The 144,179-nt window shown below is 43.1% G+C and overlaps 1 protein-coding gene and 1 long non-coding RNA gene across 3 annotated transcripts; one reads left to right on the top strand and one right to left on the bottom strand.

Annotated features, from left to right (window-relative positions):
• The first annotated feature begins 9,164 nt into the window (after nt 1–9,164).
• LOC148109585 (uncharacterized) lies at nt 9,165–17,905 on the top strand. The gene is made up of 2 exons (XR_015725520.1): nt 9,165–11,145; nt 13,167–17,905. It is a non-coding gene; the product is annotated as an uncharacterized LOC148109585 (long non-coding RNA).
• Nucleotides 17,906–28,643: 10,738 nt separating this feature from the next.
• RBM47 (RNA binding motif protein 47) lies at nt 28,644–94,533 on the bottom strand. Of its 2 annotated transcripts, none has more exons than XM_045815905.2 (6): nt 94,219–94,533; nt 60,861–60,984; nt 38,066–39,222; nt 36,990–37,193; nt 33,943–34,151; nt 28,644–29,519 (listed from the first exon to the last, which is right to left on the bottom strand). In XM_045815905.2, exons 3-6 carry the CDS (start codon nt 39,189–39,191, stop codon nt 29,289–29,291), a joined length of 1,770 nt encoding a protein of 589 aa, XP_045671861.1. In that variant the 5' UTR covers nt 39,192–39,222; nt 60,861–60,984; nt 94,219–94,533; the 3' UTR covers nt 28,644–29,288. The 2 variants fall into 2 exon arrangements, with proteins under 2 accessions (XP_045671861.1, XP_045671860.1); XM_045815904.2 differs by having other exon boundaries at nt 36,990–37,196; nt 94,219–94,530.
• Between the last annotated feature and the right edge of the window lie 49,646 nt (nt 94,534–144,179).

Raw genomic sequence — 144,179 nt, 5'->3', positions numbered from 1 at the left:
TAAACCATGTGATAAGATGCAGCCATAAAAAAAAGAATGAAATCTTGCCATTCACAAGAACATGCATGGATCTAAAGGGTGTAAGTCACTCAGAGAAAGACAATATCGTATCGTTTCACCCATATGTAGATTTTAAAAAAACAAAACCAATGAACAAAAAGAAAAAGAGACAAACAAAAAAACAGACTCTTAACTATAGAGAACAAAATGGTGGCTGCCAGAAGGGAGGTGGGTGGGGGATGGGTGAAATAAGTGAAGGGGATTAAGAGTACACTTATCATGAGGAACATTGAGTAATGTATAGAATTATTGAATCATTATACTGTATACCTGAGACTAATATAACACTGTATGTTAATGATACTTGACTAAAAATTTTTTTTAATTATCTGTTTGGGTGCAAGCTTTGGAGCAGTACTCTATGGAAATGATCAGAAATTTGGCCAATGAAAGGGAGGCCATTATGTTGCTTACATGAGTGACAAAAAGAACATAGGAAGGAGACTGTAAAGAAACTCATAAAAATGTGAGCACTTGGGTAGTAGGATTACGAAAATTTGTTATTTGCCTTATTTTACTTTTAAGATTTTCCTAGATTTCTGAGTATTTACTTATAAGAAAAATGTATTCAAAAATCAATGCATTAGACACAAATCTATTTCCTCCTTTCCATTCCTCCTCTGCCTCCCTCCCTTTGCAAACCAAAAACCTACTTATTCTGGTAACGACGTGCACAGGATGACCCATCGTGGAGTCCGGTTTTGACCCTTCCTTCTTCCTTTGTTGATTTTGCTATTGGCTTTGGACTGCAATTGTATGGCTTCCTCCACGTGGATAGAAGCTCTGCAGGATATGTCTTCAGTGGCACTGATCCACAGACACCCCGCCACCCTGCTTCTCTTCACAGCCAAACTGGGCAGGGCACCTCACCAGTGGAAATGCTCAGGCTGAACTCAGCGTACTTTACGGAGGGCTCGTCTTGTTTCAGAGACATTGGTAGGGCTGGGGAGATAAAAAGGAGAGAGAGGAGAGAGGGTATTTTTCCTATCCACTCATATTTCCCTTTAGCAAGTTAAAAGTCATACCTGGTATCCTCAGTTGGATATGTCTTGGTTGGTGGTAACCCGGTTAGTTTCCTACACCAAGAAGAAGAGAGTGTGGTGGAGCCAACGTTTTGCAAAGGAGTTCACTCATTCACTCATTTCTTCATTTGTGGCTATTTATTAAGTTCCCCCACTGTGTCACGCACCATTCTAGGTGCTGGAAATGTATCTGTGAACAAACCAGGGGAGATTCCTGCCTTGAAGGAGCTTCCATTCTAGTGAGGGCGAGAGCCGACAGTGCCATGAGGAAGCATGAAGCAGATGGAAACAGAGACTGATGGGGTGGAGTGTGTGTGTGTTTCTTTAAATCGAGTACTTGGAAAAGGGCTCTTAATAAAGAGATATTGGAACAGAGACCTAAAGGAAGTGGAGGGAGGCACGTGGCTATCTTGAGGAAAGGCTCTCTAGACCGAAAAGACTAGCAAGTGTAAAGACCCCTGGGAAGAGCTCACTCAGTGTGTTTGAGGAATAACGAGAAGGCCAGTGGTCCTGGAGAGGAGCTTGGGGGGTTCCAGGAAAGTCAGCTCATGAGCAGCTCTGCAGGCCTTTTAAAGGGCTTTGCTTTTTACTCTGGGTGGAAAGGGAAGTCATGTGGGGAGTGGTGAGAGCAGAGGACTGACACGTCTGACTGCGCTGGTTTTCAACCTTGGCTGCCCAGGGGATCTCCTGGGGAGCTTTACAAGATCACCGTGCCCAAGTCTCACCCCCAACTCTGAATTACTTGGTGAGGATTGGGTAGCCAGACTTTTAAAACTTGCCCAGGTGATTTTAATGTCAAGCCAAGGTTGAGAACTACTGAGTTAAAAGGCTTTCTCTGGCTGTTTTGATGAGAAGAGAGGAGTGGGGGCGAGGGTGGACGCCCGGAGACAATTAGGAGACTACTGCACGATTCCAGGAGAGACAGGCTGGTGGCCTGGACCCAGTGGTAATGGTTAAGATGGAGAGGAGCAGCTGAATTATGGAAATAATTGAAGGTAGAGGCCTAGTTCAGTGCTGCTGCTGCTGCTGGGGCTGGATGGGTACCGGGACTTAGTACCTTGACCAACAGACCAAATGTCTATCCTCTAATCTGGTCTTTATTCATAATAAAGCCGATGTTTGGCCTCCCCATTTACTTAGCATTAATTCTCAACTTGCTGAGAACCTGATGGGGAGGAGAGATGCTATTTATTAAAGGAAAGCTTCAGAGATTGGTAATGAATCTGTGGTGTGCGTGTGTGCATGTGCACGTGTGTGCACGTGTGTGTCTTTGGCCACGTTCAGCAGCCTGAGGGGAACTGCCAAGTTGGTGGCAAATTATATTTTACCAGGAATGAAATGGGGCAAGGGAGCTGAGGGGGATGCTGACAGAGACGTACCACAGAATCTGAGCCGGGAACGCCGGAAAGCAAGAATACAGGGGGAAGAGGCAAGACTAAAGAATTATAGGTCCCGGTGGGATGAAAGAAACGTTGGGGTCATTGTCAGGACGGAATGAGCTGGAAACATAAAAGGTGGTGGTGGTGGCGAGGCGCCTGGGTGGCGCAGTCTGTTAAGCGCCTGCCTCTTGGTTTTGCCTCAGGTCGTGATCTCAAGGTTGTGAGATGGAGCCCCTGCCGTCGGGCTCCACTCGCAGCGCAGAGTCTGCTTAGGATTCTCTCTCCCTCTCCCTCTGCCCCTCCCGCTCGTGCTCTCTGTGTTTCTCAAATAACTAAATAAATCTTAAAAAAAAAAAAAGTTGGTGGTAGGTGCCATGTTTAAAACTAACATTATAAGTAGATTCTTAGTAATGACAAGGTCTAAGGTGTGACCCTGGCAGTGGCTGAGATAGAGCAGAGAACGAGATCATTGAAGGAGAGGAGGAAACAATGAAAAGTGAAAAGAGAACTAAACCTGAGGTCAGAAACTGGATTTGAATCTCGGTTCTGTCACTAACGAGCTGTGACCTTTAAAACACCATTCCGCATTCTCGGCCCGTAAAATTTCAGTTCAGTGAGCCGTGGGAGGCCTCCCAAGGCAAGCCAAATGTGGAAGCGTTTCATACCTGGAAAATGCTCTCTGGATGTAAGGGGTTTTATCCGTGGGTCAAATGAGGCACGATAACTTTTCCATAGTTAGTGAACCAAAGGGAGAGTCAATAAAACCCCAAACTTGCAATTTCTGGGACATCGAATAATCTGGGTGACTATCAAAGAAAAATAACAAATGAGTCAAACGGATGGCCCTTTGGGACTGTCCCGTTGGCAATCTTTCCACTTCTCTTTCTGTGATGAAGAGACCTAGAAGTATGGTGTTTGATGCCTTTATTCCCTTTTGCAGAGGAGTGCCTTTGATGGCAGGGAGGGGGCACAGAACTGGGAGGAGAAAGTGGTTAAGTCGTTCGATCTTTCAGAAAAGAGAAATTGCCAGATTTCTATTGTGTTAGAAACTATTTTGTTCAATTGTTTTTGAAGGAATTTGGTTTACCCACAAGTATACCCACTAGAGCAACAGAGATGGAAAAAACACAAACACTGAGAGAAGGAAGCAGTTTTTTCGGGATGCATTGCTGGAAGAAGTCATTTAGCACATCTGCTAAAAAAAAAACCTCCCCATGATATTGGGATATGGAGTCATAAATATTTTAATATTTGTAAACACCATGTCTTTTCATATTTTTTATTTCATTTTGCTTATTTCTGGTACTGATAACCCTAAACTTGCTTGTGACTCTGTGATCAGACTCCCACCCTGCACCCCCTATTCTAAGATGAGGTTCATGTTTCTACATCATTTTCCTGCTTATTATCCCAGTTCTCTGAAAGCTGAGGTCCTCCCTGGTCCACTCCTCACAGCCCTTGCAGGGCTTAGCACCCACATACTGACCGCTGGTCTCCTGTCTGGGTTTTTTTTTTGTCTTTGCTTCTGAATCTTCCCAACCCCCTGCCAGCTTATTCTGAGCAGACATATGGTGTGTGCTTTATTCTAAAGTGCACAGGCTTTAGAATCAAAGACAAGAAGTGAGAGACTCTTAGATTGAACTTTTTTTTTTTTTAAGATTTTATTTATTTGTTTGACAGAAAGAGAGACAGCCAGCGAGAGAGGGAACACAAGCAGGGAGAGTGGGAGAGGGAGAAGCAGGCTCCCAGCAGAGGAGCCTGATGCGGGCTGGGATCACGCCCTGAACTGAAGGCAGACGCTTAATGACTGAGCCACCCAGCGGCCCATAGATTGAACTTTTAAAATGATGATGACAAAACATCCTCCTCTCCTCCATCCAGTTATATGTTGTCTGCAGAGACACATTTGCACTAAAAGGATATGGAGAACTTGAAAATAAGGAACGGAAAAACACCTACAAGGAAGCCAAAGGAAAGGTGGGATAGTAACTTCAGTCATGGTTAAAATAGAATGTAAGCTGAAAATGATCATAAGGGGTGAAGGAGGACATTATATGCTGGTTATAAGCCTAGATCAACAATCATTAACAAGTATGCTCTCTTCCTCTATATAAAGCAACGACTTAAGAACTACAGCAGCTTAACACAGCCCTCTAAGAAAAGATAGATCCAACAGGCTTTGGTTGTGATTAAGCTGACCTGAGCTCACATCCCTTCTCCACCACATGAGCTGTGTGACTTCATGAACTTACCTAATATCTGTGAAGCTCAGTGTTCTCACCTAAAAGACAGGAATAACACCAGCCTTCTAAGATTGGTATATGCTCTAAATTAGATAATGCATATAAATTATCAAGTACAATGTCTGGCTCGTAATTGGCACTTTATAAATGTCTGCAATAAAAATTATCTTTTGGAGGGGCGCCTGGGTGACTCAGTCGGTTAAGCATCTGTCTTCGGCTCAGGTCATGATCCCAGAGTCCTGAAGTCAAGCCCCGTATCGGGCTCCCTGCTCAGTGGGGAGCCTGCTTCTCCTTCTTCCTCTGCTGCTCCCCCTGCTTTTGCTTGCTTGCTCTCTCCCTCTCTGTCTCTCTGTCTCTGTCAAATAAATGAATGAAGTCTTTTTTAAAAAAATATCCTTTGTATACCTTGTCCCCCATCACCTGCTCTCTTCATATTGGATCTTTCTAATGTTTTAAAAAGGATTTATTTATTTAGTTTAGAGAGAGAGAGTGAGAGAGCAGGAGAGAAAGAGCACAAGGGGGAGGAGCAATGGGATAGGGAGAATTTTATGCAGACTCTGCACTGAGTGCCGAGCCCGACACAGCAGTGGATCCCAGGACCCCGAGATTATGACCTGAGCTGAAACCAAGAGTGGGAGGCTTAACCAGCTGTGCCACCCAAGCATCCCTGGATCTTTCTGATTTTTGAGAACAGGCTATATCCTGTATCCCAGGTTTTCCGCCCATGCAATCTCTAGGGATACAGCAGAAAGCTGAAACAGAGACTAGAGAAATCCATCTTTGCACATCTCAGGGTACTCACCTAAAACGAACCAGTATGTCTCTACTGGTTGTTTACAGATGGGCATCCCCTCTGATTGGCCAGGGCCTGTGCCTTTTACCAGTTTATTGTCTTTCTGTTCCAAGTCAACCTTCTTTACCCAGCTGTGTGTTATCAGAGCCGGACCCTGTAAACATGTCTCTTTTGCCAGCTGGCAGAATGTTAGGTTTCTTCAATAAGGCACTGGAGTGACATTGCAAGGACATAGCCACAGAAAGAGAGTTCCCTTCCACTTGTTATTTCTTCTAGTTCCTTCCATTGTTATTAGTCAACATGGCAGCCCAACTGCCCATGCAGACAACTTTCAGCTGCACCCTAACCCCTTGCTCTCCCTACTGTGACTTAAGCAGCTTTGGTCGCCCACGACGTCTGACAATAGAGAACCTCTTCCAGGGGCAGCTCTAGCCTGTGTCTCTTGGCCCTGTCAGGCTGGTGTTCCTGCAGCAGCCACAGCCTCTTTCAAGAGGTCTCCTAAGCCCTTAGTCCCTTCTTTGTCCAGGCTCCTTCAGCCTAAAGGTGAACGTGTCTTCTACTTTTCTACTTCTTTTTTTTTTTAAGATTTATTTATTTATTTATTTATTTATTTATTTATTTATTTATTTATTTTATTTTTGAGAGAGAGAGAGAGAGAGCATGAGCAGGGGGAGGGGCAGAGGGAGAGGGAGAAGAAGAGAATCCCCAGCTGACTCCCCATTGAGTGCCAAGCCCAATGTGGGGCTTGATCTCATGACCCCAACACATGACCTGAGCTGAAACCAAGAGCCAGGTGCTCAACCGGTTGAGCTACCCAGGCACCCCTAGAAGCTTCTTTTTATTGCAACTGGTTACTGCTGAACCCCTTGGGGGCATCTCTTACTCTTTTAGTAGTTAGTCACCTTTTATTAGTATTAGTCAACAGTTCTTTATATCAAAGTTTCCTTGTTGAAATAATTGATGTAATTTCTTTTTCCTTATCAGAGACATACCTGGTAAGTTTCTCCACTAAACTGCAACTATTACCAAAGATGAATTGCTGTGTGGTGTACAAGGAATTGCTTTCTCAGCACACAAGTATTCCTGAAAGTAGCCCCACTCCTGCCATGGAAGAGGAATCATTGCCAGCTCAATTTGCTTGATTCTAGAAGGAATAAGGAGATAGGTAGAATAGACAGGATCTAAGAAGTGGGAAGGGACCATGGAAGACTTAGCACCAGGAGCCAAGTTGATCTGCATACTCAAGAGCTAAGGGAGAGAGAGAAAGGTAGGGGGAGGAAGACGAAGTATGGACTGAAAACTGGAGAGAATTAAGATTGGAGACATTTGCTGAGGCTTATGAATTAGGTTTCTGTTGATATTCTTTGAAGGCTATGAGTAAATATTACAATTTAGTTTTTATTACTTTTGGTTAAGGTAGCATGCTTCCTGAGTTGTGCTCTGTGCACAGGCTCGGCCACATGGGCACCTGGCACTTACTAGGATTATACCTGATTTCTATTTTATTTTAGGGATAGTTCCAAGTTGTTCACACTTTTGTTTCTGATATCCAAACACTAATATTATTGCTGATTCTGATATCCAAACGCTAACATTATTGCTGAGACACTTTTAAAAACTATCGTGGGGGTGGGGGGTTTAGGCTATGTAGGAAGATTCTTAGGTGTCTGTTTTCAACCACCTAAAAAAGCATTCACTTCCTTCAGTTCCCCTCTTATTTGGCACTGGAAAACCCTTTACTTCTGATTAAATTGAGATTTTGGGGGGTAAATTGATTTTTTTTTAAGAGAGGGAGAGAGCATGTGCAAGCATGAGGGCGGGGAGGGGCAGAGGGAGAGGGAGAGAGAGAATCTTAAGCAGACTCCATGCTCAGTGTGGAGCCTGACACATTCTCACAACCCTGAGGTCATGACCTGAGCCAAAATCAAGTCAGATGCTTAACCGATTGAGCCACCCAGGTGCCCCTAAATTGATTTTTTTAAAAAAGGACAGAGTGGGCATTCAACTGGGCATGGTATAAACAGTATCAGCTTTCATCTCTGTGTGTGTGTGTGTGTGTGTTTGTGTGCATGTGTATGTATGTCTATTCTTAAAAAGAAACACTAGAAAGATAAATCAGAAATTAACAGAACTAATTTATAAGGGGGAAGAGGATGGGAAGAAGGCACAAGGATGAAAGTGGGCATTATAAAACTAAACTAAAATGTAAAAGAAAAGCAGCAGATATGGAGTTAGACAGGCTTGGGTTCAAATTCCAATTCTGAAGCTAACTACCAGTTGAACTTGGAAAAGTTATTTAATCTCTGTTGGCTTCAGTCCCATTAATAACATGCAGAGGGCTGTTGGGAACATGAAGGGGGTGACACCTGCTGAGGCAGTTGGTGCCTGGTGAATAAGAAATGGCCGGGACGTGTTAGCTGTGGTTAGTAGAGTCTTGGCTTAGCACGTGAGGGAACCTTGTAAGATTCTTAAGCTTTGTAACGAACCATCTCTTTGTTTTTTTCTTGTCCCCTGTTTGTCCTGAATTCTTAGGAAGAAAATCCTTAAGAGAATTAGGGCTAGCATTTGTCTTTGGGGGCAGCTGGAATGAGACGTTCTTCCTCTGTAGCCATTTTGATAAGAACTCCAGAGGAAAGAGCAGGTAGGAAATGGAAACAGAGTCCCTGGGGCTTGTTGCAAAGAAGGAAAAAGGAACCTAGGGCATGGACGTAGACAATGAGAGCCCAGTGGAAGATCAGAGGGTACTTCCCCAAATCCAGCATGGATTCCTCCCTTCTTCCTCTTTCAGGAACAGCATGGAGAAGCAAGGACACAGTGTGGCTATGTAACTTTCTCAGTGTGTTTTACAGGTCCTGGGGTTGTCTTCCTTGTTTCAATCAGGAAACAGTTCTCAACTCCCTTTCTCCCTCAATCAATGCCTCATTGTTTACAGATCTGAGGAAGTCCTTGGTGCAGATTATATAATCCAGACCAGACCTTTAGCATCTAATGCCTCTTTTAAGAAGGAGCCAAAGCTTCTTTTCTTCCTGACATTTCAAAGTTCAATTGAACCCAACGGCTTCCATGCATTCTGTCCCTTAGCTACCTGTGTGACTCTGGGTGAGGTTCTAAGCCTTGAATGTGAACGTTGGGTCTGTCCCTCATGGAGAGCAGCAGTGTCAGGACTGTCAGGCCAATCTCCATCCCAACATCGTGTAAGTGGTTTTGGCAAGAATAACAGATGGTTTTGCAAATGTGTTTCCACCACATGTGTTCCACTGTGAGCCTTTTTCTCTTCCATCAGCCTCTCACATCTGCCTTTGTAAGAGTCACAGTTGAGCTGGGTCCTAGCCGTCTAAACTCGTTTGGCTTCTGCTGTTACAGGGGAGGAATGATGCCTGTGTCAGCCAGGTATCTGCAGTCAAGTACTGGCCAACAACGGTGGAAAATGAAGTCATGGAAGGTTGCTCACAGAATCTGTAAGAAGGTGGGAGAAGCAGGCCTGGAGGCCAGGGAGGCTGGGCAGCAGACAATGTGGCCAGGATGCCACCACCATCATCAACCATGGTCACTATCTTTGGACATGAATCTTAATGCTAGACCACCTCAGCTGCCATCATGGGTCCAACACCACTGTTTCTGTGACTTCGCATCATTCAAAGTCCTAGGTGGTGGTGTCCTACAACTTGTGCGGTTCCTTTGGTGGTCAAGAATAAGAAGGGCAAGGATTTCTGCTTTTTCGCTTCTGTACAACGCACGCATTGGCTAGCAACCAGAAGTTACAGTGTGGTTACACTGGGTTCTTGTCCTCTGGTTGACTCTTGAGACACTGGTGCAAGGAGCACCAGCTCTGACTCACAGTGGGGGGTTCCTCAAAATTCAGAAGGGGGATTTAGATGCTGGGCAGAAAAGGAAGGAAGGAAGGAAGGAAGGAAGGAAGGAAGGAAGGAAGGAAGGAGGAAAGGAAGGAGTATGAGAGAGAGGAAGGGGGAAGGAAGGAAGAAAGAAGGGCCACTGAAATGTGGAGAGTGTCATAAAGTGACTTTTTCAACCAGGCCCTTTGCTCTGCTCTCCTCCGGCTTCTCTGCTACTGGGGTTGGGCCTGCCCAAGTCCTGTCACGCTTCAGTACCTGAACAGGTGCATGTGCTCCCTTCCGGGGCCTGGAGTCCTGCCATCCATTGCCCAACTCCAACTTCTTGCTGTTTTAACATTGGGCCTCCATCCCCAGGGCCTTCTCCCGGCTGTGGCTCTTGGAGTCAAGTTTCCTTTCATGAAGCTGTAAGCTGCCAGCCAACCAATCATAGAGCTTGGGACTTGGCTAGAAATGACCTGTTTTTTTCCTTCTTGGCTCTGCCCTCTCAGGGTCTTCTCTACAATCCCCGGATGTGGAAAGAGTGCTAGACTGAAGTCGAGAGACCCAGATTTGCTCACCATAGACTTGGGCAAGTAATCTGACTTTACAAACCTCAGTTTCCTTATCTGGAAAATCATGGGGGTGGTGACTGTAAAGATTCCTAGAGCTGCTGAATCATGGTGATTCCAGTTCTCACTTGAGTACCTTTTTTTTTCCGTTTATTCTTGATTTTACTTCATGGATTCCTGAATTCCCCGGTTCTCCCGCCCCTAATTCTGGTGTGCCTTATTTCTATTTCTTTTGTTCCTATTTAACCCACCAGTTATGAAGCACAATAAAAATAGGAATTTTCCATTCTCCACTCAACCCGGAGTCCTCCCACTCAGTATCATGCATACATTGCCCCAGATCACTCAGCCTGAGGATTCTGACTTTTCTGGGGTCACAAGAGAACAGTAGAGGGGCCGAGTTCTCAGCATTTGACCCTTCGCCTGCACGGTGGGGGTCACATATACTTGTCATTTTCCCAGTGAAACCCAGATGATCTGGGTTACATTAGATTTCTTTGTGGCAACATGGGCTGCAACTTCAGAATCATCTCTTTGCTCCTTGATTCTATCCAGGAGGAAAAAAAAATCCATACAAAGCAATCTTTTGTTTATTTTGTATCCCAGAAGATCCTCGTGCAGGTTTTTCTACTCTGTCTTGCCTGTATTGGTTTTTTGTTTTTTGTTTTGTTTTTGTTTTTGTTTTTGTTTTTAGAGTTTCCCCAAAGAGAATAGTAGTCCCAAAACCAGCTACCATTTACTGACAACTTGCTACGTGTCAGGTCCTGGGCGTGGGGCTGGATCTATGTTCTCTCTCAACTTGCTCAATAAATACAGGAGGCACCCACCAATGCCCTCTTTCTATGGATGAGGAAACAGGCTTGGAGAAACCAAGTGACATTTTTCTCAAGAACCCCGTTTAAGCAGCCCTCATAGAGTCACAAGCAGGCCCTCTGGTGGGGTTGCTTCACGGTCCCCAAAGTCCCCTCAACTTCTCCATCTCCAGGTGTAAAGGAGTCTCTGCTGCCTTTCTGACGTGCTTCTTTCCAGAAGCCTCTGACTCCCCTGAGGTTTACAGAGTTTCAGTCCCCTGGCTGGAAAGGATTTACAGACTCTGCAGAACCAAGGACTTCCTGGTCCCATAATGGTCCTGTTCTCACAGAGGCTACCATGCTGGGTGTGGCTCCTTTGACCATGCACGTACACTGGACTCCAGAAAAGATGGCTCTAACATCAACTCCAGGCCTTCTTGGGATTAGGTGAGCAGGTATGTGATCTGGAAAAGATCTGCAGAGGTCATTTAGTTCATCTCTTCATCTTTGGCACAATTCCCCTTTCGTACTCTAATTCCCAAGCAGGGTGACACGCTCAGCTTCTCTCACACTGCTCAAAACAGTTTCCATTTTGATTGAGCCCAGATTTTCCTTGTTCTATCTTATCAAAACAGGGGCAAATTAGTGATTATCTTCAAAATATTGATTTCCTTCCTTCTTTTCCCTTCCCTTCCCTAGAAAAAAAACATTAAGTAAGCGCTTTGGGGGAATTACCTTTGCCCAGCAAGGAGTACGCATGCTGGGAGTCGTCAACGGGGGATTAATGTACTTTCCTTTTTTGCTTTTTCCCCACTGGCTGGAGGAATCCTTTTTTTTTTTTTTTTAAGATTTTATTCATTTATTTGACACAGAGACAGCCAGTGAGAGAGAGATAAGCAGGGGGAGTGGGAGAGGAAGAAGCAGGCTCCCAGCAGAGGAGCCTGATGTGGGGCTCGATCCCAGGACTCCGGGATCACGCCCTGAGCCGAAGGCAGACGCCCAATGACTGAGCCACCCAGGCGCTCCTGGAGGAATCCTTTTATCTGGAGAAGTGATTAGAATGGTTCCTAAAGGAATTCAAAGCGAAAGAGAGGTGGTATTCAGTTTTGACATTCAAAATAAGATTTCACAGCAAGACAGTAACTTGAATGCTAGGTTTGAGAAAGGATTTTTCTAAATAACTTCAGCTCCCAGTTGGTCAGGATCGCAGAGTTTCTCTCATAGAACAGAGAAAGTAATGCTGTTTACGATTTGGGTTTAACCAGCAGTCTGTAGGTTCTGTTTAGGCTCAAGCCAGGAAACTATAAAGCAGAGGAAGTAAATGAGTCTGCTGCCTCTTCTTGTCCTGGGGCATTGTGGGAAGAGGATGCCAGGAACTGAAGCAAGTTAAGAGGGGAGGTGGTGAGATACGTGCTCTGATGTCCCTTTAAAAGGTGTGTTCAACGCACTGAGAGGCACCTAGAAGACAGGTTTCTTCTCCACTCCCTATTTGTTTAGGACTCTGGAAGGCGAACTCTGGTAGCAGGCTGTGCTCTGGGATGGGAGCCAAGGGTTGAGGGGGCAGTCAAAGTGGTACAAAAGGTTGGCTGCTTATTGGGGGCAGAGAGAGAGCCTATTGCTTTAGTCCCAAGGCTCCTCCACTCCCATTGGAGAGCCTGTGAGCCAGCCCTGATGCCCACTGCACCAGGATGGCAGAGGGAGGCTGGGACAGAGCTCTGAAGGGTGCACAGCTCCAGAAGGAGCTGAGGTGAGGCGAGAAGCCAGGGACAAGAGATGGGGAGCCCAGACCAGGAGCCTCGCTAGCTGCAGACATTAGTAGGGCACCAGCTGAACGTCCAGGAGCAAGCCCCCACCTAAGGCTTGCATAAGGCCAAGGTGCCCTCTCCTCCCACAACAGTGCCACGGGCCAAAGGCTCAGACACCCCCTCGAGAATGATCCTGAGCAAGACCCAAGAGGGACCAATTAAATGAGCTATTTAAGCTAAGTTTTAAGGGGCTTCTGAGTGGAGCAGTCGGTTGAGCATCTGACTCTTGGTTTCGGCTCAGGTTCTGGTCTCAGTGTCGTGAGATAGAGCCCTGTGTTGGGCTCCATGTTCAGTGCGGAGTCAGCTTGGGATTCTCTCTCCCTCTACCGCCCATCCCCTTCCCCCGTGATCTCTCTCTTAAAAAGCAACAACAACAGCAACAACCACAAAACCAACCAAATTTTAAGCTGGATTGGACATTCGATTATATTTCTCCTCTTTACTTAGCAAGTAGCAACAAATAAGATGACAACACAAAGAAAATATTTTTCCTACACATCCAGGTTGTCTGGTGAGCATACTTAAGCCTGCATATTTCAATTAAGCATATTTCAATAAAAGAAAATCAGCCTTTTCTATTTCAGGCTGATTTGAGTTCTCTTAACTTTTCTTCTTATTTTACATTCTTGGTTCCAGTTGCTAACCTCTGGATATTTCCTCTGAAATTCTAGAGTATGTTCTCTTCTCCCTCCTTTTCACCAACATCAGCAAGAACAAAAAGAAGAAGGAACACTACCTCTTCTGGGCTAAAATGTGGCGCATACGTTGAAGCCCAGCCCCGCGCCTCAGAAGAAGACTGACTGCATTTGGAGATAAGGCTTTTAAAGAGGTGAGCAAGTTAAAATGAGGCTCCTGTTCTGAGGACTTGGAGGATATCTTGTCATCATTTAGTATAAAAGTGTGGCCATGGCACGATCATGGGTGATGGGTCAGTGAGCAGGCGAGGGTGAATAAGAACTCACGCTAAGATGACTCGCAGCTCTCACCCCTCCGGGGCCAGGCAGAGACAGAGCGCCAGAGACACACATGGATGGCAGCTGGGTGCCCCTTGCTCACTCAAGTCACTTTTCTGTGACAGATGCTTCTTTCATACTGACGGAGAGCCAGGGAATTAGTGGCACAAATATTCGAGACGGTGTAAAAAAAACCAAAGTGTGATCTTGAAAGGTTATCAGAGTCCAAGACGTGTAGGGAAAAACTTCAGGAAGTTTGCTGTTTAGCAGAGACCTTCCAGCTGGGAGGGTGACAGAAACCCTGTGACTTGTTATCCAAAGGCCTGGGGTCTCGTGGATATTGTTAATGAGCAATGCTTTCTACCAGCTGGAAACCAGCTCCTTAACTGACACCCGGAAATCACTAATGGAAATTAGGGGGGGCCCAAAAGAAATGAGGCTCTGGGAAAATACAGATTGTAGAAAATGTGCCCTGCACATAATTGTACTTTTTTTTTTTCCCTTGTGTTTTCTTTTTTATGGAGATAGGGTTGACCTAAGATATCCTGGGAATAAATCAGCCTGAAATTCTTAGCATCCTGCCCTAGAGACCCAGGTCTGAGGAAAAGAAGCCTGTCTCTCTGCTCTGTGTCCAAGGTCATTAATCTTTATCCCATTATGTCCCTGAGTTAAGGACATGAGGACAACTCAAAATACTAGGTGGGGCTGAGCTCACTGAGAGGGTTCCACTGCCCTCCCACCTACCCCTTCGTCCTCTCCAACCCAGAGACACAGCCTTGACTTCGCCCACCCATCTCTCTCTCCCCCTCTCTCAATTGTAATTATTCACTGGGCCCCATTCAGAAAAGGAAGACTTTGCCTCATTCATCTGGAGTCCAGAGGGGGAATTTTATTCTGAAAGTGTAGAGCTGTCTCATCCCCATTCTATCACCAGCTGTTTTGGGGGTAGAATCCAAAGAGATGTTGCTGGAACCCCAGGCAAATGTTGACATGTCTGCCATGACCTGGGCCAGAGATCACGTGCATTCCTGCCTCTTGGCAGCATTTTAATACATCCTGCTGCCTAGCACCCTGTCCCCTTTCCTAATCCTGTGGTTAGAGAAACACCCCAAAGAGCTCTTGTCCCAGAGCCTTAAAACTCTGTTCAAGGGGAGGGGTAAACAAGTCTTCTCTGCTCTCAAAGTTCTTTGCTATCTGAGCCTTGCAACAGCAACAGCCAATGGCCTAATCTCTTGCCGTGGATGGGCCTGCCCACCAGAGCGGGAGTCTTGTTTGTCATGGAATAACAGAATGCTAGAACCTGAGATGCCTCCAAGATCATCAAACCCACAGTACACCAGTGAGGAAACTAAGACCCAAATAGATGAAATAACTTGCCCAAGGTCACACAGGCAGTAGTAATAACACCCGTTGCTCCAGTTTATTGAATGCACATGACATGACCTACCATTGGGCAAAGCATTTTGCTCGAGTTATGTAAACCTTACCAGGGGGAGGTACTATTATCTCTAACTGACAGAAAGAATAAGGAAGCCTAGAGACGCCAGGTGACTTGCTCAGGGGCCCCTAGCCAAGCACAACGAACCCGGGTTTCTGGACCCTCTCTTGGCCACCATTCTCTGAATTAGTGTCCTGCTGGCAGAGCTGGCGAAATGCTGGATTCTCCAAATCCACGTGGCGACAGGTGGCGTCAGCTGTTTCATAAGTGACCAGTAACTAGGGGGAAAAGCACCTGGCCTCCCCGGGGCGAAAGGATTATACTTCTCAGCTCCTCTTTCCACAGGCCTCTCCAAAGAGGCTGTGAGATGTTGACAAACGAGTTGAAGGCGGTTGAAGTGCCAGCCACCCTGTGTTTGCTTCCTGCTGAGCTGTGTCCCTGGCACTTGCCCTTGAGGACGCAGAAAAGCCAAGGGGATGTTCCCTTTCTCACGGGCTGGTGGGATCTCAGAGGCTCCGCAGCTCTGGGAGGTGGGGAGCAGGCTTTGTGTCTCTACTTGCCCCTCTCCCCTTCACCACTGCTTTGGATCTTTTCCTTCCTTCGTGTCCCGACTGCACCCTGCGAAGCCTTGCTCTATGCCAGAAACTTTGCCCCAGTCCTCCCTGCCTCCGATTCCTAAAGCCCTACCGCCCGTGGACATTTCCCGGGGCCCCGCCCTCCCCGGCGGGTTGATAAGCCGATCCCTGTGATGCGTGCAGGGCCAACCCTCGCTGGGAAGGGAAAGGGTGGAATTGTCAAGTTCCTGAGCCGTCTGTCAGGAATATATTTGAGGAGCCACGAAGGCCTTGGAGGGAGGCACATCATCCTAATCTGATTCTCTAATTTCTCGGGCAGCCCTGAGCCTGACGCTCTGCTCCCCCCTCACCGCCCCCCTCCGCCTCCCAAACTGCCCGGGGCAAGATTTCCACCGCTCCGCCCCTGCAAGGTGTGTAAGGAGCGAATTCATTTGCATCTGCGTCCTGAGCAAATGCCCGACCTCACGGGGGACTGGGGACCCGCACTGTACCCTGGGGGACGCTCAAGTGTCTCTCTGACGACAAAGGAAAGTTGAAGCTATGCTTAAAGCGATGGCAAAGTAACACTAAGCAAGCAGCGTTGCTCTCTTGTGGATGAGACTGTATGTAAAGCACACGAGAGAGATTCACATGAGCATCTCATGTTATCGATGAAGACACTGAGATTCAGCGACTTGCCTAAATCCTCACAAGAAGTAAGTCTGAGAGAGGTGCATCTGACGTCATCGCTCATGCTCTTTTGTTTATGCAAGAGATGTGTCTCTTAGCTCAAAGCAGGTCTCCAGCCCAGGCCCGAGCTGGCTGGTGCTCCCTCAGGAGAGCTAATTGTTAAATTTTCAGCAATTTTGTGAACAAATTGTTAAATACAGCCATTATTAAAAATCAAATTATATGAACTTATAATGAAATCTATTACATTAAAAAAGGTAGTATATAGGGACTCCCGGGTGGCGCAGTCAGTTAAGCGTCTGCCTTCGGCTCAGGTCATGATCTCAGGGTCCTGGGATTGTGTCCTGCATCGGGCTCCTTGCTCAGTGGGGAGTCGGCTTCTCCCTCTGCCTGCCACTCCCCCTGCTTGTGCACGAGGGCGTGCTCTCTCTCTCTCTCTCTGATAAATAAATAAAATCCTAAAAAAATAAATAAAATAAAACAAAATAAGAAGGTAATAAATACTCAACACCTGAATAAGGTTATTTACACCTATTTTATCTGTGTGGTGGAAATAACCAAAAAATGCTGGATTATTGCACTCTCCTACCAACTTGGCATTTGGTGATAGCACCGAAGAAATCAGAGAGAAAAATCTTTACGATCTTGGATTTGGCAATGGAGTCTTAGGTATGACACCAAAAGCACAAGCAACAAAAGACAAAAAATAGATAAATTGGACTTTGTCACAATCAAACATTTTTTCATCACAGCACACCATTAAGAAAGTGAAAAGATAACCCACAGAATGGGAGAAAATATTTGCAAATCATATATTTGAAATGGGCTTGGTATCCCGAATCTATAAAGAGCTTTTACAACTCAACAACAAAAAGACAACCCAATTAAAAATGAGTAAAGAACCTGAATACATATTTCTCCAAGGAAGATATAGAATTTGATCATTTAACATAGGAAAACATTCTCAACATCGTTAGTCATCAGGGAAATGCAACTCAAAACCTCAATGAAATACCACTTCGCATCCACTAGGATGGCTATAATAAAAAGAAAGAAAGATAAAAAAGTATTGGCGAGGATATGGAGGAATTGCAACCCTCGTACATTGCTGGTGCTAATGTAAAATAGTGCAATTGTCGTGCAAAACGGTTTGGCGGTTCCTCAAAAATGAAACATAGAATTTTTATATGACGCAGCAGTTGTCCTCCTAGGTAGGTACTCCTAGGAGCAACGAAAACAAGTGTTCAAACAAAAACTTGAACATGTATATTCATAGCAACATTATTCATAATGGTCAAAAGGTAGAAACAATACAAATGTCCATCAACTATTTAATATCCATTCAATAGTTCAATTTTTCAAAATGCGGTATATCCAAACAATGGAACATTAATGAAGCCTAAAAAGAAATGAAGTAGAGATACAGGCAGTAATATGGATGAATCATTCAAAACATTCTAAGTGAAGGAAGCCAGTCATAAATGGCCACGTGTTATATGAGTCCATTTCGATGAAATATCCAGAATGGAGAAGTTCATAGAGACAGCAAGCAGATCAGCGGTTGCTGGGAGCTGGAGGCACAGGGTATGGGGGTAACTGCTTAATGGGGATGGCTTCTTTTTTTTGCAGGGAGTAGTGATGAAAATGTTCTGGAACTATATAGCAGTGATAGTTACCCAACGTTGTTAATATTATAAAAGCTGCTGAATTGTATGCTTTAAATGGTGAATATTATGTTATGTTAGTTTTATCCTCAATAAAATAAAAACAATAGAGGTGGGAGTATCATGTTTATTACTGATGGAGGAGACTGGAGGATGTTGGAGGACTTGGCTTGGTATGAGAGCCAGATCTGTAAAATAAACCCCTGAATCAGGCAGACCTACCCCACCCAGTCCCAGGCAACCCCGGGCCTGGAAGGATTTAGTAGAGGGAACAACAGAGAGGAGCTCATCTACCATTAAGCTCCTTCCCCAGAGGAAGAGGGAATTATTTAGCCTGGGATGCTGGGTTTTTCCCCCCAAAATTTATCAATCACACGTGAAACTATCATGCCACGAGTAAAAAGCAAAATGGGGCAAGGAGTGCATTATATGCACTCAGATGTAGAAAACAGTTTTCACAGTTTAATACAACAGTTGACACCTTTGTGCTCCTGGGGAGACCCAGTAACGGCAACATTCAGTCTTGCAGTTAAAGGTACCTCAGGCTCCTTGGGTTTACGATAATCTATTTTAGATTAAAAAGTCTCTCTCAAGTAAATAGTCAATCATTTAAAGTTCACCTCCCCAGAGCTCTTTTCCTCTTCTCGGTCTTCCTCCTTCAAAATGGCGGTTTGCTGGGAGCTCATGTAACATCATGGCAGGAGGTGAGAAGCTCTGGATCTTCATGTTGGTCTGCAGTCTTTGCTGGTTTCTGATGCAGGGGGCTGTTTAATCTGCTAACTGGGGGTTTGGTCCTGTTGCTGATCAATGGAATCTGTGCCCATCGAACAGCCCTCTCCCCTGCTTGTGCTCTCTTGTGCGCCCTCTCTCTCTCAAATAAATAAATAAAATCTTGAAAAAAAAAAGAAAATTTCCAGAAGTGATATTTTGTTATAAAGGGTCATCCTTTTAAAACCCATAGTTTTAACCCACTTTTTAATAGCCAGTTACCTTCTGGACTTTGCCTGAATTCTCTACAGGTGTTTCAAGTTCAGTACATCTCCAGAGTGAGCTTGTCAAGTGCTTAATTGAATTTGCTACACCCTCTATACTCTTCCTTTAAGTAAATTGCAATCCAGGGATCTGGTTAAGAATTCTGGGGGCACCTGGGTGGTACAGTTGGTTAAGCATCTGACTCTTGGTTTCAGCTCAGGTTGTGATCTTAGGATTGTGAGATTGAGCCCCACGTTGGGCTTTGCACTCAGCGGTGGAGTCTGCTTGAGATTCTCTCTCAAAAAATAAAAAAATTTAGGGGCGCCTGGGTGGCACAGCGGTTAAGCGTCTGCCTTCGGCTCAGGGCGTGATCCCGGTGTTATGGGATCGAGCCCCACATCAGGCTCTTCCGCTATGAGCCTGCTTCTTCCTCTCCCACTCCCCCTGCTTGTGTTCCCTCTCTCACTGGCTGTCTCTGTCTCTGTCTGATAAATAAATAAAATCTTTAAAAAAAATAAAATAATAAAAAAATTTAAAAAATTAAAAAAAAGAATGTGTTGGGGTGCCTGGGTGGCTCCGTTGGTTCAGCGTCTGCCTTTGGCTCAGGTCATGATCCTGGGGTCTTGGTATTAAGCCCCACATCAGGCTCTCTGCTCAGTGGGGAGCCTGCTTCTCTCTCTCCCTCTGTCTGCCATTCTCCCTGCTTGTGCTCTCTCTGTCAAATGAATAAAATCTTTTTTAAAAATAGAAAAATAAAAAAAAGATTGTGGATTCTGTAGTCAGGTTGTCTGAGTCTAAATCCTGATTCTGTCACTTACTAGCTGTGTGACCTCAGATAACTCACTTAACCTCTCTATGACTCAGGTTCCTTGTTTACAAAATGGGAATAAGAATAATATCTCATGTAAAAAACAGGAGGACCAATTGAATTTCTATTTAAAGAGTATTTAGAGCCCCCAATCCCCTCCTTGCTTCAGCTGGGTAGATGGCTGCCATGTCTATTCTCCGTCTGGCAGAAGGCCCGGGTTTTATTCTCTGGAGAGGTCTCTGAACTGCAGGATACCAGGCATATACCATAACCCCAAACCCTAACCTGAAACTAATAAAAAGAATATTTCATGGAGTTAAGAGGATTACACGGGCCAATTTCTGTTAAGTACTTAGCACAGTGCTATGTGATGTTAGCCATATAAAACTGCACCACTACCCACCCAATTACCCAGGCCAGATACGTAAAGGTTCTTGACGTGTCATTCAGGTTTGGTTTTAGGAAGATCACGCTGGCTGTGGTGTGGAGGGTGAATGGAAGGTGGAAAGGGAGTAAGGATGGAGCTGGGGAGACCCATGAGGAGGCCGTCTGTGCCACATGGTGATAGGTACTGCTGGTGCTCCGTAGAGAAAATGGGATGCTGTCTCTTACTGCAAAAATCTCAAAACACAAGGAGCCAGGCACTCCCTCATGTGATTACCCCATGGTGAGATTAACCTTGGGGGGAAAGAGGTACACAAACACTCAGATTACCAGGGGGAACATTCCAGAAAAGCGGAAGTAAAATTTTCAATGGCCAATCTCCCTCCTGTTGGTGGGATATCCTAGCTCTATTTGGGGCAGAGTGTTTAAATGAAAGCATCAAGCTATTGTGGTATGTTTTTTAAAACTTCAAATTCCAAGTTCCATTTGAATTGGACGTATTTAACATTTGGGTGAAAAAGCTGTTCTGAGAGATGCACTGAGGTATCTTTCACCCGAGAAGGAGGGCTGACGCTGAGCGAACCAAGTCACCTTACAGAATTCCCTCAGAACCATAGCGCTCTTATCCTTTGAAAGGCGCTCATTTCCCGAGTCGACCCAACTAGGGTGTGAATGGTGGCTCTTCCACCCACAGCTGTGAGGCCTTGGTAGTCATTTAACTTCCCTCTGCCACTCAGTTTGTCATTCATGAAATGGGACTTAAAATAAGGGTAACTGCCTCATAGAGTTGTCATGAGATCTTAGTGAAACACTGTGTTTAAAGCCTTTGGCACCACACAAACAGTCACGCCATAGTATTTAATTTAGAGTGTCACTGTCATCTTGGGCAAGCCCTGTATCCTCTTTGGGCCTCAATTTCTTCCTTGATAAGGTAGAGATAATGTGTGACGCCTGGGTGGCTCAGTCGGTTAAGCGTCTACCTGCGGCTCAGGTCATGATCCTGGAGTCCCAGGATTGATCCCCGCGTTGGGGGTTCCTGCTCAGCGGGGAGTCTGCTTCTCCTGCCCCTCCCCCTGCTTGTGCTCTCCGTCTCTCTCTCAAATAAATAAATAAAATCTTTTTTAAAAATGAGTAAATAAAAAAAATCTTAAAAAAAATGGAGATAATGTTCACCATTGTTTCTTTAGGTCCCACCACAATGCCTGGCACACAACAGATGCTCAAAAAAAAAAAAAAAAAACCCCAAAAATACATTTCTTGAATAAACAAACGAATGAATGAGGAGAACAGGAAGGAGAATGTCCTCCGGAACTGTCTTACGGATTGTCCTGAGGCTCGAGTGAGGTAGAGCTGAAGTCAGCCTTCTGTGGCCAGCCGAAATGCTGTTCACAGGGAAGCTGATAATAATATTACCATTTTAGAATAAAGACGTTCCCTCAATTGGCATGTCTTTCCAGGACTTTATTCAGTATGTCTTATATTTGGGCCATCGGTCCTTAACATTATTCAATGAACTCTCCAAGGGTCTAATTATTTGGCCCCTGACAACTCAGAATTCCTAGGCTGAGCTCCCCTCTGGGCTGCCTTTGTGGTACGTGGCAGTTGGAGGACCTCCCGATGCTTGAAGTTATTCTCTTTATCCTACTGGGTATAGCCTTAAATGCCAAACTTTAGAACTTTACTCCTCAGTTTATTGAACAAGGGCTTTGCCCTTAGTGAAAAATGCATAACTCCAAGTAAATTAGTTCATTCCTTCCCTTCCTGAAAGTGGAGTTTGATACAAGGGATGCTGGAGTGCAAGAGATTTGGAGCCATGGGGAATAAAAGGACAATCCCACAGGGCCCAGAAACTTCTAAAGGTTTTGTGCCGCGTCCTCCGCCATGTGTGCTGGGTTTTTATTCTCTTCTTTCCAGTGATATTTATGGTGAAGTGACTCTGTTAGGAGAGCAGTGTAAACTTCTAGAAGAAACAAATTAAGTCCTTACAAAATGGGTATACGACAATTACTCCCCCCCACTACCCACCCAGACACAAACCCTTGTCCCAACTCTGGAGTTAGATAATCTGGGTTCAAATTCAGGCTCTTCACTTACCAGCTATGTGACCTTGGGGAGTTATTAAACCTCTCTGCCTCCTTGTTTTCTATCTCTAAAAGGGATAATAGTAGCAGCGATTTCAAGCATGAGAAAAATGACCCATGCGGAGCTAATCTATGCTGTTAGAAGTCAGAGGGGTGGTTACCCTTGGGGAGGAGGTAGTGACTGGACGGGGCCATTAGGGAAGCTTCTAGTATAGTGGTCATGTCTCTAATCTGGATGCTGGTGACATGGATATACTGTTGTTGAACATTCTTCAAGCTATATGTGATATGTGCACAATTCTAGATCTACATTATTTTTAATAAAGTTTTTTAAAAAATCCATGTAAACTACACAACATATAGTAAGTATTCGATCAGCATAGGAGTTACTGTTAGCTCATTATACTGTTCAATTATTCTTACCTCCTGCTGAGTGATCACCCTCTAAGTCTTTAACATTATTCCCAGGCATAAGGAAAATGAGGAAAAAGAAGAAATACTCACAGAGGGCAGGGGATATTCGCACTGCAGTGTCAGGAAATGATGTGAAATAGATTATTTTCTCAGTTGTCTCTTAGGCTCCAAATGCTTCCTTCTAGAAATGCTAGAGCACATTTAGACTCAGCCACGTTTCCAGAACTTCTCCTCTTAGAGGCACATCTTATTTGGAAAGGGGAGATGAAGGGCCTGTCAGGATGGGGTTTGCTTAGCACTTTAAGACAGAAAGTATCAAGTGGCCATATTTGAATCAGGGTTGGGGTGAAGCTGGTGAGGCTGATAGAAATACCATTTCCTGGTGCCACCACTCTTTAGAATAAAGGTCCTGAAAACAGAGAGGAAAATTCCCTGCAAAAAGCAAACTGGCATGGCCCAGTGTTATCATAATACCATAAGCTCATAATGTCTGGACCCAGTGCCCCCAGCAAGGTCATCTCAGAAACAACTGGACTTCAGCAACTTGTCTTACCTGCCTCAGAATGACTAAGGCCTATTTAAGCCTCGTGGTTGGTTAATCATTAATGAAGATTTTTGACAAACAAAGTAGAACAAGCCAAGAAGGATGGCTAAAAATTAGCTCAGGAAAGGTCATATTTCTTGCAAATGCAGGGTTTGGTGTTGCATTTGATCGTGGGTATAATTGTGTGGAACAGAGTCACAGGAAAATATAAGCCCACCGAGGGAGCCAGTGAGTCTCGAAAGATTTTACCTGGAACCCTCCTCTGCCCTCACAGTCCTGCGGAGGACTATAGGCCCCCCTCATCTTTGCTGAGAAGTCTGCATGTCTGTAGGGCTGCCAGGGGGAGAGTGGGGACGCCCTGGCCAGCACGTGTAGCCGCAGTCTGATTTCCGAGAGGAAAGGAAGGAAGGTTCCAGAGGCTGGAAAGTGGACCTAAGGAGGGAAGGGGTGGGGAACCCTAAGAGCCCCGGCTGACCCTCCAAACTTTCCGCCACAAGATCAAGGTTGGTGGGCATCACCTGGGACCAGGGAGACAGAACAGTGGGAGTTGCCCACTAGGGGGAGTGCTCAGATTCACCATGCTGTTGCCTGAGAGAAAGCTGTTCCCTCTGCAGTTTAGTAAATGCAGGGCTCCGCCATTTTCTGGAACTCAAAACCCTAAGGAAGAATGATTTAAGGTTCTTCCCACTTCCTTGTTAAAGGGACCAAATCTCTTCCTTCTACAGCTGACACAGGCCCATGAACCCTGTTTAAAGCTGAGCAGAACAAAGGTTGAGTTTCTTCACAGCACACCCTTTCTCTGAGACAGCCGTACTCAGCTAGTTCCGGAGACCTGACAATTCCCCACCTTTTTTTCTTCTATACCTGGCTACTTCCTGTCCCCTCTTCTCTCTGCTCAGCTGCCCTAACTCCTACTCATTCTGTAGATCTTGGCTCAGATGCCACTTCTTTCCCTTAGTCCTTCTTAACCCCCTGCCCAAGCCTCGGGGGCTGCCCCCTCCCATTTCATAGCACGCAACACTATCTTATCCTGCCTGGGAGTTTCTAGAGGGCAGAGAGGGTCAGTTTTGTTGATCGTTATCTCTCCAATGCCTCATGCTGTGCTGGCACACAGTCGACATTCAATAAATATTTATCGAACCAATGAAAACAAAAAGGAATCAAAAGGGGTAAAATGGAAAGGCTAGCAGAACGCATTCACACTACAAGGGAAGGGGAAGGAAATGTGTTTCTTGAGTGCTTACAACATACCAGGCTTTTTTGGATTCACTAATTCAGCTGATTTTCACAATAACCTGGTGAGGTCCGGATTATTTTATCTATTTTACCAGTTAAGAAACTGGTGCTCAGAGAGGCGAGGCGTCTTTTCTAAAGTCACGTGTCTGGTAAGTAGCAAAGCTGGGGTTTTACCCCCCAGGCAGGTGGACTACAAACCCAGCCTTGTTCCATGAGGCCACGGTGCTTGTCCACAGGGGCGAGTCTTTGGGCAACCAGATTTTTTCCAGGTATATTGGTGTGAGAAGTTAGGAGACAGAGGAATACCGAGTATCTAGAAAGGGATGACTGAAGAGGGAGAAAGAGGAGAAAGAAAAGGCTGTACCCAGTCCAACAGCTTAGAACTTGAAGCAAACACTTTGTGGAGGTCTCCTGAACCTCATTTTGTATTTAAGCCTAATCCTGCCCTTGACCTTGGGGGGTCAGAGACGGGGAATGTGTCAACAAAGTGGTCGGGCAAGGATAAAGTGAGTACATCTGTATCATCCTACCCAGTCATTTTTTTAAAAAAACTGAAGATGTATTTTTTTTTAAGAGTCATGGTGTCAAAATGTCATTTCATCAAAAAAGCCATGCCAAAATATCACATTTCATGTTAAAAAACTGTAAATAAACTTCAACTCTGATAGAACCTGAGTGCCCAGAAGACTTTATAATAAAGATAACATCATGTAATAACTGAGGTAATATACATTTCCATTAAATAGTCAAGCACCCCATCCTTAAAACAGAGTTTGCTAAGCCAGGAAGGTCAATTACAGCTAACAAAACACGCCACACACAGCGCGTGCCGCAGAACAGCATCCAGCGAGTGTTGGACTGTCTTGGGAGGATCCTTCACTAGAAAAGAAAAACCAAAACTTTGTTTTCTAACTGTTCTTTCAACTAAATAATCGCTTACGTATATTGTCATGACAGGTATTTTTGGAATAAAAAAGCGGGGCGCCTATTCTAGGGAAATCAGAAGGGTACAGCTGGCTTTCTAGACAGTTCTTTAGCCTTCTCTGTCATGTTTGGCACAGCCTTGTAGATAGAACTCCTGAAAACTCCCAGCGTGGACATTGTGAGCGGCTCTACTTAGAGCTGCGAGGTCCTGCAGGCCGAGAAGAGGCATTTTCAGCCATTCGGCCTTCAGTTCTCATCCAAGTTCTCATCCAAGGAAAGAGGCTGCATATGGACACATACTAGAACCCAATGGAAAAGTGCACTGGTAGAGGAAGCTTTTCTTTTCTTTCTCTGGGCTCTGAGGCAGGTTGGTAGCATGACTGGTTTTGTCCACTTCCAGGATCAGTGTACTGTTCGCAAGAATCTGGGACTCGGAATCTGAGAACAGATTTCAGTCCAGGTCCTTACCAGCTGTGTGACCTTGGCCAGTCACACTGCTTACTTCACTGAGTTATTGTGAGGTCCTCATGCAATTAGGGAAGCCAAAGAGCCTAATGAGTGACGTCATCATAGCATTTGTCCCTACCCACTATGCTGTTTATCTGCTCAATCCATGTTCTCCCCCCGGAATGTAAGCTCTATTCGGACGAGGTGTTGTGGGTTTATTCAAGCTGTGGTTGCTACAGCACACAGAACCAACCCCAGTACCTCGTAGAGGAGTGATGCACATTTTGTGGGATTATTCTTTTTCTAATGAGACTTCAAACTCTGTGATTCTGCAATTTGAAGGGCATCTGTACTCTCCTCCTAGAACAAAAAGAAATCAGCAGATCTTGTTGCCCTTGAAAATATTGCCTAATGATCTGTCATCTTGGGAAGTTTGCTGGCCCCTCCTGCCTCTAAAAAAGGGCTTTATCTTTTTAAGAGGAAGAAGTTACTATTCCAAGAAATGTGAGAAGGAAGGCCGTAACCCAGACTGCTCAAGACTAAAAGGTAAAATTTTTTGTCAATGGTAAAGCCATGTGGGGCAAGTTTTTTAGAATTAATTCCAGTGACTACCCATCACCTGCCCTTCAGTCACCTGATTGGCTTAGCTAATGGACATTGTCTGAAGGTAGTGATGCTCTCTAGAGAAGAGGGAAGGAAGTGTCCTGCTAACCTTGCTGTGCACTGTGAAAACGAGGAACACAAGGCTTTGGTTTCTGAATGCAATGATGGACCTTCAGGTCACCCAGCACTTTCCCGAGATCACCAAACAAAATGTCACATCAACTGCCTCCATTTAGAGGTCTGAGTGTGGCGCTCTTGGGATCACAGACTTCAGTACTGACAGCAGAGACAGGCTTAGCCACATTCCACTCCAGTCCGGATGTTGAGCAGAATTTGGGCGCTTAACTTTCAACCACCTAACCTCGAGTCTGATGATACTGATAATTCACAGTTTTTACTATATAACCCATCTTCAATGTAATTCCAAGCCAAAATATGACAGTAACTTGCTGGTTTTTCTGGCTGAAAATACTGAACAAGTTGCTTCCTTCCACATTGTAAGGGTTTCTCTTATTTTGTTAGGAAAAAAAATCAGTATAAAGAAAACACAATTTAAAATAAGGTCTGGAAACTGCTTTACAGAAAGCTTTATTTACTACATACATCCTAAGAATGTATTGTAAATGAAGACCTAAATAAATTTAAAAGCTTTTCAAATACAAAGCAACTAAAGATAACTAAACTTCTAGCATGTTTGAAAACAGAGAACACTAAAGCTTTTTTTTTTTTAACATTTATATAGTTTGTTCTTAACCCTAAAAAAAAAAAAGTTCACATTTCAAGTTATAAACTTATCTCAGTAGTGTATGTGAAATGGTTTTGAAACAGAAAGAGACAGACTATAGAGAAGAGGCTCAGCAACATCTGTTTTTAAGGTAGTCTGGTAGTTGCCATGTTAACACATCTATCTTTTTCTTTTCATTACTTTTTTTTTTTTTTTTTTTTGCAAATAATTTACAGGCATATGTAAAATACAGTAAGACCGCTGGGTCAGAGTCTTATCCGGTTAACCTCTGCGACACCCCTTCACTGGAAGGAGTCCTTTCACACAAAGTCAAGGGACGAGGATCTGATCCAAACTGCATTTTGTTGGATTACTCATTCCACCAGATTCAAGTCTGGAGGCAGCTTGCTGGGTACATCATCAGGAACATTGCACGATTATTTTATGTCATTTAAGAACGATGGAAAGAAACATTAGACATGTTTAAAGGCCTTTGTAGGCACTCAATAATTTTATAGAATAGTTAAATAAATATTGCTTATATATAAAAAATTCATCCCACCCTAAGATGAGGGGGAGGGAAAAGGCATTTGGGACTCTCTTAATTTAAAATTTAAAACAAAACTAAAGTATTTGCTAAAGGCGTGATCCTATCATTAATCCATAAATAAGAATTCAGCCATTAGCAAAAATTCAGTGAGTGGAAAGATTTTCTAGATCTCTAATGTGACATAAACACACAACTGTGTCCTTGCTACCTATTGCACACCTCAAGTCCTTGATGGAGCCTTTAAAAAAAAAGTTCCATGTTGATGTATTTCATAAAGCAGATGACAATCTTAACATTTTACTGTATTTTACATTCACTCTGCTAAACAAAAGCCTTGAGACAGGCACAACACTGCAACAATACATTTACTTCCTAATAATAAACAAAACTTTTTAATAACATTGAAATAAAATGGTTTCACTCTGCATTAAACTATATACCATGAACTTACGCCACAGAAAACAACTAAAAACCTATTTACAAGCTATCTTTTAACTTCTACAGGTCTCTCCTCCTCCTCCTGGATGTGCACGCCCCGTCAGCTCACCCCCACCACGTGCACAGCAATGGAGAAAAGCCCTGCTCAATAAACATAGTATTTCCAACACCCCTGACAACCACAGATATTTTGCATTGAAACATAAGGAAGATAGAAGCATAACTTTCTACGACAAGAGTCTCTGAGGGTCTTGTCAACAAAAACATTCACTGTCTCTACAAACTCATACTTCAAAACTGAATAAAATAAAAGCATTAGAAAAGGAACTAAGGTTTTATATAAGACATTAAATAGCTATGCAAAGATATCTTATGGAAACTATTAAAATTTGTGCTTATGCATATTCAGCTATTGAAAATACTTCCCCAACCAAGACCAAAAAAACCCCACAACACAAAAAACCCCCACAAAAACCCAGGAAGAAGTATAAAAGCCACCAATGTTCTATCAGAGTAATTCATTTGCCCTAGACTTGCCAAACTCAGGGGTGGGGCTGGGGCTAGGAGGGAAGGAATGAGTAGGGGGATGGGGAGGGCAAGATACATGGAGAAGAAACAGGGAAACAGGGTAATGGTGGCAGGTGAGAGCTTTTCAGTGTTTGGACTTAGAAGTGTGACAAGTCTTTTCAACGTGGGCTTAAGGAGAGATCGAGTGTTTCCTTCCTTTAAAAAAAAAAAAAAAAAAGAACCGTCATAGATAACACATGGTAACACCATCAACCCTTAATGCCAACTGAAATAGAGATTTTACTCACTCTAAAATTGCACTTTCCAGTATAACTTTTAAAATAACATTTTATGTAGTATTTTAAAGCACTATGGTTTTGTATCTTTAAATATTGAATATATTTTTCAAAATAGTTCCCTAGCTGCTCAAGTGTGCTTTTCAATATATAGTTGATATATTATCGAAGGTACTACAAAATAGAAATCTCTGGAGTGCAGAAGTTAAGAAAATAACCTTCATACTGAAAATATATCCTTAAAAATACAAAAACAAAAACCTCTATACAAATATACTATGGAGTACAAATTTTTGAGAGATGGTATTAAGGCAGGAACCATTGCAAGTCTCTTAGAAATGTATGAACACAGGCTGCTAAGTTGAAAACAGTCTTTAAAAAAAAAAAACCACAAAAAAAAAACGAGTGAAAACTTCATGAATATAAAATCTTTCAGGATGATACTGGATAACATTCTTCACTTTCAGGTCGCACGAGTGTGCGAATCCCGCACGTTCTTTCTTCATAAATAGTCAAGTGTTCCCTCGGGGGCAGTTCGTGGTCGGCGGCCACCCTGGTGGCCAGCGTCAGTACGTCTGGTAGACGTCGTGGATGGGCACCTGGATAGCAGCGGCGGGGAAGGCCTGAGGTATGTAGCCCGCGTAGCCTCCGTACACGGCGGCCGCGTTCTTCTGTAGTGTGGCGAGCGTGGCGGTGGCCGGAGCGGCGAACGGCACGTAACTGGCCCCGTAGATGCCGGCAGTGGGAATTCTCTGAACGTTCGGAGCCACCGTGTACACCGGAGTCATCGGGCGGCCCTGCGGGGAGACAGAAGGCTCCTTACTGAGCGCGCCCGCGGGCCTCTCCCGCGCAGTCAACCCCACTCATCTTCCCGTTCCTGGGGGGCCGAGATGGGGGCAGGAAGAGGTGAAAGCCAAGGTTTTCGTTCTCGGGGCGGGGAGGCGGACGGGTACAATCAGTCACTGTTGTAAGGGAAGGCGGTAAGGGCCATTAAGGGAAGCCGGAGTGGCGTCCTCAAGGCTCCTTGGAGTTCAGCTGGTCAAAGCGCCAGACCTGCCAAGCTAAGGGAGTTTAAACACTCTGGGATCTTCTACCTTGTCATTCCTTTCCAGCGGTATATCCCCAGAGCATTCTAGGAAAGGGAGTTGAGAATCTACCCTTTGCTCAGTTGATCTCACTGTAATTAAAAAAATTGTCCCTCAAATACATGCCAGCTGTCGCCTCAACTCTTCCTTAACTGAAGGAACATGGTGCTTCAAAAATAGGAGAGGAAGACAGACTGTGACAATGTTATGGAACCCACTGGATCGATCTCCGTCGGGGCAGCTTTTTAAGCTGTGACCTAAAAACCCTGTGACCATATACTTCAGCAAGTGTGATGGGTGATTTCGACCATCTCCCGCCTAAGATACGACACCCGCGATATATACAGTTGACCCTTGAACAACACGGGTTTGATCTGAGTGGGTCCACTTTCATGCGGATTCTTTCCACTAAGTTCGGCACAGTATTATGTATGTATTTTCTCTTCCTTATGATTTTCTTAACCATTTTCTTTTCTTTAGATTACTTTACTGTAAGAATACAATATGTAATACATACAACATACAGAGTATGTTTCATTGACTGTTTATGTTATCAGTAAGCCTTCTGGTCAACAGTAGGCTGTTAGTAAAGTTTTGTGGAGTCAAAAGTTATATGTGGATTTATAACTGCGTAGGGGGTTGGCACAACCCTTGGGTTGTTCAAGGGTCAACAGTACAGATGGTTGTAGAGGCTTAGAAAAGGAACCAACTCACTTGGGAAGCTGGAGAAAGCATCTTGAAAGTAGAGACATTTGAGCGGGGTCTTGAAGGGTAGGGAGGAGCTTCCACAGGAGAAGGAAGTAGGGACAGGCAAGCTCACTGCAGACGCCACCTCGAGCTCATCACAGTCCCTGCTACTCGCTCTTCTCTACTTGAAAGCCTAACATGCTATGTTTTCTGAGCAAACAGGTGTAAAGAGTGAAGCTTGTGGTTCAGTATTTCCCAAAGGGTTTGCTCTGGAGCCAGTTCTGGGAGATGCTTTATGGAGAGGGGATTTGTGGTAAAATAAAACACACACTGAACAGAATACCTAGTGCTCCTTCTGTTCCTCAGAATGCCCTGCAGCACAGGCCGCTGTGGCCTCTAGGTCTTCACGCATCTTCAAAATAAACAATTCAGGATATGGGACATGGAGAATTCGATTTTTAAAAATGGTTTCTTCCTGGATTTTCATAAGGGAATTAGTTATCATTCCTTTACAAAATTTGCAAATGAGAGTCACAAAATGACATTCAAAGAAAGTCACCATCTAAGAGCCATTTTTTCCACTGTAACCAAAATAATAATTATACTAAATGATAATAACAACTGAGGGACTGTGGTCTGCTAGGCACTATTCTAAGTGCCTTATTTGTATGATGTTACAGAATCATCACAATCACCAATGACACTTGTACTATGATTATACAGAGAGGTCTGGATGTGTTAACTGACTTGCACAAGGTGACACAGCTTTTAAGCAATCGAATGTGTGACTGTGGAGCCTGCACTTTTAGCCTTGTATTATCTTGTCTCCTCCAACACTAAAGCAACGAATATCTCATTGGCCAGAGAGAAACTTCACAACTGGGAAACGGTGGCTTACAGCGAGACACAATCTTTTCCAAATGCGTGGACATATATTATTTAGCGACAAATGCACAAGGGGATGAAACTGCAGGGAAGGGGGCATTCGAGAGAAACCTTTCCATGTGCTATGGTCCAGCTCAATACCTGGGCTTGGAAGGGTTGAGCATGGGGAGATGGGGGAGGAGGGAGGAAAGGAAAAGACCTCATCAAGGGGAATGGCTATCCCTGCTCTACTTATACCATAGATTTGTGAAGACTGAGAACACTTTGAAAAATAAATTTTTTAAAAAGTCTATGCCAGTAAACATTTTCTTAAATTACTTATAAAGGCTTTATGAAATTGAGGCTATAAAATAGCTAAGCAGGAACATCCCTGAGTACGTGCAAGACAGAGGAGTATGACTGAAGGTTTCCACAGGAAGGTTCTGGAAGTAATGCTGAGAATGGATTTCTAGTGTGGCTCCACTCGGAAAAGCGTTCTATTCACCAATCAGTAGTGCTTAAATGCTCCTTCCTCTGCTGCAGTTTGGCAGACAATATAGGGGTGGGGGCAGAGAGCCGAACATTCAGAGAGCCCAAGGTCAAAGAACTCAGAGGAAGCATGCAGAGTACCAAGATGGCGGGTAAGCACCAAGGCCACACACACTCAAAGAAGTCATTCCTGAGTTCAAAAGTAAGTAGCTCCAGGCATTCTGCAGGATATGTTGAGAAGGAGGGGGGAAAATCTCCATCAGGATCAACTGATAATGACTGTCTACTGAACAAATTCATAAGCAAAGACTCTGAACAGAGACCCTGGTGGCAACATTGAGGGGAGACTGACAAAAGACTGAAAAGAGCCTGTGGTCTAGAGAAATGAATACGAGAACTGGAATTTGGGACACTACGCACCAAGGACAAAAGTTCACGAGTTTCTTAGTAAAGAGAAATTTGAGATTATTACCCAAATTCCACTCAGTGTTGTCTGGAGGTTACTGTAGATACTTACAGTCAGTCCACAGTAGTAGCTATGCTCAGTTGCCATTTCATAGTGTGAGTCATTTACAACCTATCCCTCGTCCTGGCTTTACGAAGTCCAGACAGAAGGAATACTTGATGACACACTCACAGATGAATACACTTCAACCGGCATAACCCCCTCTGAATAGCACAGTCAAGACTGGGCACAGAGAGGGCCAAAGCGACAGCACTGCCGTGAGGTGGCTCACAAGTCTGGCTCTATTTCAGCATTACTGAGGAGCCGATACAAAACATGGATTCTAGAACCTCACCCGAGTTCTGCCCAATGGGAATCTTCTGGGGTCTGAGTCTAAGAATCTGTTTTGTAAACATACTCCCTGGATAATTCTTATCCAGTTAGGGAAGGGACCCCCAGCCTGAGTATCTGTACTTGTTGACTGGAAAGGTTTTTGAGATTCACTGCCTCACAAAAAGTAGCTTTAACACGATTTTTTGTTTTGTTTTGTTCGGATGAATGACATATCATCTACAGGTATTCTCTACGTGCTATGCACTGAAGATAACAAGGAAATGTAAGATGTAACTCTCAGTCTAGAGGAACTTCATGAGCTGGGGAGATGGAACATATTAGCAATCATATGCCCAGTTATAATGTGGGTGATGAGAAACACAGGACACAGGATTTCCAAGGCTAGGGTGGATGGGAAAGATTCTACAGAAGCCACGAGACTGAAGACACCATTCAGAAGAGAAACTATAGAAGAGGCTGGAACAGTAAGATCGGACCGGATGAAAAGGAATGGGAACAGCTGGGTCTACTTGGAGGAGAGGATTAAGGGCAGATTTTGTGAAGTTTCATATACCTGTATCTCTACAGAGTTCTCTCTCCACGCACACTCTTACAGACCTGTATATGGATATACATGTTGAAATACTCATGCACAGGTGGGGGGAGAGAGAGGACTTTATTATTTTTTTTAAGATTTATTTATTTGAGAGACAGAGACAGAGAGAGCGAGCGAGCACGTGCTCGGGGTAGGGAGGAGCGGAGGGAGACAGAGAATCTCAAGCAGGCGCTGCTCGCAGCACAGAGCCTGATGTGGGGCCCAATCTCACGACCCTGAGACGAAAATCAAGAGTCAGAAGCTTAACCGACTGAGACACCCAGGTGCCCTGACAGAGAGAGCTTAAAAAAAACAAAAACAAAAACTTCCTAGAGCTGCAATTTGGAATGTGAAAATGTGAGCTATCTGCCTGGACTTTGGGAATCTGCCCCTTAACAGTAAGAACGTGAGTTAAAAATTATCCAGCGTCATAAAAAAAAATCGTATGTACAATATCGTGACACTGTGAAGAATTACATGTGTCATTTTTGCATATCACTTACCATCTTTAATACAGTGATGACATTAGGGTAGTACAATTATTATTTTAAACTCGTCTGTCCTGGCATGATTTATAGGACCCATTTTTTCGGTCGCCCCATCCCATGCTTCATCAGAGAGCTAGGCACACAGCTAATTCTCCTGCTGAGCGGGAGGGAGGAATCCATGATAAAGGGAGGCCCCCCCCCAACAGATGTCGAGGACCCCAGCAAGGGCTCTACCTGGAAAGGTGGAGGCGTGGACACGGCAGGAATGACGGCGGCGGCGGCGGCGGCTGCAGCGGCGGCAGCAGCGGCGCTGGCGGGGTCTGGCTGCACGGCGATGGGGCTGATCATGTGCTCCATTGTGTGGATTTTGCCGTCTTCGATCATTTTAGGGGCTGGTGCTGCCTGAAACATGGAATACTGGGCCCCGATGGCAGGGATGGCCACTGCAAGAGAAGGGACAGGGAAACGTACACGCTTGAAAGTCCCCGAGGAAGATCCGTCGCTTTCCTGCTATTTTTCAAAGCCAAGTATGGCGGTCATGGGCCTCCCCTGCTAACTAGTGCTCCCTCAGTCTGGGCAACAAGGCTCTACCCAGGAGGGAGAGAGGGGAGCTGGCAGGGACGTCCTGCTCCCTGTTCCTCCTACAAAAAGAACCACATGGGTACCGATGGAGTCTCCCAACAGATGCTTACGGGAAGATGTCTAGAGTTTAGGTGTCTGCACCAACGTTTTTCCTACTGCTTCTAAGGAGAAATCGCATCTTGAATCCTCTCTTGATGTCCTGCAGCACAGGAAAGGGCCTTTTTTTTTTTTTTTTTAAAGATTTTATTTATTTGACAGAGAGAGAGAAAGAGAGAGTGTGCATAAGCAGGGGAGCAGCAGAGGGAGAGGGAGAAGCAGGCTCTCTGCTGAGCAAGGAGCCCGATGTGGGGCTCGATCCCAGGACTCTGGGATCATGTCCCCAGCTGAAGGCAGATGCTTAACTGACTGAGCCACCCAGGCACCCCAGGAAAGGGCCTTCTGACTGAGAGGGGAGGCTCACGGTGAGAAGTGAGATCAGAGGCTCGAGGCCCACCAGGTGCGAGCGAGAGTGAGCAGGCCGGCCCCCATCATTCACCTGGCCCATTACCAGACCCGTCACCCTTTTGCTTTCAGGTTTTAAGAAGCAGGTGCTGGTGAGGGTTTCCTTCTGGGAACTCAGAGGTCTGTGCACGACTTCCCCACTCTGTGTTTCAGATTTCAGCATTACTGATTCAAGGAAAAATACTTAATAAAAAATGGCAAATTCCCTCATTTTCTAATGTCCACTCATAGTAGAGAAGCAGCAGAGTGGCTGGTTTTAGGATGGGTCCTGCCAGCTCAAAGATGTGCTTCTGTGAGTAAGTCCAAGGGATTCTGTTTTAACCAGGGGCTCAAACAGATAGCAGTTAATGAATGCCAACATATGACAGAGGTAACAAGGACAAAATTCTAGCCCTGGTTTTGGAGGAGTCTGTGAGTATGTGGTATGTGTGCGCGTGTTGAAGGTAAGCAAGAATATAAAGTGTATACACAGTGGGCTTTCATCTGTGTTTTTTCTACAAGTGTAGGTGTATTTACTCTAATACAAGCTGGCTTGATACGAGGTGAAGAGACAAATGACTGCAGGCTAAACAATGGGATGGTCTTTCAGAAGATGGCCCTAAAACCTTAACCAAATCCTTCACCTGCCTTTGCAATCATACGGTCTTGTGGCCAGATACTTCACCAGAAGTTCTAATTTTCTGGATGAATTAGAAATTGAGGCCAAGGGGATGGGGACCTGAGGTGATCAGGAGTTTAAGCTACACTGGGGTTGTACTGAGTAACTCTGGACTGTTTTGGCTGTCAGCCCACAGGAATTTCTATGTCAGGCCCCAGGACACGACTATATACTTAAAGATGGTTTAAGAGTTCTTTTGTCTAGTTAAATCTTAAACTACTGCAACTTGCCAAGAGGAGTCCCTTTTCTAACAAGCAGAAGTGACAACTCCCATATCCAGGCTCTGTTTTATGGCATTACAGAGAAATACACGATCAGTTTAACACTGCTTACAGTGTCAACGGCATTTATAAAGAAATCCAATGTAAGGAGTCACTTGACTGAGAATTTGCAACATTTTTTCACAGGCAAAAAGCAAAATAAATAAATAATAAATGATTTATATATATATATATCTCACTGGATTATCAAAAGGAAGCTCTACTGGGAAAATGCTTTTTAAGCCCTACGTGGCAATGCAAACCTATGCCCCAAACCCAGATTCCTTGAATCTTTTAGCTAGGGGAAGGAGTGTACAATCCTCAACCAGAAGAAAAACAGAGCAGCTGAGCTTCAAGGGGAGGATTCTCTCCAAGAGCTCGTCAATCTACCCTCCCTGGAAGCAGGAAGAGGGCTGGAGGAGGACTGCTGTGATTGTCCACGAATGGATTTTCCCTGTGTTTGGATGCCTGTGTGATGTGTGCTAATAGGGAGCTGGTGCACTGACGCTCTCTTGACGGAGTTCCTCGCAAGTTAGGATCAGAAAGACCTGCCTCGTGTTAGGTGACCAATGGGCACTATTAATACTGGCAAACTGGTCTGTGGGGCCTGGAGTTGAAAGCAAAGTTCAAGGTTTCTGGCTTGAATTACTTGAGTGTCCCTTCCCCCAATCTACTGATCCAGCGAAAGGGAGAGAGAGAAGTGCTCGAAATCAGAATCCAGGAAGTGAGCAGCTGCAAAAACTTTCATTGCTGTCTTGTTCCCAGGTGTTCTGGTTTGTTCTAAGACCATGACAAGGGACACTTGTGTTTCATGCTCCCGAAAGGGAATTTTCTACCCTTTCCACCAACTCTTGGAACCGGCGATCAGCTATACCCTCTGGCCGCTGACTGCTCAAGGAGGGAGAAGATAGTTTGAGCTGGCAGAAGATACAGAAGACCCCCCCCCCCCCCGAGTCTTCTGTTGTCTTCCTCTGCCTCTCCCCCACCACTCCAACTCTGCCTACTTGGTCACAGATGGAGAAAGAGCCTAACAACTGGTGACACCCACTTGAAAAACCCACTACTGGGAAGTTCGACTTGAACATGATCAGGGCTAGACCATCCCCTTAAGCTCTAGAGAAGAGGACTCAGGAGGCCATAGTCTTTGCCTCACCTCTGGCTGCCTGTGAGAAGAGGAAAGCAAGTGTCAATGAAAGAGCCTGAGAAAACCTTGGGGTCGCTTCAGAGAGAGCGCTGGGGTTTCGGCTGAATGGATGCATTCTATCTCTGTTTATACTGACCTGTACCAGGTTTAATGGCAACTGGATTGACGGCAGAGATTTCCAAATTCGGTACAAGTTCATATCCTTTTTCTTGCTGCTTTCCTTTCCCTTCATGATATCGGCTATATATACCACGGCCGGCTGAGTATCCCCCGAGGTAGGAACCCCTGGGCCCTGGGGCTCTGTTGCCAGCCGCACCTCGACCCCGGCCTCTTATGCTGCCTGCTTATAATAACAACACAAAACATGATGAGCATCCGACAGTGACTGTGCAAGACGCAGATCTTACTCAAGCTTCTTGGTGTTCAGGTGTTTGCCCTGAGTCTAAGTTGCAGGTGGTGTGTAGGTGCTCTTCAGTGAGCTGGTAAGATGCTTCCAACATTCTATTCCAGCCCAGGTTCCTACCCTGAGTACGTCTGCTTAACGCAAGAGAGGAACTGGCATGGTGAGTTCCCAGGACTGCGAGTGCAACTGCAATGAAGAACCACCTTCAAGGGCTGTAAGAAAGTTCCATCTGGAAGGGGATCTGCTGGTGCACCTTCCTCATTTTATGCGTGAGAAAACTGGCGGAAGGAGGTTAAAGAGACTGATGAAAGTCACAGGGCCAGTTAATCTCATGACAGCAGGACGCAGAACCTACGTATTGGTTTCCCGGTGTAATGCCTGGTTTCATGACACCCTAGCCAGTAAGTTCACCACCATCACCACGCCAACAACATCCTGCTTCCTACTCCCCAACATCCTGAAGATTTAATTCCACGAGGGGGCTTTAACCTAAGTACCCAGAGACTGGCAGACTAGCCCCAAACTGGGTAGGCCCTGCAGAGACAATATGCAGGAAACGCTTGCATGCCCCCGTGATTTCACCGCTCACCCCATGTGCAGGAACGACCTGTATTTCCCTCAATGCTATGGAAGCGAACGCCCGAAAGTGCCGGTGAAGAACAGACCCCCGAACCGACCCCCAAAGGAGGGTGGGGAAGTGGGGGGAGGAGCCCATCTACCAGCTCAGCAAATCACAGCCCCAACACCCCTGACGCTGCCCGGGCCGCGCGGCTCTCGGGGGCCTCCCCTGCAGACCAGCCCCCACTAACCTTTCACAAAGTAGTCTCTGTTGGGCCCGATGAGCGCGTTGTAGGGGTAGCCGTAGTAGGCGAGCGTATAGGGGTCACAAGAGTACACGTAGCTGGGCTGCTGCACCGCCGCCTCGGCCGCGCCGCCGCCCTTGGCCGCCTTCTGGTAGCGGGAGTACTGCTCCTTGTCCACGGGCTTGGCCAGCGTCACCTCGAGGCACGAGCCCTCCAGCTCGGTGCCGTTGAGGTTGTTCATGGCGTGCACGGCGTCCTCGCGGCTGACAAAGTGCACGAAGGCGTAGTCGCGGATCTTCTTGACGCGCTCCACGCAGCCCGGGTTGAACTGGCCAAAGCTCTTCTTGATGGTGTCCTCCGTGGTCTCGATCATGAGGTTGCGCACGTAGAGGATCTTCACGGTCTCCATCACGTCCTCGTCCACGTCGATCTCGGGCTCGGCCCAGTCCACGGCGATCTGGTGGCCCCACAGCTGGATGCGGCCGGGCATGAGCTTGCGGCGCGCCATGGCAGCGGCACGGTGGCTCTCGTACTCGACGAAGGCGAAGCCGCGGTTCTTCATCTTGTCGGCCGCGCTGGCGTAGACGATCACGTCCAGCACGCCCTCGGTGACCTTGGCGATCTCCTCCAGGATCTCCTCGCGCTTCTTCATCTTGGGGATGCCGCCGATGAAGAGGCGGCAGTTGTCCACGCTGCAGCACACGCCGAGCAGGCGGCCCGGGCGGATCTCGTAGTTGTTGAGCTCGCGCACGGCGCGCTTGGCCTCGCTCTTGTGGCAGTACATGACGAAGGCGTAGCCGCGGTTCTTGCCGTCGAAGTCCATCATGAGGCGCAGCTCGTAGATGCGGCCCACCGCCTCGAACACGGGCACCAGCTCATCCTCGTACACGTCGCGCGGGATCTTGCCCACGAAGACCTCGCAGCCGCGCTGCGGGTGCGGACCCTCCCAGCCGGGCGGCGGGCCGCCGTACTTGCGCTGCCCGTTCTCCTGCACCATGCTGTAGCCCGTGCGCTCCATCAGCGCCAGCAGCGCCGCCTCGTTGGGCGCGCCGGCCACGCCCTCCGGCACCTTGGCCGAGGCCGCGGCGGCCGAGTCGCTGCTCATGGCTGCGGTGGAATCCTCTGCGGTCATAATGTCAAAGGCATCCACGGCTGGAGGAGACCTGGGGGAGGCAGAAGGGAGGGTGAGCGTGGAGTCCGCACCGCGTCGAGCCTACACCTGGCTACTTCATTCTTTTAAGACATGAGAGACTCACGCGTAACTAGCAGGTGGTTAGATGAGAAATAAATAATACAGCAGCTCGAACAGAGTCCAAATGAGTCAAGTTGTTTTGCAGGAAAAACCAGAAGTGACTCGGGAAAAAAATCAGAATGAGCAAGTACTTCCGCTTAATCAGTACCCCAACAGCTTTGAAGCACAGGGAACCTGTTGTAATCGTTAGCGAAAACCTCACATTCTTGCAGCAAATGGCAACATCTTTTGCTCAATTCCTGCACTGTCAACTCAGATTGATTTCCTTTTAGTCATAGCATTTTACCCCACTTATTTCTTGGGCAGACAAAGCCTCTTTGCTTTCTTTTTAAAGACAGTCTTGTCCATTTAGGAATGGAACTAGAGCAGTGTATTTAAGTTGTCAAGGAAGACTTCGAGGAGGTGTTATTATACAAGATCGATAGAGCTGTGTGCTGAAGCTTTTTACGAGAGAGAAATGGAACATCCACATTGCCAAGGACTTGGCCTAGAACTGTGGTAAGAGCTGGTAAGTCTGATTTTTACGGTGTCATTTAGGCAACAGTCTCGGTGGGAACCATGCATGGATCCCGAATCGGTCCACAAAGAGCTAGACTAAGTTCAACTGGGGGGTTTATGAAGCAGCTACTACCTGGTAAGCCACAGTACAGTTTAGGGAGAACTGTTACATGCATTATCTTACTCGATCTTCTTAATTTCCTTACATGAAAAGTGCTATTATTATTACTCCTAATTTGTCTATAGGCTCAGAGAATTTGAGTAAACTGCCCATTTCAAACAGCAAGTGTCATCTTCTACCAGGACTTGATTCCAAGTCACCTGGCTCCAGATTCCATGTTCTTTCTTGGAAAGTAGTGCTGGGCGACGGAACTTTCCGTGAGGATGGAAAAGCTGTCACTAGCCACTTGTAGCTACTGAACACTTAACATGGGGCTACTGTAACTGCTGAACTGAGTATTTTATTTCATTTTAATTAACTTAAAATTAAATAGTCATAGGGCACTGGGTAGCTAGGTCGGTTAAATGTCCCACTCTGGATTTTGGCTCAGGTCATGATCTCAAGGGTGGGGTACCTAGCCTGCCTTGGGCTCCGCACTCAGAGGGGAGGTTGCTTGAGATTCGCTCCCCTTGTCCCTCCCCCACTGGCTCTGTCTCTCTAAAATAAATAAATAAATCTTTAAAAAAATCCATATACAGCGGTGCAAGTCTAAACCATGTCACCTTCACTCATACAGTATGGGCTCTGTGGAGATGATTTTATATATACAATAAGGTTATCACTAGGAGCTTTGTACTGTGCTTTTGTAAAAAGGTCCTTTAAAAAACAGTTTATTTCATTTTTTGGGCTATAAAAGTATTCAGGTAAATTTTACGGAAAATTAAGAAAAATAGGAAAAGAAATCATTCCTATTATTCCTACCCACTGTTAGCCACAATTAAACTTTCCCATCTTTTTTTTTTTTAACAGGATTTTTTTGGGGGGGGAACTTGGCTTCCAACAAATTTACATCTTGCTGCTTTGCTTCATTTTTTAAGCATTCCTCCACATTCTTAAAAACTCTTTGTAAAAACGTAATTTTTAATGGCATAAAGTTTCATCATTCAAACTGGAATCTGGAGCATTATATGTAAAAATTTACCGGTAGGAATTGTATAGAATATTAAGGGAAATTTCAAGAATAATCAAGGTAAATTTGATCTTCTAAAGAAAAAAAAAACACAAAAGAAATTGTAGGGACACAACAGAAATCTGAGATGTTTATTTGCCAGCCGGCTAAACCAGTCCTTCCTTGGTTCATTTGCCATAACATCAAGGGGCAGTATGATTTAGTGGGGAAGCGAATGGCCACTGGGGCCAGACTGCACTGTTATGTGTGAATCCCAGCTCTAAAGCTTCCTAGTTGTATGAATTAGAGCAAGGATATTTAGCTGTCCCATGCCTCAGTTTCCCTCTCTATAAAACGGGAATGATGAGAATGATAGTATTAAGTGTAGAGGAACAAGTGAGTTAATACACACAAAGCACTTTGAATTGTGCCTAGAACATTGTAAACATTCAAGAAACCTCCGTTGTTATTACTATCTTTAATCCAAACTTCTGGGTAAAACTTCAGACCAAGTCTTTCAATGTTAGGGTAATTTTGACACTTTCTCAGTTCTTTAAAAACATGTTTCATATGGCTTCTATTCTTATTTCTTTTGCTCTTTAAGTGCTTGAGACTAGTTTGACAACATATCCACTTATCATGAAGTCTTTTTTTCTGTTATAAATTTGAAAAGGATACGTTTGTTCCTGTAGTTTTACACTGAAACAGAAATTTCAATGTCAGATTTGAACATGAAGCTCTTCCCTTCCTTCCAAAAGGGAGATAAGGATATATTCTTAAGAAGACTATTTGTACAAACATGTATGTGTTTATAATCTGTGACCTGGAAAGGAAATGCCAGGACATATATAAACATGTGTGAGGCAATTCAAGATCTCACATGTTGTGCTACATAAAACATTAACTGAAGTCCAAAGGACGACACCTTATTGCTCTGCTGAGATAAGCAGAGTTGACTTTGTCTTTCCTAATTGTACTCTGAAATTACCATTTTACACGAAGAGAAGTCTTATAATGGTCAGGCTATGGGAGTCATTTCCAGTTTCAACTCCATTAATTTTATCAAAATTTTTGTTTGCTTTCAATCTGAAATCTGCTGGGGTGAGTAATATAATCACTTCTTTTTGTTTTAATCACTTCTTTTAAAATTGTTATAGCTTATTTTTTTACATCTATAAGCCAAAAAAAAAAGTCTTTTTTTCCTGAGCTTTCAACATCTGGAATAAATGTATCATGTTATTGGCCCTCTTTCCCTTTTTTCTTAGGCCACTAGGAAGTTCAGGATTAAATCTGCCACTTCAATTTTAGTAATTATCTAAGACATTACAACACAGTCTCAAGTTTATCTAATTTTGCCTATAGTTTCATTTTTTTAGTCTTCTACATACCCGATGCCATGAATTTAGCTATTTATATTGTTCATCTTATTGTTCATATGTTCCTGGAAGTCATCTCACAAAATTTTGGAACTACGAGAGGAATAAAAGCATCTATCCACACACACCCTAATATGCACCAGACATTGATGAATGTAGTGTCTAAATGAACTGTCTTTTATACTAACTAAAAACATTGACATAAAAACAAATGAGAACCACAGTGAGATACCACTTCATGCTTATTAGCATGGTTATTATAAAAACAAAACAAAACACAAAATAAGCACTAGCAAGAATGTGAAGAAAATTGGAATCCTTCCGCATTGCTAGTAGAACTATAAAATGGTTCAGCTACTGTGGAAAACAATATGGCTAGTTATATACCCAAAAGAACTGAAAACAAGGACTCAAACAGATATTTGTACACCAATTATCCAAACAGTATCATTCACAATAATCAAAAAGTGGAAGCAACCCAAACATCCAATGATGCATGGAAGGACAAACAAAATGTGGGCTATTATTCAGCCTTAAAAAGGAAGGGAATTATTACACGTGTTACAACTTGGATGCACCATGAAGACATTGTGCTAAGTGAAATAACCCAGACACAAAAGGAAAAATATTGTATGATTCCACTTATATGAAGTACCTCGAATAGACAAATTCATAGAGCTAGGAAGTAGAATCATGGTTGCTGGGAGATGGGGAAGGGGAGAATAGAGCATTACTGTTTATGGAGTTTCAATCAGGGATGCTGAGAAAGTTCTGGAGCTTTGGATGGTGGTGATGGTTATGCAACAATGTGAATGTACTTGATGCCACTGAACTGTATACTTAAAAATAGTTAGAATGGTTAATTTCGTTATGTATATTTTACCACAATTAAAAAAAAAACGTAATCCCATAAAATTAGGATTTCATTAGAAGCCATTAAAAAATGGTACAATGAGGAGGTTTCCAAACATTCGAGAAAAACTTAGGGTCTACAAACTCCATTCTCCTTATCTTCATGTCTAATATACTATAGTTAAATAAATTATATGGTGTGTTGCTCAATGAATTTTAAGGCCAAAGGCTTAGACATCTAAAAGAGATATATGATTTATTTAATGCCTTAAAAAAGGGCACTATATAGCTAATATGACCCTTCTCCCAGAGATGTAACAGAATACCTAACTTATTACAATTAGACAAGCTTTAGACCAAGGGCTTGGCAACTATGGCCATGAGCCAATTTCTTTTATAAATAAAGTTTTATCAGAACACAGTCATACCCTTCAAAAATATATTATCTCTGGTTGCTTTTGTAGCTCAATGGCAGAGTCATATAGTTCACATTATATGGCCCGCAAAGCCTAAAATATTTGCTGTCTGGCTAGGTATAGACCAAGTCGGCTGACCTCTGCTCCAGGAGATGTGCAGAGAACATCAACAGGACTAAGCAGCATAGATTGCTCCTGCTAAGTCTTACGGTCACTTTGTTCTCGGCTGCCTACGCTGAGCAACGACTTTATTTCAGGGCCAACTTTTAAGTTCTAACATATTTTAAAGACAGTCTTCTTGATCTGCCTTCTCCCCTTCTCAGTTAAGCTGTTTGCCAGCTAAGTGTGGAATTAAATTTAGGAGACCTGGAAGGAGAGATATCTGGTGAAGGTGGCTGGCTCAGCTTCTAACACTTACATGTGCACAATAATACTTTCTTTTTTTTTTTAAGATTTCATTTATTTATTTATTTGAGAGAGAGTGAGCGCGCAAGAGAGAGCACAGGCAGGGGGAGGGGCAGAGGGAGAGGAAGAAGCAGACCCCTCGCTGAGCAGGGAGCACAACGTGGGGCTTGATGCCAGGACCCTGAGATCAGGAGCTGAGTGGAAGGCACTGTTCATTTATATTCACTCATTCTGCAAATATTTATTGAGCGCCTACTATGTGCCAGATACCGGTGGACCTCGTTCTCACGGAGCCCACCTTGGAGTACACTGTAACTAGAGAATTATACTTCAAATTCTAAAAACCTGAGAATTAAGGCATCTTGTATTGTGCCCAATCACCAGAGACTGCTTCGAAAGAGTCGTACCTCAATATTACCAACAGTTTGTTTTTGATAAGACTCTAGTTTCCCAGGTTGAAAGTGTAACCACCATCACTACTGTGCTTTAAAAAATCAGTTTAGAATACCCTCTTCATATGCGTGTGTGTGTTCCAAGTGGGCGGTGTCTGAGTAGTGAGAAATACTATCTTTTGAATAACAAGATTCTTCTTGTAGTAGGAGTGTGGACACAATGAGTAGTAAGTACACTTCATAAGCTGAACATTGTGAGTAAAAAACAACAACAACAATTTGGATACATGGCACAGAATTATCCATTCAATATAAGATAGTGGATTTTTTTTAAAGATTTAATTTAGAGAAAAAGAGGGAGGGAGAGAGAGAGAGAGCAGGTGGAGGGAGGGGCAGAGGGAAAGAATCTCAAGCCGACTCCATGCTGAGACCAACAAGCGCTCAATCTCATGACCCTGAGATTGTGACCTGAGCCGAAATCAAGAGTCAGATGTTTAACCGACTGAGCCACCCCAGTGCCCCAATATAAGATAGTTTTAAAGTAGACTGGAGAGTCTGATTTAGGCGGCCCAGCATGCTGAATAAACGCACAGTCTCTGGAGTCAGAGACCCAGGGCCAAAACTTGCCTCCTCTGCTTACCAGTTGTGAACCCTGGGGAAAGCCACTTAACCTCCTAAAGCCTCAATATGCTCATCTTTAAAATGGTGACAGTAATGGCTCATGTTTACTGAATGCCCATTATGGGCCAGGCAGTGTGCTACACTTTTTGTAAAATGCATTAACTCGCTCCAATCCTCACCAAGTCTGTATGGGATATTATTATGCTCTCCACCTTATAGATAAGGAAACTGAGGCACAGAGAGATTAAGCAGATTCTCAGTTCCTGAGCCTCAGAGCTGCTACGTGAGCGCTGACCGCCTGGCTTAGACTCTGCACCACAGCTGTCCCGCAGTGATTCTCACGGCCGGGCTGTGGGGAGGAGGACATGAAATGATCCACATAAAATCCACATTCTCCTAGCACAGAACCTCGCACTAAGTGCTCAAAAACTGTTCGCGGAAGAAGTCTGAACTTAAAAAAAAGGGGTATTTGAACTTGAGGTAAGAATCCTGCTCCTGTGTAGGGTTCTTGTGTTTATCGGGAAACAAGTGGTTATCCCGGCCAACCTCAAGCCAGTCAGCATGAGAAGCCTCGCCTGTGCGTTCTGGCGTGGACTGGTGCACCGGTCTCCCAGATTCCATTCCTCGCAGGTAAGCTGTCTGGCAGTGTAATTCTCCACTGGCAATGGGGTGCAGGCATCCAAGCATAAGCCTGTTTATCACCTCAACTTTGGCTACAGCAGTTTGCAGACGCTCTTCCAGAAGGAACCCGAAGAGACTTGCACTGGATGCAAAAGGCCCAGTCATCTGCATGGATGCCAGGTCCCCTGAGGCAGGACCCTCCCCACACAACCCCATCCCTGCACACGCTAAAAATGCATCTGTCTTCACGGAAGGCCGCTGGCTCACAAACGTGGCAATATCTGTGAAACGTTTATTCATAGTTTGGCATTTAGAACAGTGAAAAATATATTTTCAAATCCAGCGATTATTCTGAACTATTAGCTAGAGTTTTTGTTGTCTTTGTTTTCAGCCAAGTTTGAGCTTGTCAGGGTAAAATAAAATTTCAGGGCTAACTCAGACTTAAAGCAGACTTAAATCAAGGATTTAAATTCTCTTCTTAGTACTGGTTCAGAACCTCTTTCAGTAGGATTTTAACTTTGAACTGGGACATTTTAGAGGGCAAGGAATACCAACTGTACTGGGAAAACATTTCCAATGTTTGCCAACCAGTCTTTACGCAGGATTTAAAAACAGCACGAGCATACTCTAGAATTATCCAAACTACTAGTTAACTCTGGTTCACAGCTGTAGGGATGTGTGTGCGTGCACGTACGTCACGAACTTGAGATTAATATGCAATTTGGAATTCACGGGAGAGTTTTATTTGCTGACGAATGGACACACTGCAATTTGAAGATCTATACAGGGGTAAAAGCAGTGTCTTCCAGCACCAGCTGGAACTCAGTTCAGCAGAAGGTTTTAGAATGCATTTATCCAAGAGGTAATTCTGTCTCTCTTTGTGGTTAGATTTCTACTTTGATGTCCCTTATTTATACCATCAAATTTTTGTCTTTACTAATAGTCACTTCTTAGACATGGCCTAGCAGACAGGTAAAATAAACTGCACAAGATGATAAAATACATAACGTACTGAGAGACTTTGGGACAGTGAAGACTTTGGAGTCAAAGAAATAGGAGTTCAAATCATGACTGTACCACTGTCATATGAGGCAAATTACCTCAGCTCCATGGCCATTGGTCTAGGATGGTTCTAGGGATAGCACCCATTTCAGAGGCTTGGTTCCAGGATTAAGTAACATTTAATGCAACAAGTCAAGGGGGAAAAAATATCGAAGGCCAGCTTCTGCAGAAAGCTTCCAAGATCTGGCCTCGCCCTGAGTGGTTATCGTACTGACCTGGCCCACGTTACCACCACCCAGTAGAGTAAACAGCAGAGAACACTCCCACCACCCGGCAGGCCTCTGGCACGGGGACATTTCTGTTACCTCAGAGTTTGGAAAGCGCTGAAGGAGTTCCACTCAAAATGGAGGCAGACTATGTGGAATTTACCTGGAGGCCCAAATAATAAGTGGAAGATTCTAGCACAGGTCTCCCACCCCCATCTCCACCAGCAACCTCATGCTATTTGAAGGCATGGCCCTTGCAACACAGTAAAATCCTTCCATGACTCTCTTTTATTTAGGTAAAATCCCGAAAGGGTAAAGAGGCAGTAGAACAGTGATATTCTGGGCCATACCTCTGTCAGCTTCCGGCTAATAGGAGAAGAGTTCATTCTCAAAGGGTCTTAAACTGCGTTGATGCTTGTGCACATTTTGTTATGGCAAAGCACACCATTCATTGAATGACTATGTTTGATAAACAAAAAGCCAAGAGACTCACTTTTCCCAGGCAGTTCTATCAACACATTGCCAAAAATGAGGCATTTTGTTGCGGGTTCCCAGGGGAGCTGGCTGTACGCCACGAGAGGGGAAAAGCCACCCTCTTTCGGGTGGGAATGAGTTTTCTACGGGTGTTTGGCCCACAAATACCTGTTAAGAATCTGTTATCAGGTTTCCTTTAAATAGGCAGTGCACACTTAACATATTTTTTCTCAACAGGTTGATGGGGTAATGCCGAAAAATATGAATCCCAAAGTTGGCACATACCTTCTCCTGGATTAATGTTTTCCAAACTGTAAACAAGCAGCATAGGGGACTTCTAGTCTCACCCCTTATCTTGGCTCCTTTGACCCAAACCTTTGAGGGATCTGGCAAGGAACAGAAGGGCTGACTGGCAGAGACAGAGAGGAAAAGGACGAAGGAGAAGCAGCAATGGCTGATATCATATAATAGTGTGTTGTGTTCTGCATTTTGTAAAATTCTTTCCCAGAGATCATCTAATTTCACAAAATCCCAGACTCTGAGCTGCAAACGGACCCCGTTTAATTCAAAGTTTCTCAACCTTGTTCCCTGTTGACATTTGGGATGTGCTAAGTTTTTGTTGCGGGGTGCTGTCCAGGGCACTGTACCATGTCCTAGCATCCCCGACCTCCACTGAATTGATGCCCAGTACCCTCCATGTGTGACCCCCCCAAAATGTCCCCTGGGGGGGGGGCAGGCAAAATTGCTCCCTGTTGAGAATTCCAGATTAAGTCTGTCTTTTTTTTCCCTAAAGATCTTATTTGTTCATTTGAGAGAGAGAAAGAGAGACAGAGGGAGAGGGAGAAGCAGACTCCCTGCTGAGCAAAGAGCCCAATGCAGGACTCGATCCCAGGTCCCTGAGATCATGACCTGAGCCGAAGACAGACTCCTAACCAACTGAGCCACCCAGGATCCCCAAGTCTGACTATGTTGGAGTGATAACCAGATTATATAACTTGCACATGGCAGGTATTAATTAAATAGTAGGAGAAGAAGTTGTTATTTTATACTTGCCACTCCCGGCACGGACTTGGCATCTTCATCTGGCTCTTACTGTCAAAGCTGTCAAGACTGAGAAATGTGCAACAGCTTTCACAGGTCCAGTGTATCTCCAACACCAAACTACTCATTTAATTTGTTTGAAATTCTCTCAATTTAATTCTTCAAACTAAGCAACTACCACCATGCCACCCTATCAGATGGATTCTTTCGTCAAACGGATTTGTCCTCACAGGCAAACCAACAGGCGTGGGCCACACAAACACTACTTCTGAAATCAGCCTAAGGATCTGCCAAGCTATAGCAGTGCCTCATTTAAATCCAGACCTCTCTGGTACACGGCCTGAGAAAACTGCTGGCACCTGGTTTTTAAGACCCGGACCATTCTCAAGTGTCACTGCTGGTTTCTCTAATAATGTAGAAAGCCTTACTTAAGATCCAGAGTTTTGTTTTTTTTTTTAAAGACATACCATGAACAATCGCTAAAAATGTTCTTCTGAAACTACAATCAACATCTGTACCCTTTAGGCAAGAGGCAATGATCTGATGGAATAGATAATTCAGCAATATTTATGTATGCATTCATTCATTCACTCATTCATTCAAACGATGATTGGACATGTGGCTGTGTGCCAGGCTGGGCTAGGTCTTGGGGATACGGTGGTGACTACTGCACAGTCCTTGGGATTCCTAGTGAAGAAGGAAAAAAGAGGAAAGAGGGCTGAGTGAAACCAAGAGCAAAGATGGGGTGGCCACATAAGATGATTCAACCCTAGGAGGTCACATATGTCCTTTCAACATTTTACTGAGTGCCAAAGCTACGACAATGGCTTAATCAAGTGTACCAGCAAGAAAGACCATGGGTCAAAACAGCACCCAGGGAGTCGCCCAGCTGTAACAAGGACTGAAACTCTGCATGTATCTGCTTTACTTTTATTTAGAGACCGTTGGAAATTCTGCAAGAGTGAAGTTCTCCTTATCCTCCTATACTTAGAACTCACACAGTAGCATATATTACCTATTACAAATCTAATATATACACAAGGACGTTGTAATCCAATACATTCATTAAAATCATAAAACCAAAATCCATTTATCGAGCATCTTGGTGACACACGCCCTCTGTTGAATGCTGTCCTTTAGCACAGTGGGGATTTTGGAGCTGGACACCACTCTACAGCATTCTGGTATTTCCAGAAAAGTGGTTGCAGAGTGTGCTTCACTTACATGCCAAGAAGAGAGCAGCACTAAGAGAGAAACAGGACTTAGATGGGAAAGAGGGAAAGAGATGGACTAGAAATAACATCTCAAGGAATTTCCGTACCGCTTAAAGACTCCCGAGTTACCAACAGCTGCCATTTTGAGCACCTATTACACGCATAATACACCTTAAGGAAGATATTTGATTTTCCGTGACACTTCTAGGAGTTGAAGTTTACAATGTGGGCTCTAGAGCAGGGCGGATTGGCAAAGCACAGCCCATGGGCCAAATTCAACCCTGCGGCTGTTCTTACTAAGTTTTGTTGGCACACGGCCATGCCCATTTGTTTAGATACTGCCTGGGGCTGCTTCATGCTACAGTGGCAGAGCTGAACTGCTGTAGCAGAGACAGTACGGCCTGCAAACCTGAAATATTTACTGTCCGGCCCTTTACAGCAAAAGCCCCCTCCCTGCTCTAGGGTCAGATTTCCTGGGTTTGAGCCCCAGCTCTTCACCTGTGTAGCTGTATGATGCTAAGTCATTTAACTGTTAGCTGCCCCCTTTGAAAGACCAGGCGCTTGAGGCTCAGATCAAATAGCTCACCTAAGATTACTCAGAATTGAAACTTAGCTGATGACACACCCAAGCTCTTTCTACCATGGTACTCTGTTACTCTGTGTGTTTTTGCGATTTCCTCAGTGATAGCCAGGTTAGCTGCTGGATAGCCAGTGTTACCAGCATAAACCCATGATCGGTGCAAAATGGACATTGGTTCAAGGAGGCCCAAGCCCAGACCCCTTCCACCGTATGCCTCAGCGCACCTCCCCACCCTCTCCACCCCTCCCCTGCACTTTCAGATTCCCACAGTCTGTTCCATAGTCTGTTGCTGGCCCTTTGCAAAGTAGTAAGCATGTTCAAATTCTATTTCTAGACTTAAAAATCTATCAAATTAAGTTCTTAAGTGGAAATGTATAAGGACTAGAATTCACATAATCCAGATGCTTCAGTAAGAAGCTGGGACTGCGATGAGGCAGTGGGGACGGTGGTGACACCGCCAGGCTCTGGAGCCAGACTGCCCGGCTTTATAATCTGGCTCCACCAACTTGAGAAACAAGTGCCATCACACAAGTCACTTCGTCTCCCCGAGCCTCAGTCTCACCAGCTATGAAAGGGCGATAACAGACCCCCTGATGCCGTGAGGGTTAATTGAGATACACATACAAGCACCTAGAAAGGTACCTAGCTGAGGTAAATGCTCAGATCCCATCATCATCATTGTTGTTTCAGTTGGGCAAAGCAGTGGATGTGTTTCAAGGATGTTCTCTTCGTAGAGAAACTATACAGCCACAGTTTAGAATCACACATTTTCTGCTTGATAATGTAATTTTAAAAGCTGAAGAATTTGAGGGACTTTGCTCCCAAATTTGTGTGGACAAACTGGAAGGGAACTTATATAGATATTGCCTTCTCTACTTATATGGGAAAGTGCTTTAAGATACTGCATGTGAGGGGCACCTGGGGGGCTCAGTCGGTTGAGAGTCTGCCTTTGGCTCAGGTCATGATCTCAGGGTCCTGGGATCGAGCCCCGCATTGGGCTCCCTGCTCCTCCAGGAATCTGCTTCTCCCTCTCCCTTTGCCCCTCCCCCTTGCTCATGCGCGTGCACGCTCGCTCTCTGTCAAATAAAATCTTAAAAACAAAAGGCACTACACGTGAAATATGTGGTTATAATGATGCATTTTTAAAGCTAATGAAATTTAAAAGGTAAATGTGTTCTTTTTTGATATTTGTTCAATTGTGTAGTATTATATTTTTTTATTACCACTAAGTATACCTACACTAATGCTCTGTGCCCACTCATTGAAGGTAATAGGCCCTAAATATTGTTTGCTAACTATGGGATATTAAAATTACTAACACAAGTTTAAGAAAGTAACCTGGGCACAATATTCTTAGAAAAACTCTTACATGCCAGCATTTGAATATAAGAACTGGTCACTTAAGGCATGGTCATTTTTATTATAAAAATATTCTTTAATTCACAAAAGGATTAATACTAGAGTTCCTCTAGAAAGGAAGTCCTCTATGTCATTTAGAATATGATGGAAGTTATTGAAAAATTGATTTCTCCTTACATATCCTTCCCTATGTATCCATATATACCTACAATACTGTGTAAAAGGGTCAGTCCCATTTTCCTCATGGAGAGACTGAGAACAAGGGTGACCATGGGCTGAAGCCCAAAATCACAATTAGACAATGCTCAATTCAGGATTATAATTTAATAGAGAAGCCTTTATCTTTGGGGTGATAGTCTCTAGTTTAACTTCTATTTGACAGCAGTCTGTTTATATTCAAAACCAAACCAAACCCAGGCAGTGAAATACAGCAGAGTTCGAGATACATATATGGGCTTTTAAAAAATTCTAAAATTTGTGTGCAAAGGATATTTTTTGTTCATTTAGTTTCTTGAATTTATCTCAGATTTAGAAAGTGAACTTTTCTCAAACATAAGCTTACACAATCTTTATAATGATGTGTAAATGCTATTCTTTCCCCCCAACTGCAAATAGTATTAGTGGTTTGCAAGTAATAGTTACAGAGTAATAGTATGGTCTATTATTGCTACGTCGTATCATACCAGAGTACAAGCTCTACAGGATGTGTTCTTTTCTTACCTCCTGGTGGTATACCAGATGGTACAAAACACAAATATCCTAGGTCTCTTTGTAAAGAAAGTCACAGACATACTGCCTGCCCTAGAACAAAGACTCTGAAACAGAGTGACACAGTCAAACATTAGCTTCAGTGTTAGGTGTGACCTTCTGATTTATTTGGTTAACATTAGTCATTTCGGTTGTGACTATGAAACATTATCTGCTCCCACAGGAGAAAAAAAAAAAAAACAGATCCTGTTTAACGTGGATGTCCTTGTAGTTCACTGACCAGAATCTCAAGGCAATAGTTGCGGTGCACTCGCATTTGGCCAGGAATACTCTCAACATCGAGTAAGCCATGGATTACTATCTCCTCAATGTTTAAGTTGAATGCAGGGTATTTTTGAAGTTAAAACCATTTTCAAATACCACAACACTGTTTCTTGACAATATGACCGTAATGGCTCTTTGTGAGAAAAACATATATAAGGAAGTGAACTTCCTAGTGGGAGACAAAGACAGCATGCATTAGAATGTATCTTTAATCAAAAAAAATATTTTTTCTCTTTATTCATTAAGTGTTTAATGTTGTTTTCCCTTTACTCAGCTTTCTAGCTTCACTTTACCTCTGGTGATGGTTGGATTTATCATTATTATTATTATTAAATTATTATTATTTTGCATTCAGTGGGAAACAAAAATGATAGATTATTGAATAGGTCCTTCCAGCAAAAGGATGGCCAAAGTCATACCCTAATGCCCAATAGATTAAAATCTTGGAAAAGAAAGGAAGAACCATGAGGTCATTGGTGTGAAGGACCCTGCGTCATTCTGGGTGGGTATTTGTGAATACTGTGGTATGTTTTATCAACTTCATTTGGTTTTCAGTTTTCAAAAAGACTCAATGAGAAAAGGAACCATCTGAGAGAGGTCCTTTAATAACAGAAAAAGTAAAATTCACTTTCAATTATGGAGGGATTTTAGATATTTTAGGCTATTTCTACTTTTATCTATACTATTCGAAATGTATTAGAAAAGTCAAAACAATATGGTTTATTTCATTAGCTATAATTGAAGCTTTCCAGAGGCAGGGAGGCTTATTGTGGTATCCTTGGCACCCAGCATTGAATGGAGGGATGTTCCAGTAAAGGCATGAATGAATGAAAGAACCAATGAATGAGCACATGCACACTGTCTTTTATAAGAAACATGGTAAGATAAAGCTACAAAGAGAATTTTACTATCATATATAATTACCAGCAAATTGCTTTGGTCATTTTTTCCATTTATCTATTTATATTTAACTTCTGTGGTTTACCTACATCCCGAACCGTGTACAAATAGCCATACCAAGTATTGTGCAGTGCTCTACATGACCAAAAGGAGCCCATTAAAGAACGGATAAGCCAGCTTTGGGACGGGAGCTGACATTTCTGATACACAGCTCAGAAAACAGTAGCTTCAAGGGGCAAAACTACATGGAACTCATGGATGGATGACACTGGATGCACATGTTAACCTCCTTAGAAACTTCTTGGTAAGGGCTCCTGGGTGGCTCTGTCGGTTAAGCGTCTGTCTTCGGCTCAGGTCATGATCCCAGGGTCCTGGGATCAAGTCCCACATGGGGCTCCTTGCTCAGCAGCGAGCCTGCTTCTCCTTCTGCCTGCTGCTCCCCCTGCTTGTGCTCTCTCTCTCTCTCTGACAAATAAATAAAATATATTCTTTTAAATACATAAACTCTTTAAAAAAGAAAAGAAAAAGAAACTTCTTAGTAAAGTAGGCACTGGTCAGATAGCTGTAGAACTTAAATGACCTTTTTTTCCCTGCATTAGCCGATATGCTTAGCTTCTACTATATTATTTCAGGGACCTGGTAGAGATTTTATGCCACAAGGAAATAGGCGCAGACCATGCCTGACCATGAAGGCAGTTTCCAAACGCTCCTTTATGTGCAGGTATTTTGAGAGGCTGGGTATTACAGTGTTGAGCTCATGAACACTGGCTGAGAGACGGTCCTTTTCTCCCTGGTACTGCTCTGCTTCAGGGCAGTTTTCTGCCATACAGTAGGGAGCCTTGATGAATTGGAAAACAGATCAGAAATTAATCTGATACTGAATATAACACAGAAGTTCACAAATGTTTATATGTGAAACCCAAGGCTCGAGATGCAATAGTGTCACTCGCTCATCTGTCTTTCTACTTTCCACGAGAATGTGCCACGCAGGGACACCTCTTACTGCAGAGGGCCAAGGGTGGGGAAGCAACACAGAGACCTCTAGATTCAGTAGGGGGGAGCGGGGATCACTACTGCCTGCCACTGTTCCTCCTCTTTCATATTTCTCTCACCATTTTTAAAAAATTATTTTCCTCTCATTCTGAGCTTAAATGCTCATTTAATAGCCCTGGTTTTCAAATGTAATCGCCTCGGTTAATAAATACCCCAGAGTAACATACAGGGATACAGCAATGCTACTGTGTGATTAGCTATTTGCTTTAATCCTTGTTTAAGTAACACACACGTGCACACACACACACACACACACCCTACTTTTTAATGAGTATTCACCATTTGAACAATATATAGGAATATATGGTTTAAGACTAGGGAGGAGAAGAGAGATTGTCAATTATAAATTATTTAAATGCTAAATTTATAATTTTTTGAGGTAGAAATTTGTAGATGTTTGGAAAGACAGTGTTGCTCTATTCTGAGGAAAGATATTAAAAGAAGGAAGAAGAGAAAAAGAGCGAGGGGAAGGAGAACCAGTTTTCCCAGTCTCTATAATTTAACTAGGCAGTTAAAGTTAGTTGGAAATTCACATAAACGTTGCATAGGCTATAAAAATTCTATAGAAGCACAACTGTATTAGTTAAAGAAATTAATAAAATTTAGACTTAGACTTTAAGAATAGAAATGAACAGAAAATATATATCTGGAGTTTTACTGAGCCTAGAGCATTTAGAATGAAATTTTCAAGCGTGAGGAAGCTTATATTTTCCAGGTGTATTAAACTCCCTGGGATCATTTTCGTAGACATAATTGCTGTTCATGTCTCCCATACTCTGTAATTTCACTGTGTGCACTTGGAGTTAATATTTCAATTGAAAAACGAACATATTGGTAAAAATGCCCCAATTTGAGCTAGTCATTTATTCCCAGTCTCACAGAGAAATAGTAGATATTCTCTGAGTTAATAAAGTGTGAAATGACTTTAATGCTTCAAGGGAAATACAGTATACCAGTCTTGCAGACTGTTTTAGAAAGCATGGCTTATCTTATCCCACCCTACATCAGAAAATTTAATTAGCTTATTTCCTTTTGCTCCAAATCCACTTTTATGGCAAAGAGAAAATGAGGACCTACAACAGCAAACAGTTTATCCCTCATACATCAGTCCCCGTGAAAACCAAGAAAGAGGGCAGACTGGGTGACAGGGTGTTTCTCATAGTTTCTGAAGCCAGAGCCTTAGTAGATTTAACAAGAATTTATTTGCAATCTGGACACCCAACTGCCAATACTGTGTTCTAAGGCTAAGAATCGAAACCGTGCGGAGAATCCGGCCACAGTGAGTTACATTAGTGTGGCTTAGCGTGGCGTTCTGATCTCCAAGCCCGTGAGAGAGGAGCCAGTCCAGCCCAGACCTTTGGTCTTGGTGATACCAGGTGAGGCAGCTTACACAGCCTGGGACTTTCTTCTTCCTTCTCAAGATTCTGCAAGTGAAGGCGAAGCAGACCTTCACATTTTCTATCGTAAGCACACGTAGGTTCTGCGCACAATAAAACAGAACTAGGATAACTGGAAACACGGTTTGCCCACGTAACTGTGTCTAAATCTAGTTTTGTTTCTCTAAAGCAACACGGAGAGAGATCTATTTTTGTACAAAAATAAATAAATATTTCCTGTAGCTCACAATTCACAGCCAGATTCAGTGTGGAGTGTCCTCTCTCTTTCCCTGTGCTGCCAAATATATACACACACGCAAAACACACCCCCACCCACACACAGACACACACACATCCTTTTTCTTAGCCTAAAATGCTGTCTAGCTCTGCTGTTCTTTCGCCAGGGATTTCATCAAGCATGTTTACATCAAAACGCTCGCTGATCCCAGCCGCCACCTCACAGCTGTATCCTAGTTACCAGAGCTGAGCCCGCTGAGCTGTTAGGCCCCTGATAGCTTCAGCTTTCTCTCACCTGTCTGTGGGGAAACCACCTAAGCCGACACTAGGAAGCAAAGTGAGTGAGGATGAGCGTGAGGTGGGAATATGTGCGTCATCTGCCTCAGGGGCTGACACACATCTACTCAGACCGACTCGATGGGATCGAAAAGCACCTCTTTAAAAAGAACCCTGGTCACCATACACCATGTACAAAAATTGACTCCAAATGGATCAAAGGCCTAACTGTAAGTTCTAAAACTATTCAACTCTTAGAAGAAAAATATATATAATATAGTTTTACATTTCTATAAAATATAGAAAATCATGACATTAATTTGGCCTTAATTTCTTGGATCGGACCCCAAAAGCGCAGGCAGCAGAAGAAAAATAGATAAATTGGACTCCATCAAAATGGAAAACTTTTATGAATTAAAGGACACTATTAGCAGAGTGAAAAGGCAACCCATGGAATGGGGGGAAATCCCTTAAAATATTTAAAATATTAAGGAATTAATACCCACAAGGTATAAAGAACTCCTACAATGCAGCAACAATAAAACCAACCAATTTTAAAACGGGCAAATGGCTAACTAGGCATATTTCTCCAAAGATGATACAAAAAATAGTCAGCAAGCATACGAAAGATGCTCAACACCAGCAGTCATTAGGGAAATGCAAATCAAAACCACGAGGACCTACCACTCATAGGATGGCTATTATAAAAACACACACACACACACACACAGAGAAAATAAATGTTGGCACGGATGTGGACTGGACATGTTGCTGGTGGGACTGTAAAATAGTACAGCTGCTATGGGAAACAGTATGGGGGTTCCTCAAAAGCTTAAACACAGAATTAGCATATGACCCACCAATTCACTACTAGCTATATACCCAAAAGAATTGAAAGCAGGAATTCAAACAGATAAAGGTACACCCATGATCATGGAAGTACTACTCACATAGCCAAAAGATGGAAATAACCCAAATGTTCATTGATGCATGGATAAGCACAATGTGGCATATATAGACAATGGAGTATCATGAGCCTTTAAAAGGAAGGAAATTCCAGCACATGCTATCACATGGATGAACTATAAAGACATTGCTAAGTGAAATAAGTCAGACCCCAAAGGACAAGTATTGTATTACATAATAACTTATACGAGTTACCTGGAATAGTGAAATTCACAGAGACAGAAAGTAGAATGGTGGCTGACAAGAGCTGGCGGAGAGGGAGGAATGGGAGTTATTGTTTAAGGGGTACAAGGTTCCAGTTTGGGAAAAAAAAAAGAGTCATGGAAAACCAGCAGATTTAGTATATGGAAAAAAAGGAGGAAGGAAAGCAGATTTTTAAGAGAAAATGGGAAAATAATTAGAAAAATTATGTTCTAGGTTCCCCATATTTACAATTTTCATGTTTACAATTCAAATTGCAAAGAGAGACAAATGACCAATATATTAGCTTTCTACCTAATGGGACTTTTTAACTCCATGCAATCTAGTCAGAAAGTGTCCTTATTCCAAGGTTAAGATTAGAGCTAGTCTGAGGGAGTATTATAATCTCTTCATGCTTTTAGATTTTGGACGTTTGTTTCAACACAGATGTAAAAATAAGTTTTTAAAATACGAAACAAACCAGTATTACAAAGTGGCACAAAATCTGAGTAGAGAGGAATCCAACAAATATTTATAAAGTATCTACTCTATGTTAATATGCAAAGGACAATCTACATCAGAGAGCAAGATCAACTGGTCAGTGGCAAACTTCCTTGCCAAACTTTGGCTCGGTCTCCTGAAATTGCTCAGTGTAGCCCAGGACAAGTATAGTCATACAATATTCACATTTCTGGTAGTGGTGAAGGATAGCCAAATATTCATGAACCCAGTTACTCCTGAAACTTTCTGGTGTGTTCCAGAGTTTGAAAAATCTGATAAAAATCCATGAACGGTCCAAGTGCAGACATCTCCTTTGGGTGTGTGTTTGGGGGCAACTGGTGCCAGGGTGAGGATGAAGATTAGACAGAAATGATCTGTAGATTCTACCACTTTAAAATTCTAGTCCTGATTCTACAAAGCTCTCTGTAAGGCCCGCTGACCATTCCTTTGCTTTAGGAGTCCTCAGCTTTCGGTATTTATTCACTACTCCTAAATTATAGATGTTAGAGCTAAAAGAAATTGTGGAGGCCATCTTGAAGGAGTTTCCCTGCACTTTTTTACATAAAAAAGAAATGATTAACTTGAAAAATTTTCCTAGTATTTAAAATGCAGGGAAACATTTCTCTTTTAAAGAGCAGATGTGCTTTCCTGGCTGGGTAATGGAAGTTATACAGCGCATCATGTCGTTCAGGTAAGTTTAGGTCATCTACATAATCATCTTCATCGTCGTTTCCGCCACCTTGTGTGCTCACACATGTTTACTAAAAACCACCTCAGACACTCATCAGATACAGACAAACTGAGCCTCTCACTTTAAAGAAGAAACAGGACTTGAGAAGTTAGGTGACCTGTCCAAGGTTAAGTATTTTTGAGTTTGTTGTTTGTTTGGACTCATCAACTGAATTAGGCTTCTCGGACAATGAAAAGATCTTCTCTTGTTCTCCTGAGGTACATAGTACAGAAATGAACAAAAGTGGGGACAACAAATACCAAGTGAATGAATACAAGCCTCGTATATGCTTTTCCCCATAAACAGATCCAAGACATGGAGGTTGGTACAAAGAGGCAATTGGATGGCGTTATCTTCTACTTTAGAAACCTGGTACTGGTTAGGACTGGGGTAGGGCTGGGGGGGAGGGAAGAGGCTTTTATTTCCTGAGCTTCTGCAGAAATACTTATGATTTTAAACCTTAAAGTGATAGAACTCAATCTTTACATGCATGCATGAAATGAACATTGTTATATATAATGGGTAAAGAGAAATGGGAGGACAAGTATAATTTGAGATGTTTCTGGAAGACAGTTGGACAATATTAAGAGCTTTACAGTGTTCATTAAAAATAGTTCATTTTCATTAGCCCAATGATTCCACTGATAGAAATGTACCTCAAGAAAATAATCAGAGACACAAATAAAATTTATAGTCAAGTATGTTCACTACAGTGATATTTATAATGTAATGAACATAATAGTACGAATTTATATGTGAATACAACAAACATAATGTACAGCAGTATAGAAATGGCTAAATAAATTATGGCATAGTTGTAGGCTAAAATATCGATCTCATGTTCTCAACTATCTTAAACTTGTTAAGTACTATTTTAGAATATATATGAAATATTTTTAAAAAACAGAAAAGGAATAAATATACCATAATATTAATTGTGGTTATCTTTGGATTGTGAGATTATAATAAATTTTTCTTTTTTTAAAAGATTTTTATTTATTTATTTGAGAGACAGAGAGGGAGCATGAGCAGGGGGAGGGGCAGAGGGAGAGGGAGAAGCAGACTCCCTGCTGAGGGGCTTGATCCCAGGACCCTGAGATCATGACCTGAGCCAAAGGCAGACGCTTAACTGACTGAGCCACCCAGACACCCCTATAAGCAATTTCATACTTTAAATTTCCAGGTTTTCTTTAATGAAAACACTTTTATTACAAAAAAAAAAAGTTAGCTCTCTGAGTCCCTGAATTCAGTAGATTAAGTCCAGAATCCAACCTAGAGGGTAAGAAAATAAGGGACTTGGGATGGGGGGCAGGCAGGGGAGGGACGTTGTTGGGTAGATCAGTGGCACCCCAGCACCATCTCCCTGACATACAAGGATTTTCTGTCTCTACCTTTTGGAGCTTAGTGAGGGCTGGGGCGGGGGCTGGGGAGGGCCGTCTGTCCAAGGTTCAGCCTCTTCCATGCTCCTCGCACATGTAGGACCATCACCCATATAACACTAATACCATCTATCTGTAGAGAATTACATCCTTGGCATTTACATGGGTTGTAATTCACTGGATTGCCAGGATTTGAAGGGTGTGATGTGACAGTTATTTTTACCTTATACGAAGGTGAGGAAACAAATTTAGAGAATGCCATGAGGATCATACAGGAGAGAACATACAAGTGTCTCTTCTAGCTCGTGCAAAGGACCCTTACTTGTGTCCAACACTTTCAAAAGACCACTCTGATGGAAATACCCTCGACCTCTTTTTTGGGTGAGGTTAAGAGGGAAGTTATGAGCAATACATAATTATTCCTTGTCTCTTAACTCCAAAGATGCTCACACATACAGACAGAGGTAGTAATTTTTCCTCTTGGGTCACAAAGACGTAAACTGAACAGAGAAATAAGGATTTGTATTGTGGGTTTAAGATGACTTATCATGTCCTATAAACCACCAAGATTGTCACATAAACATACACCAGATACATATAAGATACAAAAGCAGCAGATATCTTGGTTGACAGGAATGGAAATTTAAAGTTTTCTTTAAGTGAAGAAGAAAAGAACACTGGGAGTGTACTCACCAAAAACCCACTGATTTGGTTTGCCCGGTCCGTTATAGGATGTAGAAGAAGAATATACAGGGAAATCAGGCAGCTTGCTTGGGATTGTTCAGTTCAATTTTTGGCATGCCCTTTGAGCCAAATCCTGAGGGATGGAAAAAAAAATGCTATTAATGTTTTCAATTTCAGTATCATTTTCGTAAGTGTGTTAAAAATTGGGGGTCATTTTCTTAAAAAAAAAAAAAGGATTACCGTTACTCTATCATGTTCTCTACAAACCAAGAAATGCAACCATTTCTTCTTTCCCCTGTTCTTGAAGAAGCAGGGAACAAGGAGGAAGAAACGGTCCAACTTCGTCCATCTTTCGTACTTTTCCTTCTGCCTTCTTTAGAGCATCCGTGACTTTAAGATGAACAACACAAGGTTTAGGAAGAAATAGCCTCTATTTTATGCTTCTAGGCTCTTAAAAAGAAGAGGCTGGTGTCCTTCACAGAGATGATACTATCTAGCTGACAGGCTGCCTCTCCCCATTGAGGGGCTTAGGTTACACACACCACCAACAGATCGTTACACTCTTCCCTGACGAACCCAGACAGGGTCTCAGAACCCACTGAAACAAGAGTTGTAGCCATCTACTACCAACTGATTAGAGTCGCCATGAAGGCCACTTCCTATTCTGCCCTAAAATGTGTAGTTACGACTCTTCTGAGAATGTTCTTTACGTGGAGTCCCACAAAAAACAGGATTTCGGATCCTAGGATCATCTTTAAAGTCACAATACAGAAAACATTCAAATTAAAGACAGTTAAGATAAGACATTAAAATATATACTAAGCACCAAACTTTTACCTTTATTTCACATTTGGAAATATGAAGTTTGCTCCCCTGAAGAAAATTAAAGGAGTTGGATTACCAGCAGTGTTCAAAACGGTTTTTAATTTTTTGTTTTGTATTGTTTTGTTTTCGTTTTTTTGTTTGTTTGTTTGTTTTGTTTGTTTGTTTTTTTAAAGATGTAGCACCCTTTCTTCCATCAAAAATTTACTTGGGTGCAAAACCAGAACTGATTTACAAGGAAGCTGGCTGAAGTGCAGGCAAGGGAGGCATCCTCATCCATTCCGCTCCCTTGTCCACTGGGGGCAGGTGGGGAGCCTATGGGACCCGTAGGCCTATAGAGGGCACAGTTTGGAACCTGCCAATTAAGTGGCCTCTAAAGCCAGTTACAGTTCCAAATTATTTTGCCTTGAAATATACTGCATATTGCCAAGAGTGACAAAAGCTTTCAATGGGATCCATAACCTTATGGGAATACAAACAGTAAAACTAAGCCATAAACTGGTTTTCATCCTTATTGTCAATGATCTATGAAAGAAAGAAAGAGGGGGAAGAAGAAGGGGGAGGAGGAGGAGGGGGGGGGAGGGCGGAGGAGAGGAGGGAGGGAGGAGAGGAAGGAAGGAAGGAAGGAAGGAAGGAAGGAAGGAAGGAAGGAAGGAAGGAAGGAAGGAAGGAAGGAAGGAACAGCTATACCCTCAAATAAATCATAGAGTAATAGCTGTTAAACTGGTTCTAGAAGCATATAATCCTTACCCCAATCTGTGAGGACAACTTCCTAAATGCCGTTATCCTGGATAACACTTAATGATCAACATCACAGTATTTGATAAATTGAAATAAATGCGCAAATTACAAAGTGTGTCCTGTCAAAGTAACAGAATACAATTTAGATTCCTGCCCTGTTCATTTACTAGCTAAGTGAGTCCAGACAAATTTATTTAACTTTTCTGAGTCTTGGGTTCCTTATCTATAAAGTGGAGATTTCATGGAAAACAGAGACCATATGAGAACAGAGGAAGGACTGCATGGAGAATAAAGAATATAAAGTACCATTCGTGGCACACATTAGCTGTGCAGAATTGTGAGTTTTCTTTCTATAATAACAAAATTTCCCCCTTATTTTTTAAAATAATATCATGGTAAAGGACAGGTAAACTTTACGAATTAAAAGCAAATCATTAACCTATAAATGAAATTATAGGCTTTATACAGTTTTGTGCTATATCTTAATGAATGAAAGAAAGATTATCAATGTGCCTCTCATGGGTATTCAAGTAACAGAAAATTTCTCCCAAATAAAATACTTAGGCTCAACTGTTCATTTCCAGAAAAAAAAAAGAAAAAAAAAAAAGATTTTCCAGACCGACTCCAAACACAACCCATTTCACTAAAAATTTAATATTCTTTTGCAAAAATCTTCAAGCAAAACCCATATGCCACTTGTGTCCTATGGCTTCACATTCCTCCTGACACGATATTGGGTACCCCAGGGAATCCAGCTTGAAAAGTCCGTCTCTAGTACAATTCCTAGATTTTAGTGTGGAGGGAACTGTCTTACTGAAGGTCACATAATTCTATATGTTAATAAGATTTACAGGGCAGTTCCTAGAGGAAAGCAGTGGTTTCCAGACATTAATTGGGTTGATCCATTCACTTCAATCTCCTCACCCGCTCCTCATTCTATGAACAGCTATGGTTATTGCTCACTGTATTCTGGAGTCTTTATGAAGCCCTCGTCGGGAAATCTTCCTAGATTCTGGAAGAAGGAAAAGCTATTCTCAGCAGAACACTTGGTTTGTTTTAAGTTTGGGGCATGTGAATCTTAGAGTTGCTTCTCCTGCTTCGACAAATGGTGGGTCTGGGGGCGAATGTTCGCTGGATTTATGAAGCCTATGGCACCATCTGCTTACCCAAACCTGATTTTTACCCCTTCTTCTTAATCTTGTCATACCATATGTAGTTTTGAAAGCTGTTCCAAATCTATTTTTGGAATGATAAATACATGAAATAATAAATGTATTTTTCCCAAAAGGACACCCCAGTCTAATATCACTTTCCATGTTCATCTTCTGCTTCTCGACTCTGTCATAAACCTAGGCTAAAAATAACTCTCTCATCCTTTCTGAGGATAAGCCAATTGCCCACACTCAGGATGCTAGTACATGGGCCTAATGCTACCAGGAGACCACCAGGGCAAGAGTCAGATAAGAGTTCAGATAACAGAATCCTTACTTGGCCACCAGCAGTGTTTGACCACGGGGTGTGCCATTTAACTTTCTGGGCCTCAGCATCCTCCCTGGTGTAGGGAAGCTGATATTAACACCTCACGTGAGAGCTGTTATAAGGATAAAGTGAGATACTACATTTGAAAGCATCTTGTAAACTGCTCTCCATCAGCTTCTACCTGGATGATTGCATTATCCCCCCGACTGACTCTCGTTTTATCCACTCTTGCCCACTGCAAACACCAGGTCTCGTGGCAGGCCAGGTGATCTTTAAAAACAAAGCAAAGCAAAACAAAACCACAACCACAACCACAATTTGAGCAGGTCTTGACACCCTCCTGCTTAACCTCGACCCTTTCTTACAATATGCCCTTATAATAAAGTCAATATCCTTAGCACAGCCCATAAGGAAGACTTGGGTTCCTCTTCCGACCGCATCGTGCATCACTTTCCTCCTTACACATGCTGTTCCCAATGCTTCAAACCCTCACCAAGCCCCCTGCTCAGCCAGCTTGTTCTCATCCTTAATGTCACTTTCAGAAGCCATCTCTGGATCCCCTAAGATACGTTCCCACAACACCATATAATCTCTCCTTGTACTCCTCATAACACTAAATTGAACTATATGAGATTGCCATTTTGAAGAACAAAAACAGTAGAATATCGGCAAATTTATATGGTTTAAGCTTACAGTTGTTACTGGTATAATAATGGTCTTCCCTAGTTGGTTGTGAACTTTACTGGGGCAGAATCTACTCCTATAATCCCAGTGCCCTACAACGAATCCTAGCACATAGTAGGTGCTTAACTGTTCAGTGTGAGATGTTGTCACTACCTTTTTAATGCTAAGTGTATCATTTATATATTGTCACTGGCAGTAAATACCATGTTTTCAAATGCTACTTCGACCTTCCATAGGAATGAAATGAAGAAATGGAATGAAAAAAACTTATTTTTTAAGATCGTCATGTCTGGCATTTCGGGAAAGCACAGGTTCCTTGTATGTGTAATATACCTCATCAGGGATAGAATTTAGCCCACTGGTGTGGTACCATTTACGGATCTGTGTTTTTTCACTCAAATGCTTCTCACCGAAGGGCAGAATGAAAACAATTCTCAAAGGAAACCAGAAGATTTGCATTTATTTCTTTTTACAGCTTTTGCCACGCGATAGCACATCAGCTGGGGGGGGGGGAGGATAGCATCTATGAGAGTGCTAGACTTGAAACTGAGGAATTTTAAAATATACTTCCCCATGATATTCAAAAGGAATGCACCCTACCATGTTCCCAGATCACTTCATCCAACTATAGCATGGCTTATGTCCCTTATGAAACGAACAGAGCAAAGACCAAGTCTAAACCAAGGTTGGATGACGTACAGGGTAGGCTACGCTAATGCACAAGCGATGTAACTTAAGAAAATTCATAATGTTAATAACAGCTAACATTCATGGAGTGCTTATAATGCATCAGGTACTGAGCTAAGCATTCTGTGTACGTTGTCTTATTTAATCATTACTGCAACCCCATGAAGCGAATTCTCTGGTAATACTCATCCTGAGACCGCCCGTTGGCTCAGGTCCCTCAGCTGTAAGTGATGAAGCTGGAATTCAAACCCAAGAGGCCTGAGACCAGAATCTGCACTCTTAATTATTCTGCTCCATGGCAGAATCCAGTTGCTTCCAATTGCATCCTAGTCTGGGAGAGCAGAAAATTAAAATTTGTGCTATAATGAAAATGACAAATGACTATATTGCCGCTTTGGAGTCATTTATGAGTCAAACCCGGGAACGGCAAGTCCATGATTTGTCAAAGACAACCGTGTGAGAATTTTTTCAAGAGTTCCAATATTTTCAACCTGGGTTAGAAATAAGGATAGAAGTGTAACTTTTTGGATGACAAGTAGAGAATGTCAGATACTCATAAATATCACGGGCTTAGAAAACCTGGTTATCCAATGTGCTCCCTAGATTCTTGAAAGGCTGTTATGCTTTTGAAAGTGTAACACTTGGGCCACCTGGGTGGCTCTACAGGTTAAGCGTCTGCCTTTGCCTCAGGTCATGATCCCAGGGTCCTGGGATCTAGTGTTTCTCTGCCCCTCCTCACACTTGTTCTCTCAATCTCTCTCTCTCTCAAATAAATAAATAAAATCTTAAAAAAAGAAAAAGAAAGCATTACACTTTGGAAGGTTTTTGAGAAATCAGAGACTCCATAAAAGGAGTCAAGAGCCTGCCATTTCACTTTCTACCGCTCAGTCAACAATCTCTAATCCGACAGTTCTTTCTTGCTAACATTTTTAAAAATAACCTCTTTCAGTAGCAAAGAAAATGAACATACTAACATTCACACCATAGAAATATGATTTTTAAAAAAATAATCACAAATGACTAATTCTTGACGTAGGATTCATAGGTGGTGGTTACTGCGATGTGACTCCCCACTCCCCTCCGTCTTTCTGCATTGACATTTGACCCTTTTTATAATATGCACCTTGTACCAGTGAAATCTAAGGCACCAGCTAGTTACTCATTAAACTTGGGTGCCAAGGGCTGACTTGTACAAATTACGCTGTTAACTGCCCAGTCTGGCCTGTGTGCAGAAGTGGAAAAAAGCAATCATCATCGCTGGGAAATTCTGTCATATCGGCAGAATTGAACTACAAATTGCAGCAATTCGTGCCTGACCTCTGATCTGCGAAGTTGGTCTAAACCTTTGAACCTCAGTGTGGAATTGAGAAGCAGCACTGACTTGTACCGGAGAAGACGGCGAGCAAGTATTCTCTGCTGTGAATAGTTAACTCTGTGACTGTTGGTCGACTCCCCTGAAGAGTCTACGTCTCATAAAACGGCATTTTAATAAATCTAATAAAAGTGGAGAGTTTCGGGATGAAAATTTATAAATAAATATGTAAAAACGGAAAGAAAGGGGGGAATCTGAGATAACTTGAATTACTGGGCATTTATACTAGTACAGTAAAAAAAAATTCTCCTTACAAGCTTTAATTAAATACTTTAAAAACTTTTGCCAAACGGCGCCATCTCTCATATGTTAAAATTCTAAACAAATATATTATCTAATTCCTATTATAAAATACAAATCCATATTAAGCCATCTCTGGGGGAAAAAAAAAACCAACCATGGGAAATCAGTTAGACCATTCCTTGAACCCAAACTTAGCTTCTGATACTTAGCATTAAATGAAGAGGAATGAATAAGTATAATAATATACATTTCTTATGTATACATTTTGTCATAACACTGATCCGTCACATTTTATTCATAATGAGGAAGGTTTTTCTTTTGAGAATTAGCTTCAAATGCTATTCAAATTGCTCCATTTCCAGGTAGAAAGCAGCGAATATTGTATTTCTCTGGTTTCTTTAATATTAGAACAAATACTGCATAAAATGCAACTATTCTTTATAATGAAAGTGAAACTTACTTGTAGTCTTTAAAGCATACAATCTACACTTAACTAATTCCACTTCATAAACTTTACTACGGGTTTGAAAAAACGGTGCTACAAGTCTTACACGAGACCTTTTTTCATAGAGGAAATGTCATGACTGCTAAAAATATGTAGCAATTATCATAATGCTAATTCTGCTTATTTTTCTTATCTTTCATGATCACATTTCTTAAAATCACAAACCCTCTCTAAAGACTGACTGAAAATGACTTTGGAAACAAAGGTGGACATTACCGATAAATTCCTGCTTCTTACCCCATGGTTAAAGTAGCAGTGATCTGGGAAAAAATTACTCTGTGAAGGCCTGGCTTTTTCAAGTATGCAAAGTGAAGAGCTTCTGGAAGAACTGATTTAAAAAAACAAAAAACAAAAAAAAGTTCATAACTTAAGAATTTTGGTTTTGCTATTGGTAAGGCAAACCGCAGTAATTGAAACTATTACCAAGCTCTAATTTTCCTTTTTGGCCTTCAATTAAAAAAGGGATCACTTGCTTGTTCAACCTGATCTGAATCACTCTAACCAAACACGACCATCTCGTCCTCTCTTCCAATTAAAACAAATAAGGGTGTCCCCTACCTTTCCAGTCTTGAAATCTGGATGCGACAGGCTAACAGTAACAAAAGCTTTGCTTAAGCAACCTTCGCTCCTGATCTGGGGAACTGCGTAACTCTGTTTTACACAGCACACGTCTCCTCATTGGTCAGCGAGCTTTGGCCATTTAAATGCCTTGGGAGTCATTTGCTAAGGGCACCTGGAATGAGCTGTGAGTGGGTGGCACAGAACGAAGGGAGGTGTTAAAATTGCCAGATACAGACCGCTCAACAGCAGCCTGAAAACTGAATGAACACCTACTGTAACAAATGGGTTCGGGGAAGGCCCAAGAAGACAAAAGCTCCGGCATTTCATAGAGAAAAACATTTAACCGAACTCTTTTACTCAAACGCCACTACTGACTAAAAGTAAACAAACTATCTTTTAAATCCACCTTCCTGGAATAAGACAGGTGCCCGTTAGCTTGTACTGCGTGATGCAGACAAGACACAGAGTAATTGCTACTCCATCCAGGTTGTTGTGAGAATTAAATGAGTGAATACACGTACATGCTTAGATAAAACCAAAAATTACCCGGGAATTAAACCCTCATTTGATTTTACTTCACTTCCAATCTGGAGCTGGCAAGGGATTTTCCAGTTAAGAAGTGGAGAGAAATAGAAGGGCCATAGAAGAGACGGGAGTGGTAAAACATGATTCATGGTAATGAAGACAGTTCGTACATAACAACGGACCAGAAAGACCGGAAGCACCCAGGCAGAGTAAATATGCTCCTTTTCAAGAAGTTCAGAGGTGGAACCTCATTGTAAGTCTCTCCTTGGAAGCTGGGTTTGTAAGTTCTGGCCGTTGGGAGATCAGGGGAACTGGGAACAGAATAGGAAGGGGAGCGGCGGGGAGGGTGTCCTGAAAGTGAGGTGACATCTGGGACCCAAAGTGTCCTGAACAAGGATGAAAATAAGCTCCACAGCATATACAGAGAGAAACAAATCTGTGATTTCAAAGTTGTGGGTTCCAGTTTTCCCTTAGTGGTTATTCTGTAATTGTCAATCTTACTAAATTCCAGAACACCTTAGCGATTTGAAGTCGCCAGGACAGGAAGTAAGAAGTCCAGAGTGACAAGAAAGTTCTAAACCCAGGTAACTGGCCATTTATCTACCTTTGGGGGAAAAAAAAAATAGAAACAGCATTATTACTCCTAAATAAAATAATCTAAAACTATCAATAGAGACTAGAAAACACTAGCAGGTTAGTAAAGGGCCCAAATCCAGAACAAGTCTAAGATTATCATCAGGTTAAATATTATGTGAAACTAAATTGATAGGTTCTGAATGGAGAAGAATTGAAGCAATCTTTATACAACACTAAGGCAGTGTTTCCAAAAAACTGATTTTAGACCAAATTCCTCTTGACTACAAATGGGACCCAGGAAATCTGTCTTTTATATGAGCAATGGAATATTTCATACAAGAATTTTTACAAATTCTGGGTGTGTGGCATGCTTTAAGCGTTAGAAAGAGAATATTTTTGGTGTGTGAGTGGGTGTGTGTGTGCCTGTGTGTATGCACGGACGCTAGTATGCATTCTTATACCGAACATTATCAAAGAGGCAAAGACTCAGGAGACAAACCACCTCAAGAAGATACATTTTAGAAGTAAGGTGGTAAGGATGGGGCAGCTTTTCACTGAATACCTGAAAACCCGAATCACAATTACAGCCTGCACTAAACAAACAAAACAGCAATATTTTCCTGCTTTTGCGTTGAACAAAGTTAATTTTAAAAATACAGGCAAACATGCACACAGATATTTATGGTCTTTGTAAAAACAATGCATACTAGTTATAACACATTGAAACAATATAGAAAAGTACACAGAAAAAGTAAAAGCCATCCTTCTCCCATTGCCACTGGCATGGACTGCTACTACGGAGCCCTCAATGGAGGCAAATGTGTAAAACTGTAGGTCAAGGCCATCATGGTAGACATATCGTGCTACCTTCGCTGTGTTAACTTCTGATACGTCGGGCTTGCAACAAGCTGAAGTCATCCCAGGAGGAGTGATCTTTGTCTCAACAAAACACCTTTGTTTTCAGAGTGGAGTGACAGCAGGCAGATCTGAGGTCCGAGACTGGAGAGAAGAGGGAAAAAGGACACAAGCAAAATAGACACTTGAGACAAAGACAAGCTCTAAGGTAATTTGGAAAAAGGAACAAGAAACAAGGTCGCAGACACGTCTTGGGAGAGCAAGAAGTGGAGTACAGGTAAAGACATGATGTGAAGCCAGGAAACTATTATGTGGGGCTATTGTTTTAAATATAGGAAATACCTACTAAGGTCATTTTTACATGCCACTAGAGAGCATTATATTTTATTTTAATTTAGCTAAAGACTAAGATAGGGGCGCCTGGGTGGCTCAGTCGATCAAGCGTCTGCCTTCAGCTTGGGTCATGATCCCAGGGTCCTGGGATTGAGCCCTGTGTGAGCAGGGAGTCTGCTTCACCCTCTGTCTGCCACTCCCATGCTCATGCTCTCTCAAATAAATAAATAAAATCTTTAATTAAAAAAAAATTTGTAAATAAAGGCTAAGATTTAGCCAAAGATCAAGTGAATGTGTATTTGCTTTGTATAACACAGTAGTATATAGTTTTCCAGAAGTAGATTTTACACTACTTAGAGTTACACCATTTAGAATTTCAAAATCTTTGCTGTATTAACACATGACTAAGGCAGAAGAAGACAGTGTTCACATGCACACGCACACATTAAAGTACTAGCTTCCACGAGAAAAGCTATCAACCAGCGGCACGGAAGCCGTATCACTGTGTTGGTGTCAGCAATAATAACGGGCTGTGAAGCTAAGGAACCAGCACTGGAAAAGCGAGCTCAGAGAGGTAAGGGCATGCCTGTGTATATACGAGAGCCGTTCTAAAGAACGGATGCGACACACAGAACTCCCTCTAAGGACAGCAATATGATAGCAAGGATTCACTCCTTCAAGACAGCTTTTGGTTTCACACACACACACAACATACACATGGGCTCGGTCTCAGTTGGGCATTGTTAAAATCCCTTCACCTGCCCTCTCCTACCACCGCCGTGGATCAAAAAGTCTTCTGCTTTTATAGACCAGTATCCACAAACGTGTATGATCAAAAGTACCATAGGGTTCCCTTTTGGTTAGTTTGCCAAATAGCCTGTTGTGATACCAACAGGAAGAATTAAATAGTGGATATTGCCATGTTGGGGATAAAGAGCTTATCTTATGTAGACATTAGGAAAGGCCTTTAAAGGTATGGTATCCTCTCAGTACAATTGCTTTAAAGAGTAAAATGATAATAGTAACCTACGTACATATTTCAGTCACTCAATCAATATTTATCAAGTACCTTCTAAGTGTCAGGCACTGTTCTAGGTTACTAAGGCTTTAGCGGTGAACAAAACAGACAAAAATCCTTGCCCTGAGCCCTCAAGTCCTACGGGGCAAAAGACATTTAATGAGTAAGTCAGTAAAATATACAGTATGTTAGACTGTGAAAGAGCTAAGGAGAAAAAACAGGAGGGAAGGAGCCCGGGAGTGTGTGGTGGGGGAGGGGGGCAGTGTCCCGCCTGGTCTCTGACTTACAAGTATATTTACTATTAATTATTTTAAAAATTTAAGCATGTGACTCCATTAGTGTTCTAGTGGGATACGCTTTTAATCTAAGCATATAGCTAAACTCCTTTAAATCATATGTCAAGTAGTTCCTGTTTACATAGTAGTAGCTATTTAATGTGGACACAGGCAAGGCAGCAGACATCTTAAATGCAGTGCTTAGGTGCCAGGTGCACGGTGCTGTGGAAAGAAATCCGAGAGGGAACGCCATGTATTCGCAGGATTGTTTTGAAGTAAAACTAATTCTGCACTACTTTCTCGGCTTACCAAGAACTTCCAAGGATTTAAATAGACCAGGCTGGGCTGCTCAGAGATCACACACCCTCGCTCTGGCTCATTCCCACCCCCTGACTGTGGACATGCTTGACTGAGTCCCTGTCCCTTAGAAATGTTCACCATGACAGAGACACCACTCAGAGAGAGGAAGATGACAGAAGATCGGGACTACTCACTTTTCTTCAGAGTCGAGGGTTCCAGCATCCACTACTGATTTGGGGGCATCTGTGAGCCTTGTCACATCATACATGACTATGTCTATCACAGAGCCTCTCTGTGACTTCTTACGCAACTCGAAGGAGAGATTAGCCAATTAAATCAAATCACCCCACCCCATATCCAACCAACTCCTTCCCTCCGAAGCTTTACTCAAGCAAGGACATTGCATTTGTTACTTTTAATTTTAAATATGTCACAGAAGCACAGCCCCTCTTGCATTCTCTACTTTCCTGAATAGGCAGTCAGGGAAGAGCCCAGAGGCTTCAAGCACCTGTGTTTATTACAGGCAAGAGGACATCTGGTGAGGCAGCCAACGAAGACATATAACAAGATGGAATCATCACCCTTCCCCTGTCTAATTTTCACTGAAATTCATCACCTCCATCTGTAATAAAATAATGGTAGCTAACTCCTCTCTATAGCCCTTGTCATACACCAGGCACTGTTCTAAGTGTTTCACATACATTAACACATATAGTCCTATAAATATATTTTGAGGTTAGGGACTAGTATTATCCCCATTGTACAGATGAGAAAACCAAGACACAAGAAATAAAGTAACTTGCCCAAGACAGACAAGCTGGCAGCAGTGGAGTGAGGATTTGAACCCACGCACTCTGGCTTGTAGGGATCACACTTTTTTCCGCCTCTGGATAAATAGATAGTATTCCTCCCTCCCTCCCTCCCTCCCTTCCTCCCTCCCTCCCTCCCTCCCTCCCTCCCTCCCTCTCTTCTTTCCTTCTTCCTAATCACCTGCCCCTCTATCTACCCACACATCCTTCACCCTGCTGCTCTGACCCTGACAGTGACAGGCATTTCTGTACTTAAGAGGAAAATGCTTTGGAACTTTGGAGACGGTATCTCTGAAGCCAGGGGAAGAAACTTTAATACTCGGTGAGTGAAACTGCAACTTATAAAAGCCACAGAATCTCATTTAAATCTAAAGACAATCCTCTTTGCATTTTCTCCCTAAACTCTTCCTCTGACCAGGCAGCATTCTTCATTAACACATAGAAACCTGCCAGATTTTATAGTGATCTCTTCCTGACCCTGTAACATAGCAAACTGTGGTGTCTTGTAAGCTAAGAAATGACCTGTCTTTACCCTATATATCCTGTGGTCATGGTCACAGACTTTTTCTTTTTAAAAGAGGAAGTTCAGAATAAACATTGAATGTGGGTGGAAAGGAGATACCTATTACAAAGTCATAAATAACGTGTAAAATCCAAGCCCTGTGTTTATCTTTTGCTAGAGAAAAGCCAGTTATATTAAGTCATGATGTAAAAAGTAGATTTCCTCCCGTTTAGAATGTGCAGTCAGGTTAACAAGTGCTCAGGAAGTGTGTGGTTTTGCCAAGTATTATGTGAGTTTTGCTCTTTAATAATTACTGGAGTTTTAATAATTTCCTCCAAATTACCGCAGAAATCCCCTACCATTCTGGATTCACCGAGTACTATGCTTTTCCATTTCAACAGGTATTTCCTGAGCACTTTCAATAAAACTCCAAGATGGGCTCAAGTACTGGGGGGTGGAGGGTTGGGGGGGGGTGGGAACTGCAGTCAAAGACCCTGATGTGGTCTCTATTAACTAAGAAAGAGCTAACCATCTTTTGAATGTCATGTGTATATGTATGTTAGGGGGAGGGGCACAGAAAAATGCAATGAGAGAGAAGGAAGCAGGATTAGGAGGAACAGAGGGGCCTATTGCTTAGGGTGGCCGGGGAAGTCCTTTCTCTCCCGGGCAGAGACCTGATGGAGTAAGGAACAAACAGTCTGAAGAGAGAAAGCACTCCAGAAGAAGGAAGGAAGGGCTACAGAAGGGTAACAACTTTGGGGTATCTGAAGAGCAAGAAAGGGGCAACGGCTGATGACACAGGGTGAGCAAAGCAGGCAAGGGTCACGTGAGGACTCTGGGTTCTATTGGACCGAATGGAGGATTCTAAGCAGAGGAGCAACGTGATCTGATTTTTCTTTCCTTAACATCACTCTGGCGTGGAGAAGAGATCACGGGTGAGCCAAGGAGGAAGCAGAGGGACAGGCTGGAGACTGTTCTGGTCCTCCAGGGATGGGAGGACGGTGGTTTATACTAGAGTCGTAAGCCTGCAGTGGTAAGAAGAGAAGCTGACCTTGAGTCATATCCTAAAGGCAGAGCGGACAGAACTGGCTAACGGACGACCTGGATGATAGCAGGGGCCAGGACGACGAACGTTTTTCCAGCCCGAGCAATGGCAGGGGCCAGGACCACGAACGTTTTTCCAGCCCGAGCAATGGCAGGGGCCAGGATGACGAACATTTTTCCAGCCCGAGCAATCAAGAAAAGGGTCGTGCCATACTACCATCTCAGTAACATGGGGCAAAACCTTTTTTATGGCACGGCATCCACTCATAAGCAGTAAAGACACAAATATATAGTGAGTGCCATTAATCAACAGGCAGCATATTGGAATATTATTTTTAAAAATCTAGGTTTTAGCCAACCAGCGCCCTCAGTCCTTAACTTCGCTGCTTAATATATTGGGCATGAACTCTGCAGTCCTCTCTGTTTCTAGTTTTCTCTGGCACTTTTATGGTTCTTTAATTCAAAAGAATGTATGTACTATGGGAAATGGACCGCAGGGCCAAGAAACAAAAAAATACACAAAATAGTCTCAGTGACCTCCGTTATTTAAAGCAATAAACCACAAATTTAAGAAACACACTGGGTAGGTGGGTGGGGAGAGGAGGTATACAAAAGGTCCATATTCTGGAAACTCTGCCAAACTTCAGGGAAATAAAGACTTGCATTAAAAAGCACCTGCCTAGAAAATTCTCGGGAAGCTCCCAAGGCCTATGGAAGATGGAGTTGGGGGACTAATGAGTGGGTACTCCTCTCATTCTCCAGTTCCAAGGCCTCCTTCTCCGGCGCCCACCATCTGGCCTTCAATTCCACCTGACTCCCCCCTCCTTAGTGTTCTGCTCTTTGATTATTCCATACTCTTTCTCTCTTGGGCTTCATGACCCAGTTCTTACGTAGCTCCACTCATGACTATCATCTGTTTTTGTAGATTTTCCATGACTGACTTCTCTTCCCTCTGTCCGCCAACACTGACTGCGACCTACCATTTTCTTCCCTCGTCCTACATCCCCTCCTCACAATCACATCACTTGACCCTTGCTTTCCATTTTTCATTTAAAAAGAAAATGCTACAATCTATCCAGATGTCCCATTTGGCTAACAATAGGAAGTATGCCAATTAACTTATATATCGTATATGCAAGATATGTATTTTTTTAATCTCTCACTTCTATAAATTAAAATGACTCTTAAACCCAACAAAATGTTCAACCCCATTGGTAAGCAAATAAATGTAAATTAAGGAAAAATAAAATAAACAATATCACTTTTAACCAATAAAATAAGCAGATATTTCTAGCATGGTGCTACTACATCACTCTTCAGTAATCCAAGTGTCAATTGATCAAAACTTTTTAAAAAAATAATAGTTTATAATCTACATGAAAAGCCTTGAGAATGTTCATTGTCTTCACTTAGCAATGTCATTAAGAATTTATCCTAAAGAAAGAATAAAAAATGAAGTTTACACACAAAGATGTTTATCTCAGAATTCTTTATAATAAATTTAGGAACTACCCAATGCTTGACCCGGAAGTGATTAAATAAAAAAAATTATATTATATTGCAATCACAACTAAAGATTATATTAATTATGCAGTTACTAAAAAATATATTTATGAAGAATTTTAGTGTCATGACTAAAGGTTTATGACATGTGGGTTTAAGAAAATAGTATGGATAAGTGAAGGTACAGCACACTTTCAGCTGAAACTAGGGAAATGAAAGCTAGACACAGAACAAAATATTGACAGTGGTTTGTCTCTGGCTAGTAAGAGTATTGAATATGGATGATTTAAAATTTTCTTTTTATGTACTTCTGTATTTTAACATTATACATACATACATTTATGTTATATATCTTTGACATATATAACTTCGATCATCAGAAAAATTTAAATGGTTTGATCAAACAAATCTCTTTGTTCTAGCCCAATCTCCCCTTTTCAGCCCATCATTAAGTTCTGCCAATTTTTTTCCTTTCCTTTCTCACTGATTTTGCTCAGCACTAACCATGCACAACCTCCCACCTCCACCCTTCTGCTTCCCTCCCTGACAATCACTTTCTCTGCTGACCATCCTGAGAGCAGAAGCAAGAACTGTCTACCTGAAGTATGGCTGGGATCATGTTACCCCCATGAAGGGAATTTGATGTGATCCTTGGTCATCCATAACACTCCAAGCTTTTGATCATGAACTGCAAATCTTTGGTTAACTTCTGACTACAACCCACTGCATAATTTCCCTTTGTTCCTCTCAACCCCCATAGACATACACCCACACACAAAATCCCCAAGACTACCTTTCTACGAACTTCTCTAATATATCCTTGTTTTCTTTCCTCACTCTTCTCTAGAATTATCTAGGAAGGCTTCTTATCCAGGTATCTACTGTTTTCCAAACAACTTTGCTCCCACACTGCTTCCTCATCCCTTTTTTATATACATACACTAAGCAACTGGATGTTTGTCATTTGCAATCAGACTTGCAAAATGGAAAGAAATTCCTGTTCTAGCACAACATTGCCTAAAGAGCAAATTCTCCTAGCGTACATAAACTATAATTCCACTTTCGAAAATCAAAAACTTGAACACAAAATTTAAGATCATCTCTTATGAGAAATGAGATACACCAAGAGCCAGGTTTTTTGTTTGCTTAGAAAGCTGTCATCTGCTTGCATGACAAGATGGTAGTTCCTTATGAAGTATATCTAAGGCATTTGCTTTCAATCTCTATCCCCTGCCCAGTGCAGACACGCAGAAATTCGCCAGTCTGGGTGCTCGAGAATCATTCCTCACAAAAATTCCGAACTATTGGTAAAATATTTTTGACTTACAACATGGAAAACTTTATTAAAAGATCATTGTGAAACACAGCACTCACAGCTCAATCTCTTTAGCTGTTTGGTGAACAACTATGGAAAACAGGAAGAAGGAAAGTCACATGAACAGTTGTTGTCTCTGAGTGGTAAAAACATGCACTTGGCTGCCTCTTCAGACCTCCTACCATATTTGCTTCAGCCTTCTGATGTGAAATCCACCTGAGTCCCTGACACCTCACTGCTTTGACAAACATCTCATTTCTCCAGCTCTGTTTTACAAACAAGGAAACCAAAGAAATGGCCATGGAGCAGCTGAACGTAGCATGTTTTGGACATGCCGACACTGAAATGACCAGTTCCTGAGTTCCAAGTGAAGCCACGGTAAGAACTGTATGAGAATCACTCTGATCTGAAGTGTTAATAAAAATGACAGTGTCAGTCGTGACTCCTGATAGTCACTCAGATGGACAAATTTTTTAATTGAGAAAACACATTGCTGTGGAAACCTACTCTTGCGAAGAGGAAGTGGATACATGCCTCAAACATACAAACACATGATTTACAGTCACAGCTTATTACATTTGTTAGGAATGGCTGTCAACGAATGCATTTATTGGAAGTAAAACTATAAAACAATAATAATGGTTAACTGAAAAAAAAAAAAAGAATACCATTAATAGTACTCAGTTCTCTTCCAGAAATGAGCAAGGAAAAATTATGATATAAGAAATCTCCATACTAGACTCCTTATGTGCACAGATACGTGTGCCAGAAGACAAATCAGTTAATAATTGACCCTGAGCTGGAGGATTAAACAGCTAAACATAATAGCTCAAGCTGAAACTAATAATTTATCTAAATTTCAAACTGAACTAAAAACTGATCTCATTACTTTTCTTTCTACCAAGAACTGAATATTAAATGGAATTTAGAAGTATTTATTAAGATGAAATCAGAGACAGACTACAAATGGAGTGGGTTACAACATATATAATGAAGAATCAATCTCCTTCAACTGCAGGAGCTACAAGTCCATAAGAAAATATAACCCAATAAATATGAGCAAAGATACGAACAGGCAGCTTACAAAAAAAATTATATGGCCAATAAACATAAAAATATGTTCAACTTTATTCAAACTGAACTTTGTTCCATTAAATAAATGGAAATCTAAACAATGAACACGGATTCGGGTCCATTTTGTACCCCAGAAATTTATGCCAAGTACATCTTTAAGAGCTCACTGGAGTGGAAGGGTCCTAAGATCTTAAGAGCCACCAGGAATTATTCCCTGCTCCCCACCCCCCCACCAAGAGGGAAATATACCAGGAGCAACGTTGGAACAGTCAAGACTCATTTATTAGCTCTTTTACACCATAGTGGAGCTTTTACCAAGGATTAGCAGATGCAACTGAATGATAAAAAAAAGAAAACAATAAATCAGTGTCTTAAGAACTGAGATGTTCCTTATGGTCTCTACCATCTGATGATATGAGTGATTTCACCTCTGTATCATCTATTTCCTTCCTATCCAAAATGCAGTGCCCAAATTTGATAAATAATAAATATACTCTCTCTCTCTCTTTCTCACATACACACACACACACACACACACACCTTTACATCTGCCTCAGTGTGTGCAGCTTATCTTGATATCTTGGCACCCTGATAATTATTTAATGTGCTAGTGATCTCTGCTGGTCTAAAAGTTTTGGAAAACAACAGACAGCCAATAAAATTTACTGACTGATAATTTTAGAGCTGAAAAATGCATTTAACCTGACAATTCTCAACACTATATTCTCAGCAGATCATAGAAACTTCTCTTGTATTTTTAAGTGTTTAAGAACCCAAAACCTGGAGGGGCGCCTGGGTGGCTCAGTCGGTTAAGTGTCCGACTCTTGATTTCAGCTCAGGTCATGATCTCAGGGTTGTGAGATTGAGCTCCTTGGGCTCTGTGCTAAGCATGGAGCCTGCTTAGGATTCTCTCTCTTCCTCTTCCTCTGCATCCCTCCGCTCCCCACATACACACTCACTTGCTCTCTCTCTAAAGTGTTGTAGTTATTTAAAAAAAAGAAAGAAAGAAAGAAAGAAACAAAACCCTGGAGAAGTATTTGTGCTGCTGATCCCTGGCCACTCTAACTGTCTAATTTAGAACCTGCAGCCAGCCAGTCTCCTGAGCACCCCGTGTGCCCCATGTGCCCCATCTGTCATGTTCTCGTATAATTACTTGTAAGCATGGCTACACAAAGAACAAGCTCCATGTATTCATACTAAATTCAGTCTTCCAAAAAAACTACCTACTTTCATCTGTCGTTGGATAAAATTCATCTTCTTGATATATATACAGTTTAAAAAGCTGATTATCAATTTGTAGGCTCATGAGTTATTTTTTTCACTTTTTCTCAATGTATAGCCTAGCATTTTCTCATTTTTCTTCACCTACAGGGAGAGAGAAAAGAAGAATCCACATCCTTTCTACTATTTAGTGATGCTCTTGATAAAAAGGTTTAATGGGAAAAGACAGAAAGAAAGGGACAGAGAGGGAGGGAGGGAGAATACCGAGTAACTGAATACTGGTTGTATGGATTCTACTAATTAGATATTGGGAAAAATCCCTTTAGAACATTTTATTTCTTCTTCCTATGGCTAAAATGGAAATAATTATTTCTCCATAACAATCTCAGAGATGCTGTGAGGGGAAAAATATATAGTATGAATGAAAACGTTCTGCATTTTCAGGGAAAGAATATATATTATTAAAATAATGCTTGCCTATTGTTTTAATAGTAAATATGAATACTTATATTCAAGTGGTTAACAACCTAAAACTATTATCTAGCTATAGTTAATAAAATATTTGTATTAAAATACTACTTTTCTTGAAGGTTTGAGGATAATCTCAGTTAATACTATTTATAAATAACTAGAGGTTGGTTATATTTTCGTTTTCTAGGATGCTAACTGAAAGTTTCATAGTGAGGATTGATCCATACCTTTTTTCTTCTAGTAAAATTAATGGCCATTCTTTGGCTGAAGAATTAGACTAGCAATGTATGTATTTTTTTTAATCCCTGAAAAATGCTTGTTAGACACAGAAACAGGGGGCGCCTGGGTGGCTCAGTGGGTTACGCACTGGCCTTTGGCTCAGGTCACGATCCCAGGGTCCTGGGATTGAGCCCCGCATCGGGCTCCCTGCTCTCCGGGGAGTCTGCTTCTCCCTCTGCCTGCTGCTCCCCCTGCTTGTGCTCTTTCCCTCCCTCTCTGACAAATAACATCTTTAGACACCTAAACAGCAGCCACAGCACATGCCTTGAGGCTGCAATGAGAACACACTGCCCCCATGGAGCTCAGGTAACAGGACTTAATACTAAGCTCCTCTGGGGAGCTGAGAGAAGGGCACTTCTATCCCCACCTCAAGAGGAGAACTTAGAGTACTAGCAAACCTAAATTTGAATTTTTCAGTGATACCATTTTCATAATTTCTGGTACTCCCATCCTGAGCTTGCTTCCAACTTGTTCAGGAAAATGCATTCCCTGCCTTTGTTCTTATATCATCATGATGATATGCGTGGAGTCAAGCCTGCAATCTTTCTGAGAAGGAAAAATCTCTTGCTTGAAGTAACACCCCGAGCTGCCACAGCCCAGGAGGAAATGTGTCTCGGCACCTGGCAGCAAATGCAGGTGAGGGCCATCCCGGTAGCCTACGCGGGTGAGGTCACGGATGACCGGCAAAGAAGCAGCAGCTAATGGAAACACCACTCCAGGCTCTGTAGCTACTTGCCATGGTGTCGGCCCGGCCTAGGCCCGTGTGACCTGACAGCAACATCAACCAAGGGAGAACAGCTGACCCTCACTGAGCATGGGCCGCGTACCGACCGAGCTAAGGACTTCGCACGTAGCTCAGCTAACCCTCGCCACAACAGTATGAAGTAGTAACCTAACCACCTTTATGCTGATTTTACACCTGTGGGAACTGACGTTTACAGAACGGAAACAGCTGTCCCAAATCTCACAGCCGCTAAGTGGCAGAGACAGAATTCGCAACCAGGCGGCCAGACTCCGGAGCCCGGCTTTGAGCCCCGAACCGCAGTGCCACATGGACTCCACCAGGGAGAAGTCGCTGCTTCATCAGCTGTCCTGTGTACTCGCCTCACGGATTCAGTGGCCTTGTCACTCTATCCCCACAGGGGACGTCAGCTCCAGCACTGGTCATTCACACTTACAAATTGTCTTGCGAGATGAAGAATGAAGACAGTAGTTCAAAGGCAGTAAACAACCTAACCTCCCACCTTAAAAAGAAGTGCCAACAAAATCTGAAACGGTGTAAGAATGGAAATCAGTAAGAATAAAGATTCAAATGGAAGTAAAGGAAATGGGGAATAGAAAAAGAACAAAGAAAATCCACGAAACCAGAAGTTGGTTCTTTTGAAAAGATCGACAACATCGGCAAACCTTTAGTTAGAATGACTAAGAAAATAAAAAGACTCAACTTAGCAAACTCAGAAATAAGAGAGACATCACTACAGGCATACCTCGGCGATACTGCGGGTTCAGATCACCACCACCACAGTAAAGCGAGTATCGCAGTAAAGCGAGTCAAATGAATTTTTTGGTTTCCCAGTGCATATAAAAATCATGTTTATGCTATACTGTAGTCTCTTAAGTGTGCAATAGCATTATGTCTGAGAAAACAATGTACATATCTTAATTTAAACATACTTTATTGCTAAAACATGCTAATCATTATCTGAGTTTTCATTGAGTCATAATTTTTTGCTGGTGGAGGTCTTGCCTCGATGTCGACGGCTGCTGACTGATCAGGGTGGGGGTTGCTGAAGGCTGGGGAGGCTGTGTCCATTTCTTAAAATAAGACAATGAAGTTTGCCACATCGATGGACTCTTCCTTTCATTTGAACACTAAGAGGTCACTGCAGTATTATTTACTGGCCTAGCTTCAATATTGTGTCTCAGGAAATAGGGAGGCCCAAGGAAAGGGCGAGAGATGGGGAACAGCCAGTCAGCGAAGCAGTCAGAACACACACCACATTTATCAACTAAGTTTGCTACCTTATATGGGTGTGGCTCAGGGTGCCCCAAAATAATTACCATAGTAACATCAAAGATCCCTGATCACAGATTACCGTGACAAATGTAAGGACAAAGTCTGACATATTGCAAGAATTACCAAAATGTGACACAAAGAGACATGAAGTCAGCAAATGGTGTTGGAAAAATGGTGTTGACAGAACTCCTACAACTCAAAAGACACAAATAACCCAATTAGAGGATAGGCAAAGGATCTGAATTAAACATTGCTTCAAAGAAGGTATACAAATAACCACAAATCACATGAAAAATGTCCAACATAATTAGCCAACAGGGAAATGCAAACTAAAACCCCAGTGAGATACCACTTCACAGCCACTAGGACGGCTATAAAAAAAAAGTGGGGGGATAACAAGGATTGGCATGGATGGGAAAAAACTGGAACCCTCACATACAGCTGGTGGGAATGTAAAATGGTGCAGCCACTTTAGAAAACTGCCTGGCAATTCCTCAGGTTGAACACAGAGTCACCATATGACCCAGCAATTCTACCCCTAAATATATACGAGAGAAATGAATACTTGTGACCACACAAAAATCTGTGCACGAATAATCCTAGTGGCATTATAACAGCCCCAAAGTAGAGACAGCGCAAATGTCCACCAACCGATGAATAAATAAATTCATAAATAAAATGTGATCTATTCGCGCGACAGAATACTATTCAGCACTGAAAAGGAATGAAGTATTGATACTTTCTACAACATGGATGAACCCTGAAAACATTAAATTAAGTGAAGGAAGTGAGTCACAAAGACCACATATTGTATTGATTCCATTTACATGAAAGGTTCATAATGGGCAAATCTATGAAGACAAAAAAATAGGTTAGTGGTTGTATAGGCTGGTATGGGGGGCAGGAGCTAAAGAGGTGGGGAAAAAAGCGGAAGTGACTGGTAATGGGTACCGGGGATTTGTCAGGGAGGGGATGGAATGTTCTAAAATTGATTATAATGATGCTTACACAACACTGTGAACACACTAAAACCAGATGAATTGTACACTTTAAATAGGGGAATTATATGATATGTGAATTTTATCCCGAATAAAGCTGTTCAGAAAAGAAAGACCGACCATGCTTGTCACTGTGGAAATATGGCAAATGCTGCCACGCACCATGCCCCCTTCAGAAAGATGTATTTCAGAAGCTCACCCCAGATTTCTCCCATTCCAACCATCATAGCCAAGAAACAAAACCTGGGCATGCAGCTGTGGTAACCACGATGTTCATGTTACATGTTATCCCCTATTTCATTTCCAACTAGAACTTCAGGTAAAATCGCACCACACAGAATAAAATTACGGAGGAGGTTAGGACGACGGTATTTTTATGCCCTGGTGGATGGCTTAGTACTCCAGCTCTATGTTATTCTCATAGGGAATAGCTTTCCAAGAACATGCTTTCTCTCTGGTCCCCACTCACTCAGCACTCCCTCTGGGACCAAAGTCCCCGATGGTGCCTGCGTGAGCACGTGGGTGTGTGCTTTGTTGGAGAGGGGAGTCTGGGGTCAGAGCACTGCTAAACTGAGCAATGTATAATTAACCTCCCTTCCCAGCCTCAGGAAATGATGATTTTCCTTCCCCTTCTATCTTCCTCCTGGATCATCTTCATCATTCCAGCCAATCCTGCTTTCTAATATCCCAGAATGGTTTAGGAGAAAGAAAACAAGCTTTAGAGTGTTGCAGACAAGAGGGCGAAAACTCACCTTACCACTTTCCACTTAGTAACCTTAGGCAAGCCTCAGATGTCAAATTTGTAAAATGAAGATCACATAGTCTCCAAATTGTTAAAAACTGTTTGTCGGGGCACCTGGGTGTCTCAGTCCGTTAAGCATCCAACCCTGGAGCTCAGCTCAGGTCTTGAACCCAGGGCCATGAGTTCAAGCCCCACGGTGGGCTCCATGCCCGTGTGGAGCCTACTTAAAAAAAAAACTTTTTTTTCTCTAGATTTCCACTATGAGCTGGGTACTGAGAATACACACATAAGTAAAACACAGACTCAGTAGCTGGAAAACTCATGGTCTAGTAGGAGACATAGAAATATACACAAAGGGACGCCTGGGTGGCTCAGTCAGTTAAGCATCTGCCTTCAGCTCAGGTCATGATCCCAGGGTCCTGGAATCGAACTCCCACATCGGGCTCCCTGCTCAGCGGGGAGCTTGCTTCTCCCTCTGCCTGCTGCTCCCCATGCTTGTGCTCTCTCTCTCTCTGACAAATAAATAAATCTTTAAAAAAAAAAAAAGAAATATACACAAATAATTATTACCAGGCAGTGTGAGAAATGCCATGATAGTATCATGAAGGAGGGAGTGATTAATTCTCCTAACGGTGGAAAAGGAGGAAGAAGGCTTTTTGGTGTGGCTGTGAGACTTCAGCAAGACAATGTGTCCACAGAACCCTTGCACATAGCAGATGCTCAGAGAGTGTGAAGTTCTTTCCCCACTAAGGGCCCTAGGAATTTAGAAGAAAAAAATAGGTTTTGTCAAGAAGTAAAAAACTGGACAGGACTGTTTTCTACTCTGGCCAGGGTATTATCAAGGGCTAATTTAACTAAAGAAAGCTGGGCCTCATTTTTTTATTTCTTCCTGCCCAAAATATAATACCTAGAAAGATATCAATTATAATACACTTATATCATAACAAATAAATGCAGATGTCCTGGGGTGAATACTGCGTATTTTAACCTATTAATTCTAACTTTGCCAAATTAGAACATCCAGTAAAATGTTCAAAAAAAATTCTTGACTCTTCCTTCAATTATTAGATGCATATTTACTGACCCCCTATCATGTGGCACCAGGCAACAGAGACATAAAATTGAATTTACAACAAGCTTACAAATGACTGTGGCAGATAAAACAAATCCTTAACAATTGTAATATAGGGCAGAACAACACGTTGTTTTTATTCACCCACAATAATTGCTCAGGAGGTTTACTTGCTCTTGAAACAAAGCAGAGAAATAATGCTGATAATAATGGGTTCTTCCTGACCAGACCTGTACTTCTATTCTAATTTCGAGAACTAGATATTTGCAAATGGGCTTCCCTTGGGTGAAAAAAAGACATGATAGTTTCTCAATAGAGACAAATCAAGTACTCAGTGTTCTCAGGGCAAAATCTTGCTGAAATGATAAAACCTCCACTGGTTATCAAGAGGCTTAGCTGTGCAGATAAACAACCTTGAGGGTGAGTAAATCTACGGTAGTACAAGGAACATGGTGTAACCCAACTCTGGAGTCTGTGGCATAAGATGTGGGGACGCCTGAACCGTGAAACATCTGCAGTGAGGACACAGCCAATGCCTCCTCTGTCCTGCCCAAATGTAAGGACACTATAAGCCTGAAACTGCCAAAAAATGAAACCAACGCAGAGAACAACAGAGAGATCGAGAGAGAAAAACAATCTGATGACCTATTCTGAACCCTTTGATCCTGTCAGGTGCCACCCTTTGGAATTATTAGTTAAGTAAATCTAGGTATACACAGAACTTCACGTATAGAATTTAGTTTGATATATTTGTTTGTTGATTGATTCCTGACGCTCTTGGGGATTGGAATTCTGTCACTTGCAACCAAGAGGGTCCCCATTAACAAAGGGTCTCCTGCACTGCTCATCCTCAGTGTATCTTATTATGTGACCAAGAAGGTGACGTGGTAATCCCACCTGACCCATCCACTCTTTCCACGCCTTTTTCCAGTTCAGGAAACGTACTCTCCAGGTGCCAGGAAAAGCTGCCATTTTCCCTCCTTAATTCCTTCAGTAGAATTTTAGTCTATGCCTCTTCACCCTTATTGAAGAGGGCAGTTCATCATTTTGGGTCTAACGGAAGAATGGTGTTAATCTCATGTATCTTTGAAGAGAAGTGCTAGAATTCAAACAGAAAAAATGACAAAGGACATTCTGATAAAAGAGGACTTCTCCTAGAAGTTCCTTATTTTTAACTTCTGAAAAGTGGTCAGATCTCTTTCTCTCTCTCTCTGTAGTAGAATCTTACAGAAAATTCTCATGTTCGTGGAGAGAGCCTTTTTGCAATGACTACACCTGAATGGCACTGAAGGGCAGCCCCTCAAAGGCCGGTCTGGGGTCTGTCTGCTGCCCCGAGCAGTGGTAACTGGGATTGCTCAAAGAACTTGCAAACAATTGATCATCCTCACTTCTCCCGTGACCTTCATTTTATCTGCCTTCTCCTGCTTCCCTCTCAGAAAAAGACAAGAGTGTCGATAAGAATAAAGAACAAGACCTATGGGGAGGCAACTCTGACAGGAAACCACGGAAAACCCATTAAGGGAATTTCTGAGCAGGGCTGAGCCGGATCAGCAGCTGTGTGGGCTAAGCAGCCGCTCGCCCATAAATCCGCTGTGCACAGTGCCAAGCAAGGCTACCAGCAGGAAGGATGGTTTCCAAACACTCACTCAGTCTACACTATTATATACCAATCTCGGTGGGAGAACTAAAACAAATGAAAAACAAAAACACGGCCACAACTAGAATTTTGGGAGGGTCCTGGGCGTTCCTAGTTTTTTTTAAAGCTCCTGCAGCTGATTCTAGTATGTAGCCAAGGTCAAAAACCACTGGTTTATACAGATCTCCAAAGAAACTCTTTCTCCAACCATTTCAATTGTTCTGGGTGGTTTGGGCTATAACCAAAATGGCTACTAACAAAGCCTAGGGTGTTCTTCTTTCTTCTCCACAAGCAGATGATTAAGGTGTCACTTACGAAGTCTTGACTGAGTAGTAGCCTGAACTAAGCACCTTACATACATCATCTCTAATCTTTACAACTACCCTGGAAAATGGTACCATTCCCATTTTTAGCACAAGAAATAGAGACGTGAAGAGGGAAAGGAATTTACCCAACACTGCACAGCAAGTGACACAGACAGATCTGTATCCAAGCTTGCCCTCTCTCCACTATAAGACAGCCCCTCATCACTGAGTATCTTTACTCCTGGCTTTACTTTTTTTCTTTTCTCTCTCTCTCTCTCTCTCTCTCTCTTTTTTTTTTTTTTTGCTTTTGACACAATCCAAAGTTGATATCCTACAACATCCAACCCATACACAATATGCCATTTAAAAACTAGTGAGACTCAGAGAAATACTTACAAATTCAAAACAAGCTTCCTTCATTTTACATTATCAACTGTTAATGCTTATCATTTTTTAAAAATTCTCCAATTCTAGAAAGCAGAGACAAATGTCAAGAGCTGTTACCAGCCTACCTTCAAAACCCTAAGGGCATTTACAATGTGAAGTTACTTCATTGAGCAAGTTAGTTTTGCTCAGTTTGGTAAATATACAATTGGTTTGGGTCACATAATCAGTGAATCTATTAGTAAAGGGCACCAGGACACCTGTAATCAAACACCGATGCTCCTTTAAATTCCCTTTCCTAAAAAAAAATACCGGTAAATCTGGGAATTCACCCTTAGGGATTGCAGGAAAGCAAACTATAGTGCAACATTCTATTAAAATTGATTAGTTTGACAGTTGGTATGATATGATAGCTTCTAATTGCTAGAAAACATAAGGCAGGTTTTCACTTTTTTTTTTTTTTAAGATTTTATTTATTTATTTGACAGAGAGAGAGAGACAGCCAGCGAGAGTGGGAACACAAGCAGGGGGAGTGGGAGAGGAAGAAGCAGGCTCCCAGCAGAGGAGCCCAATGTGGGACTTGATTCCGGAACGCCAGGATCACGCCCTGAGCCGAAGGCAGATGCTTAACAACTGAGCCACCCAGGCGCCCCAGGTTTTCACTTCTAACACAATGTATGAATGTGACTGTGATTTGGTACATTTATACAAACCAGGGACATTGCAATTAGCTTCAGATAAGTCCGATTCAGTTAGTTTATAGTTCTCTATGGCATTACCATCTCACACCTTATGCTAACAGTAGGTACTCAATAAATACTTGTTGAATGGATATATAAATAAGCAGGGAGGGTGGCAGTGCAAAATGGGGGGAAAGGCGACCCCACCTGGACTCATCTCCGTTCCAGACAGCTGCCCTTTCTCCATCAGAGGGTTCCACAGTCTCACTGATGGCTAGGACCCCCGGTACACACGGCCTGACCCCATGGCAACCTAGTCTGCTTTTCCTACAACTCCAAGGGTTAAAACATAATAATTTTTAAACTGAGTCCAACCAAAGACATGTTTTTGTTCAGTTCTAAAAGAAAATGCCCGAGGCTCCTGGGTGGCTCAGTTAAGCGTCCGATTCTTGGTTTTGGCTCAGATCATGATCTCAGGGTCATAAGATTGAGCCGTGCATCAAGCCCTTCATTGGGCTCTGCGATCAGCATGGAGTCTGCTTGACACTTTCTTGTCTTCTCCCTCTGTTCCTCCCCCTGCTCTCCCTCTCGCAAATAAATGAATAAATCTCAAAAAAAAAAAAAAAGTTTACAAAAAAAAGAAAGAAAGTAAATGCCCATTTGTCAGAAGGGTGCGTTGAAGTGAGTTAAGATCCATCAACAACTTGTTTTAGGGCTCCTGCGCGTCAATTATAACAGAAGATAATTCAAAGACATTTTCTTCTGAAGGGAGGTAGGATGGCATGCAGAACTGAATGTGCTTTGGGGTCAGACTAATCTGAGTGTGAAGTCAGACTCCAGCATTTACTAAATGACGTGTCTTTGTTCAAGGCCCACGAGCCCTCCGTGCCTCAGTTTCCCCACTTGTAAAAGGGATTAATGAGTCTGAGCTAGCAGAGCTGTTGTAAGATTGGGGATTATGTTCAAATCTCTGATGACTGCTCTCAAGTATCCCGCATGAAAGGGGCTGTCCGTTAAATGTGAGAATAATAAAGCAAGGAATCTGGGCATCTACAGCTCTTTCTAGAAGTGACTGAGACACTATCATGGTGTTTCTTTTTCTTCCCTGGGGCAAGGGTGCCTTGCCGAAAGGATGACCTGACTGCACGGAGGCACCTATCATCTTAATGCAAAGTTAAAAACCTAACCGCTCTCAGCCACAACTAAAAGAAAGTGTATGTAAAGGGCGTCTTGCCTCCTTTTGTTCTTCTAAGTGAAGGACATTCTGAGCAAATCTCCAGTAACTTTTGAAGTAAGAATGGAATATTTGTGAATGCATGTATTTGTAGGATAGGACATGGAGGAAGGAAATTTGGAAACTTTATTCATCTCCAACATACTCAGTTGAATCAGAGACTTTGACACCCACGAGATCAGCACGCAGAGCCCTGTGTGAGTTAGCAAATAAAGCACTTCTAACCCCATTTTGAAAGACATGAACTTTGTCTCCCAGGAAATTTCTCAGCAAGTCTGACTTGAAACTCACCTACCTTTCTTATGGTGACTGAATGTTTCTTTATGCATAAATATTAAAACCTGATCTTAAAAAAAAACCCTCAAAAGTTGCTATATGCAGATTTTAGAATGCACCATGAGCATTTGAAAATAAAAACTATTCATAAGGGAAAAAATGTATTCAAAACAAAGGTGAGAATGAAAAATACACAAGAGAGCCCTTTTTGAAAACGAAACAAACTTTGAGGGGGGAAAGACAGAGAAAATGACCTAAGAGAAGTCAGGTGAGTGGCCAGCTTTCCAACAGGAGATACACAGCCCGCCCTATTGCACGAAAGCCAAGTCTTCAATAACGAGATGGCACATCGGGCGTGGTCTCTGCCAGGACGGGGCTGCCCCCAGGTAATCAACAATGTGCGTGTTCAGTTCAGACCAACTGTGAGGTCATGAAACTTTTCTCCAGCTCAGTTTCCTCATCTGTGCAAAAGTGGCGGTCATCTCCCAGGATGATGGAGTCAGTTAAATAAACAGCCCATGCAGAGCACTTAACAAACAGACTCCTCGAAACAGACTTTTCTCTCTCCACCCCTTTCGGGTGATAACATTTCCACCCCACCCTTTCTGAGATCCCTTCACTCAAATGCACTGGAGCACACACGGAATGATTTTCAGCCCATATAGCCATGTTTTTAATTCCCCCCAAATGCATTAAATGGTGGTCCATTCTCACAACAGAATCCTATGCGGTGGTGAGGAAATACAGCCCAGCTGCGTGGAGCAATGGGGACGAATGCCCCAGACATAATACTGAATGCAAGATGCCAGATACAGAAGAGCACATCCGATCCCACTTTTATGAAGTTCAAGAACAGCCAAAGCTAATCGACAGTGAAAGAAGTTAAAATAATGGCGATCTTGAGCCACGGGGTTGACAGAGGAGAAGCACAAAGGAGCCTTCTGGACCCTGAAAATGTTCTGTACCATGATCTGAGTGTTGGCTACACAGGTGCATAGATATGTAAAAACTCATCAAGCTGTAAGTGGGGTGCATTTTACTGCCTTTGTTATACCTCAATAATTAATGTTTAAAATATTTTTTAAAGATTTTATTTTTTAAGTAATCTCTACACCCAACATGGGGCTCAAACCCTTAACTTCAAGATCAAGAGTTGTCTGCTCCACTGACCGAGCCAGCCAGGTGCCCCTAAAGTAATATTTTTTCAAAGCATTTATTGGACGTAAGCTTATCATAGGGCAGTTTCTCTCTTCCCTGGAAGAGTCTTGCAGGCTCATTTTACATTTACATGGGTGATAAATGTATTCACTGGTACCTCTGTCATGGTAGAAATATGGAATTACTCATCTATGAAATTTTACAAATAACTGAATTTATCCACTTAGGCAAGAAAACCAGTACTTTCTTGGATGAAAATCTTTATAAAATGATTTGTAGTCCTCGCTATTGTTTTAAACAGACACGACTCGGCACATTCCTCTTGGTGAGCCAACGTTATCCTTAGAAACTTACATGGTCAAGCTGGGCTGAGATTAAGTAATAACTTCAGGGGCCACTGCTTCTACACCGATGGCAGGAGTCACTGCTTCTACACCGATGGCAGGAGTCTCTGCCCCTTCCCTGGTATCTGGGGCTATTTCTTACTGTCCCCTGCCTGTCCCTGAGGATCCCGATCTTCTCATTTGCTTTCTTTCATGCATTTATTCACACAGTTGGTACCTGTTTTTTGAATGTTTAGTATGTACTAAGCCCTGGAGATTAACTGTAGCAGATAAGACATTCATGATCCATGACCTAAGAGAACTTACATTTCAGCAATAGAGTCAAGTATAAAATAAATGTGACGACTATCTTAAAGAGGGAAGTATAGGACCTAATTTAGGAGGTCCAGAGTGACATTTAAGAACTGAGAGAGGAAAAACAAGCCAAGAGTGAGACCTTAGTAAGTATCAGCTAAATGAATGAATGTATACGCCAACAGAGGAGCCGGAGTTCTCAATTACTGTACACTGAGAAGCTAGGAATTTCACCAAAAGATGCCGAAATCAAGAGTCAAACAAAGGGTAGGGGCGCCTGGGTGGCACAGCGGTTGGGCGTCTGCCTTCGGCTCAGGGCGTGATCCCGGCGTTATGGGATCGAGCCCCACATCAGGCTCCTCCGCTATGAGCCTGCTTCTTCCTCTCCCACTCCCCCTGCTTGTGTTCCCTCTCTCGCTGGCTGTCTCTCTCTCTGTAGAATAAATAAATAAAATCTTTAAAAAAAAAAAAAAAGAGTCAAAGGGTACTGAGTGAGGCCCTGATGAATTTAATGCAGTGAGGACTGTTTTTTGCTTGAAGACACTTAATTACTGGACAAGTGAAGAATTTTTACTCATTGCTCAACTAACCTATACATATTCAGTTTTCATGTTACCAAAACAAAACCAGCCCCAAATAGCCCAAATCTTTTTTTTTTTTTAAGATTTTATTTGAGAGAGAGAGAAAGCATGTGAGGGAGGAGGATCAGAGGGAGAAGCAGACTCCCCACTGAGCAGGGAGCCCGATTTGGGACTCAATCCCGGGATCCAGGATCATGACCTGAGCTGAAGGCAGTCGCTTAACCAACTGAGCCACCCAGGCACCCCAGCCCAAATCTTTACAATGATTCCTTTGGCTTGCCTGCCAAAGTTCTGACCCCTAGCTCCTATGAATGTGACTTCTCTGGTATAGTCACCCAAAATCGTCTGGAAAGGTAGTTGTCACCCACGCACACTTCTGTGTGACAGCTCTGTCCAAGCAAGCCAAAACAGTCCCAATTCCTCGGGCTTTATTGGATGTTGCAACCTGCCACCTAATTTAGGGCCTGTTATTGTCCCTGAAGAGTTCACCTTAATGACTTATTACAAATCAAGAACTTGCATGCTAAGGGATAGAAGGACAGGATAACAACACCCTTTGTGGAGAGACTACATAATGATATACCTTTTAAAAGCCAACCTGATCCAGAAGCACTATTACCATGTCACACATAATAGCAGCCACGTTTACAGTGACAGAGATATGAGCCAATTTATTCAGGGCTTAATCTGATGTATGAGTTGACCCATCAACAAACGATCATGTAACTGTAAGAACTCCCAGAAAGAGGCACAAATGTAGCCTTTGGTGATCATAGTTCCTTACAATTCTGGGTAGGTCTTTGGGACTCAAAACCTGAAACAACTAAACAAAGGAACTACACCAAACAAGGATTTTCCCAATGAACTAAAGGGAAACAAGGAATGACAAGTATCTGGAAATGGTACATTTTTAGACTTTTTCCCAGAGTCTTTCTGTTCGCCTGATAAGATTCGAAACAACTTCACCAATCTAGTTTAGATACAGTGGAATGAAGGCATGAGCTCCTTCACTGGTGGGGGTCTATGTAGATTTTTCTGGCATCACAGCTGGGCGGAAGTTTCACAGACTCTTACGCATCTAAGTGCAACTATGGGACAGACGAGTAGAGAGCTAGCATTCTTCCCTGTTTTGGAATCTTAAAAGAATGGTAAGAAAAAGTTAAACCACTTGCTGAAAGTTACATAAACTTTCAGCCGTCAGGGCAGTGAAACAACTCACCGCTAAACCCGATTTTCTGATACGTGTACACAAATAATCAAATCTGCTATCCCTCGAGTGAACTCGAGGTCTTTCAGATTTAGACCTATTTGCCTAAATACACAAAGACACAGTGAAGTTTTCCCTATGGAGGAAGTTCTCTCTAATTTTGAAACAATCATTTCTTCCAGCCATTTTGCAATGACTGGGCACTTGTCAGAAGAATGGCTGTTGGCTTCTTACTGCCAGTGTCACTGGGCAAAAATGTCAAGTCACATTTTTTCCTTCATAATTAGTGGGCTCTTCACTTTAGTACCGTCTTCATACTTATGTCTCCCACTACATGGGTAAACGGACCAAAGATCCCATGTTGGTTATACTGTATGTATTATACTGAGATTCCTTTCCCCAAGAACTGGGCATTACAGAGATCTTTCACAGCTAATCTTTTTCTAGATTTCTCCTATTTATTGTTTGGGTTTTAGTCACTAATAACATGGTTGCAGGTATCTGTATCCAGGAAACCATTATTACAATTGATCAAATGTTAAATATTCGGTTAAGGCTCTAGGTTTATCATATGTACTCACCTTATTTTTTTTTTTTACAAAAAAAAAAAAAAAGCTAGAATATAAATACTCAGTATTTCCAAGAAGTATTTAGTCATTAGTTTTCCAAAAATGATCTACGAACAGTACACAGTCATTCCTAGGGACTGTGTTCTAAAAACACAGATTTGAGGAAAAGAAGCAGTCTTACAAGCTGACCTTTACTTTGGTTTCTTGTCAAAATTCAACAGAAAAGGTGGGGAAGAAAGAAAGCTTAAAAGTATTTTCATGAAACCAGAACCACTGTTTAGCAAAAGCTGTTCATGGCATGAGTCACGGGGCACACCGAAGTACAAGTCACAAGGTTACAGGTCGCCTCCTAGAAACACCACACCTGGTTCCGAAATCCTTGCTAAAGCAAATGCTAAGATTTGATTCAGAGAGCTGGAAAAGCTCAAGCCCGGGAAGATTTCACCTCACTCTCCATGACACCCAAGTCCCTCGAGCAAAACCGAAAACAATGTTTGACCGAAAGTGAAGATTACAGTGATCCGGGACTCCGAGCCACTGAAAAACAGTTTGCAAAGACACGATTTTTGCCCCCCTCCTCACCTCCCTACTCCCGTCCCTTCGGGCAAAGGCAACCCGAATTCTATGTAATCTGAAATTTTAAATATTTATAAATACGAAAGTACGAAAGAAGTACCTGCCAAGCACCTGGAGCTCTCTTTCCCCTGCTTCTCTCCTCCCACACTCTGGCAACGGAATGCCCTTCAAAACCATGGCTCAGTGCTTTTGGTAAATGTTTTACGAGACACTAAACAGCCTTGTGTCCCACCCTCAGAGCAAACACCATTGAGAGAACACAGTATAATGGTTGCAAAGATACTGTGTGATGTACAATAATGCAAATGAACAGGCAGGCTCTATTTCTACACTTCCCCTTAAGGGGGAAATAAATTCCAAACTTGGAGGGGGGCGGGGGTAAGCTAGCAGGAAGGGCTTGCTGAAATAAACCTGGACACCAGAAGCATTACAAGGGTGTGTGTGTGTGTGTGTGTGTGTGTGTGTGTGTGTGTTAAAGCCGCATTAGGATAAGCCATTGTTCTAACACAAGCGAGTCTTGGCTTGCTAAACTGAAAAAGTGTCAAAGGCAAGAGCTAATAAAGGGTAGAGTTCACCAGTGAGCCTGTAGACACAGTAGCAACTACACATTTACCACCTATTTCTATTTATTAGAGAAAATGCAACTTGAAAATCTTTCCTAAACCATCTTGCGCAATAAACAAAACATACTCCCCGTTTTCTATATTCCTCAAGTAATTCATAGCTAAAAACCAACTGCTCCAAACCAGAAGTTTTGCATTCCATTCAAGTTAACAATTACAACTGGAGGATAACAGAAACTTGCTGGCACTGAATTGTTAGCATACCCAGAATGTCAGGTGCCTCTTGGTACCACCAGGGTTAACACGATAAAGAGAAGGTGCTCAGGGATCATCTGCCTAGTTTTACCGACACTCCGTACGGAGACTGCTGGAATCCGGAGCCCGTGTGGGCAGCACGCACCTACCTGTTCTTGGAGCTCCGAGTAGGACAGTCAGAAATGACAAAGTAGAATTATTTAGCAACTGTCAAGCCTACGCGTTAAAAGGAGACCAAGGCTGTCTAGAGGAGGAAAAAAAATTAACTTTGGCTCTGAAATCACACACAGCTAGGTTAGGCAAATAAGAAAAGCCATTCTCTTATCCCCATTGTATACCCCAGTCTCTAGGAATATTCAAAGTTTGCATTTCATACTTTTAGGACGTCTAGTGGGTAGAAAGAAAACCGAACACAGAACTGAGATCATGGCTTTTCTATAGACCAGCTGTGTGACCTTGAGCAAATCATTTAACCTCTCTGAGCCTGTTTCTTCATCTAGGTAATAAAAAAATCTAGAACCAGGAAATATATCCCAAAGTACTGACAGCTCTCCCAATCTGAGAGCCTAGACAACAGCAAAGGGCAGTTCTTTACATTTTCAGAACTTAAGGTCTTCAAATCTTAAAGGCTGTTGCAATTTATTTTGTCCCCCTACCTTATGTATATACGTCCCATTTTATTTTCAGTTTCCTAATATTACAGATGCCTCAGGTTAGTGCTATGACTAAGGGCAACTGACTTCACTTCTCTTTGGTCTGACTAATCTACCTTGGGTGGGTGTCCTAAATGGTGGTTTATCTGCCTCCCAAGGGCAACCTTGAGGGGCCTCCCAGCCCTCAGCCTGAGCTGTCCTGTCCTTCCGTTTTCACATTTCCTCTCTTCATGAATCCACCTTCCCTTGAACACATCCAGCTACCTGCCTTGTAAAGTCTTATCCTGTCCTCACCTTCCCTTTCCTTCCCTCTTGCTTTTTTCTCATTTTCTTTCTTTTCTTCCCTCCTTCCCTCCCTGCCTCGCCCCTACCCCAACCCCCCCCTCCCTGGCCCTGAGAGGGAGGATGGGGATGTTGTAGAGAACATTCACTCTCCTCATCCTATTTCTTCCATTATTTTATGTGTCATATCAAACACCCCGTGAGGGGAGGAAGTCAGATGTTTTTACCATCCAGATTCTACTGACAAGAGCCCTGAGATCCAGAGACTCAGCTGGTCTCAGGCCAACTGCTGATGGCACCCTGCAGCTCGGCTTTCCTCACAGGTCAGGGCTTCCCTGCTGCTGCTATAGGGGGGCCGACGCACAGTGGCAGATGCCCCTCAGCACCCCAAAGTCCCCACCTGGTCTAGTCGGTTCTTCCTGCCCATTGTGCTTGTTTCCCCCTTGGATCACTCATCTCCTTGTCTCCTTCCTTCTTCCCTCTTGGCTGGTCAACCTCTTACTCTGCTTTTAAGGTCTATCTCACTGAACCCCTATAACCACTTCTGATTATTGCTATCCCCACGTGCTTTTCTTTAGGCAAACCCAACAGGAGCAAATCTCCAAAGTGACAAGGCTGTAAGTCTGGGGGATAATTATTCACTTCCTAGGAGACCTTCCTTACTAGGGCTCCTTTTGGGTCATGTGGCCCATGCCACCATGCACCCCACTATGTGTATGTCACCTGTCTTCTAGAGCGCCGAACACCCATCTCTGCACCCAGGCATGGAGTCCGGGGCTTAGTGTTAAGGAACATATTGGAATTTTGATGAAAAAAAAAAAAGTAAAGACACATTATCTAAATCTAAAGCAGGGCCTGAACGGAGAACACTTCAGGTAGAAGCGGAGACCTGAGTTTGGGTTTTAATGTCCTTGCTTTGCACTTTTTTTTTCTTCTTGGATTCCAATAAGGATAAGAAAAGTGGGTTATAAAGACAAGATAGCATATAAACTAACCACCAAACTCTGCCACGAAACAAGCATCATTTACTAAATGTCTGCAGTGACCCGGCCCGTGACATATGTTACCTCATTTACAGTCATCAGACAGGAAGAGACGGGTTCAGAGAGACTGGCCCTGGGCAGGCAGCTGATAGAAGACCGAACTGAACACAGAGCAGATCTCCATCCTCACTCTTCGCCTGAGCTGTCCTCGTGCCACAAGCACACCGCAGCCTGCCCGCTCCAAGGACGTGACTATTGTCCCCAACAAGAGCCACCTTGCTGGTGTCTTCTGCCACTCTGTGCTCAGAACCTGCTTGACCCTGTTCTTCTACTCCACTGCTGCTCCTTGGCCTCCCCACCCCCCTCCCTCCACCTTTTCTTCTTATCCCAAAGACAATGTGTCCTGTCCACTTTGCAATCTACTGGCAAACTCTAATAGAGGGGCCCTCATTTGACTACAAAACCTAACCAAACAGACAGTTTGGGTTGTCCCACCTCAGGAGGCCTTTTATATTCATTTCTTCTGTGGCTTCATATTTGATATGTGACTTCAGACACTGCAGGCTGGGTTAAAACGCCCTGTGCGATATACAGCACTTGGTGTGCTATTGTGTTCAAATATTATATTTTATGCTGCCTAGAGACCAAAATCTGTGTTCCTGAGAAAGAACGACGCCTTCTCCAAAATACAAACGTCTCATAATAACACTTCCCCATTTCCAGCCATCCACTTTCAAGTCAAGTTTTTGCTCTATCATGTATGCCAGTGTGCAGGTCTACCCCTGAAATTTTTAACTCCAAAGTTCCAAAAGGACAGAATAATCAAACTCTGGCAAGTGCTACTCTATTACCCCGGGACTGTTCCAAAGCATCTGTCAGTTCTAGAGGCCCCCTCCTAGCCTAGATATGCTTGAGTCTAGCATATATTTGTCCGGCAGGATGGCTCCAGATTCTGGAAGGGATTTTGAGTTCCCCTGGACACTAGGGGATAGCAGAGGAGGAAGCAGCAGAAGATGAAGATTGTATTTGGAGCTGCCAAGACTGCTAGAATTTGCCAAAGGCCTTGGCACTCTCCTGAATCACCCAGGCCTGTTCAGTTCTCTGGAAGGGGGACTTCAAAGAACCTTACATGTGTGGCCTCAGAAACTGCTCTTCACCCACTCCAGCCTAAACTCAGACCCCAAGCAAGGTGTCCCAACAGCTCTTGATGACTTCCCAAGTTGTCCAAGGAAGGAGAGGCTGGAACAAGTGAGAAGAACACATGATGAATCTTCTCTGTCCAACACTGTCTTTCACTGGGACATTATCTACTACACTAGCAGTTCTCAAACTGAGGTCCCTGGACACTCTGAAGGACCCTAAGACCTTTCAGAAGTCTCTAAGTCAGGGATGCCTGGGTGGTGCAGTAAGCTGAGCGCCCAACACTTGGTTTTGGCTCAGGTCATGGTCTCAGGGTTGTGGGACCGAGCCCCATGTAGGGCTCCATGCTCAGTGCAGAGTCTGTTTGGGATTCTTTCTCCCTTTCCCTCTGTCCCTCTGCTCCTTTCTCTCTCTCTCTCAAATAGATAAATAAATAAATCATAAAATAAGTAAATAAATAAGAAGTCTATAAGGTCATAACTATTTTCATAATAATTCTAATACTTTTGCCTTTTTCACGGAGTTGACATTTGCGCTGATGATATAAAGGCAGTGGTGGGTATAGCAGCATAGAATAAGGCAGCGGTACCTTTTTCATCACCAGGCCCTCAAAAGTTTGTCTTTGTTTTGTTTTTTTAGAGCCCATTTTCCTCAAGAATGTACTTGAAGATGCAAGAAAATATTCGTTTTATTATACCTTACCTCCTAAGTATGTGCATGTGTGTGTGTATCTTTGTCATCCTGTGTGATGAAATGGGCAGTATGCACAAAGCTCTCTTGCTGCATGCCGAATGATGATGATAGTGTCAAGGAAAATCACTTTTGTGGGGTACAGAGTGAATTATAGCTGTTGTCACAGAACACCATTTTTACCTGAATGAATGACTGATAGACAAAACCACAGTTATTCAGCCTTGGATATTTGGCAGACAATTTCTGGAAAAGGAATGAAATGTGCCTGTCACTTCAAAGAACATAACTGACAGCATTTGTTTCCAATGATAAACCTCGAGCTCTCAAGTCAAAAGTTAAAATTAAAAGTTAATTTCTCAAGTCAGAAGTTAAAATTGCAGAACCTGCAATTGTGACCATGCACTGGATGGCTCACCAATAATTAAAAGCTTTTTGGATGAAATTAGTTGTAATGTTAACAAATGTGATTTTTTTTTAAAATATCATGTAATGAAATGTGTGAATATTTAGATCTTCACAACTCAGTAAACCAATTTTTCCAAATGACCAATTCATAATGTTACAGAATCAGGCATGGGTAAAAGAGCCATTCAAAGTACAAGACAAATGGGCAGACTTCAATGTTACAGAGTGTGGAAAGTTCACTGATACTGTTTCAGATTCCATACTGCAACTAACTTTAAAGAACCCATCTCTTCTTGAGAGTTTGGATTTTGTATCAAAGAAGAATGTTTATGATTATCTGAAAAGGCTACTAAAAAACTCTTCCCCCTTCCAACTACATCTTTTTGTGAAGCTGACTTTTCTTTATAAAATTTTGTGAAAATAACATATCAACAGATTGAAGACAGAACCAAATATAAAAACATAGCTCATTTGTATCAAGCCAGTCATGAAAGATATCTGCAAAAACATAAACAATGCACTCTTCTCAGCATTTACTTGTTTTTGGAAGTGCAGGTTCTTTTCATAAAGATGTTGTTAATGTTTTTAACATAAAAGTTCACTATTGTTATTTTTGAAGGAATTAAACAAATATATTTAATTTCTCAGTTTGAATTTCTAATGTGGTCACCAGCAGCAGGTACAACCCACATAAGAGCACTTTGGGTCCCCCATAATTTTTAAGAATGCAAAGATGAGGCTGCCCCCAAATTAGCAAGTAAAAATGCAGGGCACCCAGTTAAGTTTGGGTTTCAGATAAATAAGGGATGATAATTTAGTAAGAGTACCCATGAAATATTTGGGACATACTTACATTTTAAAAATTACTTATTGCTTACCTGAAGCTTATCTGAAGTTAACTGAGCATTTTTAAAATTTTCTTTGCCTATTAAGATGTACTGAGCCCCAGAAGTTTGAGAAACACTGCACCAGACCACGCCCTCCGCATCTGTGCTGAAACACTAATACCAACATTTATTAGGCATCCACTGTATACAAGATCCAGCTCTAACTTCTTGACATACACTACCTCTTCAGTCTCCGCCCAGTTCTATGTGGCACATACTCTTAGGATTCCTATTTTACAAATGAGGAAACAAAAACCCAAAGAAGTCAAGTGAAGCTAATTACTGGTGGAAGACAGGAGTAGAACCCACCCCCTCAGTCGCTAAAATCTCAGCTTGTAACTAAGTATGAGGCTCAGACTGAACTCTGAATAATGGGAGATTCCCAAAGATGATGGTTTTTCTGCATATTTGCAATTCAATCTCTGATGCTTCTCTCCTCTCTCTCTCTCTCTTGCTCTTGCTCTCTCTCTCTCAGCTCTCACACAGCTGTGTGTTCAGCTATCAGAGCAATGGTGAAACCCAAGGCTGCGAGGCAGGGAGTCCTATCCGGAACTGGCCATCAGCATTTTGACCCAGAGCCAACTTCTCTAATGGACACTCCCCTGGGCATGACAGCGGCGTTGTTCCGGGCTGGGAATTCTAGAATGGAGCAACGGTGCATAGGCACTGCTCATCGCTATTAATTGGAAGCCACTGGGATTTGGTGCTGAGCTAGAATCATCCTTGAGAATAAGCTGGGAATTTCTCCAGATGAATCTGTACCAAGCGAAGCAAATGCAAACCTTTGTTATAAGCAAGCCAAGGTCCTGTTTTTTGTATGATCATGACCCAGGCCACTGGATATATTTAATGAGCTCAGGCTCGACAGTAAACAAACGAGGGAAAGTAAATTTTTTTTACGATCCAGCATGGGGGCAAGAGTATGCACTCACGGTGCCACGTGATCTGCAAATACAAAAGTGAATTTGCCTGCAGCCAACCAGAGGCCCTGCCCCAATCACCAAAGGCTATAATGTAATGTAGAAATTGGTAAACATAAAGGGAGGGAGACAGATACCAGTCTTTCATATGAGGGAAATTTCTTTAACAAAGGGAAGATTTACGTTTCAAATTTTTTTTTTGTTTTGTAAATTTGGATTTTTATTAGATGTGAGGCAAACCGGATTATACTAGGGGCAGTTGTACACAGAAGCCAAGGGTGCAGAAGCCAAGGGTGAGAGAACTCTGAAAATGAGCCCAGAGGAGAAAATGGGACAGGGGAAAAGAAAAAAATGGGTAGATCAGAAAAGGAAAAATGCCCAAGCTTGAGTGTTGGATAATTAAGAAGAGGTGCATTTTAGAAACCAAGACTTGGCGAAAGCCTAGAGGACAGGCCTAGGTGGAAAGAAGGTTTTGGGAAACCCAAGGGACATCCAGAGAAAAAGGTCCTTGTTTTACTTTTAAAACTCTCTGCTTTACGGTTCGCCTCAGGCCCACCGGGCTGGGCTGCTGCCTGAGTTCAGACCCTGGCCCAGCCCCACTCGCCCCTTTATCTGTTCACTCAATCTAGATCCCCCAAGCGCTGAAAGGGCAAGGGGCAAGAGAAAAAGAACAAAATGAGAGGCAGGCCTGGGCTCTCTCCTTGGATGAGCTTGTGGGGGAGGGGGAAGTATTCTCGAAGCTCTCCCTTCAAGGGGCCTTCAGAATTCATTCTCATGACCGCTGAATGCCAAGGAGGACACAGCCAGAAACTGTGACTCATCAACTTTCCAAACTCAGGACCAGTTTCCGGACCCCAGGACTAGCTTTCCACATCAGAAGGGAGTCAAGGGTCCAGCCTGCTTTGGACACAAAGGTGACAGAGCTGAGCGGCCCACCTACTACTCTGTCCCAGCCCGGCTGGCTGCCCTTCCCGTCTTCCAGGTTCACTACAGCAGAGAGAACATGAATTTTTTTTTCCATTTTGTTTGAGACACAGGCCCTTATGACATTTCTGGAAGTAATTGGCCTTGAAAAGCGGTGGGATTGTACATGAAGGCCACTAGTCGTTAGTGTGGCCAGATAGTAAATATTTTAGGCTTCGCACGTCATACAGTTTCTGTTACGTATATTTCTCTCTCTCTCTCTCTCACCCTTAAAATGTAAAAAACATTCTTAGCTACCTACAAAACATACAAGAACAGACAGTGGAGCGGCCTAGGGGGCTGATTCCTTACTTAGAGCGACAGCAAAGGGCCAGCGGGGTCAACTGGTGACTTCTGCGTACAGTTGGGATGAATAGTGTCAAGCGTTATGTCAGAACGTCCATGTCTGTCACTGTCTTGCTGACAAAGGCTATCTCGTCCTGACATGCTCTACTTAGGGGGTCATCTCGCCTCTACTGTGATTCCCTTCAGAAAAGAATTTGTAGATCTGGCAGGAATTAAACCCTGAAACGCTAGTTTTAGACATTTGCAAAATGAGATAAACAAGTTTTAAAATAAGCTAGAATATTTTAAAAGTTTTCATTCTCTCTGTGTGTGTGTATGTGTATATACATGTTTTGTTTAAAAGTGAACACTCAGGCGCCTGGGTGGCTCAGTTTGTTAAGTGTCTGACTCTTGGTTTCGGCTCAGGGTCATGATCTTGCGGGTCATGAGATCGAGCCCCATATTGAGGCCCACACTGGGCTCTGCCCTCACTGGGGAGTCTGCGTGAAGACTCTCTCCCTGTGCCCTCACCCTCGTCACACGCGTGCACACGTGTGTGCGCACATGCACGCGCTCTCTCTCTTGCTCTTTCAAATAAATAAATAAATCTTTTAAAAAATGAAAAAAAAATAAAAGTGAACACTCTGTATGTATCACAAAATTGCAAGCCCGGAAAAATCCTCTGATTTAACTGTTTATGCTTGAGGAAATGGACCTAATTCAGTTAAATGAGATATTTCGAGTCACATACCAATTGGCCAAGGAACTGGGGCCACAAACTCCTGATTTCCAAATCAGTTCTCTCTTTACTGTTCTACTTTACGGCACATTGCCAGATCAGTACTAAAAATTCAACTCGACAAATACAATGCACTTCCAATGTGCCCAGCACTGGCTAGGTGCTTTAGGGATACAAAAAAGAGGATTCCTGCCCATAAAAGGCTTTTGGCCTCACTGAGAAAACAAAGCACACACGAAACAAATACATTCTGTCTTAACATTGTCACGTAACTCTACGGGCAACACACTGGCTGTTCAATACGACAGCCAGTAGCCACTACTGAGGCACTTGAAATGTGGGTAATGTGACTAAGAAAGTGAACTTCAAGTTGCATTTCATTTTAATTAATCGACATTTAAATAGCCACGTGTCGCTAGTGGCTATTCCGCTGGACATCACAGATCTAAAAAAAAGGTTCTAGGTCTGGATGGAAAATATGTAACATACATTCTGTCATTTTCCCCTCTGGTGTCTATGACAGGAACCACAACTGATCCTAGAACTCTTTCCCTCTGAGCCCTCGGAGGCTCTCCGGCTACTGTCAACGGCCTGTACCTGGTCATCTATAATGAAGCCTATGTGCCACTCCTGATACAGAAGGGTGACAAAGGTGAGCTGGAGGAGGAAAGGCTTGAGCTGAGCCTAGAAAGATGGATTTGGACAGGGAAAGAGGCAAGGACAGAGCGTGAGCTCCATGAGCAGCACAGCAGAGCAGAGCAACTGGACAGAGTTCTCCAGGCTCTCGGACAGGGAGGATGCCGGCTGGCAGGATTGGGTTGGGTGCGGTGGGAGATAAGGGGACAGGTAGAGGATGGGGCTAGACAAGGAGACCTTCGGATTCTAGGAGTTTGGACTTTTCTCAAGAGGAAGAGGTGCCCTGGAAGCTTTAAGCAGGACAATGACTGGGGAAAACCCATGTTTTAGGAAGGCAACTCTGAGAGCACACCAGAGAGTGGGCTGCCTGATAATACATACATTCAGAGACCAGAAAGAAGGCTATTCCTCTGATGGTTTTGGGTTTCCTTTAGGAAAGTCATACTTGTTTATTAAAGAAAATGTGTAACTCACAGAAAAGCAGATACAAAATGAAAATCAGACCTCTACTTTCCCAACTCAGCCACAGTTGGCATTTTGCTGTAGTTTCTTCCAGGTTGGTTTTTATCCTTCCCTGGCTATTGCAATAATTCAGGAATACAGTTATGACTACAACTAGAAAGATGGTAGGGTGAACGAAGAGGACAGGCTACAGAAGAAAGTTTTAAGTGAGGCAGCAGGATGCAGGGGAAAGAGCATTCGTAGCAAGGGACCTGAGTTGTAGGCCTGGCTATTTCCATGGGCCTCGTCTCAAATTCCAGACTTGATTTCCTCACTTTAGAATCAAGGTACTGGTCTCGGGGTGCCTGGATGGCTCAGTCGGTTAAGCGTTCGACTCTTGATTTCGACTCAGGTCGTGCTCTCAGGGTCATGGGATTGAGCCCTGTACTGGGCTGCAAACTGGGGGTGGAGTCTGCTTAAGATTCTCTCTCTCTCTCTCCCTCTAGCCCCCTACCCCTACTTGCACGCCCGCGTGTGCATTCTCCCCCTCTCTTAAAAAAAACAAGAATCAAGGTACTAGTCTAGAACAATCTTTTAACCTATCCTTATTGGTGTCTCATTAAGGGTCAGATGAGATTTTTGAGAATCTCCCCCAGACATAAAATGGGAACTAAAATATGTATATATGTAAGTTTGTGTATGTTTTAAGTGACTATCACCTAGAGATGGCAGGAGTGGTCATAAGACAAAAATGTTCCCTCGTTCTTGAAACCATATGAACAGTGTGGAGCCTGCTGTGGTCTATAAGATTTTAGATGTGAAGGTATTAGGCCATATATGCAGAGCAGTGTGGTAGGGAGGAAGTACAGGTGTGGTTCATAGGACTCCTAACGGGGTGGTGTGAACAGGGGACCCATGCTCAGCTAGGACTGCACTGAGTAGCGACGGCTGTCTTCCTAGGAATCAAAGGATTTTTAAAGCCCCATCCATCTTCACAGACCATATAGGGAAAACAAAAACAGCTGCTGGAGAACACGGATTATTTTCTCCCGAAAAAGTAATATAGCACCATCCGCCAGGCTGAGAAGCAAGTCTAAAGCACTGCCTGTCCACAATGGGCAGACATGAGAGCCGATGGCAAATCTTTCCAAAAATACTGATGATGGCTGAATCAGAGTCTCAGTGAATGGGACTGGAGCATTGGTGTGGGGAGTTGTTTTTTAAGTTCTCAAAATGACTGAAACCTGAAGTACAAGCAGGTGTCCCCGAGCAAACACCATCCAAGGGACAGAGGAACAGTCTGGGATCCAGATCTGACTGACTGGTTAAGAGCTGGAGCCAGTTCCTTAGTGAGGGGGAGGTAGAGGCAGCCTAGTCCCCACTGGGACACTTGATCATTTGCATCGTAAACTCAGAGTACAGCACCTGTCATTTTCAAGACATCCCCTTGTCATTTGCCCTTCAGCATGTGTTAGAGAAGCGAGCTCTGGTCAACCAGCCTGCGCCCTCGGCCCTCCGAGGAGCCACGAGACCGACCTAGGCGTGTGGGCCAGCTTTGCCCCCTGCCTAACTGTGTGATCTTGTGCAAGTTACACATTCTCTTTTATACCTCCGTTTCCTCATTTGCCAAATAGGTATCCTAACACGTTTCACAGGATTTTCGTGGAAATGAAATGAGGCCATAAGAGTAACAACATAAGGAGAAGATTTCTTTTGTGTCTGGAGCACGTGTAAGCACTCAAGAAATGTTCATTGTCATTCTGATTCTCATCATCACCTCTAGGGTTCCTTCTAACTACAATGATTTATGACCTCAAGAATCCCTCAGTGACTGCATATGTGCAAATGAACAAAAATCAGAAGGTACCACCGACATGACACCCCTAGATTTGAAGACTCGGTCTGTGTCTGGCCCCCCTTCGTGCCAGCCTGACTTCTCCATCACCACGCCATGCTTTGCTTGAGATGTCCCTTGCATTTTGCTGATCTTGGTCTTAGTTCCAAGAGGACCTTGCTTATTTTGCAGACACTGGATTTCTGCCATTCTTGATGAAATCAATGTAGTTATTCCGTTACTGTTTGTTTTTTTGTTTTTCTGGGTTTTTTTGGGTAGCACAGAACCACCGCCACCCTCCCACCCTGCCCCGTATGGCTGAAGTGACTGTCAGATATTCTATTCCCGCCTGCCCTTGCCGTGGCAACCATGCACACAGCTGCGGGAAACCTGTCTGAACCAACACGCGGCCTCCGATGAGGCTCCAGCTCAACGTAACTGTGAAGCATGTCTAATGACTGGTCTGAAAATCTTGTTCTTGGACACTTCAGGGCTGACATTTCATTGTCACCCATGAAATTTGCCTAAGGGTCCGATGCTGTCGTTAGCCACAGACGTCAGCCCCATGACCTTGGAGTATTCTTTCTCTTTGCTTTCCAGAGCACCAAATACCCTCCCACAAAGCGTAACACCACCATCGACCTGTTATTCTGCCAAAAGACACACACATCTTGTTGATGCCCAGTTTTCCTTTTCGTTGTCCATGGTGGGAACAAATGTCTTCCTTTTAGGAAGACAGTCCTCCTTTTGTCGGCAAACATCCGCTTGTCTGCCGTCTGTTATTGGCTGAGTCACAGCCCACATCCCCTTTCTACCTTTTCAGTCTTGAAAACGGGTCACCTTGTTTTGCAAATAACAAGTCACCAAGGAGCAGGTTGCCAAAGGAACACTGGCTCTATGAAACTTTTGCCCATATGAATGAAATAATTTTAAAAGGGGAAATTGTCCAGTTTGGGATTAACCACAAACTCCCTGTGGAAACCAGTTTTTCCCTTTGAAAACCAGTTTTTCCAAACATATGTTTGTTTGGGTCCAGGAAACAGATCCCAGTATCATCTTTGTTAAAGGGATGTCTCATTATGAAGTCCCAGATTGACTGTATCTATAAGAGGCTAAGCATGAGTTGGGCCCAAATACTGTGACACCAAGTCTTGGAAAATTTTTCAGCTTATATCATCATGGTAATTACACACTGATAATTATAAACTGTAAAGGACTTCAGGGTTACTTCTGCGTAAGTTCTCAACACCAGCAGGCCTCATACCTGAATTAGCACTGACACTGAACTGGGTCAGAGATCGAACCAGAGAAAAGGAGAGTAAGAGATCCAGATGAGAGGGCAAGGAGTTTACTCTCTGGTATATCTGGATATAGATGAGAAAAGAGATCCACTAATTTCTACTGCATTTTAAAAAATGCCATTAAATATTTGAGTTATGATGTTGCTTGTTCTAATGCACTCTTTTATTGTTAATATTTCTTCTTAACTAAATGGTTAAACTTTCATTCCCCCCCACCCCAGGAAGCTCTACGCCCAATGTGGGGCTTGAACTCATGACCCCGAGAACTAGAGTCGCATGTCTAAGCCAGCCAGGCACCTCTAAACTTTCATTCTTCAACTCTCCTGGACCAAGGATCATGTCTGAGCATCTTTGCATCCCCCATGCACCTGCCCCAGTATCTTTCTTGTGGGGGTCGTTTGTAGGTTTATTAATTTGAATCAAATTAAATTCCAGGCCTTTTTCCCCCTCTGTATAGTAGTAAGTTATATGGCACAAAGCAAATAGTAAGAAGTAATACGTAAGAGGAAAACATCCCTTCTGTTTTCAGGTAAGGAAGCAGGAAAGCTGTGTTTAGACCCTGCAGCAGCATGGGGTCACGTTCTGACAGGTCCCTATTAGTAGCTGATTAAATGAAAGAGAATCTATTTCAACTCATTTGCTGGACTTGTGTGTATATGTTTTTCAGCAAGTTTTCTTCATATGGACCACATGAGCTGCGTAACAGTTAGGAGATGACCTAGGTTCTACTGGAATTACAGTCTGCCTTCTTGGAAAATAATAATAACGGGAAGATCATTTTCTGGGATTTTGGAAGAAGTGTTGCTAAGAAATCTGTTCCTAACTAAATGAGAGCTACAATTCAGAAATATGAAAAGCATGTTACCACAGAAAACAATGTTTTTTGCAACCCATCTTCTCCTTTTCAAAAGCAACGTGCATTTTCAAGTTGTAGGTTAAACAATATGTACTTCTTAATTTATTAACTTACTTGGAAGGGGAAGCTGGGCTACGATGTGTAGGAAAGGGCTGGTACTCAAAATGTCTTACTATTTTATGTCAAGTTTCCACTGGGAACTCCATGATCTTCTCCCTCTTTACCTTTCCTGGGGATCTCTGCCATTTAACCTCTGATGCCCGTATCTTGATGGGGGAACACAAACTTCCTGTGGCTTGAGAAAAATTAGGTAATAATCTAGATGCTACCTTTTTAAGAGGATCGGCCTAAGAGGTCACCAGAAGTTCATACTAAAAGTTCAAATTTCTTCATATCAATCATGGCCAGTGATTCTCTTTCCTTCTGTATGGAGAAAAGAGACCAATCTTATCTCAGACTGAGGTAAAAAAAAAAAAAATAAAATATATATATATATATATATATCCAAAAAAGATTATAGGCCTGTTAAAAAAGATCTATCTGGCTCTGGTCACCCCCTGTACTAAACAGAACTCTCGAAAAATGACCACATCAAATTCACCCATGATTAAGAAATAAGCAAGCTTGATATGGCTAATTCAATAGAAATGGGGTTCTGTGTGTGAATATATGTGTGTTTGTACACGTACATGTATGGGTTTCTGCATCTTCCAGTTTAGTTTACTGACCAAAGTGCCTCAGCTCGGCAGTACTCTTGATAGAAATGTCAATACCGAACGCTAATTTTATCATATGGTTTCTCTCATCTATGGAACATAAGAACTAGGAAGATCGGTAGGAGAAGAAAGGGATAAAGAAAGGGGGGTAATCAGAAGGGGGAATGAAGCATGAGAGACTATGGACTCTGAGAAACTGAGGGCTTCAGAGGGGAGGGGGGTGGGGGAATGGGATAGACTGGTGATGGGTAGTAAGGAGGGCACGTATTGCATGGTGCACTGGGTGTTATACGCAACTAATGAACCATGGAACTTTACATCAAAAACCAGGGATGTACTGTATGGTGACTAACATAATATAATAAAAAATATTATTATAAAAAAAAAAAAAGACTTGAAACCTGAGACTCTCATCGTGGTCCAAAATGGAAGCAGGGTCAAGTAGCTGGCCTCTGTCTGTTCTATTTAAACTATCTTTTATTTATTTTTTTTAATCTGGCATTTGGGTGGGAGGGAATCATATACAATGCCAATGATCCCCCTTCCCTGATCACCTTCCTGTGGGAGGGTGGTGAGGGAAATTAAGAACATAGATCTGGAGAGAATTCAAAGGCTTGGCAAGAAAACAGGACTTGGGATCCAGCTCTAGAAATAATGCTGATAGGGAAGGAAGAACTTATGTCTGAAGCACAAAAACAAAAAATCTGATCAGTCTGAAATCGATCTCTAAGGGGCTTTAAAGATCCGTCCACAAACTTGACTAAGTCCTTATTTTGCAACAGACATCTGTTCCTCTGAAACCCTCTCTCTCCCTCTCCCTCTTGCCCAGTTAGGTTCACGCTTACTCCTTGAAGCTGACACTGTCCTAAGCTGAGACCCTCACAAAGGTTGTTTCTCATCTGGGACAGTCACTACCACCTGCCCCCAAGCTCCCCTCTGCCTAGCAAGCCATTCCTTCTTCTTTGGGACTCAATTAAAACATCACTTAGATTCCAAGGAACTTTCCCTGGTGGTCACACCTCCTACTTAAGTTAGGGGTCCTCTGGTTTTAAGCTCCCTGAACTCCTTACAATTCTTCAGCCCACTCATGACTCTTTTTTTTAAAAAAAGATTTATTTATTAGAGAGGGGGAGGGGCAGAGGAAGAGAGAAAATCTCAAGCCGACTCCCCACTGAGTGTGGAGCCTGATGTGGAGCTCGATTCCACAACCCTGAGATCACGACCTGAGCCAAAATCAAGAGCTGGTGCTCAACCAAATGAGTCACCCAGGCGCCCCAACTCTTTTTTACTTAATGTTTGCCTTGACTACTAGACCAGCTAGACTACATTACTAGACTTAATGTTTGCCTTGACTACTAGACTACATTACCGACCCAGAGACGGCTAATGAGGAGCAGAAATCTAATCTTTCTGTCTTAATCTCTTAATTACCCAATACCTAGCACAGAGCCTGGCACATAGTAGGTGCTCAGAAAATGTTTATTAATCAATTTTCCTGTATCCATACTGATTTCAGGATTAGTGTACTATCACTTGTGGGGCCCTATAATACAGAGGATATGCACATCTTAAAGCTTATATAAACCAAATTCACGTGGCTGGAGGAATCCTCCTCATTCTATGACACTGACTCTAGAAAGATGTATTTTCCCATGCATTTAACATGAATGTGCATTTGGACTCATTCACAGATACACGGATGCTGACAAATCATTCTGGGAGCACGGCATGAAGTGTTAGCTGCAAATCCTACAGTGTTGATTGCTGGAGGGGAACCTGGCTTTGGATAAGAGTGTCTGATTTGGCGACTGGCTGCCTCGGAGGCTGCTCCAGGATCTCACATGGGCTGTCCTGAGGTCCAGCACCACTGCTTATGAGGTCCCAGGGCTCAAAACCATTGTATGAAGTCACCAAAACAATTAGTTCCTCTTTCAGCATTAGAATCATAAATTCTTTGAGACAAAGTTCCTATTGATTTGCTCTTCAACAGGAAAATATTCATACCCTACCTAAAAAAACAAAAAACAAAAAAACCAAAAATCTTGTATTCTGTGAAAAATAGAAGGTAGAGAACACATAATGTTGGTCATTTGGGGATTATTCAGAGGAGTGCTGTATTTCACTGATTCTAAGTCTCCACAAGATGCATCCCAACTTCAGACGTGTTAAATGGTGGAGGACAAATGCATGCTAGAGGTGATGAAATGCAGCAAAAGCTACAGGAAAAAAATCAGTATTAAAAGAGTTTAAGCAAAGTCATTCAAATGCAGCTCCTGTCATTCTTTGTGATTGTGGGAGTCCTCTGGGCCATTCGTGCCTATACACACAGAGAGCACTCTGGCCTAGTTACACGAAGCAAACACCCAGAAGCAGAAACAATACGCGCTGGTTTAAAATAATAATAATAATAATAATAAAGGATTAGCATTTGAATGTCACTATGTAATAGTCACCTACTTTTTTCCACCCCTGGATTATGTTCATTTGAGCCATGGTGAAATGAAGCCAGCCTGACTTACCAAACCTCCTCAGTGAGCCCAGGAAGGGCTGATCTCTTTCGGGTGACCCGATGCAAGGTGTCCCCCAAACGCCTGTTACCTGAACTGGGAAATGGAAAGGATAACATTATAACATTACCGACCCAGAGACGGCTAATGAGGAGTATGCAACTAGTGGCCGCTAAGTGTAATGGGGGGGGGGGGGGATAAGAAGAAATGCAGGGTTTAATTATCATCACACACCCTTTGTGTGTGCATGGTACAAGGAAAGCCACGTAACCAGGCCCTACAGGAAATTTCCACTGGCCCATTTGGGCCACACAGAGAAAAAAGGACTCGTACTTTTGCCAATTCTGCAAGGCTATTTGGGTTCATATTAACTAAAAGGACATTCAAGGAAGAAAATCTGACTCTGGTGAACAGGGGGAAATGTCGAGAAAGGTGGTGTAACAGGGAAGGGAAGTTCCAAGGTTTGCCCACATGCTCAAAACTGAGATCTACTGCCTGCTGGCTGGGTGATCCCACACATTTCACTCAACTTCTCTGAGCCTTCTTTTTCTCATCTAACATGGGTCTAATATCACCCACCTATTAAGGACATTGTGACAACGGATAAGACGACAGATAAGAAGTCCTTAGGGCCCCATACCAGAGTAAACTCAGCGAAGGACGGCTATGATTATTACAGTCATTGAAATCCCCTTCCACAGAGGCGCGTTCACTTGTGGCCTTGGAGGGTAAATCACCAAACACTCAAAACATCTGAAAGCGCTGTGAGCTGGTAGTGTTTTAAATGTTCCTTTACCTTTGAAAGCCCTAGAATATTCTGTAACTATTCAGTTTCAGCCTTAAGTAAAGGCTGATTGGCTAGATAAAATCTACACAGATTTTATTAGGCTATCACGCCACCAAGGAGGAGGAATACCCACCAAGAGTCTCCCTCCCGCGCCCTCCGAGAAAGACCACGAGTCCACAGCCTCGAGCTGAGAAACAAAAGACTGAGCCCCCCTCACTCCTGCTGTCCAACTCTTCCAACTCAGTAATCGTTTGTTCCAAAGTTCTTCCCAACAAAACGGCCTAATTAACTAAGGTTGAGCTTTTGATTAACATACAGTGTTTGAAGGAACTTTGACCCACAGAAACTTGGCGTTTGACTTGCTTCTCTGAGTCCAATCTGTGTCACGAGTGCTGGTTTCAAGGGTAATAAAGGGCCTGGCTGTTTGCTCACAGCAAACGGAGGCGGTGCCATGTCATTATGCGGCTTTTACCGCTACCGTCCACGGAACCCGGAGCAAAGAAAAGGGTTGCAGGCCAGATGTCGGTTTTTGGAGTGCACAGAATGAAAGGATATATATTTCCAAACCGAAAAGCACCTAAATTCTACTTGTGTTAACTGAAGATCAGTTGTTTGAAGAAACACGAATACGGTCCCAAGATCAAAGTGCTCATCCCAGAGGATCAGGTGTCTGAGCAGGTGCTCGATGTGTCCGGCCCGATTCCGCCTTGGTGAGCAAACTGCTCTCTGACGGGCCCCACCTTCGCCTTTACTAACTTGTTCTAAAACGCGCATCAGACAGCAGGCGAAGACACAGTACTGAGAGTTTGCGTTTCTGCCTGTTAGGAGATGAAGTGCCCCCCACCCCCCGCCCAAATTCATATGAAGTCCTGGCCCCCAGTATGTCAGAAGGTGACTACTTGGAGACAGGGCCTTTAAAGAGGTAATTAAGGTTAAACGAGTGCATATGGGTGGACCCAAATGCAATATGTCCTTATAAGAGAAGATTAGGACACATTCACACAGACCAAGGGACGACCACGTGAGGACACAGCAAGGCCAAGAAGAGAAGAAACCGAACGTGCCGACACCTTGATCTTGGACTTCCAGCCTCAGAACTCCAGAACTGTGAGAAAATAAACTTCTGTTGTTTGAGCCACCCAGTCTGTGGTATTTCGTTACAGCAGCTAGCAAACTAATACCCCCCCGCCCCCCGCACCCCTCCACCTTATGTCGCAGGACCAGGCAGGTAACAGGTAAGAGAAGTAAACTAAGAGCAAGAAATAGGAATAGGGTAGACAGTGGTAAACAGGAGACAGCAGCCTCTCTCTACAGGTATAAAAACACTGGGAGGCCATACAAAATATGTCCACGGCCGGTGACGCTTCAGTATGCAATCCCTAGGCTAACCCAGTGCAATCTGATATTTAAAAACACCCACTATTCATGCTGTCAATAAATATTCGTTGAACATCTACTACAGGGCAGGCTCTTTGCCAGACGCCAGGCATAGCAGTGGTGAATAAAATAGGCGTCTTCTCTGCCTCTATGGTATAGAATGGTCTGGATGGGGGATCCAGATACTGAGCTAGGCTCGAAATGCACAGAGGTGGAGAGAGACCATTATAAACTAAGGTGACCCTGGCTATAACACACAGGGGCAAGGTAAGAGGGGGAAGAAGAGATTCCAACTCCATCAAGGTTAATTGAGGAAGGTAAGAGCCAAGTTCTGAGGGCCTGGCAGACAGAGATGATGGAGGAGGAAAGGGCATTTTCCAGACAGAAGGAACAGCCAGTCCCTGGGTTGTGGGGACAGGAGAGCACAGCATCTTTGGAGAATGACAACTAGCTGGACTGCAGGTGGGCCACGGAGAGCAGCAGGGCGTGCAGCTGAACAAGGCCTGGAACCAGAAGTTCCGATTTTATTGCACAGTGAACCACTGGAGAATTTAAATCAGGAAGGTGACATTACTAGAACTGCACATTGGAAAGATCGCTCTGACCACAGCGCAGAAGAGGCTCAGGCAAGGTGACCCATCAAAGCAAGAACTAAGGAAACAGACACCAGGATACTTGGTGGTCAAGGTCAGGGAGGCAGAACTGGAATCATCATGGTGTTCAACTGTGACCATGGGTGACACTGCCCAGGACACTATCTAAAGAGAAGCGCTGTTTTTGTTGTTGCTGTTGTTTTTTAAGCCAGGAATGGCTTTGATCAATGAGATCACACAATTCTTAAGAAACTTTGAATTTCATTTATCTTACATTTCACATCAGGAAACTAACTCCACTCCTATTTACCTGTCAAAGCCACGTATGACTGTACCTCAGTTTCCACATCTGTAAATATGGGTGATAATGGTACTTCCCTTAGAGGGAGGATTTCTTGAGCTCATTAATACGAGTAAGTATTTAAGTACAATAAATGTTAGCTATTATGAAAGCATAAATAAGCTTTAAAGAACAAATGGATAATTGATGTTTGTGCAACGAAGGACAGTGCTCCCTGTCAGTGAATATGAGCCAGATTAAAACAACAACCACAACCGCAGACTAAGAACTTGTATAACTGCCTTGGAAAGGAGCTGCCTCTGATTCCCGTCTCCTCAGAACTCTCGCACAACCTCTTAGAAAAGTGAATATTTGTGCGTGACTATTACTTTAAATTTATAAAAATGCTTTGTCTTGGTAAACATTTTTCAGAGATTAAAGACTCAAGGGGATGTGGGACCTGCAAAAGGAGACTGACTGCAAAGGGGCATGAGAGAACTTTCTAGAGAGATGGACTTTAATTTTTTAATCTTAACTGGGGCAGTGGATTCATGGCTGTATCTGTTCCACATATCACTAAAAATGTGTGGATTTTATTATGTGTAAATTATATTTCAGTCAAGTTAGAGGACTGGAATACCAGGAAAGAAAGGGGGCATTCAAGGGGAAACATACCTATTCCAAAGAGGAGAAAATAGATTTGTGTGGAAGAACTTGCCTTAAAACTTTTAATTTCCAAAAACACCATTTCTTTGAAAAGACAAAGTTGGCGAATAATGTAAAAAAAGCTTCCTTATGCAAGAAACATTTTTAACAATTCAGAAGTCCTCCCCCTCGGTATTCCCTGTCTGAAGAGCAGCACTTTTTACCCCCAGCTTCACTGCACAAGCTGCCCTCTTGTGGCTCTGACATGTATTTCCTGAACACAAACTGAACAGTTACTGACTTAGGTAGCAATCCCAGCCTGCCCACAGATATTTCTCAGAGCAACTGAGGGTGGGTGTGCGAGCCTGCTTCTGCCACGAGAGTGTCCACGGGGTATCACAGGCTTGCGTCACAGCCGAGCGTGAAATACCTAAGAAAACAGGGTTACCACAAAATACATATGGTTTGAGGCTGGCCAGTTCAAAAGACTGTTTGTCGCAGCTGAAATTGTTGCTTCACTTTAACATACTCCAGTACACACTTTCACTTTTGCAACATGGAATCAGTGTACCAGAAGCAAGCGTCCGTCTCAAACAAGATGGGAGTCAAGAAAACAGAACTGAAAATTTCAGTTCTACCACCTTTGTCCAGTATTCCCCAGGTATCTCTGCACAATGAAAGAAAACCGCTGCCACCGCCAAGCCACCCTACCCAAACATGAGCTTCTATTAACACGGGCTTGCAGGGAATCCAGATGTCTCAGGAAATACTAAGGATCTGTTTCAAAGAAAGAAGGGAGGGAAGAAAGAAGTAGACAGGAAGGAAAGAAGGAAGGGAAGGAGGACTGTATAGAGTATCTTTTCAAAAGTCTCACCAGAACGATAAAAGATGGGGTGCCTGGGTGGCTCTGTCAGTTAAATGTCCGACTCTTTTTTTTTTTTTTTTTAAAGATTTTATTTATTTATTTGACAGAGAGAGATAGCCAGCGAGAGAGGGAACAGAAGCAGGGAGAGTGGGAGAGGAAGAAGCAGGCTCCTAGCAAAGGAGCCTGATGTGGAGCTCGATCCCAGAACACCGGTATCTCGCCCTGAGCTGAAGGCAGACGCTTAACGACTGCGCCACCCAGGTGCCCCTAAATGTCCGACTCTTGATTTCGGCTCAGGTCATGACCTCAGGGTTGTGAGATCAAGCCCCGCATCGGGATCCACACTGAGAGTGGAGCCTGCTTAAGGTTTTCTTCCTTATGTCTGTCCCTCCTCCCCCACTTTCTCTCTCAATAAATAAATAAATAAATAAATAAATAAATAGATAAATAAATAAGATAAAAGATAGTACAAGCATTAACTAAAGAACAGCAACATTTTCCCTTTAGAAAGCAATCCATCTTCACACAAGACCTTTTGTAAAAGGAATATAGAGAAAAAATATAACAGATATAGATGCTGTTACCTCAACTGTTAAAAGTTCGAATCCATATACAGTAGTAGTATCAGGTTGGACTAAATGAACTTACACCAGAGTTACACTAACTCCTGATAAATGACTGCTGAATTCATATTCTAGTAGAGAGATCTTTTTTAAAAAATCCTATCACGTCACTTCCCTTCTCAAAACCTTCCAATGGCTTCTCCTTACACTTGGAATAAAATCAAAAGTCCTTCCCAGGGCTCTCCTCCAGAGCTTGCATGGCTCTCTCTACTTCCCTTCTGCCCCTCTCCCACTCCCAGACTCCCTCTAGGCATACCACCAGCCTCCTGGCTGTTGTTTCAACTTGCCAACTCTTTCTCCCTCTCTGCCTTAGCACTCATGGTCACCCCCCATGAGAAAGAAAGGGATTTCCTCTCTCAGCCTTCCCTGTCTGGCTTTCTTTTCTCTGTGACTAGATTCAGGTATCTGCTCTAGTATCACCTCCTCCAAGAAGTCCTCCCTGACCACTCTTTGAAAACAGCCCTCCACTCACCGGCCCTGCACTCTCTCTCCTTTTTCTATCTTAATTTTTTTCTTTGTACTTGTAATTACCTGAAATTACATTATGTATTCGTTTTTATCACTTTTAATTATCTCTGTGCCCTAATGAAATATAAGCTCCATGAAAGAAGGGGCTTTCTCTCCTAAAACAGAGTCTGAAACTAGTCAAAACTCATTATTTGAAAAATGAAATATCCCCACTTGCAGAGGTAATAAACCCGAATGAAACATCTTCCTACACGTTGTCACTGTCAACAAATCCTTAAGGTCTACCTGAATGAAGCCTCTCTTATTGTGACAAAAGTCCCTATCCTTTACTTGAATCCCAGAGTGATGGACAGTGGTTGACCAGCAAACCAGTTCGGTATTTCTTTAGGACCACAGACTTTTGAAGGTAAGATGGGGCCTTAAAAAAACTTATAACCTACCCCAGCCTTTTTTTTTTTTTTAAGATCTTATTTTTAGGTAATCTCTAAACCCAGTGTAGGGCTCGAACTTACAACCCCAAGATCAAGAGTCACATGCTCTACTGACTGAGCCAGCCAGGTGCCCTTCCAGCCTTTGTTCTGAAGGTTAAGTACACAGGGTCAGAGAGGTTGGCTGGATTCTCCAGGCTCACACAGAAACCACGAACATCAGCAAACACCAGCTCACTTAAAGGATGCACAGAGCCAGCCTTATTCATCTCTATAATCTCAGGCCCCCCACAGAGTGCCTGGCACAGGGAATACGCTCAGCAGAAGTGTGCCTGAGTACCAACTGCCCTCAGTCCTGCCGTCAGTGCTCATTCAACAGAACTGTACTTCCTCTCGTGACTGTCTCAACTCTAATTTCCTGCTCGAGGACCATTTCCAGTTACATGGGTCACGTGTCATGATTTCCTGTCCTCTCTCCTTTTAAAATACAGTTTGACGACATACCAGGCACAACAGCGTATCTGGGGGATGGTTTGATGCTAACAGAATTCAAATAGCCCAGCATGGAAAATACCTAGGAAAAAGTAGGATATGCAAAGCAGTCGTTAAAAAAAAAAAAAAAAAAAAAAAAGGACAAAGAGCAGGGCCATGTATGAGGCCACAGGTGCCATGACTGCAGTGCAAGGCAGGGATCCTGTCTGCTCGCCATCTGTCTTCTTGCAGCACCTAGCACCGTGCCCACTGGTTGGGAGGGAGAAGAGAAGAAAATGACACGTAGGCTGAATTTCTACTCAGTCTACAATGGCTTTATAAATAACAGTAAGTGGGCTTTATAATAACAGTCCACACCTGCTGGGGGCCTGCTGGTCTCAGCACTTTACCTGTGTCTTCTCACTGAATCCTCCCCAAGACACACACATCACCTGTAAGGGAGATACTACAACTCTGAAAACCAAGTGTGTTTTAGAAGTCACCTAGCAGCCAAATCTAGACTCTCCAGACTCGAACAAGACTCTACGGACTTCCCTTCTTCCAATATGTCTGAGTACCCACAGGCTTTGCTGGAGAAACAGCGATGTGTTCTGCTGATAGGATGTTGCCCCAGACCCGGCTAGTAGCATTAAGCAAAACAGAGTACATGCAATATATTATCTTTCTAGAATCTGAAATAGTCTGCATTCCAAAAACACATCTGACCTGGTAGGTGTCAGGCAACGCTGTCTCAGACTTACACTCACGCAGAGAAGTGAGCTGTCTACGGCCACATAGGTAGGCAGTGGCGAAGACAAGACTCCAACACAGGCAGTCTAATTCTGCAGGTCCTGCTCATGGCCACGTATTATCCTGTCTCTAATCGATGATGTCAGTGTGAGCTGAAAAGTAATTATTACCTCTACTATTTCCTGACAGAGCTCCAGGAAACAGGATTCAGCAAGGCAAAGGGCTGGGGTGAACATCAAATCTGACTTGGACTAGCCAAGACTCCAGCTAATGACGGTTCAGGGACGGTCACCTGAGCACTGTGGACTTCTTAGGAAGTCACGGCCACATCCAGGAAGAGGACATTCAAAGCTTCTGGCGATCAAAAGTTTCGCCTCTCTGAAAGCCTCCCCAGGAGCTTCCGAGAAACGTTGAGGTAGACCTGCTAGGGATCTGGGATGATTTTCCTACATTCTTTTGTAAAATTACTCTATGAAGTGGGATGGCAGAGCTGTGGGTGGGGTGTGAGCAGGAGAACGTGTAAGTAGGAAGGGCGTGCGTGTGTGTGTGTGTGTGTGTGTGTGTGTGTGCATGCATGGAAGCATATGTCCATTACAAAATGACTTCTTCCTAATGTCCAAAATGCAAAACAAGTATAAATTGTGTTTCAGCTTTCATCTCTAATTATTTATGGAAATAAAAAGAGGCTACTTAATGTGGGCCAGAGGTAGTCTTATTTCAACAAGTACTTGGGGTAAACTCCATTTTTCACATCTCAGTTCAAATACTGCTTCCTCAGGGGAACCTTTCCCAAATTGATTGTTCCCCTCTGCCCCATTCTCTCTTACTTCTTGGTGTAAGATTTCTCTCCTAGGGCTCATCATGATCTGTAATTAAATACTAATGAGTTTATTTATTCATTGTAATCTCCATGACGGCAGGATCCTTGCTCGTGTGATTACTTTTTTTTTTTTAAGATTTATTTATTTATTTGAGAGAGAGAGAGAAAGAAAACGCACAGTGGGGGACGGGCAGAGAGAAAATCCTCAAGCGGCCTTCCACTGACCACAGAGCCTGGCTTGGGGCTCGATCCCGCGACCTAAGCTGAAACCAAGAGTCGGATGCTCAACCAACTGAGCCCCCCAGGCGCCCGTTTGCTCACTTCTGTATCCCTATCATGTAGCACAGCACCTGACACGTCCTAGTAGCTCAAGGTATATTTGTTGAATGAATGAGTGAGTCCAGAATTTCACAACAGAAAACCAGGAGTTGGCCAGCACTTCACCAGCAGACATAAACAAGGTCTTCTGTCACTTGTGAATTGTGAATGCCTTACTGCCCGAACAGTTCTATTTGGCAGTTCATCGTACACTCTGCCCTGTGACAATGTTCTCTCTCTGATTTTGGGTTGTTGTCTCACTTTAACATTGTTATTTAACTTTTAACCTGTTTAAAAGGTTAAACTGAGCCCCCAAAGTACAGGAGAGTGTCAAGTGAGAACATTGAAAATTTTATCTAAGAAAAATTTTTTTAATGTGTCAAGAGTGCCCAGGAAGACCGAAGTTGATTAACTATAAAATACAGGTTCTAACTCTGCTCGTGCAAGTGACCAACACAAGAGCACAGAAACTCTTAATTCAGCGAAGTTCTTTTTAGTTTCATGAAATATTCCCTCTGCCACCCTTCAGGTCCCACCCAAATCAGGAAAACGGTTGGTGGCGCAAATGCAGGATTTCTGTTGTTTCGCTAAGTCAGGCCCTTTATTACTGGGTAGAAAGAACACTTGTTCCTGATTTCTCAATTCCTCATTCCTGCTAGCAGCACAAAATACGCCCTAGCTCCAATTCTCAAGCACACCAAACCACAAATGAAAGAGATAACTCAGTGTTCCTTCAATCTATATATATACAGCTCACGCTTGAACAAGGCAGGAGTTAGGTGTTGACCCCTACAAGGCCAACAATCCAGGTATAACTTTTGACTCCCCCCAAACTTAACTACTAAAAGCCTACTGTTGAACTAAAACTTACCAATAACATACGGTCAATTAACACATATTTTGTATGTTATGTATATTACACTCCTACAATCAAGTAAGCTAGAGAAAAGAAATTTACAGTACCGTACTGTGTTATGGGAAAAAATTAACGTGTAAGTGGACCCATGCAGCTCAAACCCGTGTTGTTCAAGGGTCAACCGTATTTCAAGCAGTCTTTAATGTTTACTTTCTTTCTGGTCAAATTTATGATAGATGTTAGATGGATTAGCAAGTAGGTCTGTGAATCATTCACCCATAGCCAGGCACTCTACTCTGGCAGTACCCCGTTCTCATTTTCTACCTCGGCTCTCAGAGAGGCACAACAGTTAAAAACCAGACCAGTCAGCTAAAACGACGTTGTCAAAATACAACCCAACCGCTGAGAATTTTCAGAGTTGCCTGGAATTTCCTAGCATGGCCAGAGTCACTGACAGTGGAAGCTTTCACCAACATCACCTGCAGAATCTGAATCCCCTCCATGAAAAGTGCAGAAAACCCCTAAAATGCATGAAGCGCTCATTAAGGTCAGACTTTAAAGTGAAAGGGCATGGAAATTCTGCACTGTGGCTGTCTCCGTTTTCCCCGGGCACAGGTGTTCCACAGGCGTGAGATTTCACATGGCCCCGCACTCTCTTCCCACCCTCATTGGACAAACAGAGCTCAAAGCGTACTTGGCTGGGCTGAATTTTTAAAACTAACCGGAGCTCATGATATGACCAATTTCTCAGACGGAATGACACATGCCCTGGGTTTCCCGGCTCCCAGTTGTAGCCTCCCAGTTGTAGCCACCCACCCCTCCCCTACCTCGCGCATCTCAAGTTTGAATATATTTTGTGCCTTGTAATGATCTATGTTCTCTTTGCGGACCACTATAACAAATCAAAAGTTGATGCCATTCCCTTTTCTTTCATCGTTTGCCATATGTTTAACACTGGCTATGCGCTGGACACTGCATTAAGTCTCAGGCGCCTGGTTGGCTCAGTCAGTAGAGTGAGACTCTCAATCTCGGGGTTGTAGGTTTGAACCCCATGTTGGGTGTAGTAGCAATTACTTTAAAAAATAAAAATCTTAAAAAAAAAAAAAAAAGCAGACCCTGTGTCTGGTTTTAATCCTCCCAACAACCAGGTGAGGTGGGAACTGTGAAGCTCACTTTCAGTGAAGGAAACTGAATCTTAGTAGAGAGATTCTCTTGTTTAAAAAGGTCTCCTCAGAGGTAGGCTGAGACTTAAAGCTTGGTCTTTCTGGCATTACTCCATTGTCTTAAAATGAGAGAGCCTCCCATTAGGAGACCAGAAATCTCTGCCATTCATCCCAACCCGTCAGTAACATTTATGAGTAGTCCACAATGCATGGTCCACTTGATAGCTTGAAACCCCTTTCTCCCACTCTACAATACACCAAATTTTACATTTTAACATCTCTCAACTAGCCAGTGTATATATTTTCTCACTTTAAAAGCTATTATTAAGGCAATTTTATGTTTTACCATCTACACCATCAGATTACAAAGCAGGGAACAAGCCCCCTGAGAGACTATCTTCAAAACCCACCAGATTTAAAGATAGGCAAAATGAACTAGAAAGAGACCACATGGTCTGCCTGGCTCCGTGACTGTTAAGACTCACATAATTAAAGAAAAATTGTAACTATCAGAGGGAGGGGTGGTTCCCCTTTGGAAGTCCAGAAAATGCTGGACAGGTAGAAGCTCACAGTGCCCACTGGAGCACAGATCAAGAGAGGAACTTCTAAAGTCACTAGATTTCAGGAGGTTCCCAGTCCCAAAGATAACATGAGCCTAATTGTGAAACAGACTGAGGCTGCACCGGGTCAAGGAGGTGGGTGCCATTAAATCTGAGATCCCTCTCCTTCAGCTGTAATTCCATGCTCACCCAGCGGTCTTCTGGGCATGGTTTGACTCTCCCTGTACACCTCAGGTTGAGAGAGAACATACTCATTTCCCAAAAGTAATCTTATTTTCAACTGACAACACATACTGATGGAGGGCCTGCTCCAAGCCATCACTGGCCTAGATGATCAGCCAGATCTTCTGCCCCAGGGCGTTACATCGGGAGAATTTCTTATCCCCATGGGACCCCTCTTCTGAAAAGTTGGGGACCGCTGCACTGCAACAGTTTCTCAAGCTTGCCTATCACCTGAAGAGCTTGTCCAAATCAGATTCCTGGGCCTTGCTTTGGACTTTCTGCACCAGCACCACCAAAAGAAGGGTCTGGAAATCTCTCATTTTAAACAGTGTTCCAGTAATTCTACTCATTGGACAAGTTTGTTGGCCCAGTTCTCTGGCTACTGTGAAAGAGGCAATGTATTCAATGTGATACACTGGGGATTCAGAGTTTTTAAGCCAGTGTCTTGATAAATAACATACAACAGCTTTTATTATAACCAAGGCCCATTTTGCTTCATTTCTTTGCCCCAAATCCTACCAAGTGTAGTATCAGAAGCTTACATCCTGTCCCACTGAAAGCCCACATGGCATAATATTCAGAAGATCAGCTAGTGTTAGGTAGCCCAAGCTAATGATAATATTCTCAATGCTAACACAATGCTTAGCCCACTGCTTCGAGCAAATGAGCTCTTGGTATTTTTTTCAACAGCCAGGCATGGCCCTTTCTAGGCCAAAGCCTACAGAAGTTTTTATGTGCACAATACAGTGCTCCTTACAATATAGTGGATAATATATACACAGACATATAACTTGCCCACAAAATACCTTCTTTCTACTTATGACTACTCCCTAGAAACTAAAACTGGTTTCACAGATATATTTTCTCCATATGGAATAGTATTGGCTCAATATATAGGACTGCTCGGAAGCAATATTATTCTTAGACAAGGCAACATCGATGAAGAATTCACTGCAAGGAGTAAGAATCATATTTGGTGCATGTGAAGGTCCAAATGCATATTCCAAAGAAGGAGAAGTTCAACGATAAGGCAGCATAAGAAGGCAGTTTTAAATTATCCAGAGTGAATGGGTTCATGTGTTATATTAGACTGGCATTCTTTAGCCCTTCCTTTTTTATTAAAAAAAAAAAAAAGATTTATTTATTTATTTATTTATTTATTTATTTATTTATTAATTATTTTAGAGAGAGAGAGGGAGAGCGCATGCAAGCAGCGGGGAGGGGCAAAGGGAGAGGGAGAGAGAATTCTCAAGCAGACTCCCCACTGAGCACAGAGCCCCACATGGGGCTCAATCGTAGGACCCTGAGATCATGACCTGAGCCGAAATCAAGAGTCCGATGCTCAACCAACTGAGCCAGGAGCCCCCTCTTTAGCCCTTCCTAAAAATCAAAAGTTCATTTTAATGTGGTTGCTGACCTCTGTGCTGTTCACCACCCAATGAGGCTGACTCTAAATAAATCCTTTTGCGTCATAAACAGCATTTAAACAATGAACACTCTGATGATCTGTGGAGTTTTCTTTCTTTTTTTTTTTTCCTAGAGATTGAATGACTGTAACAGCTATAAAATGCTCTCTAAACTTTGGGGCTTGCTGTAATTATCCTGTAGGATCTCCAGAGGCCAAATTCTTAGAATTATGCCATCTTAAACCAGTGAAATACCTCAGCTATCTACTACCTGATCTAGATAAGAAAACTGTGATTCAGGCAGGTGACTTGCCCAAGGTCACATGGCCAGTCAGCATTCAGCTGGGCCCAGAACGGAGGCCTCTCCCACTGCACACATGACGGTACTCAGAGAAGGTGGTGTCCAGCAGGCAGAATCTGGGTGGACTCAGCAACATGCTAACCTTCTCCCTGGTCCACTGTCTGAACTTGCCTAATCCAGAGAGGTAACAAACACTGCTCCCAGTGTGGCTCTGTTACCAAGGCCCCTTCTTTTTTTTTTTTTTTTTTTTATTAAGTTTTTATTTTAATTCCAGTATGGTTAGCATATAGTCTTACATTAGTTTCAGGTATACAATATAGTGATTCAGCAATTCTATACATTACCCTGTGCTCATCATGACAAGAGCACTCCTTAATCCTGGTCGCCTATTTCACCCATCCCCCCACCCACCTCCCCTCAAGTAACCATCAGTTTGTTCTCTATAAAGTCTGTTTCTTGGTTTGTCTCTTTCTCTTTTTTCCTTTGTCCATTTGTTTTGTTTCTTAAACTCCACATATGAGTGACATCATATGGTATTTGTCTTTCTCTGCCTGACTTATTTCACTCAGCATTATACTCTCTAGCTCCACCTCAAGGCTACTTCTTAAAATTAGAACAAAAGAGAGAGGGCATCACAGTGGTACGTCCCCTAAGCACAAGCTTCAGGAGGGCACATTTACAACTAGAACTACCTGAAAGTTATGAAAAATACCAGGTATAGAGGTCATTCCCTTCTATGGACCACAGCAAGACCACAGTTCCCACACTGCAGCTGGGTATGACCATTTGGCTTAGCTCAAGCCAATGGACAGAGAGGAAATGATGTGTGTGTGCAATGATGCCTGGCCCTAAAATCTACCACACACTCCCCTCTAGGCTCCTTCCTCCTCTAGCGAACTGGGATAGCAAGGCCCAAGCAACTCTGGACATCGTGTGTTGGAAAAGGCAAAGCCACTCTGGGTCTGGATCTCCAAATGAGCTCATGGATTTAAGCCACCCTGCCAGCCCGCATACCACCAGGACTGCAAGAAATATATTTCGATTGAGTAAGCCACTGATATTTTGGGATCCATATGTTACTGCTACTTAGACTCTCCTAACAAGTACACAGGGAATCTCTGAAGATTGGGAAAAGTGTGGCTTCAAAGCAGGAGAAATAAACAGTCCAGGTAACACACCTGTGGGTTTATCTTCAACCACAAAACAACAAGAAGGTATCAACAGCATTTGGGGAAGAGTAAAATCTTCCATACTTCGTTTCCATCTAGAATACTAGAAAAATCCCTACCTGATTTTTTTCAGAAAAGTTCATTTATAAGTTGCTTTTTGAAACACAGAATGCGTTTTCCAAAGAAAGAATGTTAGGAATGATGTTCAAAAGTTCAACCAAAAAATCTCTTTTGCCCAAATGCAATGGAAATGATTCTAAAAGTAACACCAGACTTGTGGGTCTCTGAGGCCTGAGGATCCTCTCAACAGGCAAAGGAGGCTGCGGAAGAAGGGGCAGAAGCACTTCTAAGCAAGGGGCCCAGAGGCTGAATGCCTAGAAGGAGGGCTGGCCCTGGCCTGAGTGGCTTGTGTAGGTTGGGTACTGGGAGTGGAGACAGCGCTGGAAGCACTTCCTCTAGCAACCTCAGTCTTGGTGAGAACACAAAATTCATCTGCCCACAGATGCAACATTCCTCATTCTGTGCTTGGTCAAAGGAGGCAATGAATTCAGCTAAGCCTTCACAGCGTTTCTGATTTGATACCAAATGGCAGTTTCATTAATGAGCTGTGAAGTTATTTTGTCATTCATCCTGAGCTGCCCCAGTGACGCTAAGCAGTACTCAGCATGATACTCGATACTCCACAGGAGCGTGGTTCAGACCAAGAGTACCTCAAGGGCACTGACACGCATCTACCAGCCAGCCTGGTGCTGGAACGTGGCCCTGATGCCCCTGCTCAAGCAGGCGTCAACCTTTTACTTGCTGGCTTATGGGCACATCCAGGGAGGCCAGGCTGGGGGGCAGCGGGGAGGAGAAGAGCTCATGCGGGAGGCTTGGAAGAGCAGCTATCCACCAAAAGGTACAGAGAGATTTCAGTATTTTAACAACCAGCATGGCTATACCAGTGCATACAACTACTGATGAGCCCTGGTGAAGAGGGCAAGCTCTGGAAACAGATCTGGTCTCAAACAGTAATTCTGGTACAATCCAATGGTGTGACTGTGGGTAACTTACTACTCCTACTCTCTGGGCCTTTGTTTTCTCAACTGCAAAATGAGGGTGAGAACATGGATATGAGGGCACCGGACGCAATGCCTGAGATTTAGTAGCTGCTAGTTCCCCTAACCCCCTCCCCAGCTCACAGTGTCTGCAGAGGAAGCCCACGGCACAGGCTTAGGATAAAGGAAAAGTAGAGGATAAATAATACAAACCTAGAATGAAAAGGATAGGACTGAAGGAGCGACGAGGGAAGAGGAAGAAAGAGCAAACAGGAACCTGGAGTGTTTGCTACACATTCAATTAGACCTTTGGGTTAGCTGTGGGCTCATTCTTGGAATAGTTCCTACTAGATATTCTTGTGGAAATCTCACTACGGAGACTGTTCTGAGGCCAACAGCATTTAAGGGTCTTTGGCTGCCTTGGTTCAAATCCTAGCCGTCATTACTAACTGTACGTAAATCAGCCTCTGTAACTCATTTCTTCATTTGCACAATGGAGATAATCATAGTATCTACCTTCTGACTAATAAGGATCAACTGAGTTAACAGAGGGAAAGTGCAAACAACCACAAAAACCCAAAAAACCCAAAGAACCCCCAGAGGTAAAGTGCTAAGAATGGTGCCTACCCGGTACGGGCCATACAACTTAGTTCTTCTAGTATTCACTGGTGGCACCATGAAAAGCTCTGCCACTTCTGGGGGAATCGCTCCATACGACGCTGCACTAGAGCTAACATTCAGCGAGCACTGAAGACATGACTCTCCGTACTGTAAGTTCTCTCGTTTAACCATCACAAGACTTTGATGAAGACTGTTTCTTTGATGAAATTGTATCCATTTCCCAGAAGAAGAAACTATGTCTTTGAAAGGTTAAATATCTAACCCAAGTTCATAAAGAGGCCCAGCCATGACTTCAAGCCAGTTCAGCGAGACACCAGATCCTGCTCTCTTAAGCCCTGTGCTCTATGGTCTCTGCTTCCAAGACTGTAAAAGCATAGCAAGCATGCTTATTGGGTAACACAGACAATTGTGAACAGCACAGCAAAAACATCTGAAGAAAGGATTGCAATCCAGTGTCCGACAAAACCAAAGAAATGCAGCCTAGCCTAACAGAATTAAGATAAAGGTCAAAGTTTTTGGTTGTCCAACATGACTCAGTATGAGACAAGATGAAAGAGGCACAAAAATTAAAGCTAATGCTGGAGAATCAAGAGGCTGCAAGTCTAATACCACAGTATCATTTATAAAGTTACCATGCTTTATAAATGAGGCAATCTAAAATAAGTATTTATACATTAAACCATACCTTTATACTGACTTCTATTATGATCTCAAAGGATAGTTCTAAAGTCCATGAATAAAATACCCAAGAATGCCAGCAACATTTTTTTAAGTGTTGTCTCTACCATATTCTGGGATGAGACTATGCAACACTGGAAGATGCCATTTTGAACTGGTGTGTAAATTTAGCATGTTCCCCTTTAGTAAAATAATAATGGACTATTGTGGCTTTTTTTTTTTTTTTTTTTTTTTTTGGAGAGAGATTGAGAGCACATGCACATGCAAGCTGGGGGAGGGATGGAGAGAGAATCTTAAGCAGACTCAACACCCAGCGAGGAGCCCGATGCAGGTCTCAACCTCACAACCCTGAGATCATGACCGGAACCAAAATCAAGAGTAGGATGCTTAACCAATTGAGCCACCCAGGCGCCCCTAATAGAGTGTTTTTTTAAGGAGGGGAGGTTTGGAACTGAGTTGATAAAAGTTGATCCTAAGGTTCATAACCAGGAAAATTCTGACAGAGGGTAAACAGCACTATCAGAAATTAAACAAAGTATAAAGCCTTAATAAATTAGTGTCATCTAACAGGAGCATAACTAAATGCTAGACCTCGCAACAGTTTCAAACATAAGATCCAGCATCCGATCAAGGAGAAACAGGTGCATCAAGACAACATGAGTGAGAACTCACAGAAATACAGGAAACAAAACTAAACTCACAAGAAAGTTATTAGACAGAATGTACACTATACTTATTATACAAAATGCAGTCACCTTCAAAGGATTAATAGTTGAGACTGACAGCTGCCTTCTTAGCACCAACAATGGAAGCCAGAAAACAGTAAAATGTTAATCTTTGGTGTGCTGGAAAACAAACCAAAACTACAAATTAAGAACGCTATTTTCATTGAAAATATCTTTCAAAAATGAATAATGACATATTAAGCCAAATGAATAGAGTGTGTCACAAGTAGACTGCCACTACAGAACACCCTTTAACAGAAGCAAAGTGGCCCAAGATGGCAAGTCGGGGAACATGGGCTAGAATGAAGAACAAGAAAGATGGTAAATCTGAACAAACATTGTTTATATAAAACAATCATGTCTTAAGGGTTTTAATATAAACAAATAAATATTTAATAAAATTTAAATACTATAAAGAGAATTAAAATGCATGACGAGAGTAGCAAAAGCCAGAGAGGGGGTAATGGACTTAAAGACAATCTAGTCACAAATAGAGTAAACGCTAAAACTATTTTTTTAAAAACAAGATTCCCAATTAATAGAGGGATACATAGAATGATAAAACAGAGAGCTGTATAAAAATTCAAATACTGGTACATACGTAGCCAGAGCAATAGAATGGAATAGAAAATCCAGAAATATATTCAAGAACATACGAGAATTTAGGAGACAGTGAAAGACCGTCTCATGCCAATAGTGACCGGGACTATTCAATAAATATTGCTGGGACATCTAGATATTCATTTAGAAAAAACAAAGTTGCAGGGAGATCGGCAGGGGAAGGAAGGGAAGAATGAAGGGGGGGTAAACAGAAGGGGGAATGAACCACGAGAGACTGTGGACTCTGGGAAACAAACTGAGGGTTTCAGAGGGGAGGGGGGTGGGGGATTGGGCTAGGCCGGTGATGGGTAGTAAGGAGGGCATGTATTGCATGGAGCACTAGGTGTTATACGCAAACAATGAATCATGGAACACTACATCAAAAACTAAGGATGTACTGTAGGGTGACTAACATAAGATAATAAAAAATTAAAAAAATAAAATAAATTGTTTCCCTGGTGGAAAACAATTTAAAAAAAAAAAGAAAAAGAAAAAACAAAGTTGAATCTCTACCTCCTATCTCATACCAGGATAAATTTCAAATGGATCAAATATATAAATGTGAAAAACTAAACCACAAAAATTCTGCATGAAAATATGGGAAAATTCTTTCATAACCTTGAAATGAGAAAGTTCTTTCTATTATGACTCATCAACCAAACGCCATAATGAAAGACCAATAAATTGAACTATACACAAAAATTTTTTAAACCACAAACAAAATCAAAAGATAAAGGAAAATATCCACAACTCATATCACAAAGAGCTCGTTTTGGTAATATATAAAACGATCGTACAAATCAATGAAAAAAATAATCAATAAGGCAACAGAAAAATGGGCAAAGGAGATGATCAGATAGTTGGCAGAGTACAAATAATCTTGATGAAAATACGCTAACTGAAAGTACACTGAAATATTTCTCATCTATTAAGAGATTGGCAAAAAATCCAAAAGTTCGACAGTAACATATTAACATAATATATTGGAGGCTGTGGGGAAACTCATACTCTCATACATTTCCAATAGGAGTTTATCTTGGTACTACCCCCATGGAGGACACTTATCTATATTATATGTCTATTATACTTACTATATCTATTATACATCCATTATATCTATTATAATTACTACTGCATATACTCATTAGTCTAGCAATTCTACTTCAGAGAATTTTTTTTTTTAATTTTATTTATCTGTCAGAGAGAGAGAGAGAGAGAGAGAGAGAGCATGCACAAGCAGGGGGAGCAGAAGCAGGCTCCCTGCAAGGAACCTCATGTGGGACTTGATCCCAGGGCTCTGGGATCATGACCTGAGCCAAAGGCAGACGCTTAACTGAGCCACCCAGGCATCCCTCTACTTCAGAGAATTTAACCTACAGATATATTTTTGGCTTATAAAATGACATGTGTACATGATAATTTATTTCAGCATCATTTTTAATAGAAGACTGGAAAATAACCAAATATTCATCAACAGAGGACTAGTTAAACAAACTAGGGTAAATCCATACAATGGAATACAACGTGGCTCTTATTTATACTTCTTTTAAAGATTATTTATTTATTTGAGACAGAGTGATTGAGAGAGAGAGCACAAGCAGGGGGAGCAGCAGAGGCAGAGGGAGAAGCAGACTCCCCGCTAAGCAGGGAGCCTGATGCAGGGCTTGATCCCAGGACCCCAGGATCACAACCTGAGCCAAAGCCAGACGCCCAACCGGCTGAGCCACCCAGGTGCCCCCAGTGTGGTTATTTTTTTAAAAATCAATGTGGAAGCCCTCAATACACTGAGATTGAGGGGTCCCCAAAATGTATGGCCAAGTGAAGAAAAACAGTTCAAGACCATTCACCTAAGAGTCTACTTTTTGTGGAAAAAGGAAGAGGGGATTAGAAGATATAAATGTACCTACTTGCATAGAATAAATTCCTGAAGGACAGATAAAAAACTAAGAACAGCTGATATCCATACCTAAAATAGCTGAATAAAAAAACTTGATGAGAAAGTCCTGTCTTCATCATTATGCATTCTTGTCAATTTAATTCTATGAAACTCCTTGTTTATGCATGTAAAAGTACAATATATTAAAATTCACCACAAAATTGTGGAAATGTTTTCTATCCCTAGTGAGAACTGAACAGGAGGAAAGTTAATCCGATAAGCACATATTATATCCATTTTTTAAAGATGCTTAATTCCAAAAACATGATCTGTATTATCTCTGGGCTGTGGGTTTACCAATGATTTTTATTTTCACCTTTGTGTTCTTCTTCTCTAGTGGCCTGTGTTATTTTTGTGATTCAATTTTTTGTCCTAATAAAATAAATATTATAAAGAGGAATTGTCTTCAGCGGGTAAGAAAAGGAAGAAACTTGGCCTTTGAGGTATGTAAAAACTAGAACAGTTTGCTAATGAAGATCATCAAAATTTCCATTTCTGCAAAACTTTATAAATAGTATTAGACATCTCTGGTTTAAATATTCATTTGGTGAAGGTCAAAAGGTGGATTGGATGACCTTTTGCCACAAAGGTGGTACAGCCACTACAGAGCAGTGTTCAGAATATTTTTCCATTTAAGTAGTTAGGAGGACAGGGGGGCTGACCCAGCAGGTAGAAGACTCCAGGTGGTGCAAGCAGTCTTTGGGTCCACAGCCTCTCTGCAGGTGTTCCGGGTCATTAGACTTTGAAGATGTAGAATCTTCTCCAAGAAGGAAAGGAGCCCCTTTTAAAGTTTTTACGCACATTAGAATATCATAATTTCAGAAGCACCCTGAGCAACACTACTACCATGAGAAGACACCAGCTTTCCAGTAAGAGGACAGAATTTAATTATGGTTTTTTAAGAAACCTTGAAGACTTTCATTTGCTTAATTCCAGTGAACCTCAGAGGACCCCCTACTGAGACAAATGAAGAAGTTAAGGCAAGAAAGAATTTCCCCAGACTCAAAAAAACTCAGTGAAATGACTTCTTCCAGACTGTTAGACAAACTTGTGTTCTGTGGGTCTGTTTTAGAATGTCATCAACTTACGATGACCTATGATCGTGGACGACAGGAGGAGAGGAGAGTGAGACAGCTATCCAAGTATTAGGAGGGGCAAAACTGGAGGGAAAGGGCAAAAAATCAAGAGACAGACAGGTTACAAAGATGATCAGGTGGTCATTTTCCTAATACAGGAGAGCTGTTGTGGACCTCGGAGCAACGCTTCTCAGCTGCAGCCGTTCTGTCCCCAGCCCCTCCCCGGAAGTTACTGGGCAAAGCCTGAAGACATTTCTGGCGGCAGGTGCTACTGCATCTGGTGGGTAGAGGCCAGGGATGCTGCTAGACATCCTACAATGTGCAGGACAACATCCCAGAACAATCCAAAATACCAACTGTGCCCAGGGTTGAGAAACCCTGACCTGGGGGGAGGCTACTGGCCCCACAGAAACACTCAACAAACACTATTGTTCACAAAGGGAAATTATTACCATCGCTGCCTACAAGGAAGTATCCCCTGAGCAGCTTACCTACAAAGAAGTCTCACCAAGTTATCCGGCTTTGAAATTTGAGTTATGGCTTTGTCCTTAATCCCCCTCGGGTCACATTGATCCAGGCCTACTGTGTGCTGAGGGTGACCAACCCCTGCGGGTTTGCCCGGGATTGTCCTGCTATTAGCACTGAGGGGACAAAGGAAGCTATTCTGTTGACCAAGAGCATGGTGCCATGTGGTCATCTGTAATTTCTCCCTCTTGAAGAGAAAAATCTGGTTTCTTCATGGTTTTCTCTGTGCCTTTTCTCACACATAACAAGCTTCCATGGCCTGGCTCCAGGAAGGAAAGTGTTTGACTTCTCAGATGCTCTGAGCGCCAATGGCTGCCTCTTGGCAAACAGGCCCTGTGGGCAGGCTAGAACTTCATGGGGCCTCTGTTTGTCAGTAGTTCACCTCATTTCACCCCCACCCAGGTCTGTGGTCCAGGTTCTCCTCTGGCTAGGGTCCTTGGGGGAAACACTCCTACCCTGGAGGCCCACAGAGCTTGCTGAGGGGGCAGGCTATGCAATCCGCATTGGTGGGGCCACCTTTCCTAAACTCCTTCTGGGTGGGACCAGGCAATGCAATGCATTCCTTTCTCCTTATCGTTCCTAAATTAGACTCTCAGCAGCCTATTACTTCTAAACGTGAAACATTTTAACTACTATCCTCTGATCTATCTTCTCAATGGACATAAAATATACGAAGGCATTTCACAAACGGTCCAATACAAAATAAATGTAACATATTAAGGTCATATTGAGAAACTATTGGTGTTTGAGGTTAGCAATTGATGGCTGTTTCCCTTTCTTGCTAAACCCTTATAACTGCCATGTGGCAGGCACTGTGCTAAACACCATGCATGCGTTACCTTATACAATATTCACAACCCTGTGAAGTATTATTATGATGATGCCCACTTCATAGATGCAAAAACTGAGGTAGGACAATATGAAATAACTTTCCTAGGGTCACAGAGCTGGTGGCACTGACAGAGCAGACTCAGGCAGGCTGGCTCCAAAGTTCTTGCTGGATGCTACCTGTCACTCAAGCCATTCCAGGAGATGGAAGGGAGTTGCTCAGATAAAGGGCATCCCCCTCCCACAACGAATCATTAACTTTCAGCCCACTCCATGCATTCGGTGGGCTGAAGGTCACATGCTGCAGCAGAAACCCTGAGTGAGTCACTCACGAACACATGACCGTGTTCTTAGTTCCTTCTGGCTTTGCTTCCTGAAATAGCCTTCCTCGAGTGCTGAGCCAACAAATGGATTGGGACCAGTTTCAGTTCTGGGAAAAAGGCTAAATTCCAGCTAGCCAATCTCTGAGTCCTCGCTCCAGCCCTCTGCATGCTAGTGACCTCAGTCTCACACTGGCCACAGGGACTTCCTCAACCTGGGACACGCCTGCTCACAAGAGTCCTTGGCCAACAGCAGGTTTGCAGACGAACCACCTCGCAGACCGCCTCAGAGAGATCACAGAGTGAATAGTGACATGAAGCTAGTTCTGGAAACAGCTCATGCGTCAGTCCAAACAAACACAGACAGTATACTAGGCACCTGGGTCAGATTCCTTGAAAAAATAAAGATGTCCCCTTCTGCCATGTATTCTTTCCTCCTGTGTCCCAAGTTTTTAAAAATCCTGTGTTCCCTTCCCTGGTCCTCTCTATGGTGTCTCACGCTTTCAAACAAGATGTCTGGGATAACCTGATAGTTACAGAAAGACAGGAATGCAGCCAGACAAGAAACCAAAAGCCCCAAACCTCTGCCTTATCACAGACACTTTCAAACTCAGGGGTTTTCTCCTGCTCCTGCAAAAATCTTATGATTAGACAGATGTAGTGCCATTGTGTTATTCCCTGGTAAAGAAACCAACACACACACACTTAGTTGGCACTGAAAAGATACTTGAATAAATGATCTCCCTCTCAATCCATTTTCTACTTTTATCCATTTTCAGTTTTCTGAGCTTTACCTTTCTGTAGCCTTACCTAGTGTCAGAGCTTACTTAAATTTCATTGTTCTTATACGGGAAAGCTTAACTTCGTTAAGCTTTTCTAGAATTTTCTCTTCCACCTTCACTTCTAGAGTTACCATATCACTTAGGCTATCAAGAGGACAAGAGACTTAACTTCTGAGCTTCAGTTCCTCTACCCGGACACAGTGCTAGGACAATATTCGCTGTGAGGATTGATGGAGGGAAGGTTCATAAAGTACTCGGCACAATGCCTGGTACACAGTAGGCACTCAAAACATAATGGCTACCATCAATGAACAAAAACCCTCCATTTTTTTTCCTGCTAGTTGAGATTGTCTATGTAGGTAAAATCCTGTTTATAACTTAAAAGTAATTAGGAGAACTAAGATCTGCCTTCAGGAAGAACTCCATAATCCACCAGAGCACTTCCCCACACACGTGGGTAGAGCCACATTAATGAGCAGCTCTGGGGGAATCCTCTGAAGCACTTTCCCCTGGGGATCCTTATTTGAGCCATAATCTCCAATGGTCTTGGAGTTACTATGTTGGGAAAGTGGACTTTAGGGTAATTACTGACCGGCAGAAATACAAAGCATTTTCTCCCACACTGACCATCACTATACAGAAAATCTTATGCAAAATTTAAAAAAAAAATTTTTTTTTTTGAAACCAGAAATACTTCTAAAGTACTAGCAAATTCTAATTCTGTCTGAACTCCAACATATCAAACATTATAGGCCTCTCTCTACTAGGAACTCTTTCTCCAACTAAACTTAATTTAGTTAGCCAAATCGAATAATTCCATTTCATGGATATTTTCTAAATTTGTTTACCTCCACTAAATCTATCTAAAAAAAAATCTTAGAATCCAGGTGACTTATTTGTGTGCCTGAATCCCTTTCCCTTCCTCGTTTTCCTCCTCCAAGTTCCCAACTCATTCTGTTAGCTGCGGAAGGTAATCAAATTGCACGACGTTAAATAAGTTGAGGTTCCTCATTTGGAACCTAAACTCTACATCCTCTTCCTGGTTTCAGGGTTCCAAGGATTCCTCAGAACACCACAGGATAACCTTTTGGATCCCAAATGAGGAACCTCAGACACATGGTAGAAGCCTTAGGACCAGAAGTACAATGACAGGTGATCTCCAAGTTGGATGGAGAAGGCACTTGAGATCGTGGTTGCCAGCAACCCCCAGGGAGTCAACAACTGGGGGATGCATTCACTGGCACTCCCTGCCAGTGTCAGCTGCCTTGTGCTTGCTTCTCCGTGTCTTTCTCTCATCCTTCTCTGTAGTGGCTTACTTCCCACGGCATAGCCAAGCAGAATGACTCATGACCACCCTCAGTCCTGTCCTCCTTTGACCAGCTCCACAGTCCCATCTTTACTCCACAACAGGCTTTAAATGGCAATCCCAGCTGTCTTAGTCTGAGCGCATCTCAGCACGCAGCAAGACCCTGGCCTTCGGCTTCCTGAATCTCCCTTTCTTGCTGATGACTGTAAGTCCATCTTACAGTGAGTGCAGTGAGATTAAGCTGTCCCTTGTCAGAAGAGAGCCCATAACCCCTGACAGAAAGTGCTTTATTTATTTATTTCAGAAAGTCCTTCCTCCCTCCCTCCCTCCACGGCCCACGTGCGGCTTAAACTTCCAGCCCTGAGATCAAGAGCCTCATGCTCTACCGACTGAGCCAGCCAGATGCCCCCCCACCGCACCCCCCCAAAGGAAAGTCCTTTAAAGGAGAACCCTGAAAGCATTCTGAGAGCGTGTCCGGGTAGAGAGGGCTGGCGGTGGCATCCACGGGAACAGTCCTACAAGAGGGAAAAGCACAGGAGGGAGCAAGAGCAGCTCTGCCCCAGCCGTCAGCCTGGCCTCACTCCCCAGCGCCAGGCCACAGAGCAACCATCCTCACCGCAGCCTGCACGGACCTCGCCCTCTATCCCCCAGGCCTGCCTCCCTTCCCCTCAGCAAGAGAGGCCCACCTCAGCAAGAGGATCACCATCCCCCAGACTCACCCTGCGGGAATCCGGGCTGGCATCTGCCGCGCGTTCCCTTCCTGCCTCCACCCCCCCACCCTACCCCGTCAACCACCCTGGCTTCTGAGCCCGCTCCCCTCCTCGCTCCTGGATTGTGATAGAGTTGACATATAACACTGTATTCGTTTAAGGTGTACAGCATAATGATTTGATAGTTGTATATGTTTCAAAATGATCACCACAAGAAGGCTGGTTAATTTCAGCCTCTGCTGCAGAGTGACCTTGACTTCCCAGATCTGGCCTTTCCTCTCCGTCCCAAAGCCAACCTCTCGCTTCAGGTTCTTCACTCAGACTCTCGCTATGGTACCTTACAGGATTCCGCCCCTGACTCTAGTCCTCGTTGCCGAAGTAATCTTGCCAAAACTGGGACCTGGTTTTATCACTTAATACCAACTAGTCAGCAAAGCACACCGAGTTCGTCCGGGATCAGTTCTCCACGCGGGCTGACGTCCCATCTCAACTTCATCTTTCCGCATGGTGACCCAGCTATTCCGCACACTGTTCTGGCCGCAGGCTGTGCCGTGTGTCTATCTCAGGCCCCCAAGCTGTTTCTTCCCCAACAGGATGCCCAACTCTCAACACCTGCTCATTTATCAACAAATCACTTGTCACGTCCGTCTCTTCTAACCGTCACCCTGGTAGCAGCCACCATCTCGGTCCCAGCCCTGCCCACACAGGACTCTCTGCCAACTTCCGCTGGGACACCTGTGACATTTATCGTCCTGATTTATAAACTCTCTCCCTTGACTATTTAGTCAGCACCTTGAACGCAGGAGCTTTGTCACTCATCTTCGTATTCCCGGCCCCTAGCAGAGAACTTGGCACATAGTAAGTGCTCAATACGTGAATAAAACCTTAGTAGAGATACGGAGTGTGCCAAGTACAGAAAACACAAAGAGAAGAGGAACTTCAGGATCAAAGTGAGATTGCAGAGTGGGGCAAAGAACAAGAAAGGAGAAAAGAACTAAGTAAGGTCAACAATAAGTACAAGAAGAGCAAGTAATTTTCATAAAATACTACTTGCGAATGACTGGCAGCTCTGACACAGTCTTTCAGATCCAACACAAAATGGCAGGTAGGGTCTTTGCAGACAAAGGTGGCTACTTTATAAGGCCAATAATAATAACCACAACAATAACACAACTTCATAATCAACAACAATTAACAACTGAGCACTATTCATGTGCCAGGCACTTTACGCGGGTTATAACTTTTAATCCTCATAACAATGCTATCATGTAGGGCCCATTAGTGTCCCATTTTATCGATGAGGAAACTAAGGCTTAGCACGTTTAAAAACACTAGTTCAAGGTCACACAACTAGACAATACAGATCTAGAAATCAAGTTCAGGTCTGCCTAACTCCCAAAACCTGAGCTTTTAACCACAATTACTATGGTGCTTATCACATCAAATATTATTTAAGTGCTTTGTAAAGTTATCTATGACTTGATTGATTAAACCATACTGCTGAATGGCTCTCTTAACCAGCTGAGTTATTTAAAATTTCGAAGTTTAAATGATGAGATTTCCCCGGTGGTAAGTGGAATTAAATATGTGATGTAGTTTTGCAATTAAAAAGTATCTAAGACCACCAGGGTTTGACAAGCTTAAAAAAACAAAACAAACAATTATTAAATCTATTTTGTGATTTGCTATGGCATAGAATTTGTTGTTCATATTTTTAACAGAGCTCGTTGTGATGTTCTCACAAAGTAAACGGGTGAGAACTCTGTGAACCATGGCATGGAACCTTTCGTTCCAATCCAACAGACCAGTGCTGTTCTGTATTAATATCATGGAAGACACTTACATGTTTTAAATTTTGTGGTAACCACACTTAAGAAGTACAAAAACCAGGCATATTAATTTTAATATATTTTCTTTAACCCAACATATCCAAAACATTATTATTTCAACGTGTAATCAATATAAAAAATTATTAAGGGGAGCCTGGCTCGCTCAGTCCATAGAGCAAGCAACTCTCGATCTCGGGGTTGTGAGTTCAAGTCCCACATTAGGTGTAGAGATTACTTAAAAATAAAGTCTTTAAAATATAATTAGTAATTACTAAATGAGATATTTCACATTCATTCTTAACAAAGTCTTCAAAATCTGGGTGTGTATTTCACGGGGATAGCACATCCCAATTTGCAAGCAAAATTATCATGAGAAATAATCTCTACTACATAAAATTTACAGTTGAAAAGGTAGATTCACATACCCAAGTTGCTCCAAACATACTTACAAGCTTCCCAATAAAGTTGCATATAACAAAAAAATACTTTACACTGGAGCACCTGGGTGGCTGAGTCGATTATGCATCTCTCTCTCAAATAAATAAATCTTTTTTTTTTAAATACACTGCTTCTGTTTTTAGATTTAAGCTAATTAAAAAATTCAGCTCAGTCACACTAGCCACATTTCAGAGGCCACCAGGACCCAGTGGCTCTTGTGTTGGACAGCATAGCTGTAGATCATAGGGTTGCTCGGGTTTTCCTTTTTTTTCCCCCCCGGCCTGCTCAAAATGGAAAGGTCAGAAAGCTGAAAGGAGTGCTGGCTACAGGGTGATTTTGTTGGGAAGTATGGATGCGAAGACAGGTTTTGCCCCAGAGGCCCCGCCAATGCAGTTACTCCTGTTAACCAAGACTGTCAGTATGAGTCACCCCTACTTATGGGGTGAATACCTTTGCACTCACTCTTCCCTTCAAGTTGTACAACCTGTGGTTGAAAAACAAGGCACAGAAAATAACTGTGAGGAACACTATTAATTCATTGCTTTGCTTTTCTAACAGGTTGTACTTGGGGTCATTAAATGAATACCTCGTCCATGTGACCCGACTACTTAAAGATTTTATCCCAATAAATCCTTGTTTGCAAAATCAAGAAAAACTAAGAGGATTAGGTGTTTCCATGTTAGCAAAAACTAGGAAAACAGAGTTGCTGCTGTTTATTTTAAAATTTTTCTGTGCACAGGAAAAAAAATTGTATGGAATGAAATTCATGTGCCAAATAAAAATGAAAAGGGGAAAATAAGATCAAGTTCCTTTGAGCCTAATTCTTACGTATCCTTTTCATTTCAGAGACCCAGAGCAAGTCTGCAATTGTCAAGAACTGCGACTTTTATTGCAGAAGTAACGAAGGAACTAAATTACCCCATATATATACCTAATTGTTTCATTAGGCTCTAATAAACTGACCTTTAAAGGTCTTGTGTAAAGAAAAAGTGCATACATTACACAACTGCCTATTATTTCCTTGCCTCATACTGACAGTCTTGGTTAACAGGAGTAACTGCATTGGCGGGGCCTCTGGGGCAAAACCTGTCTTCGCATCCATACTTCCCAACAAAATCAAAGCAAATCCAAGCATCTCCGGAAGACAGAGGTGGCTCAGCACGTGGTCAAGCATGGTTTATTAACCACGTTCCTACTGTTACTAATGAGATTGTGACAGGTCATCCATCAACCATTACACAAAAAATACAGCTCTTTAGGGCAGACACAGAGGCTGTTTTTATTCGTTGCTGATGCCCAGCACCAAATGCAATGGCTGGCAAACAATCTAGAAATATTTGCTGAATGAGTGAGTGAATGAATACATGCTGGGGAACAGAAGTGGAGCAGGCATTCTTTGGTAGTCTGGAAGGTGGTAAGCAGGACGGGACCCTTTATCTCTTCCCACTCGACTCACATCCCTGGCCCCCAACCCAAGCTCCCTCCCTGAAGTACTCTTGATGCATCCAATCCACCCAGTACAACAAGGGTTCACTGAACGCCCAGCACTGTGCTAAATGCCACAGGGCAGAAAACCAAAAGAAAGAGAAGAGAGGGTACACATCCCAGAGAATTAACCTGTTAGGGAGATGCCATAAATGCCCATCCCCCACCTCCCACTCCTCTGCAGCTCGTGTTGAATGTGGAGATAACCTTGCTGTAACCTGACAGGTCTGCCCTGTTGAGGTTTGGGGTAAAGAACCTTGTTGAGTGGTGGCAGTGGTGGGCATCTTCCCTAAAGACTGTGATTGTTCCCAATGTTACACACCCGGAAATATAAGAGGCTTCTCAAATCCGGAAAGGATCCGGAAGATGAGACTTCGAACACCAGGAACAGAAACTGCCATTTAGGGTTTTCTCTTGGGTGTAGAGTCAGACTTTGGGAGGGTGCTCCTGGTAAGTAGACTAATGGCAACCCCCATTTTGTGGAAATGAGAGGGAAGGAGACAGGGGGCAGAGGCCCAACCACCAGCCACAGTGGAAAAGCCTTATCTTATTAATCAGAATATCTAGTTGCATATAACTTCCTGCGTTCATTCTGTCCCTTCAAGCACCCTATATCCAGCCTAGACTCAAGTTTTAAAGTCAGAAGTTGCTCCTGAGAATAGCCTGGTGGGGGTAATGTAACTGATGAGCCAAGGAGAAGGTGGTCCTTAGAAATAAAAGTCACAGCTAGGAGGACCAGGCATGCCTCTTCACTGGTTACCCTCTCCATTGCCAACTGGGAAGATCTGAATTCCCTTTTAAGGGTGCCTTGCGGGTTTCCTTACAGAAGACAGTACAAACGCCCCTGCTGCCGGTCCCTACAAGATAATGGGACGGGTGTTTCAGAATGGCTGTGCACAGGCAATAAACAATATTTTAGATAAAGGTGTGATCTTGGACATATCACCACTTCCTTGGGCATCAGCATCCGTATCCATAAAATGAGGGGTCTGTATAGGACCAACAGGAAATTTCTACTCCGACATGAGCTACCATCCTAAGTACTAAAATGTGTGATATACACCAAGTGCTTGAAGAACTGAGAATGGAGGATTCCACCTGCACTGCAGGCGTTGGAAAGGGCTTTGTGGAGGAGGCAGGGCTTCAACTGGGACTGAGGATGAAGAGGATTCGGGCATCAGGAGAGACAAGCAGAGGGAAAGGGGAAAAGGGAAGAGCAGAACAAAGACTAAGAGCCTTGGATGTGGGAATACTCGTGGCGAGTGGAGAAACCATCAGAGCTGAGTTAGGAGGAGGGTACTAAGGCGTTAGGGGCTAGGGCTGGGGCTGAGACTCAGGCGGCCACAGGCAGTACTCAAGGAGGGGGCAGGGTGTGCGGTGACACTGAGAAGAGACCAGAGGCCCTGACTCCCCTCGCCCTTCCCTGTGGTTCCAATAGATATGTATTAAGACCATATGCCAGGCACTAGATGCGGGGGGTGGGAGCAGATACCATACCTATTAGGACAAAATAAGTGGATCTGTCCTTTCCTTCCACTTCTATGAATTCTTCAACTTGATTTCACTAAATAAAATATTGGAGGGCCTGGGGTGGCACACATTCCTTAAACCTTCAGAGCTTTGGTCTCTGGGTCTATATTATGGGCATAATGACACCCTTCGAAGGTCACTGTGAGGAAGAAATTCCCAGGGCAGGGAATGAGGAGGGATGCCTTCCTGATTAAGACTGCTAGTTAAATTAGGGAAGTCAAAGGTAGTGCCTGAACAAATGCTGGTACTGGTATTTTCACTCTTTTCCTTTCGGGGAAGTAAGAAGGTGACGATTACAGTCCCAAAGAATTACCGTGACTTGCTCAGGGTCAAGGTGACAAAGCCAGGACCTAAACTGAGCCTCTAGCCGCCCTCTACCAAACAGCACGCTGACTAGCACCACCATCTATGTGTTTGCCATCTGTCAGGCTTGCCAGAATCTCTCTTTTGCCTGGCCTGTTCGTGGGGCCTGGCTGTGTTGGCTCGGAAGGGTCCCCAGCCCCGTGCCTGCTCCTCTGAGTTCCCACTTCTTTGAGGTGTACAAAGCTCTTCCAGACCTGATCTAAGGCCCTGCAGCTCAAAGGACAGGCAGGGACAGGTGAGGACAGGTGAGGACAGGTGATGCAGAGTAAGGACTAAGCCTCAGGAGGCATTGGAGCGCAGGCAGAGAGGGCTGCAAGAAAAAACACGGTTCAGCCTGAATGGCAGATAAACAGTCAATCATTTTTCTTTGCTAAATAGGGCCAAGAGGAAACTCAAGACTGCCTGGACGGTGAGTCCTGCAGGCTTTGTGGCGGAACATTCCAGCTTCCCAGAGGCTTCGTCATTTAAAATTCAATGCTTCTCCACCAAGGTAATTATTTCTGGGGTGGCTTCCCTTTACAAGCAAAGATTCAATGAGAATAATGACAACACCTGGAAGATGCTTATGTTGTCTAATTCAAACTGACACTCTCCTCAAAGAACGAACAACTAACTATATCAAGAAATGTTAGGGTAGGAGAGGAAGCCGAGACACTCCCTTAAAAACACTACAGCATAGCAGAGAAAACCTAAATTATTTTGTTCCTAAAATTCACTGACTGGGATGAGAGCCTAGAATCTTGTTAGGTGTGACAGTAGTTAGACTGTGATCAAAAAGACAAAATTATTTTTGTTTCAACTACGTCTATTCTCCCGGCTGTTGGTCAGAGAGAGCTGCCTGCGTTGGTCTTGAAATGCAGTGGTGAGCTGCTTACAGGTATACATTACTGTGCTACAATTAAGACTCCAAAGAAAGCTCCTGTATTCACTGGCCCAAGGGAGGAGACTGCACCATTAATTTATAAAAAGAGTGGGCAGGGCCGAAACCAGGGCTTCTGGGGGACAAGGAGAAGCAATAATGAAGTCTATAATCTCAATCTCTCCCTCCCTCCTTCCCTCTTTCTCCCTCTCTCTCTACCCACCCCCCCATTGGCAATGGGAGAGAGACATCGTCATACTCCAACAACTGTCACACTCCAACAGCAGCTGGGTTGGAACTTTGGCTGACATGTTTGGTGTTGTGTTCCCTTCCAATCCCTTCTTGGTCAATGCCATAGAAAATTCTGATATTTGATTTGTGGTTGCTTAGGTCTGAGGGGAAGGGGAATAGAGGAGTAATAGCCAAAGGGTTTCTTTTTGAGATGATGAAAAGGTTCTAAATTGACTGTGATAAAATGACTGCTTAATGTTAAATGACTATTTTGTTTAAATGTTATAAAATTGACTGTGGTGATGATTATATGTACAAGTGAATATGCCAAAATCCACTGAAATGCACACTTCAAACAGGTGAATTGTACTGAACATGAATTATATCTCAGTAAGACAGGTTTTAAAATCCTGGTACTAGGGGGACACCTGGGTGGCTCAGTTGCTTAGCGTCTGCCTTCGGCTCAGGTCATGATCCCAGGATCCTGGGATCAAGCCTCACGTCAGGCTCTCCGTTCAGCAGGGAGTCTGCTTCTCCCTCTCCCTCTGCCTGCAGCTCCCTCTGCTTGTTCTCTCTCTCTCTGTGTCAAATAAATAAATAATATCTTCAAAAAAAAAAAAAAAAAATCCTGGTCCTCGGCAGATGATGAACGCTTGGTAAAATGGAGGACACCATCCTCCGTGCCTGCAGTGCCAAGTGGGGCGGTGGGGGAAGCAGCCACTTGTATCTCTTTTCAGACGAATTTCATTTTTTGATAGAGACTGAGCCCATCTTTCACATTCCTCTAACTCCATTATCAGAAAAGAGCAGTAACGCAAACGTCCTGACAGTTGGCCTCACAAGGGGCCAGGGCTGTGACAAACTAGAGAGGACTTTCCCAAGTACAAGCCCGCATCCGACTCCAGCTGGCAGGTGGAAACAGCTCAGGTACTAACAAAGCTTTGTTTTGTTTTTTGTTTTGTTACAAGACAAACATTTGGGGGCGCTGGCTGGCTGAGTCGGCAGAACGTGCAACTCTTGA

Source organism: Ursus americanus, chromosome 8 (assembly GCF_024610735.1).
Source record: "Ursus americanus isolate L20-20 chromosome 8, mUrsAme1.1.p, whole genome shotgun sequence".
Lineage (NCBI taxonomy): Eukaryota > Metazoa > Chordata > Mammalia > Carnivora > Ursidae > Ursus > Ursus americanus.
The sequence above is the reverse complement of the archived record's forward strand: the minus strand, read 5'-3'. Positions and strand labels throughout refer to the sequence as shown.

Coding starts and splice junctions, on each gene's coding strand:
- RBM47 (XM_045815904.2), bottom strand. CDS start 39,191: ATGACCGCAGAGGATTCCACCGCAGCCATGAGCAGCGACTCGGCCGCC. Junction 37,197..38,065: donor CAGAGACTACTTTGTGAAAG/GTTAGTGGGGGC, acceptor TGTTATTATAAG/CAGGCAGCATAAGAGGCCGG. Junction 29,520..33,942: donor CCACGCCTCCACCTTTCCAG/GTAGAGCCCTTG, acceptor GTCTCCCCGCAG/GGCCGCCCGATGACTCCGGT.